This window comes from Callospermophilus lateralis, chromosome 3 (genome assembly GCF_048772815.1).
Source record: "Callospermophilus lateralis isolate mCalLat2 chromosome 3, mCalLat2.hap1, whole genome shotgun sequence".
NCBI classification, from domain to species: domain Eukaryota; kingdom Metazoa; phylum Chordata; class Mammalia; order Rodentia; family Sciuridae; genus Callospermophilus; species Callospermophilus lateralis.
This window is the reverse complement of record NC_135307.1, coordinates 189068039-189201454: the sequence shown is the minus strand read 5'-3', so window position 1 is coordinate 189201454 and position 133416 is coordinate 189068039. Positions and strand designations below refer to the sequence as shown.

Sequence of the window (133416 nt, the reverse complement as noted above, 5' to 3'; positions counted from 1 at the left end):
ATGATCTTTTAAGAATTCACCCTGCACGGCCACCCCTTCCCTTCCCTTTACTCTGCCCCTTGATCTCCTCCTTCTACATTGCCCATCTTCCCTTCACGTTATCCAATCCTTCTCTCCACTTTTCCTTTATTCTACTCTAGCCTCTGCATATGAAAGAAAACTTTTGACCTTTGAGTTTCTGAATTTGGATTATTTCACTTAGTGCACTATTCTCCATTTCTATTCATTTACCAGGAAATGCCATAATTTTGTTCTTTTTTATGCCTGAATAGAACCCCATTGTACATCTATACCATAATTTCTTAATCTATTCATCTGTTGATGGGCACCTGGGTTGATTGCATAATTTAGCTTTTGAAAATTATGCTGCTGTGAACATTGAGGTGACCTTATCGCTGTAGTATTCCAATTTTAAATCTTTGGGGAAAGACCAAGGAGTAGTTTAGCTGGGTCATAAGGGGTCTTTATCTCCATACTGCTTTCCAGAGTAGTCGTGCTGGTCTGCAGTCCCTCCAACAATGTACAAGTGTTCCTTTCTCTCTGCAACCAGTATTTATCATTGTTTGCATTCTTGATCATTGCCATTCTGACTGGAGTGAGATAAAGTCTTAGTGTAGTTTTAATTAACATTTCTCAATTATGATACAGGTTTGGTTCAAAATATGGAAATCAATAAACATAATTCATCACATCAACAGACTTAAAGACAAGAATCACATGATTAGCTCAATAGATGCAGAAAAAGCATTTGACAAAATACAGCATCTATTTATGTTCAAAACACTAGAAAAACTAGGGATAGTAGGAACATATCTCAACATTGTAAAAGCTATATATGCTAAACCCAAGGTCAACATCATTCTAAATGGAGAAAATTGAAAGCATTCCCTCTAAAAAGTGGAACAAGATAGGATGCCCTCTTTCACCACTTCTATTCAACATAGTCCTGGACACTCTAGCCACAGCAATTAGACAGATGAAAGAAATTAAAGTGATACAAATAGGAAAAGAAGCTATCCCTTTTTGCCAATGATGTGATTCTATTTTAGAAGACCCAAGAAAATTACATCAGAAAACTTCTAGAACTCATAAATGAATTCAGCAAAGTAACAGGATATCAAATTAACACCCATAATTCAATTGTGTTCCCATACATAGTGGTGAATAAACTGAAGAGAAATTAGGAAAACTGTCCAATTCACAAAAGCCTCAAAAATAAATAAATAAAATATTTGGAAATAAATCTATCAAAAGAGGTGAAAAACCTCTACAATGAAAACTACAGAACACTAAAGAAAGAAATTGAAGAAGACCTTAGATGTTGAAAAGATCTCCTGTGTTCTTGGACAGGCAGAATTAATATTGTCAAAATGGCCATACTCCCAAAAGCACTCTACAGATTTAATGCAATCCCTATTAAAAGTCCAGTGGTGTTCTTTGTGGAAATAGAAAAAGCAGTCATAGGGGCCGGCACGTGTGAGGCACTGGGTTCAATCCTCAGCACCCCATAAAAATAAATAAACAAAATAAAGGTATTGTGTCCATTTACAACCTAAAAAAAAAAAAAAGCAGTCATGAAATTCATTTGGAAAAATAAGAGACCCAGAATAGCCAAAGCAATCCTCAGCAAGAATAGAGAAGCAGGAGGCATCACAATACTCCATCTTAAACTATACTACAGAGCTATAGTTTAAAAAATGACATGATATTGGCACCAAAACAGACATGAAGACCAATGGTATAGAATGGAGGACACAGAGACAAACCCACATAAATACAGCTGTCTCAAACGAGACAAAGGCACCAAAAACATATATTAGAGAAAAGGTAGCCTCTTCAACAAAGGTGCTGGGAAAACTGGAAATCCATATCTAGCAAAATGAGATTAAACCCTACCTCTCACCCTGCACACAACTACACTCAAAGTGGATCAAGGACCTAGGCATAGATCACAGACCCTGAGCCTACTAGAAGAAAAAGCTGGCCCAACTCTCTGTCGTGTCGGTTTAGGATCTGACTTCCTCGACAGAGTCCTAAAGGGCAAGAAGTAAAATCAAGAATCAATAAGTGGGGTGGTGTCAAACTAAAACGCTTCTTCACAACAACGGAAACAATCAAGGACGTGAAGAGAGAGCCTACAGAATGGGAGGCAGTCATTGCCACCGCATCTCAGAGAGAGCATGAATCTCCAGGATATACAACCAACTCGAAAAACTGGCCACCACAAAACAAAACAAACAATTAATAAATGGGCAAAAGAATGGAGCAGACACTTCACACAAGGAGGAATAAGGCTGGTCTACATATATACGAAAACATGTTTAACATCTTTAGCAATTAGAGAAATGTGAATTAAAACTCCATGAGATCTCATCTCACTCCAGTTAGAATTGCAACTATCAAGAATGTAACAATAAATGTTGGTGAGGATGTGGGGGAAAGGTATACTCATAACTGGTGGGATTGCAAATTGCTGCAAACCCCTCTGGAAACCAGTGTGGAGATTCCTCAGAAAAATTGGAATGGAACCACCATTTGATACATTATCCCACTCCACAGTATATACTCAAAGGACTTAAAATCAGCATACTACAGTGTTGCAGCCACATCAATGTTTATAGCAGCTTTATCCACAATAGCTAAGCTATGAAACCAACGTAGGTACTTTTCAATGGATGAACAAATCAAGAAAATGTGATACATACACACACACACACACACACACACACACACACAATGGAATATTACTCAGCCATAAAGAAGAATGAAATTACGACATTTGTTGATAAATGGATGGAGTTGAAGACTATGATGCTAAGTGACATAAGCCAATCCCAAAAAACCAAAGGCTGAATGTTCTCTCTGATGTGTGGATGCTAACACACAATAAGGGAAGGTGGCAGTTCATTGGATTAAACAAAGGGGAATGGAGGGAAGGGAGAGGTGATGGGAATTGGAAAGACAGTAGAGTGAATGGGACATCACTTCCTGTTTACATATGAATACACGACCTGTGTAACTCCACATCATGTACAACCACAGGAATGTGTAGTTATACTCCATGTATGTAAAATATGTCAAATTACATTCTACTGTCATGTATAACTAAAAAGAACAAATTAAAAAAAAAAAAACATCCCCACAGTTGCTAGAGATGAACATTTTTCCATACATTTGTTGGGCCATTGGTGTTTCTTCTTTTGAGAAGTTTCTGTTTAGTTCTTTTCCCCATTTATTGATTGGTTTATTTGTGTTTTTGGTATAAGTTTTTTGAGTTCTTTGTATATTCTGGATATTAATTCCCTAGTGGAGGGGTAGGTGGCCAAGATTTTCTCCCGTTCTGCAGACTCTCTTTATGCTCTGAATTGTTTCCTTTGCCATGCAGGAGATTTTTAGTTTGATGACATCCCATTATTGATTCTTGGTTTATTTCTTGTGCTTTGGGGGGTCTTGTTAAGGAAGAGAGTGATAGCACCTCTTAATAGTGACATTTGAAGATGAAGGGTTCTAATTTTTATGGGGACCAACCTTCCATTGTTTTATGATTAACAAGAATCTTGTTGTCCTAAGAAATATTTGCCTGATCTAATTTCACAGAGATTTTTCTCCTCTGGTTTCTTCTAAGAGTTTTATAAATTTATCTTCCACATTTAAGCCTGTCAGTGCTATAATACATTTCAGGCTAATGTTGTACTTTAAGGGTTGAGTTTCGTTATTTTTGCAGATGGATTTCCAACCTTTACAGCATCATTTGTTGAAAAGACTCCATTGACCATTTTTTTTTATTATTAAATTAACTTGGTGCCTTTTTATAAAATCAATGGACTGTATTTGTGTGAGTGTATTTCTGGATGTTCCATTGATCTGTGCATCTCTCCTTGTGCCAATGACAGACATTCTTGTCTACTGCAGAATTACACCAAATCTTGAACTCGGGTAGTTAAAAATCTTCTGATTTGGTTCTCCATTCCAGAACATTGATGGAAGGTATGCATCCAGCTCTGCTCATTTATTCAGTGATTCATTAAGGAAGTATGGAGCATGTCAACGTGCCAGGCTTGGCTCTGGGGGCTGGAAGACACTCTTGGCCCTCCTGAGAGTTTTCCAGAGCTGAAGGGGGAGGGGGGTTGGCTGAAGGGGGAGGGGGTTGGATAAGCAGAAATATATATGTATATGTCTGTTTGTCAGATAAACACTCTGCGTGTGTGGGCAGGTAGTCATCAGTGCCATGAAGACAGACCAACAGACAGAAGGGAGGTCAGGCAGGGACACGCCGAGGAGGTGACTGGAGCCTAAGCCCAGGAAGAGGGCGTGAGCCACGCAGCCCCACGGAACGCGTTCCTGCAGCCCAGGAGCTGTTCGCTCTGGTCCCTGCCCTGAGGGAGCCTATATTTGTGTGGAAGGAATAAAAAACCCACTTAGTTCTCATTTCTGTGGACAAAATAGAGTGGGGAGACAGCCCAAGAGCCCCAAGGGAGGAGACAGGCAGTTACAAAGCCCCAGGCAGCCCTGCCAGGGAGACCACAGGTGGACCGGCTCCAGGGCAGACAGGGCTTGGCCGGCTCAGGGATGAAAGGCCAGCTGGGACAGGAGTCCTCCAGGTGGAGTCCCACAGACGCACTGAGCCCCAGGCCACGGGGCTGGGCGCTGGGGTAAGGGCTGGATTTTATTCTAAGGGGCAGCGTGCAGCACCGAGGGGCTCAGGAGTGGTCTGTGCTTCTGAGAGGGCGTGTGTTGCAGAATCAATTCTCTTATCTGGCTGCTTCCATGTAACTTGGAGGCCTGGATTTCAGAAACTTCTAGAGCCTGGTTGCACCATCTGGAAACTTCCAGTGAGCTCCTAACCTGGGGTGATTCATGACAATGTCGGGAATAGACACACTTCACATTCCGGCAGAGAGGACTCTTCATTTTACACCAGAAACAGCGAGCTGCTGAGTCAGGAAGTGCTCGCTGTCTTTCCACATTTCAACTAAGTGGACTTCTGTGCAGTGTTTATGCTCTCTGTCCATCCCCAGCTACAAAAATTTTTTTATTTGAAAATAAGACCAAAGTTACCAAAGGAGTCACCAATATGGAAATGCCACAGAGAATATCTGCGCAGCCTTCCTCACCTGATCTAGTGGCCGTTGGTCGGATGGGGTCCTCTGGAAGCTTTCTGGGTCTTTTATGATGGCGGCAGTTTGGGACAATATAGCTGCTCCCCTTGCCTCCCTCCACCCGGCCGCCCTTGTCACACGGGTGGTTTCTTCATTTGGTGTCTGTGTGGCCTTTCTTCGTGATTAGGTGCAGCCTGTGCATTCTTGGCTGGAAGGCAAGACATAGACGGTGCTGGATGGTTCCCAGTGCAGTACATCTGGAGGCTTCTGATGTCCATCTGTCCGTCACTGGTGACAGTACACCCCCCCAGGTCTTCACCCAGCGTGGAGATGGAGCAGAGGATGGGAGGAAGGGCGTTGCAGGGATAGGAAGACGGGACTGGCAGCAGCGCAGACCCTGAGTGAGGACCCGAAGCCAGCTGTGAGCCTGTGCTACCAAGCACACGCCACACGCGCACACACACACACACACACACACACGCACACACACACGCGCACACACGCACACACACGCACACACGCGCACACACACACGCCACACGCACACACGCACGCACACACACACGCCACACGCACACACGCACGCACACACACACGCACACACACGCACACGCCACACGCACACACGCACACGCACGCACACACACACGCACGCACACACGCACACACACGCACGCACACACACGCACACACACGCACGCACACACACGCACGCACACACACACGCACGCACACACACGCACGCACACACACGCACGCACACACACGCGCGCACACACACGCGCACACACACACGCACGCACACACACGCACACACACACACGCACACACACACACACGCACACACACACACACGCACGCACACACACACACACACGCGCACACACACACACACAACATGCCTCCACAGTGACACACACAAACGCCCCCTGCAACACACATACCCGCCCCCCACATGCACACAGCACACACAGCACACAGGCTCAGTTCCCCTTTGTAGTTTTCAGTTCTCAACGAGGTCCTGTTTTAGCACAGAGGCAGGTCATTGCAAGAAATATTTTGGAGAGATTTTTCAAATTCTGCATTTGGACTCTGCATGTGCTTCCTCCCCGCTTCTTGACTTGTTGGGTTTTCCAGACTTTGCCACTATGGTTGGGAGGTCTGATTGCCAACGTGTGCCTTGGCATAAAGCAGTGGCGTTTGGCCCTGGCAGGTTTTAAATTCTCCCGGGTGTTTGAAATCCCCAGCGCTGCGCAGACCCCACCTGGGACCCACTGAACTGGGACTCTGGGGCAGGAGGAGCTGTAGGAGCCCAGGGGTACCTGCTGCGTGAACAGCCGCCCACCAGCGTACTGTGTGACGCCCGTGGACTCCGTCTTCGCTCTCTGCCTAGTCCCGTGGCTGGCTGACATGCACTGAGCACTTGCTGGGGCAGGCCGGTGTCACAGGCATCTGAGGGTTTTGTCTTTGCAGCCTCCATTTTCCCTTTGGGTAAAAGCTTCCTGATTCCTCTTGGGCTGCCACCACCCCCACTTTTAGCTCATGTGGTTTTGGGGGCATGGACCTGCGACCTTGACTTTAGGGGTAGACATGGATCCCAGGCTTGGCAAATTGATCAACTTGTACCCAGGATTTTCACCGAGATGACTGGCAAAATGATGCTCTCTCTTATTTGGAGCTTCAAACTGAGAGGATATAAATGTAAAATTGCCTGGGGCTACTACACAGAAGGCACCATCCCAAGGGTGAAACCACCAAAGAAGAAAGCAGGAAAAGAGATGAACCCTGGGGGATATGGTTTGAGTCCCTAGATCCATCCATGCCTGAAGCTATCACTCCTGTATCTCTAAATTATAAGCCAATAAATTCCTATTTTCTCAAGTCAGTTTGAGTTGAGGTTTCTGTCAATTACAACCAAAAGATTCTCTTCTAAAATATACTTAAAACTTAAAAAAAAAATTACAGTAAGTCTAGGAAGCAGCTCTTACTAGTATATTCATTTTACAGATGTTTTACAGATCCGAGGCTCAGGAAGACAAACTCTCCAGGTGATTCTTATGTATCCTTCGATTTGAGAATCACTGATATAGGTTATAAGGGACCAGCTGCTTCTTAAGGATGATATTACTTCACTAGAGAGATTTTTTTTTTCCTCTTTGATATACTTTTAATTTATTTTCTTCTCCTTTAAAAAGTGAGCCAAGAACTAACACAGGCTAGTTAAAGGGGCACTTAGAACCCGGGGTGGGGAGGTCTGCTAGCCCTGCACCTCAGCACACAGAGCTGTCCGTTCTCAGGTGGCTGTGGTCCTTGGAGGAAGAAGTGTCCAACACACTTCTCTGCCCTGGGCCATTCCTCGCCTCTGTTTGGCCAAGACCCATGTCACCTAGGGAAAGAGTTTTAAGCAGGAAGAGGCAACGCACTGTACGTTTTTAAACAACACTGATTCTGCTCCGTGGAGAGCGGACCATGGGCATGAGGGCAGGCAGGGGTGCAGAGGGACCCATCACCCCATGAGGGCCTTTCAGTAATTAAACCAGCACCGTCCCAGTCACCGGGAGGAGTCAATCACCCTAAAGCAGAAGAGAGAGAAGCTCTCCAGCAGGTTTTGACCAGAGAGGTGTGACCAGCGCTGACTCAGAACACTGGAGCAGTGATAAGGTGTGACACTCAGTGAAGGCAGCGATAACAGCAGCTACTGCTTTACGAAGCAGGTAAGACTGCAGCCTGGTGTGACCTTCACGGCAGGTGGGGCTGATGTCATTTTTAGGAGCCTGCATAAAATTTGATAAGGCCTTTGGAAAGCTGGTGGAGCAGGAGGTAGGGAGATTTATAAAGGGAAGCCGTGCCTCCTCTGACCATGGCAGCACCCTCTCTGTTTGGGGCACAGGTGAGCAGGACACAGTTGGAAGCCCGGGTTTTACTTGCAAAGTTGCTTTCTACACTCACTGCACCATCTTCCAAGTCCAGTGTAGGCAGGAGACGTGGCCCCCTTGCCTGGTGTTCTCTGCCCGAGCCCTCACCTGCCGCCCTGCTGCCACGTTGGTTCTTTACCTGGGCCATCGTCTGTCATTGGCAGGTGGGGTCCTTTCAATTTGCAAGGCCATCTGAGAGTTCTGCATGTATTGTAAACATGACGGGGTCCTCTCCCCAGTCCCAAATTAGATTTAAAAGAAGAAGAAAAAAAAAACAATTCATAACATTTAATTAGACTTTTTGAAATGACTATAACTTTGTATGTCACGCTTGCTTATCTTTTTTCCAGGTGTTCTCGTTCTTTCTCGTGGGGAAGGCCAGCCCCTTCTGTGCTTAGCCTTAACTGTAACTCGTGGTGGGGTGAGAAATCCCGTGCCAACCGAGCACCCAGTCCAGTGCTCAAACTCCTGGTCCGTCAGCCCAGCACCCTCATGGAGATGGGATTCCAGGTCACCCTCTCTCAATCTCCAGGGTGTCTTATCTAGATACCCATGTTTTTATCTATCTCTCCTCTTTTTAAACTATGTATCTATTTGCCATCTTTCTCTCTCTTTTCTTTCTTTCTACCAAGGTATCTGTTATCTATCTATATCTATGTATCTAATCTACCCATACGTGTGTGTGTGTGTGTGTGTGTGTGTATGTTTGTGTCTACCTATTATCTGTCTGGTCAATCTGCCCATCCATGTACTTATCCATCCATGTGTCTATCTATTCACCCACGTATGTAGTATGTACGTAGTATGTATGTAGTATGTACGTAGTATGTATCTATCTATACATTGCCTGTCTATCCACTCACGTGTCTGTCTAGCCATCCATACATCATCTATCTCCCATGCATGCATTTCCCTACTATCTACCTACCACCCGTGTATCTGTCCATCTCTGTCTGTCTGTCTGGTCTCCCACGCCTGGCCCTACTACTTTGTCTTTCACCTTTGCCTAAGCTTCCCCAGGCCCCATGTTAGGTTTTCTGTAGGATGACCTTGTAACTTTAGTTCCATGGAGGACACAGGACACAGGTTCAAGTACATGAGGTGTGGTTAACTCAGGCATAGACCAGGGCTGCCTAGATGCTGGGGTGTGTGGTGGGGGTGGTTAGGTATGTAGTGGGCCCTGGCAAGAGCGCCATAGAGGTGCCTTGAGTGTGTTTTGGGCACGTCTGGGGAGTGGTGCAGAGAGGCCCTGTAGAGCAAAGTCTTAGAACCTCACAGAGAGGAGGTCAAAGGTGAGGGCCAACCCTGTCCTAAGGAGTCTGGGGTAGTAGTGCAGAACTGCCTCGCCGGGCATCAGAACCAGCATGGTGTTATTCCTTCCTTAAGGAAGGCCCGGTTATTACAGAAAAAGGAAAGCCGGTGCTGCGGTCAGACCCGCTGCCCACTGCCGCCCACTACTGCAGGGATTAGCCATAGGCTGGGTTTCTTCTCCAGGGCGCCAGGTGCAACTCTGGGCACTTTCCACCCAGCAGTCCCTTGGGAAGGTGTCCGGGGGCATCTTTTAAGTAGTTAACCTCTATTTAGAAAGGAACTTTTCAATCCGATAAATATGTCCAGTGCACCAAAACACACCCTCAGAACAACCCAGACTCTTAACTCCCCTGCTACTTAAGAACTACTACTAGCTGCTTAGTACTGAGTTAGCAGCACCCGGGGCGGGAGGGTGCTGCAGGGAGCCGCGCAGGGGAATGGGGCGAGAGGTGAGGGGAAAGGGAGAGAGACAGGGCGCCACCAGTGTTGTGCAGCTGGGGAGGGGACAACCCAAGCAAGGTGCCCAACGTCTCGGGCGCCTCCCCCTTGCCAGTCACCACCATTTTGTCGCCAGGCAGAAGTGGAGATGCGAGCCCGTTCGCAGCCCGCGCCAAGAGCCCTTGGTCCCGAGCACGCTCCGTCCGGTCCGCGAGCGCAACGAGCTGTCGCGGTGCCCCGGCGCGGAGCGCAGCCCGACCCCTTCCTAAGAGTTCTGCAAAATGGTGTCGTCCTTGTCACCGGCGCCGCCCCGCTGCTGCGCCCCCAGCGCGGCCCTAGGAGCTTCCTGGGGCCTGAGGTTAACTGCACTTCATGGCTCTGGGCCCCAGGTGACCAATATTTTCTGCCACCTACGGTAGCAGCTCACACAAAAAGTGTCCCTGGAAAAGAGAGAGAGAGAGGGAGAAAAAAAAAAAAAAAAAAAAAAAAAAAAAAAAAAAAAAAAAAAAAAAAAAAAAAAACCAAACCCGAGCGATCGGGTGCACTCCTTGCTGGGAATCTTTGAACGCAGCTGCCCTCTGCTGGGCACACGCGAGGGCCGCGGCTCGCCAGGTCCCAGCCGATCCCGGCATCCTTCCTGGCAGGGGCCCGAGCTGTTTTAGGCCAGGGCTGGGGAGCGTGAAGAACGAAACCGAAAGTGCTGACAAGTCAGTCTCTTTTGGAGAACAGATAATGGGCTCACCTGGATCTCTCTCTCCCCCCCCCCCACCTATTATTGAATTGTTAGATTTTATAGGTGGGAATTAGGAAAAAGAGAGGAGGCTGCAGAACACCACCAACTTTTTCATCAAGACAAAGGGCCCTAGGTCTCAGGTGGCTCGGTGGTTAGAGACAGTAGGACATACCATGACATTGTGAGAGTGGAAGAGAGCACATGAATGACAACCGCAGGAGTTTCCCCGCCAAATCAGACCATTCAATCCAGCCCTGTACAAAGAGGACACTCCAGGATAAGAATGTTCTGTGTTGCTCCTGTCTAAGAGGGTAACCACCACTCACAAGTAGCTGCTCAGTACTTGAAAAGAGGCTTATGGAATTGAAGAAACAAAATGTTTGCTTCATTTAATTTTTGTTTATCTGAATTCGTATTTAAATAGTTGCACATGTCTAGTGGTTTCACGTTCAGGTGTGGATCAGCAGCGCTCAGGCCACAGTATCCATAGGAACTGACCAGAAGCCTTAGCACAATGGTGGAAGCCCCAGGCAGAGGCTTGCTGGGAAAGGCCCCCAACATCAGCTTGTTGAGCAAATAAAAACTCAACAATCAAAAGTCACTGTGCTCTGACTCCACAGGGATGGGAATTCAGAACCATTCTCAGAGATGAGCAGGAGCTTTGAGGAACACGATTTCACTTGGGGAGTGCCAAGAGCCCAGTGACATTTCTTGTGCACTGTCCAAGGCTGGCCCTGGTCTTGAGCAACGGCCCTCACCCGTGGCTCTGCATTGGCAGTAGGAAAGTTCATCTTAACTTACTTCCAGGGCTTTCCTGGTAGCATCCTGAATGGGGGCTGGTTTCACTAGCCACTTTAAAAATTTCTTTAATTGTCTCCTGGTGTTATGGATTTGGCATTTTTGTTTCTAATTATACATTCCTGGGTGATGTCATGAAATCCCCAAACACCCGGAGGGGCTGTACTGAATAGGGAAAGACAATATGCTAACAAGTTATCTGGAGGTGTCAGAAAGAAATGATGAGAAACAGTACACTGGGGGGAAATGTTTTTCAGCCTGCTCTCTGGTTTTAGCAACTGCTCTGGAAGAGATAAGACACACATGGCTCTTATAAGGAGGCACTGGGGTCTCCAGGGGACATGAGGCAGAAGAAAAGAACCGGGCTGAAAACGTGCAGTCGTCGCATATTCACGGAGAAAGAGATTGCAGCGTGGCCAGGGAGCTGCTGCAGGGACCTTTGGGGCAGAGATTCAGTGGGCTCTGGGACAACTTGACTTCAACTAGATGGTATTTGAATAATCTGCTAGAGAGAAAACAGATATAGCACACATTGTCACATTTAGCATTGAAACTCTCGGTTTGACTATGAGTAATGTGCAGCCATGCCCAGAGGTCAGGCCTACACTCACTCAAAAACAAGTGGGGAATTGAAGCAATTATTCAGATAATCCATGGACATAGTGCTATGGCCGGTGCTGCATCCTTGATTTAGCCCAGAAACAGTAATGCTATTATAAACTGGTAGTGATTTGTGGAGCTATCTTGAATGTATTAAGGAAAGAAGATTACAGAAAAATCCAGAATGTCAATGGAGATACATTTAGGTTGAGTCATACGAAGTGGGAAACTGAGGGCCTCCCACTCCCGAAAGGAACATCTTGCTTTCAGCCAAAATGGAAAAATTTAGGTTTGAATGTTGCAGATGGTCACAGACTTGGGGTCTCCAAGCCACTATTTTTGCACCTACAGCTGATAATTTTCACATTGGATTGTACTTGGCCCAACAGACAGAAAATGGTAAAATAGGTCATTAAGAATGGATAAAATAATATTATTTACAACTGTCCCTTCATTACTACCTTCCTGCGGTTTTTAATGGACTAGGTATTGGAGAAAAGGTGTTTCTTTTTCCTTCTTCAGTTGTTCAAAGTCATTTACCTGCCTAAAAAGAAAAGCCCAAATTCAAGCAGCTAAGATTTATTTTTTCTATCCAGTGTGAAATCCAGAGGTAGGTGACTCCCAGCGTTGTTGTAGTGTGGGTACTAAGGCCAGACTTGTGGCCTTTTCCTGAGTCACACAGCATTTAGCTAGCAGGAAGGGAGAGGCACAAACGGGGTCACAAGCTGCACTCCTGCACACCTCCACCTTTAAGGAGCTGTTGGAAAGCCCCGCCCAGTGACTGCTGACATCCCATTGGCCAGAAGTCTGTTAAGGCCATTCCTAGCTGCAAAGGAGGCTGGGAACTGTAGTTTTAAAAACCTCTCACGGAAGTCTGATACTCTGTTAGTAAGAAAGAAGGAAGATTGGATAACAAACATCAAGTAGACCACCATGTCCAAGAACTTTGATACAAAAGGAACAAACAGAAAAACTACTTTTTACTAAGTTTTATAAAAATAAGCGTAACCCAGTAACTCATTTCAGCAACTTTTATTTGTAACTAATTATCAGGAGTGAAACAATTATTGTGTATAATAATTAAATATGTATATCAAGGACAAGAGTCAAAGGGAGTGTGTGTGTGTGTGTGTGTGTGTGTGTGTGTGTGCGCGCGCATTAAGGGTATGAGTGGCTTTTTTTGGGGGGGTTAATTTTCTTTATGGAAATTATAGGTATTTAATAGGTTTGTGGTATTAATATCACTGATGATAACATCACTGAAAATTTCAGAGTATTAAATTATAACTCTACAAAAATAAGTCATGTATATTAAAAGGATTTGATTTCTGTTAAGATAAACATCTCTGGGCTAATATCATAGGCATCCAGAAATACTTCCTACCCAAACTCAGCCTGTATCCTCAGCATCAGCATCACAGCATGGCCATTGTGGACATAACATTGGAGTACCACCACCACAGCACCTGCCAGTGACAGTCATACCCTTTGTTATTTAACCAGGTTCCTCAAAACTGTCGTTTCCTTAAATGTCACAAAATTTTGTCAGTTAGGACAAAAAGAGTGCTTTCTGTCCTTCATATTTTATTAAGTTCTGAAAAATACACATAATTTAAAATGTTGTCGGTAGAGCAAAATTCTTCGTAATGCCTAATAATATTCTCCAAGGTACAGAACTTGGCAATCATGGTTTCTTGTCTCAGAAGATCAAAATGGTCACGAACGTGGCCCCATAGTAGCCTCCAGCCCACTTCCAGCCTCAGGTGAGGACGGGATGAGCCTCACAGCATTTCTCTGGGTGGGGGATGGATGAGGTGTGTCTTTGCTGCAGCAGCTCCTTGGAGTCTGAGCTGAGTAGGATACTCCTGAGCACTAAATAAAGAGCCTCAGCAGTAGATTCTTAAACCTGAAATGCACTGTCTACAGCAAGTTCAATTTCATTAGCAATTTGAGGAGTGATTTATTGAGTCAAAGGAAGACCTCTCTGAATGGAGCATGTCCACCTTGATTAAAGTGGCTCAAGCAGCCGTGGCGTTTGAGTGGTGGTTAGGTTCAGGTCTGAAACAATTTCTTTTTGAGTCAGCTCTTATTAGCGAGGGAAGAAAGGATGGAACCGAAGGAAGGCTGGGAGCAGAGGCTATCCTGGGGCAGAGGGGCCCTATCTCATGGGTCTTGGGTATACAGTAGGGGCTGAGCTGTGGCCTGGGGCTGGGAGTTGCAACCTCCCTAGGCGCCAGGCACGGGCTGGCGGGAGTGAGGAAGCAGGGAAGGGGGCAGAATGGCAAGACTTCGAATCACCTGATTCCCAAGGCCACGGCCACTGCTTGGCTCCTGCCAGATTTTTCAGGTAAAGTCCATTATCTGAACATCCAGAGGGAATCTGATTTGATAAAGTTGGATCAAATTTTATAATGCTGGGTCGAATGCGGATTAAATGTGGCTACATTTGGCAATACTGCTTTTGGGCAACAAGGTGTTCATGAGGTTCTGGGCTGAAGAGGGACATGGTACCTCCTCCTCCTGTCTGTCTCCTCTGACATGAGGCTCCATCTGGCTGCCATGGGGAGGAGGCTTCTAGAAGAAGAGGGCAGCACAGGCAGCTGAGGGCAGCACAGGCAGACTATCAGCTGATGACAGGAAGGCCAGGTAGGATGTTGTGTGAATGGATTGGATTTGGCGAGAAACAGTGAAGATGGACGGGTGGGCTGATTCTAGGACAGTGTCTCAGGTGGAATCACAGGAGGAGGGTCTGATTGGAAGGATACATGTGAAGAAAGGAGGATTTGAGGAAGGGGAGTGAGTTGAGTTACAGTCTGGTGTCCTGGCAGCTCAATCTACCCTGCAGGTGTGTTCTGTTGACCACATGGAATTAACACTGCTAATTTTCATCTCCTATGTTACATTCAAATCTAGATTTGCAGTTTCTTTTGGAAAGAAAAAAAAAAGAAAAGAAAAATAAAACCTGAGAGCATTGGGCTTGGATCTTTGGATCTCAATAAAGCCATAGCCGCTGGAGCTATGGATGGGGTTGAGCTTGGGCAACCCGGGACAGGTGCATGGACTCCTGAGTATTTCTTTCGCTGTTCTGGCTCCTACAGGTATTTGAGTCTATGACCCCTAAGGGGTCAGGTTGTGCAAGGTGTAGGAATAAATGCAATCACTCAGGCAGAGCAAGAAGTTAGGAATTCCAGGCAACACGTGCATTTCAGGACAGAGAGAGCAGGGGAAGATGACAAAGGGGTTTAGAGAAGATAATCTGAGAGAGAAGAAAACCAGGGGGAAGAAGTGGAATTATAAAAAGAAAAGCTTAGTGCTGCTCAGCAGGTCAGTTGCACAAAGATGGAAATAAGTTGGCTGTGTCATTGTGTGCTGCCACTGAAGGGTGGGTGTCAAAGCGTAGTCACATAAAAGGAAAAGGTACACACTCGGATGGCCTGCAGGTGCAACTGTCTCTCTGCTCCAGAGAAATGAAATCCCACAGGTGTGCCCAGAAAGAGGGTGCTAAAGCATGCGCTTTGGTGCATTACTGTTTGTTACGGTGAAGCACTGGAAACAACCTTTTTACCGGCAGACTTATAGGTAAATAAACCATGGGTTAATTGTGCTGTGGAGGCCTGAAGAACAGTTAAAAAGATCAGACACACTGGAAAACTTCCAAAGAAAATAAACACTGCATGTACGCCCTGCTCCCCTCATCCCAACAGAATGTCCATCCCTCAAACTCTCCGTGTCCTTCGTAAAAGGGGAAAGTTTCCAAGATTGGGTGTAAGAGGCCAGAAGGGACTGTATTCGCCTTTATGTTTAAATTGTTAGTAATTATTTTAACGAGGAGAATGCATTTTGCATATCACTTGTGAAAGTGAACATTAGTCAGAGCATCGAACAATGAATTTGGCATTTTTGCAAGTGCTGTTTCAGCAGAACAGAGGGAGTGCAGAATAGATGACCACACGTTGAGACGAAGAAGCAGAAATCTAACTTAAGGGGACAAGGAACGTAAGACTACAGAAAGGATGGGGTGGGGACCAAGAGAGTCTAGGGGATGTCTTTGTCGGTCTGCTTGTAACAGGGATGACCCAAAAGCTCCACTTAAGGCGTTGGCCTCTCCTTGGAGGCTGTTGCTTCTTCAGAAGAGAAATGGACTTTGCTTCAGAGTTGGATCACACTTTACTGTGGTTTGCATCTGAACTCTTCTGATGATCTCTGTGCAAGGGTTAAACATTTATATGGATAAAACATTGCCTGATGCAGAATGCATACGATGTCCGCCAGTAGAGGGATGATCAAATGCTACCTGTGGTGGTGTAGACCATTGCTCAGTTATTAAAATCCTGTTTTCCAAGTTTTCTTATAAACATGCTACAAAAAAATCGCATACAGTTGAGTCTAATTGTGCCAAGAAAGAAGTTGATGTGTACAAGAAAAAAAGAGGAGAAGCACTGAATGCTCACTGTGGTTCTCCCTGGACGACGGTGATTTTATTTTTTATGCATTTCTGTTGACGCAGCAATTTTCTACCAAAAACATTATTGCTTTTATAATTCCCCAAAGGAACTGTTTTTCAAACTGCAGTTTGAACATCGTTTATGAGGAAAGCCAGCCAGGGAAGGGTTCCCGTTTGGCAGGGACTCAGGAGGCAGGCCCTCGGCGCCTGGCTTCCCTTTGGCCCACATATCAAATGTCAGGCTCCCACACGGTTACAGAGGATCTAGAACCATCCACTTCCCCAAGGCTGGGTGACAAAAGTCAGCTCCTCCCTGTGCCCAGTGCCAGTGGCTGTTGTGTGTGTTAAGTTGACAAGAGAAAACAGCCCTCAAGCCAGAAGCAGAACTGTGGCCTGGCTCCTCAGCTGATCCTAAAGGACAGAGAGAAAACGGCTCCTCTCTCTCACACCAAATCCCCCTGCAGCCCCCAAGATGGCGGCAGGCAATGACACCTCATGATTAACTCTGGAATCAGATGTGCCTGTGTGGAATCTTTGCTCTTTTTACCTACCAGCTCTGTGGCTTCTGGAAAATTCTGTAACTTCTTTGAACCTCAGTTTCTCATGTGTAGAAAGGGAATGAAGATATCCCCCTCTTCCCAACCACTACTGGGTTTCTCTGAAGATTGAAGAGGATAAAATGAATGGAGTGGAACATGTAATGATCACTAAACCAGTGTTTCATGCTCAGGATCTCTAAGTGTATGTCTTCACATTCTATGTTATGGCCAGATCTGCAGATTTTCTGTGAAAGGCAAAGACTTCCCAATGCTAGGTCGTTCTCCATCCGGAGTCAGTGAACGCATCTGTTGACCATGGTTGCCTTCCATGTAGGGGGCTTCCGCCTCCTTCCAGGTAGATGACCAGAGTTCACAAGGATGATAGGATCCTTTCATGATGCACTGAAATAAATCCTGGAAGCAGCCAGTCCCACCACTCCTTGAGCAGTCACACAAACCCAGGTCACTACCTTTCCTTGCTCAGTGGTAATGGCCTTCCTATATTTACTCTTCCCACTTGTAGAGAACTTTGGGATCATATCAAGTAGGAGAAAAATAAGTTTTTAGAGCTGGGCATTAGGCCCAAGGGTTTGGAGGTAAGGACTTAATGATGTCCTGCTCACTAGGTGGCCAGTGACAGAGCTGTTGTTCCCACCCAGGGCTGCCTGGCTCTGGGGATCACTGCTCTGGGAAGTGAGCATAGACATGCAGCCGGCTGACCTGGCCTCTCACAGAGGGAAATACACGGTTCCTCTCTGCTTTCCCAGCTCCACGAGGGAGAAGCGTATCCATCCAACATGTCCTAAGAGTTTGGAGGTTTGCTGCTTTAGAAAACAACACATAGCTGGAAATATTCAGCTTGTTAAAGCCAATCTTAGAATGAGTCAGGTCTGCTTCGGGCTTTCTTCACTTATCTACTAAAAGGTGAATTATTGATGCTTTTGCTAATGCGTACCTCAAAATGCTCAATCTTTTACTGAGCTGTGGTGTAAGAGAACAACTTGCACCATGATTGCATGTAACAGTAAAAAGCAAAGTTTCAAAATGAAAATCTGATCACGACGTGATTTCATCATTTTGTGGATTTCATTTTATTACTTCTTTTGGAAGGAATCCCAGTTTGGTTTAAGCTTTTTTTAGGTTCTCTTAGCAGATAACTTAAAAGGTTTAGCCTAAAATATTTATTTCCATAGTCTACAATTATTTTGGGGAAATTTGTAAAAATTGAAAACAACAATAATAATTACAATAACAAAAACAACCCACAATAGGATGCAGAAGTATTCATGGTGGTGTTATCTAATACGGGGTGGTCTACAGTAATTCCTTTTATAACCGGTCAGCCAAAGGGAACGCCTTCTTCAAGGCTTGACATTGACACAAGATACCTGTGGCCATAAACCATAAACACGTAGCTTATGAAAAACACACGAGGGAAATGTACACAATATAATTGTAGATACACAAAGCATAAAACCAACAAACAAAATGGCTTGCCTTGAACTGGGAGTCAGACGGACAGTGAGTACTATGTTGAATAAATAAGAGTTGAGAGTCTCCTACACGCTGAGGATGTTTATGACCACCCTGGGAGTCTGGGTGTCAGCTAGCTGGTCCCCTCGCTTTGAGCCCCCACAGGCTGAATCAGGGCATTAGTCAGGGTTGCTGGGCGGAGAGGAGGGCTGAGGGGACTATGGAAAGATAAGACTGTGTCCAAGGGGAAGGATTATGGTGGACCGTGTGCCATTTCCCCCATAAAATTTTGAACCATCCTGGTTTAATAATTTTTAAAGAAACTAAAGGAATATCTGAAACAGCAAGGTGATAAAAATTACAAATGTTCATTTGTGCTAACTGCACCCCAGGTGCTGCTCTGAGCAGTTTGTGCCCACATCTGATTTTCTTCTAGGATGACAGTATGGTCAACATCATGGAGACAGGACACCTCCTATCAGACAGTATCTTTGAGTCTTTTGGGAGTGGAACTCCAGAAACCACATCCTCAGTTACTCCAAACACATCACCCAAGGGCACCGACAGCATCATGTGCCCAGGTCCCCCTTGGGTGGCCCCTCCCGCAGACTGCAGTGTTCTTTATTTTTCACTTCCGTGAATCCGGACTTACAGTGTTCCCTGAATCAGCTGATGAATAAACCCTGTCAATTTCCTTCTCACGAAAGAGGCGGGGAGGAGGGTTGGCCCCCTCATTTGTTCACAGCTCTCTGTGAGCTCCCTGGGAGGTTCCTAGAGTTTCTCTTCCAGACTGATGATGCCAGCTCACAAGACAAGCAAACACTCACACTGGGAAGGCAGTGATAAAAACAGGAAATTAGTTCATCCTGGGAAAATTCTGGAAACCAAGTTTGAATAATCGCTGCATGTTCGGGTGGACATAGGTTCACTCCCAGGCTGACTCACACATGTAAATGCTCCTGGCTACACTCTGACTGCAGTGCACATACACGCACACACACACCTTGCTGAGCAGTGGCATGAATGAGTCACTCTGGATGTGGCAGCCCTGAGCCCTCCCCCATCAACCCTTGGTTCCTCTTCTGCTCTCCTACTCACATCCAGCCCAACAGCACCTGCTGCCCCTCCCTCTCAGTATATCCAGAATCTCACCCTCTGCTCACGTTCCAATCATCTTAGAGCTGGAGGATGGTCGTCACCTCCAAACCCCTCTCCTGGGTTCCTCCATCAGAAGGTCTGTGCAGATGGTGACATGATCACATTTTGGAAGAATCTCTATCCCCCCACTTTCTAGGTGACTTTATAGGCTACAGTGGGAATGTGAGATCAGCAGGAGCTCTACCTGTCCTCCTCTCTCTGCTACAGCTACAGTCCAGCTCTGGACCAACCCCAGCACACAAAGGGTGCACTCACTGCCTAGTTGTCGAGTGAACACCTGCGAGTTCATTTTCTACTCTTGTGATGACTGCTCAGTCCACACCTTCCACTTGGAACCCTTCTCTGGGCTTCCAGCCTCCCGCCCACGGGCCAGCACAGCAACCTGACATTGCTCATCTAAAGGTTCCTTGAGCTCAGAGAGCATGACCCCTCCCACGGATGTCACTTTCCCAGTCCCTCCTCGTGGGTGCTTCTCCTTCCTGGTGGGGCTAAAGGCACCCACCTCCACCTGGTCAACCAACCACAGAGGGGAGCCATGATTTTGGCCCCCTTTCTCTCTCTTGCTTCCCTAACAGTCTAACAGGTGGGGTTAGAAAATTGCCCTCTGAACATCTTCCTGGAGTCCAGGCGGGCAGAGGGCTCATCTCTGGGAGGAGGTGCTCCTTCTTTGGAAAATAATACTAATGGAAATTGAATTACAGAATGAAAAGCCTGTTGGAAGGAAAGTGAGAAATTAATCTCCCCGAAGGAGCAGAAGAAAAACACGTCTCATAGAACGATGGGACCCTGCCATTTCCCTGTTGAAATGTTCCAGCACCTTCCTATCAAAGCCAGGCTCCGTCTAGCTCTTGTGGCTAGGAGGGCTTTGCGGTGCCTGATAGCCCCTCTGACTTCGTCTCCGGGGGCACAAGTCTCTTTCGGATGGGTCCTTTAAGCCATCACAGAGGGCTTCTTTGGTACCTCCTCCTTCAGTCTGGTGTGCTTTCCTGCTCACCATTTGCATGATTGACTCTTGACTTCATGAAATGCTGGTCACATGTCACCTTAGAGAAGCCTTCCCTGGTCCCTCTCGTGAGCGCACCTGCCTCTCTCTGTGTTACCACTGTTGGTCCTTCACCGTGCGGTCCTCGTCTTCCTGTCCATCCTTGCTCTAGTCTTTTCTGGTTGCCAATTTTTCTGCACTGACACAAACTCTTTGAAGGCAGGAACTTTGCTTCGCTTACTTCCTGTTCTAAGAAATTAGTACAGTGGCTTCCAGGCAGCAGAGATTCTCAGTCAGTATTGCTTGACTGATTGAATGAATGAATGAGTGGGTGAGGGAAGGCAAGGATGGATGGACAGGTGGGCAGTGGGGCTTTGGACCAGCAGCGAGAAGCGCTGCATCTCTGCAGGGATGGTTCAGTGTGTTTTTGTTCTCTTTTTCACAACTTTCTTCTTCCACATTTTTTTTTTAAATTGGTGCTAGCAAAGATTTTCTCTCATTCTGTAGGTTTTCTCTTTGTTTCCTTTGCTGTGCAGAAGCTTTTCAACTCGATGCCATCTCATTTATTAACTCCTGCCATTATTTTCTAGGCTTCTTCATATGGAAGGCCACTTGTCCCAGCACCATTTGTTAAAAAAGGCTGTCTTTTCTCCAGTGAATGTTTTCGTCCCTTTGTCAAAGATCAGATGACTGTAGATTCATGGGTTTGTCTCAGTGTTTTTAAGCCAGTGCCATGCAGTTTTGTTGCTATAGCTCTGTAGTATAATTTGAAGTCAGCTATTGTGATGCTTCCAGCATTGGTTTCTTGACTTATAATTGATTTGTCTATTCTGGGTCTTTTATTCTTCCAACTAAGTTTTAGGACTTTTTTTTTTGTTGTTGTTCCCTAGTTCTATGAAGAATGTCTTTGGTATGTTGATGGGAATGGCATTGAATCTATATATTGCTTTTGGTAGTATGGTCATTTTTTGATGGGGGCGGGGTACCAGGGATTGAACTCAGGGGCACTCAACCACTGAGCCACATCCCCAGCCCAGTTTTGTATTTTATTAGAGACAGGGTCTGACTGAGTTGCTTAGTGCTTCGCCATTGCCGAGCCTGGCTTTGAACTTGCAATCCTCCTGTCTCAGCCTCCCAAGGTGCTGGGATTACAGGCATGCACCACCGTGCCTGGCTAGTATGCCATTTTAACAATATTAATTCTGCCAATCCATGAACATGGGAAGCCTTGATATTATCTTTTGTTACTGATTCCTAGCTAATTCCACTGTGGTCTGAAAACGTGTATGCTTTTATCCTTTGCAGTTTACTGAGACCTGATCCACTGCCAGCATGTGACCATTTCTGATAAGTGTGACATGTGTACTTAAGAACATGAACTGTGCAGCTGTTGGCTGTTCTGCTTCATAAATGACAGGGGGGTCACCTGTGTGTGTGGTACTGGTCAACGTTTCTTTACCCTTACTGGTTACTGTCTTTATTTATCAGCTACTGATGGAGGTACAGCCCATCCTGTATGTGATTTCTTTACTTCTCCTTTTAGATCTGGCCGTTTCTGCTCTTTGCCTGCCGAGGCTGTGTTAGTAGGTACTTGTAGCAGAATTGCTTTATCTTTCTGGTGGGTAACTTTTTGCTGTCATAAAATGTCCCTCTTTATTTATGTTGTTTCTTGCCTTAGAATCTATTTCCCTTGATACTGGAAGAGCTGCCCTGGTTTTCCTTTGTTTCCTTAGTCAGTGTGAGCTTCCGTCTCTTATTTCATCCTTTCTGTATGTTCATATTTAGGGATACAGTTGGAGTTTTTTTTTTTTTCATTCAGTGTGAAATCTTTTATTGGGCTATTTAGTTCCTTTATATTTAATGTAATTACTAATACATCACTAATATGGATTATTGTCTGTTTTCAATAGTTTCATCTGTTGTGAGTCTCCCCCCCCCCTTTTCTCCTTTCTGATCTTTTAATTAATGAGGTGTTTCTTAGATATTCTATTTATCCTATCAGCTTGCTATTGCTATATTTTCTTCTTTTATTACCATATGGGTTATCTTCAGCTTCTCAGAGACTAATAAAATAAATTCGACCACAATTCCTCAGACATTACGGGAACTTGGGACATGTTTGTTGGCTCCCTCTGCATGCCTGCCTTTTGTGCTGTTGCTGCCTTGTTCAATTACACAATCTTTTAAACCCCACAAGACATTGTTTTTCTCTTAACAGTTGATATTTATTTAGACTTACTGACAATTTATTCTTCTGTCTCCACATTCTTTCTACATTTTTATTCTCCCACCTGAGATCATTTTATTTCTCCCCAGAGGACTCCTTTTGGAATTTGCGTGTGTGTGTGTGTGTGTGTGTGTGTGTGTGTGTGTGTCTGTATACTGGTAAAGAATTAACTCAGTTATCATTTTCCTTCGAGTATTTATTTCATCTGCAGTTCTGCTGGGCATTTCCTTCTGGATTTAGGGTTATAGGTTGGCAGTTATTTTCTTTCAGCCCCTTAATTCCTCCTTTCTTCCTTCTTTTTGTTCCTTTCTTTCTTCCTTGTACCTGTTTTATTCTCTGTCTTTCACAAGTTCTGCTGAAAAAAAAAAATCAACTGTTGGTCTCATAGTTGTTTTTCACTGGGGCGGAACATTGCTGCGTTGTCCCAGATACCTTAAAAAATTCATTTTCTTTCTTTTTTTTTTTGGGGGGGGGGGCTACTTTTGGCCATTGTATTCAGTAGTTGAGGCGAATTGAGATAGTCAATGGCTTTGACTTTCCCTGGCTGTTGTTGGAGAGAGCAGGTGGAGAGGGAGGGAATGAGAGGAGATCTGAGGGTGAGAGATAAAGACAGAGGAGGAACTGTACTTATTCAGCTGACCCTAGAAGATCAGCAGCAGGTTGGGACCCAAGGAGACTGCGGGAGACAGCGGGACACCCTCCCGACAGAGAAGCCCAGCACTCCTGCGACAGTGTCGTCCAACCTGACATCTGGTATTTCTCTGCTGTGCTCCGCTTCCCTGAAAGCCCTGGGCGCGGAGGCTGCAGTGTTCCCCTCCGGGTCAGCACAGGAGAAGAGTCACGATGGTCATCTCTTGGACAAGGCCCAGTTTTCAGAGCTGCTATCTTGGGCTGCTTGGCTGCTGAGGGATTAAAGAAAGAATGCCTCCCCCGCCACTCCAGAATTTCCTGTCCCGTCTTGTGGTTGGGTTTTCGACTCCCGCCTCCCATTTTCTCACCAGCTCTTCTTCAGGGTTAGAGTGCTTAGAAATTTGCAAAGGAAATGATTAAGCAAATCCAGAGATCTTGGCCACGGGGCCTGATTTTTCAAGGCCCTCATCTTTGAGGGCTGAGGAAATCTGTCCGCTGAAGGATTTTGCACTTGAGTGTTTTAGCCTCAACCACCGGGGTTGGGGCTCTTCCTGTTTTTGTCTTCTCAAAACTGCTAAAAGCTACTTGTGAGCAACTGGCCAGCAAGATAGGGAGGGGAGCCCAGCAGGGAGGAGGGGGCGCTCCCCCCAGCACTGGCAGGACCTCTGTGACAGCGGAAAGATGTTTTTAAGACATCTAGGGGCAGACTCTAGCCCTGAAGTGGGGAGAGAAGAAGAAACAAGTCCTAGCAGGATTGGGAATGGGCTGACAGATGCTCAAAGACCAGCCGAATCTCAAACTGTTCCTGCAGCGGGAAGGCTTATCGGGCACTGGTTATGTGGCAGGCGTGGTGCTGAGGGTCTTGTGTGGCACAGTGCCACACACCTGGCTGTGGCCACTTCGTAGATGTGAAAGTGAGGCTTGGAGAAGGCGAGAACTTGCTCAAGGCCCCAAGGCTAGTGAGCCGCAGAACTGGGATTCCAGCCAAGGCCATTTGGTCCAGAGCTTGTGTTCCTAACCACTCCTCTGTTCTGAAGATGCAGAAGGTGACAGGTCTATCACCGGGACCGCTGTAATACAATCTTTATTGATTTAGACCCGGGGTAGGAGCTGGGATCGTAACCATGGCTGCTCCCTGATTTTTTTCCCCTCTGACTGGGCTGGGCATTTGCCTGCATGCTCTCGGGTCTTCTTCCCAACGGCCCTTCAAACTGCAGTTTCCCAGGTTGCATTGCCAAGTGGCTCTGTTTGGGAGAGGCCAGTGGGGTTTCTGCCCCTCCCATAGCAGATCCTCGGCTGGCCCAGCTCCCCTGGGCTCCTCAGCCCCCCCGCCCACCCCATGCACTTGGCCTTCCACATCCTCGGGTGCTCACGCTCCCTGGCTCTAATACCTTTGCCTCTCCCCTGCCCTCTGTGCCTCGGTTCTAAGATAAGCCCTGGCCTCCGTATTTCTGCCTCTGCTGCCTCCCTGCCTTAGGACTCCTTTGGGCCTCCTCTAGCATCTCTAAGACCCCTGTCTGTATTCATTTCCCTCCATCCCCATCCTTGGCAGGGGCTCAGTTTACCTGAGAGGACCCTAAGTGAGATGCAGACGCTGAGACCGGCATGTGATGCACTTGTTTATTGGGGAAGGGACCCCAGGAAGCACAGAGCAGGGAGGGTGGGGTCAGGAGCACAATGTGACCGTGGGTGGCTGTGTCCAGTCCTGCTGAGGGCCCTGTGGGAAGGCCCAGAAGAACCTCAAGTGTGTCCCGCTGAGAGATGGGAACCTGATAAATCCTTGGGTCGTCTCCCATTCCTCTTTGGTTAAGGGTTGTCCCCACGGGCATAAAATCTCAGATGTTTCCAGAAAGCCCTGCAGGTGGACTAAACAAGTGCCCACTGCCCCTGCAAAAAGCCACCAAAAAGGAACGAGAAGGCTGGGGGCGTTGAGGTGGGAAGCCGCCAGGGCTGCTGGGCGCTCAGCGGTGGGCTGAAGAGCCCTCGGGTGGGACATCCGCCCCTTCTGCTGCCATGGCAACCCGGCTCCTGCTATCAGTAGGTCCAACAAGGAAAGCCAACTACCCTCTGGAGGTTTCTCTCTGCTTCAGAATGGGATGAGCCCTGGGGAAACTGGCATCTTTCTTGGTCTTCTCTCCTTCCTCCTTTCTCTCTCTGCTTTTGGGTGAGCCAGGCAGCTAAAGACTTGGTGGCTTTTGGGCCCATGCACGAAAGAGAGAACCTGTGTTCTCCCTGGACAGATGTCACCTGCACCCTCAGCGCGAATGCTTCCTGCGCACTTGTCAGCTGCCGGCTCTGGACTCTCCCTAAGAGACTCCCATTTCCTGCCCTCAGCGGCCCGCTTGCTCAGGGAAGTGTCTTTATTATTCCCACTCTAGAGAAGGACAGACTAAGGCTCAGAGGGGCAAAGTCACTTGCTCAAGACCTCACTTAGCCTTGCACCTCGGCTGCGGATCATCTGGGAGGATAGGTGAGCCAGATTCCAAGTCCACACTTATGAGGCTCGGGAATGAACATTGATGTGTCCTTTTAAGAGCTAAAGCCACTTAGATGTTGATCTGAGCATTGGTTACAAACTTAACAGAGTGTTAAAAGGAAAATGATTCACTTTATAATCAACATCTGGCAGATAGTTAGGCCACTGGATGAATATTAGTTGAATGTCATTGGGATTGGATCCTACCCACAGTCAAAATGCAAACCTGACTTTGCCACTCTCCAGCTCAAGTCTCTTCCTGGGCTCCCTATTACCCTCTGCAGATAGCTTTTCTTCCTTTCTTTTTTCCTTCCCTGTGCTGCTGGGGAGGGAACCCAGGGCCTCCTGCATGCTCAGCATGCAGGGCCACTGAGCGACATCCCGAGCCCCTAGACAGTTTAAACTTCTTACCCTGAACTCCTTCCTACATGTCCTGACGGATCTGGCTGGGCCGCTGCCCGCCTCTCTCCTCCCGCCATGCTCTGACTTGCTGAGCTACTTGCCATGTTCTCTCTGGACTCTGCTCTAGCACTTGCTGCTCTTCCGGGGACTCTGTCCTTTGTCAGTCTGGCTGTCACCATCTCAGGTGTGCCCTCCAGGTGGTCTTCTGCTGTGCCTTCCTCTGGGTCCCACGATGTCCCATGGCGATGTCCCATGGCGTCACACCATAATCTTTTTGCCTGCCTGTCTCTCCTACAGGCACGGATGGGTTTCCACCTTGGGCAAAGTTGCTTTTTCTCTCTCAGCCTTAGTTTTTTCATCTGTAAAATGACCAGTAAGCAAGGAGATTTATGGGATGCACGATGCCTGGGACGTGGCAAAGTTCAATGCCAGCTTTTATTATCTGTGCCTGTTCAGGGCCACTGCTCACTGAAGTGGCAGCTCCTCTGAGACCAGTGGTTTTCAGAGTCTCTCCTACGTTAGAACCATGGGGAGGGCTCCGTAGAACAGAGACCAGGTTCCGCTCCGAGAGCTTTTGATCCTGTGGATCTGGAGTAGGGCTTGTAATCTGTATTCCTAACACCATCTCAGGTAAGGCGGATCCTGCTGGTCCTGGAAGCATACTTAGAGAACCACTGGGCTGGCCACCTGTGGAGGTGGATATCTGATGAGAATGAGCAGCACTTGGAGCTAAAACATGCTCATACAACAATATAAGGCAACCCGGGTTGCCAGCTTGAAGCAGGAGGTCTCTGTGGAATATTTATTTATCAGTTTATCCATTCAGCCAGCACTTGTTGAGCATCTACTACTCCAGGCATTGTGCTAGACACAGACTAGAACAGAGCAATCCATGAGATGAGCCAGAAGGGCCCCCATCCCCTGCTTTGGAGGGAGGAGCTTCATAATTACCCAGGGCCTATCAATCTGAATTTAAAAGGGGTGATTGGTTGGGAAATGGCTCACCTTAAAAATACCGGTATTGAGGACAGCTGAGAGTTCACCAAAACGGTTAGTTGACACTGACAATACCCACCCCCGACTCCCCTTGCCTGGAACAGCAGCCATCACTCGGCCACTAGTTTGAGGATGAAGTCAACCCATACAACAAGGCAGAGTCTCAGAGAACCAGGGTCAGACTGTGACCTGACACCTGTTGCAGGTAATGTTGTGTCTCCTCACTGTTGCTATTAGCCAGCACAGAGTCTCAGATAGTCAAAGCCAAGGCTGTTACCAACGCCTATATGTGAAATGATCCAGATCTTCATTGTTATTATCGTGATTAGCTAATCTGACTTGGGGCTTTCTGTTGCTTGGCACTAAAGCGCCCTCTGATAGAGGTGCTCTCACTAAATGCTCCTTGTGTGCCCCCCAGTGTGCCTGCCAGCGTGCCCACCACTGCACCAAGTGGCTGGAACCATCTCACTCCCGGCTCACGACAATGACTCCATCTGCAGGCCCTGTGGCTGTTCCACTGTCACGTGACTTGCCCACGGGTCAGGTGTGGAGGGCGGGAGGCAAGGTGGCTTTGTGGGGCCTGATGGACCAGTAAGGGTGACTGAAATGTTTCACAGTCACACAGCCTTGGTCTTGCAGGCTGGAGCACATAAGAAGGGAGACACACTTGCCTTTGGAGGGTTGGGAATCATAGAAAGCAAATGACTTGCCTGTTTGGCCTTCTCGTTCTGGTCGTCCTTATCAAACTTGACTGCTTTCTAGAAGCTGATCTGCAACACACTCCAGATACTGCTTTGGCCCAACTTCCTTGTTAGGCGATCTTGGGAAAAGGCCTAGAGATGGTAGGACCCCAGGTCCTGGAGTGCCCCCGTGTGGCTGGATTTGGGGACAGTCGGCGGGTAAAGAAAGACTTTCTCTGGCAATCATTAGCAGAGGTGCAGCTGGGGGCCATTTTGTCAAGAAGTGCTCATTTGAAAAACAACAACAAAACTCACACAGGCGCCTGCCAGTCACCCCCATGATGAAATGCAACCAAGGAAGCAATTAAATTCAATTAGGGGCATTTGGCTTTAAATTAGATAATGCATTCAGAAAACAGTCTGTAAACTGTAATGTGTTCCCCTTACTCCTGTGAAATTGCCTGGGCTGCTGCTTCTGCCTCTGCCAATTAGAGGCCTGGGGATGGAGAGCAAAGAGGGCAGCAGAGGCTAAAGAGTCACACTCCCCAGAAAAACCAATTTTTGCAAAGGGCTGGACCCTGACGGAGCAGGGCGTTGGGCCTGGGCTGCAGAGCTGCCTTACCCATGTGCAGAATCTGCTGTTCATCTTTTCTTCCTAACGCAGCCTGTAATTTCCAGGGGGCCAGTGCCTCTTCATTTTCACTGATAGAGCAAACAAAATCTTGACCACGGAGAAGCCTAATTCTACTCACCGTGCAAAATTGCCTTCTTAAAAGGCTTAAAGGGGGCATTGAGAGCATGGTGAAAGCCAAGCCCCCCAACCGCACGTGGCTGCAAAGCGCCCCTCACCCGCCCCCAGTGTGAGCAAGTTAGACTGGCACATTTCCCTCAGGGCAGTAGGAGAGGTGACGTTGTGTTTCAAGGCTTCAGATGAAGCTGGGACTATCTGACAGAAGAAACGACCCTGTCAAATCCTGGCTGCACAGATCTGCTCTTTTGCTAGCTCTTTGAGAAGGATCCAGAGGGACATGTTCTGGCCTCTTGGAATCTAATTTAATGGGACCTCAGCACATCTGGACTCCTTGCAAACAGTAAGGGCAGCCGAGAGAGAGAGAGAGAGAGAGAGAGAGAGAGAGAGAGAGAGAGAGAGAGAGAGAGAAGGAGAGGGAGGGGGCCACTGTGAGAGAGACAGAAAGACAGACAGACTGTGCTTACATCCCTGACAACATGCTTGAAGAAAAGGGGTACAAACAACCAACTTCCCTGCTCTCTTTTCTCCCCTCCGCTGCAGCTCCTGGTGGGTTGCTTGTTCCCCAAGGTGGTGGATTCAAAGGGGCCTCCTGGGCTGCTGGGAACAGCTGCTTTTTTGAATAATTCTTCTATGGATATCAGTCAAAAGTCACCGTTAGCTGGAACTGGAAAGCAGAGCGTGTGTGTGTGTGTGTGTGTGTGTGTGTGTGCGCATGTGTGTGTGTGTGCATGTGAGAGTGTGAGAGTGTGTGCGTTCCTGTGGGTGTGCGCGCATGGTGGCAGCCATTTCAGGTCACCAGCGCCGTTCCTGGAAAGGCCACATCTTCTTGGCATGGGAGAAGATACACTTCCCTGTGCACCTAAAAATAAACCAGTACAGAAGTCAATGAATCACCCTCATCGAGAGGCACCTTTGCCCTCCCGCGGGCTTTGGCCCTGTTTCCCGGAGGGCAGGCTGCAGTGACGAGCTGTGGCCACTTGGGTTCTGCCTCTGTCCCCTTTGGGGACACAGCTGGGCTGGGCATTGGAGGAATCAGTCCCTCCCTGAATCCTAATCCTCTGCGTCCTCAGGGCTCTCCTGAGCTCCCCTGCAGAATTTCTGCCCTTTTGTACCCTAGGATGGAGATTAGTGTTGTTGTAAATGCGCCAGGAATGGGGAGGCAACTGAAGACAAGAAGCGAGTGCGGGGAGCCAGAGACCAGGACAGGACACACACAACAGAGTGGAGTGGAAACTCGCTCTTTCCACAACAGCTGGATTTAGGGTGCCCCAGTAAGGCATTTTTTGAGTTCTCCGTGGTTTACATGTTCTTGCCTTAAATTTTTTTTTTTTTCATTAAAAGGTTTTTCTTTTCTTTGGCCCTGGAGGAGAGCACACCAGTTATAAAAAACAAAAAAAACAAAAAACATCTGCCATGCTTCATGGAGTCTCGTCACAAAGAATGCTTTTTTTTTTTTTTTTTCCTGTTTTGTTTCTGGGAGGTATAGAGGGAGGGTCAGTCTGCATCAGTGACCCAGCCTGGCCACTCACTCTTCCCGTCCCCACCTCCTGCTGGGGACATTTCTCATCTAGGCAAAAAGCCTCCTGTGCCCAGCGAGGTGAAACTTGCAAATGATACTGTCACCTTCCTCAATGGACAGCCGCCAGCAGCTCACCAAAGGTCACAGCAGGCAAACCCCCAGGGGCTTGGGGACAAAGGAGCCGACAGCTGCCTGATTTCCGGGATCCATCCCCTGTTCTCAGATGGCCACAGCAGAGGGACGTCTCCCCACAGGCTTCCCGGAGGGGTCCTTCCTGCTTTGTGCAAGCAGCAGTCAGACTGGGGTGGCCCGAGAGCTCTCAACAGCGTGAAGCGAGGTCATCAGTCATCTCCAGGTCTGGTCAGGACCGAAGAAACCAATCCAGCTTGAAGCAGGCGACCTCTGGTCTCTCCTTGCACCTAGAGTCTCCATAGGCGCTGGCAGGTCCCACAGCAAACCCTCCACTCAAGTTTGGGTGCTGGGAGAGATGTGACTTAGGGACATGTCTCAAGAAGCCAGCTTGCCAAAGGCTGTGGCCCCGTGCTGTGGTCCATGTAGGGAGACCGTGTTCAAGGCTCAGTTCTGATCAGTGTGGGATGGATCTGAAGAGCCAGGGAGTGCGCGTGGGTCTTTGTGCACCGCGTATGCTCCACCCCTACACATTTCTGTTTGTAAACATGAGTGTGCAAGTGTACAGAGGTGGGCATAAATACACTTCTGGACATACACGTGTAACTGCGGTGAACACTGCCCACGCACACATCCTCCGGTTGCTTAGGGTCCTAAGCTCTCAGATGGATGGGAGCATCTCGCTGACCCTGCCACCTCCCAGGACAGCTGTGGCTCACTTCCAGGGGCCCAGGGCTGGCCTCTTGCCTCAGGGCTGGAATGAACCGTGTAGTGCAATTCTCAGGCCAGCAGAGACCCCCTTTCCCTCTGCCCACTCTCAATATATCACAAGCATTTGAATCCCTGTCTTGAGCTCTGCTCTCAGCATCCTGGCCTAAGACGGCATTGTATTAGCACTGTGCATATGCTAATACCAGGCACACACACGTGTGCTCTCCATGCGCACCCACACATGAGGAAATCCAGGAGGATCGGAGGGGAGAGAATTATCTTCCAAAGATTCCAAAAGGATCTTCCAAAGAGGAAGATCATTGATTTTTTTCACTGGGGAAGGTCAAGCCACGTCAAACAGAATAGGAGCACCTTGCTTTAAAAGTTGAACATCAAAGGATACTTTAGAAATAAATGAATTTTTTATTAAATCAGAAAAAGAAAGATACAGTATACATGACTGTCAGTCAATCCTATGCTGCTGTGAATTACATTGTAACAGACTCATCGCCCTATTTAGTCCTCTCTACAAGGATAAAAAAAAAAAAAAAAACTTCAGGTATTTGAGTAACATTCTGTAAATTTTTATTAACTGGGGTTATGGGGAGGGTTTTATGAGAGCACATCCTGAGAACATTAGGAAATTACAGACAGACTTGAGATAAGCGTCAGACGGAACAGATGAAGCAAGCCCCCCAGCCATCTGAGAGACATTAATAATGTAAGCTTCGCGAGACCAGATCCTTGTTAGGGATGCGGGATGCAGAATAAAAAGGGGGAGACCTTGGCGCCCCCTTGTGTTGCAAGACAAACGTGCAACCTCCTGTATTGTATTTTTTGTTTTCTGAAGCTGTGATCCTTTTCCTTGTCCCTGAGCCTAAAGAACAATTGTCCCAAATCGTTTCAAGCCCTCTCCAGTCAATCGTTTCCCTCTTGTCAATAACTCTCAAGGGCCCTATTTGAAAACCTACTCTAATTCATTCCTTTCTCATACCCCACACATTCCATTTCAGGAAATTGGCAACCGCCCAACACAGAGCCCGTGCTCTCCCTCCTTCAAGTGTGAACTTACACAAACGGATCTTCCCCCTCCTCTCTTCAAACTTAGAGGATGAGCATGCATTTGCTACAATGCCTTCCCCCCACTCTCGCAGGCAATTTTCTTCTGCGACTTCCTTGTTATCCATCTTTCATGGCTTAACACAAATGCATCCCCCACCTCCTTCCTCCCCGGCTCAGCAGTCAACTCTCTTGACCTAAGGATTCAGTCTGCCGACCCATGCTTACAGTTATTTGCTAGGAAGGACTGGACCAGAGAGATAAATAATACACCTCAATATACAACAGCTCAGGCTTAATTTGTAGGCAAAATTTCATTTGATGGCCATGAGAAGAAAAAAATATATATACAGAGTATGTTTAGGGAGGAGACAGAGTGGGGAGAAAACATCCTGGTGGTGGGAGACCCTGGAGGGGACTGTGGTGATGTTTACTTGGATTTGCCAACTGGTCCGATGGATACTGGGTCTGTCTGCACTTGAGCATCTGACATCCGCTTTGGTCCCTGGAAAAAACACAAAGAAGGGATAGCCCATTGAAGATGGGTAACAGCAACAGCAAAAATCACCTTTTGGTGAGCACTTACTCCATGCTAGGTGCCATGCTTAGTCCTAAGTTTTGGATAGGAGAACGGTCTCCAATCAGATGTCCAGATTCACTGCCCAGCTCTATTACCTTCTAGCTTTGCCAGATCTTGGACAAATTACAAATTTATCATTACAAATAATAAAACTATTCCTAGAGGCTTGTTCCCAACACAAAGCGAGTTTATATTTATAATGCAGTTAGAACAGTCCCTGGGGTGTACAATTCAGCTGTCCCTTTGCAATCCCTGTCTTATTTGCTCATAAGCCAACCCGGTTTTATTTTACCGGAAGTGAGCTTCTCATCTGTCTTGTTAGTTTCACACCTGCCTTCTGACAGGGTGCAAGCTCCGTGGATTCTGTCTGCTGTGTCCTCGGTGCCTTGCAAGGACCTGGCACACCGTGGCTGCTCCTGAAGGGTGAAGGTTGAGGGCACCTGCCGTTGCCACTGTGGTTATTGCTGTTCTATCTGTTCTGTCCAGTAGAACTTATGAAACTGGCCCTTTCTGTCTGTAGTTCTATAAGTGTGGACCAACACGTGACCAGGTCACTTTAGCACCACCCAAAACAACATATCGCATGGGTTCACTGCCCCCACCCCACCTTGTCCCCTTTACAGTTAAGCCTCCCCAGTCGAGACCGACACCAGACCCTGGCAACCACTGATCTGTTTCCTATTCCAGAGTTGTGCCTCTTCCAGAATGTCATGTCAAGGAATGGTGGAGTACGCAGCCTTCGAACCTGGCTTCTTTCACATGTCGTGATGGGTCTGAGGTTCACACAGGCTGGGCATGGTCAGAGGCACCAGCTTTGCTGGTCCAGAGAAGAGCAGTAGGATTGGTGGAGTATACTGGAGTGCATGAGTGGTAAAGTATGTGGATAATAAGTACAGAATAGTGCAATGTGGCAAAGCATGCCTGGTATACAGAGGTGGGGGCAGGTCGTGTAATGCCGGGACAGAGCAACATTGGTGGTTGGTATAGGTTATATTGTATATATGGAAGATATTTAGTATGCATGGAATATACACATAGTATAGCCTACTGTACTAAATATAATACAGCATAGTATTAGAGCACATTATATAAACTGCAGTATTGCCTTGTATATGTAGCATAGGGTAACATACATAGCTCAGGATAATGTTGGTTAGGGTAATAAAATATACATCCTTGGTGCACATGATATAGCCCGTGTGCACAGTGCCGTGTGGTATAATGTGGTCTACATGGTATAACAGAGGATCGTATAAGTCATAGCACAGCATATATAACTCTAAGGACACTGTACGCCATCTCATTTCATTTTTCATGCTGACCCTATGACGTCAGTACTATTAACCTCATTAAAGAGGTACCTGACACTCGAGGTGCTGACTTGACCTGGCTCCACAGCCACTGAGACAGAGAGCTAGGCTCAAACTCAGGAGCCAGCTGCACCCGGTGCACCTCCCTGGTGTCCTGGTGTGCACACGCTTCCCTGCCAATGCTTCCTCCTTGGGAGTCCCCTGACCTCAGTCCCAATGGGCTAAACACAGCAAACTCAGGCGGCCCAGTGGACTTTGACAATCAAATGCTCTCTTATTCTAACATTAAATCTGACATTAAAAATCCAGCGTTTTCACATACATGGCTGCTGGTGGCACTCTGTTTAAATAGCACTTGCTCTTCAGGTTGCAAAGACCCCCTCTTTCCCCGGGGCCCACTCCTTCCTGCACCGTCTCTTTTGCCGCTTGGGGTCGGACTCTGGAGGTCGGAGTCACGTATGTGTTGCTTTGTGTATCAGGAGTGCGCTTCACAGTTTATAGTGCCAAAGCCACTCTCTCTTCTCTCCTTTTACCAGTGTGGTGAGGTGGGCAGCGACCACTAACCCATTTTACAGATGAGGCAAGTGAAGCTCCAAGAAGACCCAGGACTGTTCTGTGCCAGATGGTCTGGCCGCCCTGACCTGAAACCTGGGCCTCGGCTCACCCCTCCCTGGCCCCTTCTTGCTCACTCTCCACTCCTTCCAGGCCCCATCCCAAGCTCCTTTCAGTGCAGAGTTGATTGGTGTAAGCCTTGGGCCATGCCCAGTGGGAGACCATCTTCCCTGGGCAAGTCTCCCACTGACCATCTGCTACACCTGCGGATCACAGCCCACACAGTTCCAGAGCTCTGGGGACCTGTGAGTCGGAGAAAGGTGAGGAGGACAGGAAGTTGGGGGGGCTTGGAGGAAGTGGACCCAATATCCACCAGTCAGAGTAGCTCAGTTTTATCAGGGGTGTGTGTGTGTGTGTGTGTGTGTGTGTGGGCGCGCGCGTGCGCGCTTGTGAGTTCCTTCGCATAAAAAGAAAAGAAAACCCAAGCAGAGGTGCCATGTGAGCCCCACGGCTTCCTTCCAGGTCCTTCCTGACCTGTCAGCATCAGCCAGGCTGCTCTGGGTGGGAACCCCAGCAGCTGGAGGGGGAAGGAGGAGATGAGGACTGAGAGAGGTGGGTGGCCGTGGAGGGCCTGGCGGACACGCGGTCAGAGGCAGGAGCTCATTTCCTGTGGGCGGTGGGCACTGCAAGGCACCCTCCTGATGCCAGTGCTGGCTGCCACCACTACCTTCTCAGGAAGGGGCTGGGCAACCACAGGAATGTGCCAGCTGGAAGTTCCTGGGGGTCCGATCTCTGGAGAGTGTCAGAAACCCCTCCCTCCTGCCTCCACCGTGGCTGCAGGTCTCCTGGCAGTGGCCGGAAGCAGGACCCGGGGTCTGGGAGGCAGGAGCTGAGTCCCACCTCCTCTCTGCCTCTAGATGCCGTGGGATGCCCAGGAGGGGACACCACTTCTGGCTGACTCACCCAAGACTGGGAATAAGTACTCCCACGGGGAGGGCTTGCTGCCGTAACTGAGGAGATGACGTCCGTAAGAAGCTGGTCCCAGAGCCAGGACCAGTGACTACAACTGTAATTAGTGTCTTAACGCATCCACCCCGTCTCCTCTACGGGCATCACCAGGCTAAACCGTCACCAGCCTCCAGGCTCACAAGGACACGCTCTACCAGGGCCTCTATTTCTGTGGTTGCCCTTGACAGCCTCTTCTGGGCCTCTGTGACTAGCTTCCCAGTTTACCCAGGGCCCTGGCCACGTTCTCTCCCCGCCCAGGGCTCCTGTCTCACCTCCTGTTATCCACTGTGTCCCCAGCCACTCAGGCCTCTGTCTCCTCTTCAAACACCCTGGACTCCCCAGCTCTCGACCCCTCCCTGGGGCCTTATGCCATGGCTGCTTCTCCAGGAAGAGCCCTGCTGGTCTGCTGTCTGACGCCTTGGCCCCTCTGCTATCACCTCAGACATTCTCTCTGCAGGGACATTTCTGCATCCAATTCAAAGTAGCAACCCCCCTCCCCACACCCAGGCAAGCACTCCCACGCCACCCTGCTCATTTCCCTCAGTGACCCCACACACTGATTCCTCCTCTTCTTCTTTTTTTGATTGGGGCTTGAACCCAGGGGTGCTCTACCACTGAGCTACATCCCCAACCTTTTTATTTCTTATTTTAGGACAGGGCCTTGCTGAGTTGCTGAGGCTGGCCTTGAACTTGCCATCCTCTTGCTTCAGCCTACCGAGCTGCTGACATTACAGGTATGTGTCACCACCTGGCTCATGCTTACATTCTTGTCTGCTAATTTAGTTTACCAATTTTGTTTGTTAATTTGTAGAACAATGATGGAAGAAGAAAGGAAGGGAGAGAGGGAATATCTTCCACATCTAGAGATCAGTGGGCAGGGAGAGGAGGGGGCCAGGGCCCTGGGTAAACCGGGGAGCTAGTCACAGGGAGAAAGAAAGGAAGGAATCTGAATTGTCTCAAAGAGTAAATCAAACCATGAAGAATACCTGGCCTCAGTGTCTCCATCCAGAAGTGGACACTTTAAAACATGCAAGCAGAAACCCCTAAGTGCGGCTGAAGTTGAGTGCAACATTCCATTAAAGGGTAACAAATTCAAGTAACTTACTTGATTCTTGGGCACAATATTTTAACATCTATTATATTTCTTCTTTCTGTTCGTCCCTCTGTTTACTGGGTGCATGTTGTGTGCATGGTCCTATTCTGGGTGTGTGGGAACCAGCCGTGACCCCAAAAGATGAAGCCCTACAGTTGAGATCTGAGGTCCGATGGTGGAGGGGGTACTTCCATGTTGTGGGGAGATTTAAATAAGCAAATCTAAAATACCTTCTCCTCAGTCTGCCTAAAATTGCAACCAATACAAGGGAATTCTGCATCCGGCAGCCATTGCTCCCACAATTGGGGAGACTCAACTGGGCATTTATTTCCTGTTAAATTGAATAAACAGGAGGCTTTTAGTCTGAGGTTATCTCTTTACTTTAAGTTCTATGTGACAAGCCACAACCTAGCTTACTTCAAGAACAAACCAATACCTACTCAGGAGTGTACCTTATAAATAAAAAATACCCAGGATTCTGCCAATCACAGACAGCTGAGTGTGGCCAACTGCAGGCTGCCAGCTAGTCAGACCCTACCCAAGGAAGGCCAGTGCCTCCTCAGGCCATGCTGAACAGGACAAGGCATCTCTAGCCAACAGGCCAAAGGCGATGTCCCACTCTGTCCCTGGCTCAGGTCTGTGAGGTCACTGCTCACTCTGCAGGGTGGAGCTCTCTGAACCTCTTCTGGTTCTGAATCCTGCCTGATTCATGGATTGTTCTTTGCTCAAATCAACTCTCTTAAATTTAATTTATGTAGTTTTTCTGTTAACACCCCCACAACGGTACAACATAATGGGGTAAGCTGATAATGCATTCATGCCCCATACATTCATTCAATAAATATGTGCCTAGAGCATTGGCCACCTGCAAGACATTGGCCCCTCCAGAGGATGAGCTGGAGGAGGAGGAGGGTTCCAATATGCAATTTTGCTCATTTGACCCGTTGGTAGTTGGACCATCGGGTTTTGCAGTTCAAAATCCAGCACCATGGACCAAGGAACCCAGGGCAGGGAATCACATTTAGAATGTGGGAAGGGACTGGGCAGATGGCCTGGGGGAGGGAGTGAGGGAAGACCCTGGATGTGGGCTTCAGGGAGCAGGGAGAAGGGAAGGGAGAAGGGATCCCCCTGTGGTGACTTCTACTACTGAACTCCTGCTTCGTGCTGGGCACTGGGCCCAGTGGTTTAAATATTCATTCAGTTCTCACAGGAGCATCAAGACCATGGCTGTAATCATGAGCTCAGTTTTACAGGTGGAGACCTGAGCCTCAGAGGGGGCAGGCAGTTAAACTGAGGTCACACGAAGGACCTAGGAGGAAGGGGCTTCAGCCAAGCCTCTGGCACTGACGTCCAAGCACACACTCTCAGCTAATCCCTCTTCTGTCCACTGTCCTGTGCTATTGGGTTAGAACAGGGCTCCACCACCTTGGCCCTGTGGATGTTCTGGGCTGGTCACTTCTTTGTTGTGGCTATTGTCCTGTGCCCTGTAGTTCACTTAGCCATACCCCCGTCTCTACTGACATCTCAAGAAGACTTACTCCCGGCTGTGACTGTAAAAAACTTGTTTCTGTACACTGCCAAACGTCCCCCGGAGGACAATATCATTCCTGGTTAAGGATCTTTGGATTAGCTCCCCTCCCCCAAGCCAGGGTAAGGAGAGAGCGCAGATTACATTTTTAGATCTCTGGCCAAAGACACCAGGACCCACAGAGAAAGAGAGGAAGCAGGCTGTGGACTCAGAAGCACCAGGGCCACCACCCCTGCAGACCACGCTCCACCCAATGCCACAGCACTGCAGTGACCAGTTCTATCAGAACCCTGCACAGAAAAAGGAGATGGTTTGGAAATAACTGAGAAAAGTGGGACTAGGTTTTGCACTCCTCCCTGAGGAGCGGGAGCCCGGAATGGAGGCAAACTCTCCAACAGAACCACCCAGGGGCCAGCAATCTGTATGCAGCCCCTTGTTTTGAGGATACCCTCTTTTCTTCAAGGGAAGGGCTTTTCTCCTGAGTAGCTGGGGGAGAGCTGGGCTCCGGCCAGGCCTTCACAATGCCAAGCAGCCTCAAGTCTGGGTTCTTAACACCGCCTTCAACTGGGGTTCCACATACACACTGGAGGACATGAACTTGGGATAGCAAGACGATGACATTTACCACAGGACCTTAAACTTAGGGCCTGAGATCTGCGTTTCTAACAAGCTCCCCCGAGATGCTGCTGGGAGCCACATGCAGGGCAGGGGAGAGAGAACGCCCACTGAATTCCACACCAGAGCTCACCGATGCCCCCTGGTATCTACGGAATGGAACGGTTATGAATGCATGAAGGAATTGGCACCTGTGCACCTGTGGATCCCTCCATCTAGAACATGCTGAGCCTTGGCCTCCCCTGGCCTGCTTTCCAGGCTAAGGTGAGGTCCTGCCTGAGACGGAATCTGCTCTGCAAGGCCTCCCTGTCCCTCCTCTCAAACCCAAGGCCAGACTCAACTCCCATTCAGCCTTCCTTCACGAGCCTCCTTCCCCTCTCCCACCTCCCCCTACACTCAGCAGCTGGCGACGCCCCCTCCATCCAGCACCTGACCAGGAACTCGGAAATACCTATGGCCATGTCTCTTTCCTGCTCCCGAAGCCCAGCCAGCCCTCCCCTTCAGAGGTATGGAAACCACATCCCTTGCCTGAGAGCTCAGAAAGAAGAGGCGAAAAATCCACCTACCAGGCCCTTAAGGAAGCCCCCCAGGGACTGTCGCGGTTTCTCCAGTTTCTTTGGGGACTTGCCCCCGTTCTGCAGCGAGTTCGCGTCCACTGTGACCTGCTCCGTGCACGGGGCGGGTTCTTTGGCCTCCTGCTTGCTGTTCTTCTGCTTGGTGGTCTCGGCTGCGGGCCTCTTGTCCTTGGAGGAGGCCTCTGTGCCCTTCTGGGCCGCCCCCGCGGGCGCAGGCTCTGGTGGCGTGGCGGGCTTCTCCGTGGAGTTGGATGTCTGTGGCAATTTCAAACAAAGCTCATTTTTAGTGTCTGCAAGGCAATTGCCAAAGGCAGGGAGTGAATGTGTTGAAGCAGGGATGTTCAAATGAGGGGTGGCGTCTGCATGTTCATAAGTCTTGGGTGAAATGAGAAAAAATTACATGAGGTTAGGCACGGTGGGGGACATTTCTTATCCATGAACCCTTGAGTTAATTCTATGTTTTTCCAGCAAGCGTTCTTCCTCCTTTGTTGGTACCAGAACTTGGATTGCTCTTTGGAAACCAGCCTTTTCCCTTACTTCATGGGATCTAAGAAAACTCCTTCTACCCTTGGGCAAGCACATAGATGCGGGCCTGGCGAATCAGAACGCTGTGTGGTGATTGGGCAGCTCTGATTGGTTCAGGAGAGCCAAATGAGCAAAAGCTGAGCTACTCTCAGAACTTAAGAGGCATGGATTTGAAGCTGTGAAAAAGGTAAGCCTGGGGCTTTCAGAACCAACACCATTTTTAGGGTACACGTGCCTGGAAAGGAAGCCAACACAAGAAAGCAGAGCTGAGACAGGGAGAAAAAGACAAGGTGTTGATGGAATCATGTGAGACCACTTGATCTAGCTGTTCTTGAAGCCCCCTTTGTGCTTAAACCAGCTTAAAATCTACTTATAACCAGATGGACTTTTCCCCTTGGGCATGCCCATTCTTTTCTTTGTGATTGGATCTACCTTAATTTTTGATATGAAACTGTCCTTTCACTTCATGAAATGGTGGCAAAAGAAGATGATTGGCTTATTTTGAGTTTCGATGTACATTCTTCTATGCCACGACAAGAAGCTTACGATTGCCATTCTTTCCTACCATCTAGAGAGCTGAAGCTATGGAGTCTAGAAAATGGTGGCTAAATTCCAGATTTACAGATCAAAAAAAGGGAAAAAATGTTAGGAAATAGAGATCCTTTTCTCGTAATTTTCTTAAACGCCAATACCTACAAGGGCAAGACAGATAATGTGAATGCAAAAGAAAAAAAAAAAAAAGAAAAAGAAAAAGAAAAAAGAAGCCAGGGGTAAGAATAGCCAGTTGGAGATCTTCTTTCCCCAGCGGTGCAAGCAACACAGGTCAAAGCAGTATTTCTCGAGTGTGAGAAAAACACCAGTTCAAGGAACGCTGGTTTTGGTACTGGGGAGATAAGCTGAAGCGGGGTCGGAGGGACTGCTCTGAACTGAAAGTCACATGCCCTGGCCAAAGAGATCCTGGCTGGGAGGCACCAGGTGGGCGTGCAGACTGCTGCTGTCAGATGGGCCGTATTTTCATTGGAACCTCAAAGCTAAATCTTTTAAAAATGAAAAATATGTCGACTTTAAAATATTGACTTCAAAAGTTTTCAAGCCGTGGTCACAGCAAACAAGAGGAGCCAGTGAATACGTGGTCACAACCTGATCCATCAAGGTATGTGCTGTCCCCAGGAAAGAAGTTCTCTGACAGAGCTGCAACTATGAGAAGACCACAAGCAAAGAACGATCATTTTGAACCCAGTGAACCCAGCGCACCACTTAGATGAGCCTCCCCAGCCCTGAAGGTGGCCTCAGGTGGCCGCTCTCAGGAGGCAGAAGGCCTTGGAGAAAAAGCACCGAGGGCCAGCACCAGAGAAGCCGAGCTGCGGCTACACACCCTCCACGCCCTGCCCCAGCCCAGCAGCCAAGTTGCAGCAGGTGCTAAGACGTCGATGTCCAAGTACCATGGACAGCCCGGAGCAGGCCTGGCCTCAGAATGACACAGAAAAGCCCACCATGGTGCTCCGCAGAGAGGTCAGAAGCCTGTGACCCATTTCTGTTGGGTGGAAGGGGTCAAGATCTAGTAAGGGCTAAAGGCTCAGGGTCCAGAGTCACAGGGCTCTGGTTTGGATCTAGTTCCATCACATCCTTGCTATGACCTGGAATAAACGGTTCCGTCTCTTGGTGTCCTTGTCTGTATGAATATGAAAAGACACCTCGTGGGTTGGCCAGGATCAGACTAGCCAGGATGGAAGGCCTGCTTAGCACAGCGTCTGGCCCAGGTGAAATGCCAGACACAGGGTGGCCAGTCACCTTTGTCCTGGAACAAGGAGGTTCCAGGACAGGGAACTGACAGCTTTACGACCAGGAGAGTCCCAGACCAATGGGGACAGGTAGGTCACCCTGGCTTAGTATCCCCGGTAGCGACTCCTTAAAAAGAATGTGTGGCTCTTGACTGCCTGGTACAGAGGGGACACCAGTAAATAACTGTTGAGCATGAAAAGACAGTGGCCCCTGTACCTCTCCCTACTTGTTGCCTGTCCCTTGCCCTTCTAGTCCCTCTGCTCAGCCACAAGACCTGCTTTCCCCTTGGAACAGGGCTTCACATTTCCTCTAACTTCTGTCCAGTCTGCCACCATGGTTTCCCGCTGAGGCTCAGCTCTGATGGCATCTCCTGGGAGACACAGCCCCTGATCCCCTCTGGAGCACAGCGTTGCTTTCTTTATGCTTACAGGGACTCAGGGCGTCTCTGTTCACTCAATAACGTCTATATCTGGGGATAGGACACTGGGGGTTCATTCAGGTGCTGGGACAGAGTTGGTCTCCAGTGAAATATGTTGAATGAATGACCAGCAACTCACCCTCCAAATGCTTCCCAAGTCTTTACCTGTCCGAGTCACTGTGGCAGGAGGCGGGAAGCGCAAGGAACCAAGAAAGAGCTTTGGAGAGTTGAGGTCCATCCTCCACACGACCGCCCCTTCCTGGCCAGGCTTAGAGATCCTTTGCAATGACCTAGGTACTAACTTCTGAAGATGGTCATTGACCGTCTCCTTATCTATGGAGTCAGTTGAGATCAAAACCGTGCAAGGATTGCTCTGTCACTAAACTCAAACCTTTACTTGGGTTTGACTCCATCTCCAAATGCACAAGCATCTTCTCATCTGAGCTCTCGGGAGCAACCTCTCCTGGAACCCAGCAGCTCTGGCAGGAAGAACAAGGCTGTCTCATGCGATTCCGACTCCAGAAGCCCAACTAGCAGGAGGGCCTGGGCTTCCATCCCTAGAAGCATCTACTAAGGGTTTTACAACCTTAAAGAGGAGAATCGCAAAGGAGCAGGGAATATCTACTCTTGTCCCTCCAAATTAAATAAGTATTTGTGACCTCCCAGGGAGTAAGTATCTCTCTTGCCTGGATTCAAGGTCCTGAAAGACCAAGTTCTCTGAGGGACTCTCAGGACCCTCACAGGCAAGCCCAAGTAGATTTCCACAGACTGCATTCCATTTCTGCATTTTGTTTTGCCTTGTTTGGGGCTGGGGGTAGAGGCCACACCCTGGGGTACACCAAGCACAAGTTCACCACTGAGCTACACTCCCAACCCCCATTACAGTTTTAGAACCACCAGAAAAACTGGCATAGCGGTTTCATGGAAGATCCCAGACCAAATACACAATCACATTTAAGTGTTTTTCCCCCCTGCTTTTTGAATTAGGTAAGTTTATCATGTTTGCAATGTGGTAAGCTTGGAAGTTTGGTTCTAAGACTGTACTTTGCGGGTGGGCGTAGACGTACATGAATAAAGGAAAAAAAAACCAGTTTGAAGTATATGAAGAGGAAAACCCCGATTATTATAGAAATACTAAAAGCGCAATCATGCTGTGAGCACTGCAGGGTGGTAACTCCCAACCAGCAGCCCAGCAGTGAGAGAAGGAAACAGCAACTGCTGAAGACTGAATGTGCGCCCAGGTTCCTGGGCCAAAGCCCCAACTCCAGTGTGACTGTATTTGGATGAAGGAAGTAATTCAGGTTAAAAGAGGTCACAGGGTGGGCTCTGATGAGTTAGGGTCAATGTAAGAGGGCTCTCCCTCTGTCTTTCTGCAGTGTGAGGGCTAGGCTCCAGGGCAGCCACCTGCAAGCCAGGAAGGGAGCACTCAGCAGGGACTGAGCCCTGCCGGCACTTAGCCTTGGCCTTTCCAGTTTTCAGTGCCGTCACCTGAGCCCCCCAGCCTACAGCATTTTGTTAGGGCAGCTGGGGGTGCCTCATACATCAGCTAACATTCATGGAAGCTGTTGTGCAGGATCTCGGTGCTCCGTGTGCATTGACTCATCTGAGTGTGACACCCTGGGGGGTCTTCTTTTCCTAGCTCCCTCCTCAATGAGGAAAGTGAGATGCAGGGAGATCTTGTAATTGGCCAGAAGTCACACTGCTAAAAAGTTGGCTGTGCCAGGATTGGCACCTGGGCAGTCTGAGTCCACGACTCAGCCTCTTGAGCATTTCTCGATCTTGCTTAAATTGAAAAAAGGAGTATTGATGACATTTTTTTTTCAGAGGTACATTTTTTAAGTTAAAAGAAGAGTGCAGATTACAAAGTAGGATGGGCGTGATCCCATTTTTTTTTTAAAAGAACACCTGAGATTATAAAAATGTCATAGCTCTGTTTTCTTAGAACAGAGAAATTATGGAAGCAAACTCTGTGACCCCATGTCTTTCACTCCCACGACGTGCCAAGCACCCTGCGATGTGATGGGAAATAGAAATGAATGCTTCACAGATGTTCCCAAAGGGGTGAGGGGGGCAGGTGGGACACGCAGCTAACAGATGAGTGACTGCAATTCGTGACCGGTGGATGAAGCAAAAACACAAAGCGGGGGTGACTGGCGGGCTTGAAAGGCTCTTTGAAGAGGTGACACTTGTGCTGACTTGAAGGACAGGAAATGAGGAGGGAAGAGTGCTGTGGAAGACCCGGAGCTAACTCCAGCACGACTGCAGAGCCCAGCAGGCACCTAATATGCAGCTGGGAACTGCAGATGCAGCTGGGAACTGCACTGCAGACCAGGTGGGAAGAAGAGCACACACCGCCAAGCCCACCACCAAGCCAAGGTCAAGGTCACTTACATGGCAGCTGGAGTCTTTCCCGTTTATTTCTTCTGAGGGCGGGATCCCTTCATCCCCTTTCACTGACTAAAATAACAAACAGACAAGGGCCTTTCAGCTCCCATGGTATGCAAACCTGGGGAACGAGAGCAAGTTCTGGGATGATGACCCCTGCCACTCATTATTGAGACTCGGATCAAGACAAACTCAAGGCCCACCGGAAACCTACGAGTCCTGGGATACCTGGATTTCCTTCCACATGTGCAACCAGAGTCTGACGGAATCGAGCCTTGGCCTCCAAAAAACACAACAGAAGCTCCCAAACCCAGGTTAGGTCATTCTGAGACAAGTAAATGGTGACAGTATTATCAGTGTGGCAACCAAGCGGTGGTTGAACATGTTGCAAGAATGAATCTCCAAATGGGAAATCCAGCCATGTAACCCTCCGCTGGTACCATTTAGGTGGTGGGTGTAACTAAAGTAGAGATTTGAGTTAGACTAAGCATTCGCTTTCCACCCTGTAGCGCCCCCTATAACAGGCCTGGCTGAGGCTGAGTTGGTTCCTTAAACCCCATACTCTGAGCTATTTTTTCTAGAAGTGTGGTTCCAACACCTGCAGCGTCAGCCTCACCTGGAGCTGTGTTAGAAATGCAAACTCCTGACCAGCACTCCAGATCTACTGAATCAGAAATCCTGGGTCTGGGGCTCAGCCATCTAACCAGCCCCGCAGTGGTGCTGACTAATGCTGGAATTGGAGCACCAGCACTTTAAGCTATTTGGCCACAAATTAATTTGGACCAATCCTGGGGGTTGTAGTTTTAACCGTGCATTTAATAATGCCCTATTATTGATGCTCGATAAATCTGATAATGAATCACTCAGGCCATATCAACAATACGGACTCAGATCTAATCCCTGAACTGGTCAGTGCTTAACATCTCCTCCCAGTTGGCAAGGGAGTGCACAGTGGGGCAAAGAAGATCTCAGATTGCTCTCATGTCACCATGGCGGTGTTCTCAGTGGACAGCAGGAATCCACAATATATGCAAAAACAGTTAACAATGTGGAAGACACTCAGATGCATTGGGGCTGAGGAGCACCATATGCCTCCTCTGAGCTATGGCACTCACGGGTAAAGGCAGGATTACGTTTGGAGGCTAACTTTTGGCTGGTGCTAAGCACCAAGACACTGTGCTAAATGAGAGGACAACTTGCATAATTCATTCATCGTATTGGAACCTTAAGAAAGAGGAGGAGGCGTGATTATTTCCTTCCCTCAATATATGGGGAAAAAAAAAAAAAGGAATCTCAGAGACACCTTGGGTCATGAAACTAGCAGGGTAGAGAGACTGAGTGTGTGCGCCATACCGGAAACCTTCCCAATATCACTGTGCCCGAGGAGGCACCGCTCAATCAACAATGGTTCCTGAACATCTACTATGAAGTTGGTAACACTAGCTTCAGCCACGCGATTAGGGTTTGGGTGAGAGGGAGGTTGGCAAACCTCACAGAAGGGCATGTGTGGGACCAGCCCTTTCCCAAGGTCAACAGTGCTCTCCTTGGGGTTGCTCTCCAGTTCAGAAGACTTGAACAGGACCGCCAAGGGCATAACAGTGAGTGGCATCCTGTGCCTTGACCCGAAACCCACACTGACAGATCTTGCACAGGGCAAAAGCCTGACATGCACTTCTGATTGGCTGGGATGGACGAAGTGGTGTCTGATAGCTCTCCATGCTTTCCCTAGGGACAGCACTGTGGCACTCCCCCAAGGTTTTCATCCTAAAGGCAAATAAGAATCAGCCTGTCCTCTACATAAAATTTGGGTCTGTTAACACACAAAGTGGCTTTTCCTTCCTTTGGGTCTCCTGCGTTGTTCTGCTGAGGTCCAGCCTTGCTTGAGAAGGTTTAGAAGAAGAATCGGCCTCTGTTGCCTTTGCCCTCAGTCTTCCCATCACATGTGAGGGTTAGACCTTGGGGATTTCATTCAGCCTCCTGGATTCAGGCTGCATCCTTAGGGCACTTCCTGCCTGGAATGTGTCTTTAGGACACGCCTGCATGTCCACATTAGGTGGTATCTGGGAAATTTTGAATGGCAAAAAACAAATGAATACGTAGTCCTTCAAGCCAAAAAACAGAATGGACACCAGGAGTCAGGCATGGCCCTTCCCCCTCCTCTGGTTTTGAATTTCCTGTCAGTTGTTTCAATTTGGTATTCGTTAGGTACTCTGACGGTTTAAAGGTTTCAATTTGCTCTCTTCCCCTCCCTTTCTTTGATGGCTCTTGGATGAGAATTGGGGTTGAATCTAAATCATGCTAGGTTGGCAGCAATGCAAACAGACCTTCAGGCTGTTGGGAAGATCACTGCAAAGTTTAGCCTCTTTACCAAAAAAATAGGAGTGGCTACCTTCAGCATTTCCGTGATTTTTCTCTGTTGCTCATTTGGAGGCACAGAAAGCTCAAAGCGCACAAACCCGACTGATGGCAGGGTTGTGACTCAGGGTGTTATTTAGTGCATCTGAGGTCATTAACAGCCCTCTCCCCCCCGCCCCCCATCCCTCCTTCTTCACTCTTGGTAGAGCCTCCTTCAAAGACAACTCAGGATAACAAGGTTGGGCTTAGCCATTCAAAGGGCCAGAACCACACAGGCTTATTTTTTCCAGCTGTCCAAAATTAGCATAGTTACTGTTTAAAGAGACGAAAAGTCCTTCAGAGACCATTTAGCACTTTGAAGAACAATTTGAAAGCTATTAAGTCAATTTCCAAAATTTTCCAATTTGATACTGAGCAACTTTCTTCTCGGGTTATTTTGTCCCTGAGAATCCAAGGGGAAGCATCTCAGGGCATTTGGCCTGCAGTGTTGAGAGGGAATCTTGTTGTGGCACCCAAGCCTTGCATATTAATGAAGTCACTTTTTATTTCTTTCACTGTGTCCTGAATTCGGCTAGCTTGATAACGCTGAGGAACATCTGAACCATTTCCAATACATGGAGTTAGATATTCAAAATTCTAGCAGAAGCATTCAAAAAGGAATAGAAATGTATTTTGATGTCAACTTATTTCAACAAAAGCTGATATTTAGAAGAAGAAAAATTGGGATGAAATTTTAATGTGCTATGAGAATACCAGCAATGCTGTTTACTAGATCAACCTCACTACCACAAATGCAAGGAACTGGGGCTACTGGAAATTTCCAGGTTCCACAAAGGTAATGAGTCCAGACTCTGAGCTTTATCAAGATGCTCGTATAAAACAAATTTGGAATAATTTAGCCCAGTGGGGTAAATTTCCTTTTCATGACAAGTACATGCAGGAAACCTATGTCCAAGCTTTCCTCTTATGCCTTCCTGTACTTGCAGGTAAGAGCAGTAACCCAACATATAAAAAAGATCTTTCCTTAGAAATCACCACTGAGGGACACACCAAAAAATGGAGCTGACAGTTGTCGTGCGCCCAGATAGCCTCATCTGCGGCAGAAGGCCCAGAAGCGGCAGTGGCACTTGAGAACAAGGGGGATGTTAGGAACAACGAAAACGAGAAGAGAGCGCTGACCTCTGTCAGTGCCTGGTGCCCACGCAGGCGGTAAGCCCTGGGCTTCTCGGGTTTCTACCCTAAAGAGAGAGATGTGGGGCTGGGGTTGTGGCTCAGTGGTAGCACTTTGAAGAACAATTTGAAAGCTATGAAGTTAATTTCCAAAATTTTCCAATGTGAAAGTAAACTTGCCTAGCAGGTGTGAGACCCTGGGTTCGATTCTCAGCACCGCATATAAATAAAGAAAGAAAGATCCATCATCAGCTAATAAAAATTTAAAAAAAGAGAGATTGTGCAAGCAGCTCCCGCACAGCGCCGCCACGTGGTGGGCGCATGAAGGGCAGGACTGTCGTCTGCCGCGCTAGTAATCAAGGAGTGCCCAGCGACCTGCAGTGACCCTGCCAGGGTAGACAAACCCTAGTCACTGGTGGAGACTGGAATTGCCCAATTAGACGCTTCCTTCAGAAACCTGCTTTCAAAGAGCAAATCAGTACCAACATTTTAATACTCAGGGGACAATCTGAGAGCAAGAACACTGGCTAGAAGACACCTGTTTTTTTGAATTGTAGTTACCTCTGCAAACCATCTACTTTTCCCCTCCAGATAGTAAGTTTCAACAGCTATCAGCTTCTTAGATGAAATGTAATCAATAAAGAGCTCTGATTCCTCGACTGTTTTCTCATTTGGCCCTTTAATTGGCCCAGTATTAAAGCTCATAGTCTTTCTCTGAGCCTGAGAATGTTAGTTTTTTACTTATAAAATGAATGGTCCCAAATTAAGAGCCAAGAGGTGGATTAAATGAAATAATGTATGTGAAAATAATTTGGAGGAGGAACGCACTTTTCAAGTGCAAGGTGTTATTACATTGACAAATTTTAAATCCCAAATCTATACATTTCTATCTGCCACCTTTGTGGTTTCAAACCTGCCTACCTGGTTTGTGGATACATGAATACAGCACTCTGCCCACTCATTTTATAAAAATATACTAGCACTTCAGATATTCAATTTCTTGACATATAGCTGAATTAATATGTATAAGAATCTTTTTCTATTTAGGGCATGACAGATGTCTTAGATGTTCCTTGCAATTATTTTGAAATCCTGTAGGAGCTGATAGGATTTTTGCAAAGTGGTACATCTACATGCATTGAATGCAACGTTAGACTTCTATTACTGAATTCTTTTTCCTTGAGATACAGTTATTTGGAAAAATGATATTCCATTTTTTATTTTCATGAGAGATTAATTTCTGGAAAGTAAATGAATTGGGTAATGCCTTATTTTGAAGAAAAAAATCAACTGAGAGTCAATTTGTCATGGGATACTAAAATATGCTCTCAGAAACTAAAGAGAAGCAGAGTCCAGGAAGTGGAAAATCAATGATCTGATGAATGAAGAAATCGCACACAAAACAGAGGTTTTGCAATTGAACTTTCTCTTCTATTAAATCTTTTTTAATCCATATTTTATGCTCACAATATGTAAAATTAGTTCGGAATTTTCACTTATTTGGCTCAAAAACATTCTCCTGGAATCCTTAAGAGGACGCCAGATACTGTCTTTATTTTTAAGCCCCTAGAGCAGGCTTATTTTTTTTTTTTTCATTCTCTCCCTTTGCATAAACCCAAAGACTTTAAATTAATTTGGAAGCCACAAACATGTTGCCAGAAAGCCAACTTCCAGGAATCTACCCCATGGGAATATTAATATGTGTATAAAAGTGAGTGTCTGCGGTTCTCAGGGAAGCACTGAGACCCTGTGTGTGAGGTACTCGGGGCAAGTTCATGGTTGAGAGGATGAGGACAGAGTTAAAAATGTCCATTGTCTTCACTAAGCTTTACTCCCCCTGAGGACAGACGCTGCACCTATTTATGCTCTCCCTTATGTCCCTAGTGCCCAGAAAGAGTGGACACTGAATAATTCTTTGTCGAACGTCTTTTGTGCATTTGAATCGGTCAAAATGGCAATAAAATTTTCTAATGAAAACAAAACAGGAAAAAAAATGACAATAAATAGGAAATCTGGGATCTAGGGGAAGTTCCAACAATCCAAAAATATGCTATCTTTTCCCCCTGTAAACTCCCAGCTCTATCCAGAAACAGGAAGGCTGATCACCCTCAATATTATGGTGCACTATTTGAGGATCTCATTTGTCATGCAGAGGCACTGCCAGAGACAGACTCAATGTTCTTTTCTTTCTTGGCATAATGTGAAAATCGGTTTAAGAATCTCAAATCTTGATCTTCCTTTTTAGTGCCAAGTTACAGAGCAAATGATCAGCAACAGAGATGGGGTTTCAGCCACACTCATGGATTGTCTACTGTGCATGCTGAGTTTCTTTTTTATTTTCCTCCAGAAGAATCCAGCAGGAAAATAAAATGATTCCTGCCAACAATTTCCAACAGAATTATTTCTAATATGCGTCAACTTCCACTGACAAGAGTTTTGTTTTGTTTTTATTTTTTTGTGGACCCAAAAGAATTCTTTTAACAGGCTGATCTCATGAAATTAGAGAACTACTTTCTCAAAGGATTAAACTTCCCAATACTCCCCCAAATAAAGGCACACTGTAATGAAATTCTCATTTTTCATTAAAAGAGAATTAAACCAATGACCTTTTACGTGGGTTTTTGATTTTTTTTTTCTCCAACTGATTCGGGTTTTGTTGCATTATGTTATTTAAGTTCCTGACTATTTAGAGATTGAAAGTACGTGATTCTTCATAGGCACCAAAGATATCTGTCTACATTCTTTCCATTCTGTACTTAGAGGGAAAAAATGACAAATTTACCAGCTAAACTATAAATATACCCTATGCAATATCATGTTATCATTTCCCTATTTGAATTCTCTATGTTAGCTTTGTCTAAATTTGAGTCACACACATGTCACCTTCAGAATTCTTGACCCCTCAATGTATAACTTGAACTATTTAGTATTTAATCCACATAAATGCCTCATGTTCTTGATGTAAATAAATGCATTTTCAAAGGAAACTCCATATTATTACCATATGGTAAGCATCATTTGCCATCAACAGAAGGAAACTTGAAAAATAAATTAAATCAAACGCAAGCCATAATGTTAACTTTTAGGACGATGCTCTTGTTTGCTAGAACTCAGGATCCAAAGCCAGCTCTTCCTTTATAAAAAAGAGAATCAGCCAGCATTAAAGAAGGTCAGCCATTCACCGAGGCTTCCTCCGAGACTGAACCGGAGGAGGAGGGCATTCTCTCACTTAATGGGCATTCATATCCCATGCACATCCCCTGCCACCGGGCACTGCCCCTGCTGTGCTGGAAGGAATTGGCTTACCATGTGTCTGAGCAATGCCATCAGGGAGGTCCTCCGCGGCTTGCTTGCTTCTCTTTTGAGTTTTACTTCCGTGGGTTCAGGCTTAGCATCTTCTTCTTCAGTGAGATCCACTGTTTGTGAGGCTGACTCTACTTTCTCAAACTTTGTAATTTCTATTGGTGATTCACACACCACCTGGATAGTTTGCCAGGTATTAAGAAAGTGAAACAAAACAAAACAACAAAACAAAACAGACATTTGCCCAAAGCATGTTTTATAAAGGGGCCGGGGCTGTCCCTGTCCACATGGTAGCTATAGATTTGCGTCAATGACCATTTGTACCCAGGCACAGCTTCATGTTGTCCAAAGTGCTTTCCAACAGCCAGTTTTTGAATCACTAACACACTGATGTGGACATGGCAAGTTCCCTCTCATGCGTCTACAGGACACAGAGGGGTCCCTCTGGGGACCCTCTTCTATTCCAGTGAGCTCACCTCTTTGGTCTGCTACAATGGCAAATCACACCTGGCCTGTGCAGAAATCAGGAATCGTCACTTCCTCGAGTCCCACCCTAGAGGCAGTGGCTGTGACACCTGCCATTCCACAGCCTTTTTCCCTCGTAACTGAGGGCAAACTGTCCTCCTTGCAGGAAGGCGGAGGAGCCCCTTGGCTCACTGGACTCGACCTCCTCGTGAACTCATTTCCCACTCCAGTCACTTGCATTGCTACTCGACTGGAGTTGGGGCTTCCAAAAGAAAAATGAACTTGACCATAGAGCTACGGCTGTGTTGGTGATGGCGCCTGCGGAGTGCTGGTGGGCTAACGCCCTCTGACCACCTACTGGGGAGAAGGGTGGCCAGCGGTGGGCTCGCATGGACTATCCCATTTACTAGCACACGGGCCCCAACTTGTGCTTTTGCATGGTCACATGCCATTTCTGTGGCCCCAGTCACATCTGGGACAGTTTCTGCGATTATAATGGTCCCTGCAGCAGGATGGAGTCCACTGGCCGGGAGGCATTTTTTGTTTCCTCAGTTTTCCAGGCAAGAGCTGGCAAAGAACCGCCCACCCACCCAGCCCTGTGCCTGTGTTACTTGGCCCCTGAGCTAAGGATGGTTTGTACGTGTCTAAAGGGTTGTAAACAACCATTAAGAGATGAAAATATTGGATGCAGACAAAAAACGGCCCACCAATCCTAAAATATTGACTCTCTGGCCCCTTTCATCCCAGATTTTCCATCCCCTGTCTCCAACAGAAGCACTGCTGAGCCAGGGGCCTCTCTGCGTTTGTCCCTGCGGAGCCAGACACCAGACTGCTCAGAGCCTTGTTCTCAGTGTCGGGGCCGGGGAGGGAGATGGAGTTGTCTCCAAAATACTGAATGCTTACGGACAAGCTACCTCCCCTTCCTTCATATAGTGCACGCCACTGGTTTGCAGTGAGCCAATTTTTCCAAATAGAGAATTTTAATCTTTGTATTATCTCAACCAAGGCAGAGAGCTGCCAATCAACAAATCAACATGCAGAGCTGTTGGAATTTGGCAAGGGAATCAGAATAGTCTGCCTGTGCCTCGAATTTCTTAAAATAGCCACATGATTTGTGGTATTTTCCCTTTGGAAAGGAAGGACTAAGCTCAGATGTTAGGACTCAAAATGCCTCAGTAGGCAAGGCAGAGGTGTCCCTGTGCATGGACCAGATAGAGAGAAAAGGTCAGGACTACAGCCAAGGAATGTCCCATCTGAAGACATTCAAAGATAAAAACAGGACGTGCTTGGGCGAAGCTGCTGCCACCGACTGCTGGTTTCTGATCCCAATCTGGCTTTAGACCAACGAGAGTCTGGGATTGGTGTCTGAAGGGGGACGTGGTTTCCGTGTCTAGGCATGTTCCATTCAACTGCATTTATGGAAAGTGAGCATCAGCCACAAAAGCCCATGAGCTGAGCCTGGAACGTATCTGTCCCTCAACGTGGTCAGAGAGCAGAGGCGCTGGGCAACCTGCTGGGCAGAACTCTGTCTTTACCCCTAAGTGGGCCTCATCCAAGGTCAGCGTTTCATCTTCTCTGTTCTGGGGGGGGGACACTGTACTCATCACAAAGCTGTTCTGAGGATTAAATCAGACAATTCATATCAGGCCATAATTAATACAGGGGCTGTGATCTGTGTCAGAGTTACACCTGTTTATTCCATGAGCACAAATTACCCGGAATCGCCACCACCCGCAAGTCCATTATTGAGGGGTGATTATTTTAATAACTACCTCTGACTGTGCCTGGAGTTGAGAAAGCCATGTTTTATACATAACCTCAGGAAATAGTCACAGAGACAGCCCAGGAAAGATAACGTTATCACCACTTTATAGATGAAGGACATGAGTGATTGAATGACTTGGCTAAAGTCACAGTACAGAGGAGCGGACATTTCAAGGAGAAGAGCACTTTCTGCCATAATTGAATATATAATAGTGGATTAATTGATAAGGACATGGAAGAAGAAGTTTGAGAGCAAGTCATTCTGGAGCTGGTCCAGCAGCTCTGGGACTTCACCAAGGACTAAGCATCGTCTTATCCTGTGTCTCCACCACTCTTGTCATGCTGCAGTTTCATTCTGTTATTTGTTACCTCATGGTCATGAAATAGCTGTTATAGCTCCAGCATCACATCCTTATCTCAATGTCCTGAAATGGAAGGAGGGTCCCCATAATAGACTTGCTCCATAAGAGACAACTCCAGACTGAACTTTGGAATGAACTTTGGAATTCGGATCCTCTAGTTCAGGGCACACAAATCTCACTGGTCATAACTAGGTCACTTCCTTATCCCTAGACTAATCACAGGTGAAGAGAATGGGTAAGAGGAAGATTAGCATGGCCCTAAAGTGGGTAATGAGCAGTTTGACTGACTGACCCTCCATTCTGAATTCTATTTGGCCTTTGAAACAGCATGTTCTTTTTTTGTGTTCAAGGGCCTGGAAGGAAAGTCACTTCTGTAATAAAACGATATATTGTATGACAATAACTTTGTAAACCACCCTTATTTGAGTGCCAATGGTTCCCTTGTGGGGTCTTTCCAAATGCTGAGAGGTGTCAGCTCATGAATCCTAGGCCGCAAGTCCATTCTCCAAAACACAACAATTTTAGTAGGCAAAACAAATGGGGCTTCTAGAGACTTCCATCAGCTTTGAAGTCAGGCCAAGAAGTTGGCTTTCAGTAGCCAAGGAAAATCCACCGACATCCGGTGTGGGAACCCAGCACAATTTGGACTAAGTAAGAATCCAATTTGCATATACAGACATGAGAATTCAAATTTTACTTGGATACTTCTCTGACTTCCTTTCAGGCTACAGCTTTGGGAAAAAGTCATTCCCTATTTAGAATATATTAGTGCATCTGTACATTTTAATTTTAGGTTTTATAGATATAATTAAAATCAGACTTGTGCCATATTTTATTTTTGTGTGAGCTGTAGTTTAGAATTGAATCTCCCTTGCTTAACTTCAATAGGGAAGGTGTATACATTGTATAGGATTGGCCAGTATGTTTAACATGCAAAATATACCTTTCTGTAAAGGGTGTTACATATTTCCTCAAATTTTATACTGTACTTATATTTTTTTAATTTTTTATTTATTGATACCAGGGATTGAACTCAGGGGCACTTGACCAATGAGCTACATTCCCATCCCTGTTTTGTATTTTATTTAGAGACAGGTCTCACTGTGTTGCTTAGCACCTTGCCATTGCTGAGGCTGACTTTGAACTGGTGATCCTCCTGTCTCAGCCTCTTGAGCCATTGGGATTACGGCGTGTGCCTTTTGAAATTTTGTTTGTACAGTTTTTCTTTTTTTATCAGAGCTGTGAGTTTTGGGAACTAATTTATAGCAAAACAGATATCCTCCACTTAAAACTTCAGCCACCACATAATAATAATATTGGTTTTTAAGGGTTTTATTTTAGATTCTTTTTTATTGGATTTATAATGTGATTATTTGGTTATAGAGAATTAGAGATTTTCTTTCCTACCCAGTAACTTTTTTTTTTCATTAGTTTATAGCAGCCAGTTTTGTTTGGGGGCAACCATCCTCCCTGACTGATTGAAAAAGTCTCAGCCAACCAACCTGGTCTAGCTCCTTCGCATGTTGGCTCAGGGAAGGCAGCATCAGGTGGGCAGAGTGTGTTATTTTTACAATTATTCACTCCACCTTCTTGGGAAAGAATCACACATCTGTGCCCCTTGCTGGGTGACCTGCTTTAGTGAATGGGATATGAGTGGATATGACATAAGCCACATCTGAGCTGAGGCTTTAAGAGCCATTGTGGCTTCTCCATGGTGTTCTTCTCTCCCCACAGGTCCTTGTGGAGGGACTGCTTATTTATGCTAGATCTCAGCAGAAAGAGACCACGTGAAATAGCCGTGGTAAATGTACAGCTGACTTGTGGCATAAGTGAAAAAAAAAAAAAAGAGAGAGAGAGAGAGAAAGCTGTTGAAAGCCACTAAAATTTGGGGTTTGGTTGTTACTGCAACAAAACCTGGCAAAAGCTGACTAACAGAGCATGTGAACACATTTGAGCCAATGAAGGAGACAGTTCCAGGACATGTGGGCTTGGACCTGGAGAGATCTCTCCTTTACTCAGGACTGGGGGATGTGCTGTTGGAAAGCTGAGTAGGCACCCAGACCAAGAAGTCTGAGCCAAGGGAGAGCCCTGAGGGAGCTTTACTTGAAACCAATTCTACTTTCCAGTGATGACACTCAATACATCCATCCAGGTTGTGCTTGGGTTTCACTAGCGACTAAAAGTTCCCTTATTAAGAGGGAAACAGCATAAGTGTACTCTGTCTTGGGAAGGAAGTTGTTTTCGTTAGTTAGAGCATTAACTCAGTCCATTAACAGCCCAACATTTCCAAATCACCACTGAAAGATTCAATAATTTCTACAGTCTATACAGATATCATTTCTGATAGGATAAAAAGCATACCCCAGGAAAAACAGTAAACTTTTTTTTTTTTTTTCTGATTAAATATGACCTTTCTGGTTGACAGATTGTTTTGGAAAGTTGGGCTTAGAGAAATTTTAAAAAATAAACTCAATTCTATTTGACCCAGAAAAAGCCAGGAGCGAGAACCCTCTTGTGACCTGGCCAATCGCATCTGACTGCTCTACAGCCAGGGTTCGGGGGCCACACATTGTTTTGACCGATACCACCTCTCCCATTAATTTTTTCCTTTTTACATATCCCTTCTCTTCATGGGGGCACCCATGTCATTTTACCAGGAAATTTAATCCTCATGCCTGGGAAGAACTCAAAGATGACCTTATAGCCTGGTCACTAACGATTACATTGGGGGTCACCCAGCGCATTCTTGCAAAAGGTCCTGCCACTCGCGTGGTCTCTGTGAACCCCAGCTCCGCTGCCCTAACGGCAAAGTAGCCACAGGTGACGTGGTAGGAGTGAGCCTGGCCATGTCCTAATAAAACATTATCAGCACACACTGAGATGTGAATTATAGTTTCCACACGTCATGAAATGTTATTCTTTCCATTTTTTTCAGACCATTCAAAAATGTAAAAGCCATTCTTGGCTCACTGGCTGTTCAAAACAGGTACTGGCCTGGACTTGCCCAGGAGCTGTAGTTTGCTGATGCCTAAATTTCTGAGTGCATCCTGAGATTTGGGTAGTGAGGGGAGCACAATGCATGCCTTGTCTCTCCTGATTCTTCCCCAAATCATGAAGTGCTGGTAATGTTCTTATCACCACCTGGAGATGATGGGGCCCAGATACGACAACTATTAACTTCACTCCCTCCAGGAGAGGGGCAGTTAGAAGACCAAATATTGAGCTTTAAAAATAGAAAAGTAAGTTCTAGGGCTAAGCACATTAAACACTCTTTATGGTGCTTCTTTGTTTTCTTAGGAAACTAATTTGCCTTTTTTCATATCCTGATCAACTTTTGTGCTGTCTTTTGGTGTTCAGTTTTTTTGATTCACATTTATATTACCATTTCAAGCTTCCTACTAGAAAATGAAGTCAGATCAACTCTGCATTTTAGCATCTGAGCTACTGCAGACATCCCGAGGTGAGCAGCTACACTAAACATCCTCCACAGAAGTTTCTCTTCAGAACCTCAGAACCTCAGTGCTAACCGAGGCTCCAAATTCAACCTGAAGCTTTAACATTTAAACTTCATGGGGGAGAAGACCTGTGGGCTTCTTCGTTGCAGGTTCCTGAAGGTCTAGAGACTTTGACTCTCCAGAAAATAGTCAATAAATTCATGAGAACTTTCTGGAATCATGAGAAGCCTGAGCTTTGCTGAGCTCCTCAGTTTGGTTCAAGAAATAAAAGAATGAAAGGATAGAGAAAGGGAGCGATACACAACAAAAACAAGCAGATTGAAAAGATTTTTCTCCTCAAGAGAGTCATAGCAGCCATTCTAATTTCCCTTCCATATCATGGATAGCATTTCTGGAATGTATTTGGATTCTCAACATCTGTTCAGTTCCAGTAACTAGATAAAAATGAAAATGCAAACTATCCATGGCAGTGAACAGGAGACACCAGAAGGATCCAAACATATTTTGCTTTGGCAAAATGAAGATGTTTTGTTTCTACCTTAAGGAGCTGTGGATTCACTTATCCTCACTTATAAGATTATCCAAAGACGGTGCTTCCTTCAGGAATGAGAGTAGCTCTCTTGGGCCTGAAACTCATGAGGCCCATTTATTAATCTCCCTGGAATTTTTCTTTTAATACACACACACACACACACACACACACACACACATACCCCACCACCACCACCACCGTGGCACTGCATGTGACACCATTTCTTTGGACATGAATGTACTATCTTGAAAATTTTGAGCATCTTTTGAGGCCAGGAGTATCTGACTTTGGTTAAAGGTAGAGTGCCCCCTGTCTGTCAGATGCAGATCCACGGAGTTCCCCTCTCCAACTGAGACCAGCTTCTACAGCTGCAAGAGATTCTCCTGCTTGAAGCAACTGCCTGTCCTGGGTACCAACCCAAATTAGTAAGAATCAGGATCACCATGGAGATGAAGGTGAAGGAGCAGTCAGGGCAGAAGCAGAAGATGCAGCGTCATTATCCCTTATGGAAGTGCCAAGCCATTCCTACGTGCTGTAGACTCTTTCACCCCTAGATGATAATAAATGATGAAGCAGCATGCTTTCCTCCTGCAATCATTTTGCATCAATTCAATGGGAGTTACAAAAATTCATCCAGTGTTGTTCCCCTTTGGCCCCTAGTCACAAGACAGGGTGAAAGAGTCCAGAGCGGATGATTATACCTGGAGCATGCAAGAACACAGGATCCCAGGGTTGGAAAAGCCCAATGGTCCAACATGCCCAAGCCGAGAGTGGAATGATTCTGTCATTGAATGCCTCACTTACATTTTCTTCTGCACCTGGGGCGACTGATTCCTCTTTAACTGACTAAAGGAAGATAAAAACAAATGTGAGAATCAAGATGTTACCACCCTCCCCCTCCAACATAATAAGTTATACAAAAGCAAAGGGCTCTTTGGGCTGGCAGTTCTCTGATGCTGAAATGCTCATCTAGACCTTGTTCCAAAAAGAACTTGGAAGACGCTGACGAGCGCAAACAGTCTAACAAGATAATACAAGTTGTGCATTTTAAAATGCAAACAACTTGCAGACACAGCCAGGCTCAAATGGAACACAGAGAGGGGCTGCCACGGAAGACACAAGCCACAAAGCCTTGCCTGGGGGAAAGCCACGCCTTGGCCTTCACGTTTTCTAGTAGCTGATGATAAGAGGGAACGATTTTTAATTCGCTCAATCTATAGTCAGTGTTAGCTAAAAACAAACAAGCTGCTCGGGAGTCTTCTAGCAGTAGGCTGAGAAGTGCACCCATGATCCTCAGGTTCTCATGACTGTCCTGTCACCAGCAGGTCCTCAGCCTTTCCCTGACCATGGCATTGGGGGCCACTTCTTACATCAGCCCTTGATCTGGGCCAGTGTCATCTTGCTGAAGTTCAAACACTCTGGGGAGAGCCAGAGGACGGGGTTCTGACCCATCCAACTCTACATAGTTGCACTCCCTGGAGTAATTCTGCATCTCCTGTCCTGTCCTAATATCTCAGTTCTATTCCGAAGCTCCAACGTCGGATGTCATCTTTGCCTCTTTCCTTGGGTTGTCCTTAAACTTTTTGGGAGGAGAGTGTTAGTGGTTTCAGACCAATTTGATACTCAAATGAGTAGATATGGACTCTCTTCCAATAAACAAAGTACTTTTTATCTAATTGCAAGGTGTTCATAGACCTTCTGCACCTCTCCTCTTTATTCCAGGGCAAGAACTCTTCCTTACATCTCTGCTGGTACAAAGCCCGCCCTCCCCTGTAACAGGTGTGAGCCACGCAAGGGAAGCGGTATTTACCGATGTCTTTCACAGTGGCACCTTGCTTCCACTACCCCTCAAAGTGCCTCCAAATAGCAAGTACTGAGGGCCCATTTGCACAGTACTGCAAGAACAGCACGGAGGGGCAAAGTCACTTGTTTAGGCTAAACATCTAAAAAAGGGGAAGCAGTGTTTCCAGAAGCTAAGTTTCTCTCTTGCCAACATGACTTTAAGGATGAAAATATGTATTTTTTTTTTTTTTTTGTGTGTGTGTTTGTCTAGGTAAAAAAGGTGTCCATGGAAGGACTGTAACATTTCTGGAAGCTTCCGACTATCAGAAAATGATAGCACATGCAGAAGGAATTTGGGAGGAGCTCTGCTTTCTTGGAACTGTACCCTGATTGCGTGTTGTCGAACACGATACACAGGTAAAGAATCAAATGCTGTTTTAAAAGCGGAACCTCCTCAAGCCTGACCCACAGAAGTTTCAGGAATAAATAGGCCATCTACGTTAGACTGAGAAAAACCCTCTTACTATCTAAAAATAAACCGGGGGATTTCAACCCTCCTTCCTGTCCTATCGAGTTGTACTGAGACTTCTTTGTGTCTGTGATTTCCCTGTCTGGAAAGTCCCTGGATTTTGATTTCTCACTGTATTCTTCAAGACACTGGGAACCTGGAGCAGGTGACAGATGGGAATAGAAGGAGCTCGATCTGAACACTCGAGTTTCCTTGATCTTCATTATGTTTTCAGACTGCCAAATCTTTCTGCTGTTTTGAAAACTGGCCTTACAAATATTGCCTGTTCCAAACAAATATTTTTAAAAGTTATACTACCAGCAAAAGTTCCTTATTTCATGAATTTGTCTGCGTGAGCATCTACCAAACTGCAATAATTTTCATAGCATATTCGATTCTTTGACTTGTTCATGTGTCACCAGAGTTTATTTGATATTTTCTATACATTAACCATAGATTTACTTAAATATATTTGAAAAGAAAGTTTCCTATTATTACAGTAAATGGTATCACATTAATATTACTTGCTTCTTGTTTAGCTTCTTATTATCACAGTCAATGTGTACCATTGACTGTGATAATAAGAAGCTAAATGGTAACACAAAAGAAATCATAAGAATCATAAGATACTTTGTTTTTCAAATGTAATACCATTTACTATAATAATAACATGTATATAATACATATCAAAATAAATACAATGAATGAAGCAAACACTTATTGAGTTCTAATAAGGTTTAAGTCTCTGTAAAAAGGGAGCCCAGCAAATGCTAACTCAGTGGTAAATGCTTGTTAATATCAAGAAAGGACATTCTTCTTGACAGCAGCAGAAGGACAGGAATAGAATGGAAAAAGGAGAGAATTGTACTGTGTAGCCAGTGAAATGTTTTCTAGGGCTGTCTCCAAGAACTGCCCCAAATTGTTTTGAACTTTTTGTACGTTTGCAAATTGGGCTCCAGGTGCAGTGATTGACACGTGCAGTTCATGTAGAGAGAGTCCAGATTCTGTTCACCGGTTAGCATGTGGCTCATCTGAGGAAGTATGCTATAAGGCGACTGGCACATGGCGACTGTAGAGTCAGGTCCAAGTTAGAGTTTCAACTGTGTGACCTGGTTTTAGTAATCACTCCTCTCTGAGCTGATTGTTAGCCTGTTAGGTCATGCGTTGTTTCAGGAGTAAACTTCCAGCTCATTCAGGGGACAGCCTCACAGAAACAGAGTGAGACGCTGGCTGGGTCCAGCCCACACAGTCCTCCTGGGCCTCACAAGAGTACCCCGTTTACATGGGGCTAGAGAGTCTGGAAGTTGTGTGGACAGGTGGGGACAATTCGAGTAGTGTCTATAATTAAATGCTTGTTAATATCAGTTTTCTATAGACTCTTCTAGAAACCAGAGTATATGAAGTAGAACAGAAAGAAAAATTTCAAGAAATCAGCCCCGGAAGCAGAATTCACCTGTGGAAATTAGAACTGTAGGTGAACCCATCACCTCCAGGGCCAGGGCAGCTGGTGGCTGGTGGCCACTCAGTCCAGCTCAGCTGCTGTTGAGTTGTCTGGGAAGAGAGATCCAAGGATGGATCTTCTACATGGTGTCACTCTGGGGCCTGAGTGGCTGCAGGGGGCTTCCCCCGAGCTGAGCGGGAGCTGGGGGTGTGCTTTCTTCCTGCTCTTGCAAATGGCAGGTGAACTGCTGGCTGGCCGCTGCGGCCCCACAGGGGTGATGGTGGGGGGGAGAGTTGTCATGCATCTTTTCCCTGGTGTCTCTGATGGCAGTGGTGTGGCTAGGGGCAGAGACATATGGCAGCCCAGACTGACTCACAGTCATCTGTCTTGGATTCCTGCACAGGATGTGGGGCATGATTTATTTATGAATCCTGAAGACTGCTGATGTTTGTACATATAAAGCACTTAGCAGATAGGGTGTTGCACATAGTATGGGTTCAACTAATGGCAGCAATTGTTATGAATGCTGGGAAGAAGTGACATCAGCTAGGTTTGTTACACTTCCTTAAGACTTTTCTTGATTAATTCTATGTTGTTTTGGAAAGTCCTTAAGTCTGCTCAGGCCAGAAATATGTTTGCTCCTGGAATCCTCATGAACAGATATTTTTTAACACTGCTTCGGGTTCTAGTTGACTTGGGGTAGGAAAGGATGTGGGTCTCAGTTACAATCTTGGTGACTCACTCTTTATAGTACAATGGCACATTGACCCGTATAAATAAAAAATGCCAGGTCACACTAACCGGAGCCCATTGTGGCAGTGTTTGGAGATCTTTACTGTGTATATTTTGGGCTGCCTTCATGGGCCCACCCAGCTGTAAACTTGAGCAGTGTGTTTTACGACATTGTCCAAATCACTGAAGAAAAAAAAAAAGTCAACAGGATTAAGAGCAGATTCCAGAGAGCTCCGTGCTGCGTTGTTTTCCTCCTTAATGGACCCCCCTCAGTGGCTTGCACCCCTGCACTGGGTTAGCATACTTTAGACACCACTGGAGAGAACCCAGGAAGACAGTCTTCTATTAACAAAGGTAATGATGGCAACCCACGCTCTTGGGCTAGGTGTCACTTAACTGTGGGTTCCGGCTTCCCATGTGTTCCAGGTCAGCAGTCAAGGTGGATGCAGACTGCCCTTCACCTCCAGGCTCTGTTCCAGCATCTAGAAGCTTTTGCTCCCACCCTAGCATCTTCCTTCCCTGTTGAGGTCTCAGCTACTTCTCTGCTTCTCCCGAAAGCCCACTCAGGCACCACCGCACCCCCATGGAGCTGGGTCTCTGAGCCAAGCCTGGATCTCCTGTTCTGCCTCCATTTGTCCCAGAGAGGCTTCCACGTTCAGTCCACGGTAACAAATGAAGGTTTGGGCAATGTCCTCTCCCCTTTCTCTGACAGTTCAGAGGAAGCCTATGGGGTGGGAGAGCCAGGAGAGCAGATTTCTATTCGTTATTTCCACTGCCAGTGAGCACATGGAGGTGGGTAACCTCCGAAGAGGAGAGAGGAGAGATGCTGGACTCTTCTGCACTAGGACCAGGCTTGGAAGGGAACTGCTGAGACAGGAAGAAGAACTGGACGTCGAGGAAGCAGCTCTCTGCAGTGTAAGCGAGAGAACAGAATGATTCCAGGCGAGGTCCAGGCTCTTAGATTGAGGGCATTTCTCAGGTCCTGGACCTCTGGGGGTAGTCAAGAAGCACAGTGTGAGACTAACATTCAGGTGTCAGAACAGAATCACTGTCAGTCTCCTTCAACGAACTGGCACCTGGCTATTGCCAGAATCTATAGACAGTCCAGCTTCATTAGCAATAATAAAAGTCGCACCGTGCAATCTACAGGACCCTGCTTAGACCCGTAGGGCTATTTTGAAGATCTTCCAGATACTAAGAAAGAGAAGCTAAATGGCACATAACCTATGACCATGAACTTGAATGACAATGACTCCTCTTCTTTAAAAGTGAATTCAGTTCTTAAATGGAAGATTCTTTAAAATACATTCACGTGGTGGCACTAAAGTCAGCAGATCCTGGGGGGTCTCCTCTAAGCATCCTTTCCATCACATGACGGCTGTTCTGGGTCGGCTTGTTTCACAGTGGGCCTGAGACTTATCCTATTAAACCCACAGTGTTCAGCCTCCAAGTAGGTGCTCCTGTGCCTCCCCAGCCACACACCCAGGCTTCCTAACCAGAATCCCCCAGGAAGGCTTACGGGTCTGCTTGAACACCTAGCCCAGGTGACTCAGAGCAGCACCTGGGATCTCTACGCTTACTTCAACCTGCACTGACCGCGCCCTTTTCCAGGCCCCAAGCCTTTGTACCCTGTTCACTGCAGTTTACCCTGGACTGCAAACTTCCCTGGGTGGAATGGAGCTATGCTCACAGAATCCCAGTCCCTTGGCCTCCCAGTGATTATGAGAGGTAGCTGACGCTGATAGGGTTTGTGGTGGAGGAGTCCGAGGCCCTAGGAGGTCAGCCATCTGCCACTTTCAAGCAGCCAGGGGCCTGGGACTGAGATTCGAAGGTGTATCTGGGTGATGTTAGGACCCACATGACCGTTCCACTCCAGTATTTGCCCCCCAGGAGAAGGCAGGGGAGGGCTACTTTGAAGATATTCCAGATACTAATTACACGTGCAGGTGTACACACAAATGTGTGTTTATCATGCTCCTCCAAATACATCACACGTCTGAGTGACAGAGAGCCAAGCATGCCTATGGTCACCGTGCACTGCGGGTGGGAAGCCACATGGTCTCAGGTGCTGTGTGTACAGCTTCTGGTTTCTTATTACCACACTGCAAGATAAACTAAGTTCTCATTTTACAAATAAGAAAACAGGAGCTCAGGTCAAGTAATTTTTCCAGGGCTACACAGTCCATTTTTTTTTTCCTGATTTGCTACATATAAGAGGTTCACAGGCTGGGGCTGTAGCTCAGTGGCAGAGCGCTTGCCTAGTATGTGTGAGGCACTGGGTTTGATCCCTAGCACTGCATAAAACACTAAACAAATAAAGACATGCTGTCCATCTTCAACTATAAATTTTTTTTTAAAAAAAGAATTTCATGATTATTTATCTCAACCCTTTCATTCAACAGATGAGGAAAAGGAAAGCCAAAAAATTTAAATAACTTGTAAGACCAGCCAGCTAGTGACAGCTCAGTTGACCCAGCAATCATGGGCATATTGAGTCCAGGTCACTGGATATTAAACAGTTTTTTTTGAAAGTACAATTTAATTTAAAATTAATTTCATCAAAGGCTATTTTTGTTTTTTTTATTTTATATTAAGTACTTCTTCAGCAATCAGGACCACAAAATCAAAATGGCTAATACTTTTATCCCCACAGTCTGTTCTGGGGAGAAAAAAAAAATCTATTTCTGAAGTTCATGGCCACAGATTTGGAAACATGTTTAAAACCTTCTCAATTAAAAGCAAGAGAAGGAAGAGGGTAGGGTTGGCTGTTAGTAAAAATGTACAAGTTGTCTAGCGTTTTCCTTTGTGTTCTTCGAGATCTGCACAAGGCTGATTTTATCATGACGGCCTTTCTAATTTAAAGAAGAGAAAGCAAAGGCCCTGGGTCTGTTCCCTACTGGAATGACCCTGTCCCACAGGAACAGGGCTCCGGGAGGGCCAGCGGCTTTTCTTCCTGCAACTGTCTTCGCCTTGCCCTCCGTACCAGCTGGCACAAAAGGCCGAGCACAGGGGGGCACCTGGAAGGCTCCAGATGAGTGAAACTCCCCTCTTTTCCTTCCTTGCAGAACATTTCTGTCTGACTGGGTCAGAGAGGGAAGTCAGGATACCAGTGATTTGGTTTGAATTCCTCTTAAGTTCACGAGGTTTAATAATCCACCGAATAAAGGTGCCAAAGGCAGCCAGCATGATAAGGGCCTTGGCTGGGAGATGAATTCATGTTGTCCTGAGGATGGGGAGACTGGTGGAGGAGGTATGCAGGGGGAGCTTAGCGGTTTCCCCACTGGGCAGCATTTCACAAGGAAGGGAAGCCGGAGAGGTGAACTGGCGCTCAAAGCCAGGTCTGTCCAAATGCATGACTCTTGGTCCTTGGTCCGTCACCTGTGACATCTGCTGTCCAGCACGTGTGGTCTGTTGCGCCACCAAGTGTCCTGCTCAGGCTCACACGTGGGGACAGCCTTGCCCTGGCACGACTGCAGCCCCTGCTGCTAAAGCCGAGCCGAGTTCCCCTGGTGGCTCCTGTCAGTGACGGAGCACCATGGCACACTGACCCACCTGGCCAGGGTAGACTCTCCATGTGGGCAGTCAGACTGTCGGATTCCTTGGTTGGGCCAAGATGCACCACCCTCCGTCCAACCCTCTCTCTCCTTCCTCTCACCCACCGCAGGTGTTAGCCCTCACCTGGGCTCAGCGCTCCCCAGCTCCCCTGCACCCTCCTCCAGCCATCACAGGCAATTTCCTTCAATAAACCTCTAGGATGTTACTTCTGCCTTGGTGTGTGCTTCTTGAAGGGCCAGTACTTAATATTAATGCCATTATTATATAACACTTTCCTTTAATTGGTCCTTTTAAAACTAAATACATTTATTCTCGCCCTGAGCAAAAATACATGTTAAATCACAAGTTTAATCTGCTACCTTTATTTCCCCCATACACGTGTGTGTATGTACACATATACACATAGGTACACATGTACACACACGAATATGAATGGATAGAAGATAATTATTTAATTAAATGTACAAACATGGGTCACTGAGGTCATCTCTCTCGTCCCTAATATATGCATATAACACATCAGAAATTGTTCCCTACATTATGTTGCCAGTAAAAGACTTTTAAAAATAAGTAATGGTGATTAGGGAGAAAGAAGGATGGGAACAGAATGTCAGTTGACCTCTTCCAAGGTTTCCACGAATTATTGGACTCTGTGTTCTGAGAAGAACCTGGAAGGAAGATTTCTGTACAATAGGAAACAGACTGGAAAGACTCTCCAAAGTCCAGCTGGAATCTGGACAATAGGGTGAAACCGACACCACAGTGACATCTGGATCTGTCATCTGCTCTGCACGGTGTGCCAAGTGGCACAGACGTTTTAATGAAACTGCTAAGTTGGGTTTTTTTTTGGCTCTATGAATTCCCACCCCCCACACACAACTTCTTGCTCATCTTTTGGCCGAATTTAAGCCAGGAAGGAGTGTCCTGGACATGTGTGGCAGCTGGGGCCTGCTGAGCACAGTGAGTCAGGAGTGGCTCTGGGGACTACTCAGCCCCGCCCACCACTTCCTGGCAGAGCACATACGTTAATTTCAGAAGGGGAAACTATCAGATAGTGGTTTGACTTTTCCTGCCCCAGAAAGCAGTCTGCGCTTGCCCTGGTGGTGACCTGGTGGACACACTGGCTTTCTCAAAGGAGAGTGACTCCTGATGACTGACTCTAGCTGAATGGGAGGGGATGCCTCGGAGCCCCAGGCCATTCATCCACCAGGACAGACAGGATAACGTGACATCCCAGAAGGTTCACAAAACCATGGAAGACCACAACCCTCTCTCGTGAAGCCAAGTCATTCAAAGAATGAGAAATTCTACTTGTTCATTTCAGTTTCTTTCCCACGAAACACCTGTTCATAAACACGATAGGCATTTCATTCTTCCTGGGAGTACAGCAGGGTCCTTGGTTCAATGGCAAGTGGAGTCACATTGGAGAGGAAAGCAGGAGGAAGGAGGGAGGAGGAGGAGGAGGAGGAGGAGGAGGAGGAGGAGGAGGAGGAGGAGGAGGAGGAGGAGGGGAAGCTGCTATACTTGGTTGAGTACAGCAACTGGACCAATAGAAATAGATTCTCAAGTCATCTTAGCCCTAAGGACTCTGCAAACTTTTAAAATCCAACTTACCTTTTTCCAAAACAGTTTGCCCAGAGGCAGAGAGGTGGGTCCTGGCTTCTCCTTGCCGCCTTCCTTGGCGGTTTCAGGCTCGGTCACGGACTGCACGGCACCTGAAGGGCTACAGCCTTTAGGGCTCCTGGCTGTCCCCGGGGTCTCCTGGGGTGTGAAGTTGGCTTTGTCTGACTTGAGGTTGGCCGAAGTGGTGGGTGACTTCTCAGCATCCTGAAGAGTTTTAAAAAAGGGGGTGGGGATTCAGAATGATTTGATTATTTCAAAAGTGAAAGACCTCTTCTTTGTACCCCTGGGCTTGGGTGGTACATAATGGTAATATATTTTTTTCTTTATAATTTTCTGTATTTTCCAAATTTCAACTGTGAATATGAATTTGTGTTAAAAATCTCAAAGAAATTTGAGATATATATATATATATATATATATATATATATATATATATATATATTTTTTTTTTTTTTCTTTTGAAAAACAACCAGAGGATCATTCATGACGCTTCTCTGAGTGACTCTAAGGGTAGCGGGAAGGGACACTTTGCTGGTAGGATGTGGTGCTGGCTCCAAGTGCTTTTGATCATCTTCTCCTTGGGACACACTTTACGCACCCCAGTGCCTGCACATATTTTGAGAAATATTCTATCATCATGTGTTGGTTTACTAATCCAAATGGAAAGTTAAGGAAAGGTGACGATAAATATAATTCCAATAGAACCTCTGAAATTCCTTCCCCACGTTCCGCTTTGGAGATCACGATCCAGCTCTGAGGTATAAGGCAGCTGGACTGAGCTTGGTAAAGGGGTTTTGAACTGGATGTGTGCATGAAGGAATTCTTTGCTTTTAGGTCTAGCCCCATGCTCCACAGTGGAAACGTCTTCAACGTCACTCCTTTTGTCCCAACTCCCTCTCTCCCTCCTATGCTCTTCCCCTTCCCCTCATCTCTCTCCCTTTCCCTCCTCCCTCTCTTTCCCCTTTCGCCCTCCCTCTTCCCTCTTCCTCTCTCCTCCCTCCCCTTACTCCCTCCTCCTCCTCCTTCCTCCCACTCTCTCCTCTCTCCTTGCTCATCTTCCTGGCACCCTCCCTATCTCTCTCTTTCTCCCCATGTGACTGTGCTAAAGTCTGGTCCTAAGACATCTGATATCTGCAGGGAGGTGCTATTAATTCCTATGCTCTGTCTCCTGTTGAGTCACTGGATAAAGAATGATGGTCACATTTTTTTTTTTTTTTTCTGGACATGAGTGAATACTGGCATTAAAAACTCTAATACCAGGTTGATCTGACCTAACTTCTCCACCCTAAGCAGCTTCACTTTATGATTTTGGATCTGGGGCGATTTGTGACTCAACCTTCTTACATTCCCAGGGCTGTCGTATTTTCAACTATATTTTCTGACTAAAAGAAAAAATAGTCTGGCAGTGAAAAGGGGATGTGGACAAATACAGGAAGTTTCATAGTATTTTTTGGTACTGGACCGAGTCTTACAGTCCATCTGGCCCAGTATTTAAATTTTCAGATAAGGAAAGCAAAGCCTGCGATCCACTGGACCAGGTGTGTAGCCCAGCCTCATGTCTGGACTGCTGACCTCGTCCCTGCGCTCACACACAGCATGAGGGCTCCCTGAAGGGTGTATTCAGTAACACAAATCCACTATCTGGGGCAGGATGTGACATCTCGCCCAGGTTCTGAGTTGTTTATTGAGCAAACTCTAAGATCAAATCCAGACAAAGGAGTAGAGCGTAGAAATGGTATTAGGATAACTCAGTTCCATTCAAGATATGCAAAGTGCATAATGCTAGAATTTAAAACAACTTCTGCATTTTCTAGAGCGGGAACTCGTGATTACGATTCAGCATTAAGAATGCTTCAAATGTGCTTGGGCCCTGGTACTATTTTAGCCCTAAATGGCCATTAAATTCAAGGGGAAGCATCCACCCATCTCCTAAGCAGCTTGTTTTCTTTGTTCAGAAAATATTAGGAAATATCATCTATTCATTGACAAACACATTCCGTGCTTTCCACGAGCCATGGCATATGCTGAGTACCAGGGCTATGCGTCCTCTTGGAGAGAACGATAGTGAATAAATAATTCCACAGGTATAAAATTTCAAGTGGGAAAAGTGCTGGAGGAGTAGGAGGATCGGTGCCGCCAAAGGACAAAACAAAGCACTTCCAAACACTTAAAGCAAGAATTGCAGCCACATGTGACAACCAGGAGGGCTTTACTCAGGAAGGGATGGTTGCTTTGGCCTGGAGGTGGCTGGAAATCACAGGGATCTGCCCTAGCCCTTCTGTCAAGTGGACCCTTTTTCTTGGGGGTGATCATCAAGACTGGACATTAACATGGTCTGTGGCCATGCAAAGGTTCCCAGAACATAAGCGGATTCACAGTGTGTCTGTGGTATTAAATTCCACTGGGAGAAGTGTGGTGAGGAGAGCTTGGGTAGAAGCCTTCACGCAGGAGCTGACGATGGGAGGGTGGCTGAGCAACATCTCTACCCCGAGGGGCTTCCCTGGGAGGTGTCCCTCTCCTCCTGCTGGGTGCACCCAGAGACCATGGGCATGACAGTAACATGATAATTCTTTCTTTTTTTTTCTTTTTTGGTACCTAGAATTGAATCCAGGGGCTCTTAATCACTGAGCCACATCCCCAACCCTTTTTAATTTTGATACAGTGTCTTGCTAAATTGTTAGGGCCTCACTAAGGTGCTGAGGTTGGCTTTGAACTTGTCATCCTCCTGCCTCAGCCTCCTAAGCCACTGTGATTACAGGCGTGCAGCACTGTATCCAGTTGGAACGTAATGCCTCTAATGCACTTGTGTGACCGTTGGTTGACTCTGCATCTCCCCTGCTAGACTTTGAGCCCCTTGAGGGAGAGAGGGTCTTGATCTCTATGACACCCTAGCTCCACTTGGGACCAAATCCTGGCACAAAACTGATGTTCACTCACTGACTAACTAAATGAAAGAGGCCAGAGTGAGGTACTCACAGGATGCTGCTGTATCCGGCTTCCTGACTCTAATGTCCATTCATCTTTTCATCCCTGCCCACTCCTTTCCTTACGTCCCAAAGAAGTTCCTCAAATGGTGTCCATCCAAATGTTCATTAGCCAAATTAATAGTCTTTGTTTGCATTATGGGAGAGGCTACAAAAACTCTAACCATGTTTTCAGAGGCAATCTCATGAATGGGGTTACCAGATTTAAAATGAAAATGGAAATACAGAATGCCCCATTAACTTTGAATTTCAGATCAGCAAAGAAAAAAATTTCTAGCTTCAATATGTTCCCAATATCTTGCTGAGCATATTTAAATTTATATAAAATGATTTCTTTTTTTTAAATCTGAAATTTGAATTTAATGGGACACTGTATCTTATCTGGTGACTGTACCCAGGAAACTCTCATGGATCAGATAGGAATGTTACACATAAGTGGCCTTACCTTCTGAGTAGGTTTTCATGTCATTCACACATGGAGTGGGGGAGAGAGGAGGTGTTAGGAAGGAAAATGGAGACTTTACAAAGACCAATGAGCGAGTGGCAGAGCTGACATCACCTGAGCCTCACTGAGGCGTCCCTGAGAAAGCCCAGGAGAGGGCCAGCGTTTCAGGCAGCACAAGAACATTTTAAAGCACACCTGCCTCGCATGCTTGGAGGACACAAGACGAAGTGTCACTCCGAGGCTTCCTGTGCGACAAAGGCAAAAACAAAGACTCCGATTCAGCATAGGAAAGCTGGTGCTTCACTTTATTTTGGTTTAAAAGGAAAACCTTTGGTTTATGAATTCCAGCTTCCCCATTTTTTTTTTTAACCTAGAAAATTCTTTTTTTTTTTTTTAGGAAGGAAAATTGCCCTGGAGAAATGAACACAGAAGTCAACCAGATTTCTCACAGCAAAACTGGAAGGTAGCGCTTTCTCCTCTGATGCTTGGATTCCTCTTTTCTGCCTTAGGTCACCATCCCATAGAACCCCACGGTACCGCTCCTCTTCTAGTCATGCAATGGGAGTCATGGATAGGACCCGGCTGGTCATTTAAATAACACCGTTTTCTGTGTACAACTGGATAATCAAAAGATGTAAAGAAATAATCTGTCCTAGATAGAGGTAATCGCCGAACTGCTGCATAAATGAGATCTCAGAACATTTGGGAATAGTCCCCTTACTTTATTTCACATTTACATAAAGAACACACTGGAGGTAGCTCCAGGAGAGACCTTGAAGTCTGCATGTCTGTATTATGGGATCCATATAAAGGATGTCCTCTACATTTTCCCCAGGGTCCTGAATCCTGTCCTCCCCACTGTACCTCGGGGGCAGGATGCAAGGCCAACGACTTCAGGGAACCCTAGAAATAACAACATTGAACTTGGACAGTCCACATATGGATAGACAGAGATCTGCACAGAGTGAAGGCAAACGCAGTGCAGATCTGGCGAGGAGACACACACTTCCTAAGCTTTCCACGAGAGTGCCACACGGGAGCTAAACCAGGGTCCGTGGCATGAAGCCCAGGATGTGTTTCACTGGCCGTTACTACGCTCTCACATGCCCAAGTGGCCCCACCACCCTAATGTTCCCTCCCTCGTTGCAGTATCTATCGCTCCCTCTCTTTCTTTCTTTACTGAACAAAATAAGCCTGTCTGGAGACTGAAGGGTGGTTTCATAATGTGTTGCTTATGCAAATATAGATTCAGCTACAAGAACTTTCTGTGGGGCTTTTATTTGCATACACAATCCTGGGACTATCATATCCAGCTGGGGAAGTTTTTAAATAAGTTCATTCAACTTGGTGGAGAATGGTTGATATTTTAAAGAAATTTCCAAGCTTGAGGACCTAATTCAGAGATCTTTTTAATTGATGGTTTCAGGCACACACTAGCATATTCTTGGACATTAGAAAAGTAACATCTCCAAAACTGGCTTCATATTATCCTGATTCCATCCACTACCACACACATGGAGAAATAACTCGCTCTGCCTTCATTCATTGCTTTTGTTTTTTCTTGCTTAGGCTTTTATGTGAATTCAGTGTAAACTTTGTTAATACTGGAAATGGATGGAACAGACACACAAAGGTAAAATTGTTATCTTGAGGTTAGAAGAGTGTTTCCCAAAATGCAGGCAGCCTACCACCGCAGGGCCAGAGGTGACATCAGGTTGCTTGGAAATACGATATTCAATAGCATTCAAACAGTGAAAATACTTTTCCAACTCTCATATCATCTAATAATAGTCCAGGGAAAGACAGGCTCAGCTTGCTACTGGTGTGGCCTTAATATTCTACGCTACTGGCCAGTGGCTTTCTAGTAAAGCTAGCAAGGGCACTGTGCTAGAGCTTCATGCAAACGAGGTAGCATGAAGTCCGGATCCTTTAATGAACCTTATTAAAGGTTACCCTCCTCTTAGGAGAAGATTCTGGTTCTCATGTATAATGGAAGTCAAAGTTCTTTTTAAGATACATTTCATTGGACATGGTCAATTTCTATATAAAAATTTCAAGTGATTAATGTGACCTCCAACAAAAGTGGCCAGCACGGTTTGCATGTGACTGGCGTTTGGGAAACACTGGGTGAGAGTAACTGCAGAACCCTGGTCCACTCTCAGAAAACCCCCCACCTGCGGTGTTGAGAGCTATGGCAACTTGAAACCATTCACTGATGTTGAGTCACATCATTTCCAATCTCCCTTTAATGATCTCAGCCACAGGACACTCTGTCTTCACTAAGGCATAGGTGGCGGGCACAGGGCCCATGTGCCTGGCACGGTGAGGACCAGGGTTCTTCTTTCTGCTAGTTTAACGGGATACAGACCTTATGTCTAAGCAATTTCCTAAAGGCGAGGCCCAGCCGGGGGCTCTCCAGGTGCTTCTTCTTGCTGCCCTTCGCCTGGGTCTCAGATGTCTTCTGACCCACTTGCCCATCGCAGACGCTTTCTGCTTTGGAAGCCTTGTGGGCAACAGCAGTCGCAGCTTAGAATCTTGCTTTTAAACAAAATCTAGTTTTCTGTTGTTTTGAGGTGCATGAATACACTGTGACAGTTAGCTGCTGGCATGTTACTGCCATCTCCCACCCATACGACACGAGAATGTTATCTTTTTAAGATGCTTTGGTAAAGAGCATATTCACAGACAATTTCAGGCACACATTGCTTTTCAACAGAGTGACCCATTTAAATGACCCAGATTAACACATCTCAAAAAAACCCTACAACCAAAACTAAACTACCCGCTCTCCACCCCGTCCATATTTGCTAAAGACAGTAGTAGGGTAATTAGACTGTAAACTATCAAATGAAAAGTAAATAATTAAAAAAGATAACATAGTCTATTTAATAGTGTTAAGTATCTAAATGCTACTGTCACGTGGGAAGGACTAAAATAGTCCTGCTGAAGCCACTGGACATGTTTGACTCCAGCTGCAAGCAGTGTGAGAGATTCTGTGAGTACGTAGTGTGCTGAGAATCACCCGGAACCAAATGGGACAAGGTCACACACCTTTCAAAGGCACAAATTCAAGAACTAGAGTAGAAAAAGATGTCCAAAGGGCAAGGTATGAGAACAGGGTTTTAGGAAAGAGGTCTAATTGTGGGTGTCACGGACAACCTAGATGAAAGGCCCTCATCTGAGACCCAGGTGAGCAGCAGGGACCCACAGCCTTCCGGGCAAGACCATGAGATCTGATCAGCCAGGCATGTTTGGTTGGGAGCACATCTGGGTCACGGAAGGGTCTTGGTACATGAGCAGCTGAAGAGAATGAGTGTCCCAGGTCACTTGGGGAGCCACACAACACACCCACATTCCCCATTGTTTATGGCCACTGTTCTGACTATGTCACTTCAAACAAAGCAAAACACAGAACCAAAAGAGAAACAATTGACCCAATCTTTCATTGAACTTGACCCTAGCTGCCTTGTAGGAAATGAGTAATTTTAAGGAAAATGCAAGTCGATGCCTTGGAAATCTACTTTTCAATGGGATAAGGAGGAACTCAATGAGTATAAATCAAAGGTAATCACGCCGTCCAACCTGGCTTGGATGTGACATGGAAGCAGGGGTCACCAACATTTGAATAGAGCTCTGCCCTATCACACCCTCTCTCAGACCCCGGGGGCTGGGAGAAAGTTTTACTGTCCCAGTTTTACAGATGTGGAGACTTGATCCAGACAGGTCAGGATCACACCAGTATCTAGTTGCGAAACCTGAGCTCTAAGAGGTCTTCTGAGGCCAGACCTCGCACGCCTTGTCACGGCTTAGCTCCTCGGGATATAAGCAACAGATGTAGCAGGGGGGCTAAGCCATTTATTTCGTCCCAGTATCTTTCAAAGGACACAAGACAGTTATCTGTTACCAAGTTAACCTTCCCCCGAGGTTCCTCATGAAATTTAAACCATGTGCTCCACCAGAGGTGACCTGTCCTGTCAAGTGCAATGGGAAAACACCTCCAAGAAAATAGTGGCTCAAGTCACATTTATTTTGAGGAGAACTGGTTGAATTTCTAGAGAGACAGTGGAAACTCCAGCCTCCCCACTCCTACCTACATGGCTTTCCACTTGGCCTATGTCCCGTGGCTAGTATATTATTTCAAAATGGTCTTTGCAGTAGAGATTTATTTTTTTTTTGAAACAAAGAACACATTTTCTTTTTCTTTCTTTTTTTTTTTTTCACAAAAAACAAAACTCTGCATCTTTCTCCTACTTTAATGGGGTCTTTTTAAACTATATTCCCTGGGTCTCTATACATAACAAAAAAGACTAAGATGATGGTATAATTTTTAGTATTCGGCTCTTATTCTACATAAGAAATCAGTTATTCCCGCCATTATGTACAACTCTAATGCACCAATAGAAATGTGGAGGAAGAAAGAAATTGGTTATTGTGATATTATTTAACCAAAATTGGAATATGATTTAAGTTACTCACTACATTTTCATTATAATACCATTAACCTAAATGATATATTTAAAAGACAATCCAACAGCACTAAGTTGCTAACTATGTATGTCCATATATGTGTCTGTACATATATATAACATATAAAGGACACGCACATCATACAGAAAACAAATAAGCAGACTCCCTCTAAATCCAATTCTGTGCACAAACCCATACTTCAAAGGACCTACCGTATCTTCTGGATCTTTTTTTGTTTCAGCTTTGTTAGGTGACACCTTAAAAGTTTGAGAAAATCAAATGTTAGAAATCATAGCTCTTTAGAGTGATTTTTATTTCATAATTACATCACTGTTTATAGAGTGGTCCAGTTTACCACATTGGCAAAGCAAGAAATAAGAAGCACTTTTAGTTCAGTAGAAACCCAAGGACCTCTGGGTAATAAAAAACCTCACCAAATTATTATTTAATAATGAAATGCATCAGATTATTTTCATTTACCACAAGTTTGACCACTATCAAAATTGTCTCCTGGAAGGCCCAGTTCCCACAGACTCCACTATTATTCCACTAGCAGGGCAACCCTGTGGTGCTAGGGGCACATTCTGTTGACTTTTTCTTTCATTTTATCTTTTGAAGCTAGTCTTGATATCTGCAGATAGCCCAAACACTTTTGTGGCTGTTCTTTTTTTTTTGTATGCATCAAGCCATTCAGCTCTTCTTTGAGTGTCTGGCATATGGCAAGCTAGAGGGTTTTGCCCTGGGGTGGTCAGAAATGAGCAAGCAAAGCAAAGACATGGTCCGTGTCCCCATCTAATGAAATCGGGAAAGGTAGATATCACAAGATGGACAGCAATTTCTGCAGTGTTTTACTTGCCATTTGAGTGAGAAAATTACTTTAATAGGCCAACAGCTCAAGGCAGTATTTTCCGATATTGTTTATGATCAATGACCATAAGACATTCAATTGCAATAGGATTCTATTTCAGGACAGCTCATGTCACGTGGTCTGGGTACCTAGTGTCCATGTCATGGCTCCCAACTCCAAGGGCTCTCTCCCTGGAAGCCTGATGAACACGTTCCCACAGGAGGCACTTTCTCCCGGTTGTCTCATGTTCCAGCTGTGCCAGGATGGTCATCCATTCAGGACAGCAGCATTCAAAGATGCATTGTTCTTACAAGTAGCACAACTTTTGGGCAATAGAAATGGGGAAAGAAAGGAAACTACTCACCAGAGTTTTGAAGAAACTCATGATGGAATTGTTACTCTCTGTTGTATTTGTTGCCTGGGGGTCGTCCTTTGCAATCTCCAGTCCTTCTGGGTCCCCAGGGACAGAGCAATTCAAAGTTTCAACCTCTTGTCCTTCTGTTTCCTTGCTATCAGCTAGGTCCTAGGAGAAAACAGAGTTTTCACAGCTGTGACTTGTTGAATGTGGACTCTCAAAGCAATTCCTTTTCTCCCTTACCCCCAATTCCAGCCATACTTCTTCTGCCCACGGGCATACAGAACAATCAGGAGCTTATGAGAGTCTCTCTTCCTTCCCTTCCCCCTCTTCCCAACATATTCAGCATTTGCAGTTGGTTGGAGGGACACTGCTTGGTGCCAGAGGGTAATAAACACAGCAGTGTATAGTGCATTCCAACAAAAACCTTTTACTCCCAGTTCTGCAAAGAGACTGTGTAAGATGCTAATGTTTTCCACCTTCCCGGTCACCTTGACTAATGATTTGTACATCAGCCCCAGAGATGGCTCTGTCTGACTTCCCACAACCTTTGCAGTAATGAATCATATCAACCAAAGGAAAGAAAAAAACAACCAACCCTAGTATTTCAAAATAACTGTTCTGCTTTGCAGATCTGGGAGTTTATCGGTGCCAGGGATGTGACATGCAAATAAATTCTCTCCTCTGACTTGCTAGGGAGGTAGGATGCATTCTGAACCTGACTTCCTTGGCCCTTTGCACCTCCCCAACCCTGGGCAGGACCCTGTCATCTCTCTGCCTTATGATTGCCAAGGCCCCCAGCCCTGTCTGCTTGCGCTCTGAGTGGCCTCAATCCATTCCACACATCCCAGGCCCCATCCTCCAGTCCTTCCCTGCTCCAGTGGCCTCCCCTGGCCTGGGAGTTGGCCCATACTCTGACACAGCCTCTCGGACATCTTAAGGTACGGCGCACACCAGAGCCCACCCCCCTCACTAGCTGCTGCTTTTCCCTCCCCATTTATTTTGAATGAATTCTCTTGGAGTTTCTCAAACATACTTGTCATGGTTAAGTTGAATTGTCAACTTGATTGGATTAAGAGATGCTGAAGATTAAAAGGCTTCTGGGCGTGTCGATGGGGGTGTGTCTAGGAATGATTGGCCTGTGGGATAGCAAACTGAAGTGGAGATCCTCCCTAAGTGTGGGCAGCACTGTCCAATAGGAAGGTGGCTTGGATGGAGAAAAAAGTTGGAAGAACAAGGAAGCAGCAGCAGGTGCAAGCTCAGTTTTTCTTGAACATGTTCTTGATTGCTCCTGTCATCACTTGAGGACATCAGACTTGCTCCTTCACTCTTCCAAAGCGGACTCTGCCAGGGATTTTCTAGAAGTCTTCAGTCTAGGACTAAGATAGCACTGTTGATTCTTCTTGTCTGAGACTTTAGCCTCTTGGACTGCACCGCTACTGGTTCCTCCCTGTCTCCGGCCTGCAGATGGCCATTGTGGACTCTCCAGCTTCTGGAATGTAGGCCAATCTAATAATTTTTTTTAAATAATCATACTTCCTGTTAATTCTGTTCCTCTAGAGAACCCTAACACAATACTACAAGCAATTTCCAACTTCACGGCTCTTTGTCTGGAACATTCTGTCCCTCTGAGTGCCTGTCAGTAATTCACGTTCATCCTTCAAGTCTTAAGTTTGTCTCCTTTCTGGGAGTCCACTCCTAAATAGCCATCTTAAGCTCTCCTTTGCTCACTGTCTTCTGCCTTCTCCACCTTTGCTGTTGGCATCATTGCTTACAAGATCAGCACCGCCCCATCCACCATATCATGCCAAAAGGGAGGTGCAACAGAGACAGGGATTTCTCAGGTATTGAAGGCAGCAGGGCCCAGAGAAGTCATTTTATTAATATGTACTATTTGACTTCTGAATAATCAAATGGAAGAAATGGAAATTTTGCATAAATGACGGGGGCTCTCAGTATCAACTTGCTTGTGTAATAACAGAGCAGAGGCTATTGCATCCTTTCTTTCTTGCTTCTTCTTCTTTTTTTTTTTTTTTTGTGGTGCTGGGGATTGAACCCATGGCCTTGTGCAGGTGAGGCAAGCACTCTACCAACTGAGCTATAGCCCCAGCCCCCATCGCCTCCTTCCTGTGCGCCTCCTGTGGTTTTCATTCCCTGGTTTGGTTGCACGGTAGCCTTATTGCTGGGCATTTTCAGGATTCACAGTTTCACATCTGGGGTATCAGAGGCCGCTACTATCGGCATCTTTCACTTTCAGTTTTAATCCCTCCTGTGTATCTTTTCTTTGAACAAATGGCCCAAAGTGAAATTTCTGCGTCCAGAGACATGCAAATTTTATAACTCGATAAATACTCTTGCAAAAAATATCGTAAGATTTCACTAGGAAGATTTCCTACTGGTGTGTGTCTGCATCTGATTATCTGTCTGGTGCACTAGTAGGGGTGGCAGTGATACCTCAAAGATGTCCAGGGCAGGCGGGGCCTCCCTGGGGGCTGTGGTCATGCAGTGGAACTTGGTCAGCAGGTGGGTGGAATGAGGGAGGCCAACTCCACTCTTAGCTGGCCTGAGCATCCTCTCCCTTCCACCCCTGTGCAGTCCTATCCTTCATCCCAAGGCCTTGAGCTTCTGGCCTCCCCAAGCCATGCCCCGCCCCCATTGCTGCTGGTTCCCTAATTTCAAGGAGAATGGAAGGGAAGCCCTTTGTTTCTGCGTGGGGACTTCTAACAGTGCTCAGTGGGTGAGGTGAAAAGCCCATGGAAGACCTGGCATCTCTGTCTATGTTGACTACTTCCTCCAACGGTGGAGAGCACAGTGGGGCAGCTCTGCCCAGTATCCCAGTGTTGTACTTCCTGGAAGATTCTGGAAACTCCATGTAAGATGATAGGGTTGACTACCCAACAGCAAAAACAATTAAATTCAAAGCGATTTCAAATTACGAAGCACTGCATGTGTCCTCTAGTTTCTGAGCTAATATGATTCAAATATGATTATCTAATCTTAATATATTATTATATATCATAGAATAACATGTACTGTCAAATATTTTGCATTCACAACATCCACTGTACAAAATGCAAGCCACGGTACAAAAAATGCATTAAACATAAGCTATTTAACCTTTACAACAATTTTCTGAGATAAATGTTACAATTTACAGTTTTTCCAACAACGACGTGAAGCTCAGAGAGGTTCGACAACTTGTCTGAGAGGAGAATGTGAGAATTCTGACTCAGGACTGCTGGAACTGGACATCTGAAATATTACCATCCATCTTCCCCTGCATGTCAACGTAGCAAAATTTAAGTAGCAAAGCAGTCATCTTCAATGTTATGCTGGAAAGCTGAGATCCTCATGAAGAGTGTATATAAGTATATACTAAATCCATAAATTCTCAGAAGATCTTTCAAAGCTTAAGTCTCCCAAGAAGTACAGCACTTAGAATTGCGTACACCCCATTGCCTGTATTTCTTGAACAGTGCTTACTTCTTTATGAAGCATTGCAGAGTCTCAATTATCAGGTGCCTTCTGGAATCTGCTACGTCCTTTAATCTCTGCAGAGACTGTGAAGAGCATTTCACAGATGAGGAAACTGGGGCCCAAAGAGGTCCAAGGCCACACTCCTAGCAGGTACAATTGGTGACTATGGTCCTGCCTGTCCAGCACTCTTTACCCCTTGTGACTACAGGACCCTGCTCATCCCTAGGGAGTGGTCCCCATTCATTCCCATCCACACCTTTGCTGGCCTATGTTCTTCCTTGGTCACTCTACTGAGATGGCCTCAGCCTTCTTGCAGCTCTTCAAACACTACAAACAGGCTCCTGCCTCAGTGCCTTTGCATCTGAGTTTCCGCCTGCCCTGCATCTGAGCACTCCACCTCACGTCCTTCAAGTCCTTCCCAAATGTCACGTTTTTCTTGAGGACTCTCCTCACCTTCTACCTTAAATAGCCACAGCTCCTTCCCAGATGCTCTGTTGGTGCTCACTGTCTTATTTTTCTTCTCCTGGCAAAGTTCACTTCTAATGGGTCACTGGTTCCCCTCCTCCAGGGGACATGTGGCAGTGTTGGAGATGTTGGTTGTCACAGCTGGAAGGTGCAGCGGCTGTACTGTATAAAATATTCACCTGCTTATTTTGGTTTTGGGTTTTTTTTTTTTTTTCCAGAGTAGAAAAACAGATGAAGGTGGGAGTTTTGTCCTTTTCTCCCCTGTATTTCTCCTGTACCTGGCAGATGCTCAGTAATTAGAAATGGACGAATGATGCTAATGAAACTAGCAACCGTCAGCTTTTACCATTCCATTCAGATATCCTGTCTTCTCCTTTCCCCTCTCCTTTAGGGACTCCAAGTGCGCATATTCTCGTCTCCGTGGAGTCACTGTCCAGCTCATTGATCTCTTTCCTCTTGGAATTTTTCTCCCCTGTTTGCTTGTGGACAGTGCCCACAGCCGCGTCTCCAACTCCTCTAATCTGCGTTCTCCCCTCTGCTGTGAGTCTCATCTGTGGATTTGCACTCCACACTCTGTAGCTTTCATCTCTAGAAGTCTGATTTTGATTTTTAAAATATATCTTCTGTGTCTCTACTCAACGTTTTTAAACACATAGAACTCATTTCTCCTTTTCTTCCAGTTCTAACACCTGAGCAGTTCTTGGTGGGTTTCCGCTGACTTTTTCTCACCTCACAAGACATTTTCCTGCTTCCCTGATGTTTTTTGGCGGGTTCCAGACAATGAGCATCTCCCCTGACCAGGCTCTGAATACTGTTGTTATTTCTATAAACATCTTGGGCTTTGTGCTAGATATAATTAAAAATACTTGAAAAGAGCTGATTCTTTCAGTCCTTGCCTTTCAGATCTGTCAGGCAGGACCAACGCCCCACGGGGTGTGGAGAGGGCATTTCCCGGAGGAGGATGGCTTACCCGGAGGACTCTGAATCGGGTCTCGTAAGGAACGTGGCTCCCTGGCCTGGCCCTGCACAAGAGTGGAGAGAGGACTTCCACTTGGGGCTTTTGCACCTGTGTTAGCTTCCTCCTGTGAGCGTCATCCCAGGCGCTACCAAGAGCTTGGTCTCAGGGGCTGGGCGCCTCTGGCAGTGAGAAGGGGTGGTCATGGCACACGTCTGGTTCCCCGTTTCCCAGAGATCACTGATGCCTGGGGCTTGATATCCAGTGTCTTGGAAGCTGTCGTTGGATTCAGGTTTCATCTGTTTCAGGCAGGAGGGTGAGGCCAGTTCCTGTCACTCCACCTTGGCCGATAGCTTCTGCTCTGCTGTTGTTCATAGTGACCCAGCTACTGACATTATTTATAAACGGATGAATGAAAACTGTCAATGATCAGTGCTTTGCTTTTTTCCCCAGGGACTGGGGTTGATCAAGTCATTTTGGAAATGAGAGTGCCACCCCGCTACCCCTCAGCATGTTACCCCCGCATGTTCTGGTCATTTCCCTCTCATCAGGACCCAGCATGCTGAGCCACAGTCACCCATTTGTCAGCACTCCCGGCTGGACTGGGAGCTCTCTGAGGACAGGTGCCATGTCTGAGCTCTTCACAGCAGGACCAAGAAGTTCACAGAAGCACCAGGACCCGGGTGGACTCATCACCTGGCCCCACTTCCTGCAAGTTAAGAGACCTCATGCAGCCAGAGTCTCAGCCTCTCTGGGACACAGTCTCCTTATCTCACATGGGACTGATAATAAATCCTACTTCATTTAATTTGTTCTGAGTTTTCATGAGAAATAATGCATGTAAACTCCTTCCCACAATGCTTAGCCTAGAAGTATTGGATAAAAGCTAAAATGTCAACATGAGAACGCCATGTAATTTGTAAAGTTCCTGACACAAAATCCCTGTGGCTGGAGGCAAGGCGTTCCCTAGCCTTCCAACACCATGCTTCTCCACCAGCTTCCCTGGCTCCCCACACCTGGGCCCTGGGAGCGCATCCATCCTTCAGCCATGGCTCCGGCTCCCTCCCACTGAAGCCCTGAGGGTAGAGCTGCCCATAGCAATCTGTCTCCCTTCTGAGTTGCCATCCACTGTCCCCCTCTGCGCCCATGTGGCACTCAGCTACCTACTAGACCAGCCTGTTGCCATCCACTGTCCCCCTCTGCGTTAAAAGAGGGCTTCAGAGGGATGGTACATAAAGCCACATTTATTTCTGTGAATATTTTTAAGATGATCATGGTGTGTCTATTTTAGGACACAGCTCCGAGATGTGTCCTAAATGGAGATGGACTTATTACTTCTTGTGAAATGCCTCATAAAGAGTTGGAGCTTCGTAAACTATAAGCAAATATAAACTACGGCCTTGACCGTCTCATTAAGTTTTCTGGTTAATTCCACGTAAGAAGCTTTTTTGCTTTCGGGGAGAGGTGCTTTTACAAAACAGGTTCTAATAGGAGTTAGACTTTTTATAATTACAAGCCATAATTAGGACCCAACTTGTTGGACGGTTGATCAGAAGGATGTTGAAACTTCTGTCAAGGGTTGTTGAGGGCCGGTGGGCCTCGTTTTATTTTGGTGGTACATGTACACATGAGGTTACTCTTCAAATGCATGTTATGGACTGAAAGTTTGTGTCGCTTCAAACTTTGCATGTTGAAATCCTAACCCCCACTGTGATGGCATTAAGAGGTGGGGTTTCTGGAGGATGATCCATATTAAGAAGTGGAGCCCTCATGAATAAGATTAGGGTCCTTAGGGTCCTTACACCCCAGAGACCTCTCTACTTCTCTTTCTGCCTCTCAAGGATATGAGGAGAGTTCGGCAGGCAATCTGCGAGCTGAGGGAGGGCCTCACCAGAGACTGACCAAGCTGCACCCTGCTCTCAGACCTCCAGCCTGCGGGGTGGCAGAAATCCGTTTCTATTACTCATGAGGTATGGTACTTTGATGGCAGCCTACACTAAGACAATGGGCATGAGAAAAATATTTGTAGCCTTAAACCTCTGGTAGTGTGAATGTGTTTGCTTAAGTCAAGCTGAGTTAAGGTTAAGTTTTAAATAAAAATATCATGTATAATTAAACAGGTGTTTTGAAAATGAGCCATTATGAAAAGTGGGACAAGAAATAAATCTGGACTGAGAAGCTCCCCACTGGGCCTAATTAGGGTGTCTCTTGGGAGCGACGCCTCATTTCCACCCATTCCTTTGTGCATCCTCATTCATCACCCGTGTGGGACACTGACCCTGTATGAGCTTTGCAGAGACCACATAGCCTCAGCAGGGCCCTGCGTCCAGCTGGCTCAGATTCGACTTCCAGTTCCTCCATTCAGACCCGTGCGCCCCTAGCAAGTGTCCTGACACGTGTCTCCTTTGCTCATTTGTAAAAGTGGGGAAATGAGTAGCACCTGACTGTCAAGGGTGCTGGTCTCATAAATGGGATAATCCACATCAAGGGCTTAGAATAATGGGTGGCATACAGTAGGCACTCTGTAGATGTTAGCTATTATGACTTTTTAATCACCAGCACTGTTTGGATCCCTGAGAGATTTATAGAGATGAGTCTGACGTTCTTCCCTTTTAGGTGCCTACAGTTCCTCCTCTTTATTAGCCTTCCTCCCATCTCTTCGACCCTGTACCTACAAGCCAGGCCCCTGGGGGTGGGAAGTCCACCTGTGAATTTATCTCCCAATTCTATTCTTGGCCAAGAATAAAAGTCTCCCTCATTGCCTAATCGCTGCTCTGTTTTGCTCTTGGTTCCAAGAGGGAAAAAGGATCCAGGCTTTGGAGTCAACCACGGGGACCATGTCAGTGTGCACCAAGTCTGGGAATGACTGAACCAGATGACGGACGAGGAAAGTTTGAAGACAGCACCCTCCTGGGCCTTGGAGCCCAGGGCAGTGTGGTCGTGCGGGGGTGGGGGGTGGGGGGTGGCGGTGTGCGGTGCAGATGGGGTGGAGAGAGGGGCGTGAGGCAAAGGTGGGAAATACAGGCAGGCATGGCTTGGAGGTCTGGGGGGCTTCAGGGCAGGTTCTTCAGGGCAGCTGAGCTACGGGGTGTGAAGGCAAGGTGTCTGGAAGGACAACTGGGAGTCGGACTGAGGAAGCGCTGGGTGCCTGCTTGGGGAGAAGTCTGGGCCCAGGAGTGTGTGGCACAGGGTAGTTTGAGTGGGATCACCTGTGCCTCACAGACCCCACGTGGGTGAGCACCACAAAGCAAGGCCCAACAGCTTGGGGAGAGCACGGGCAAGGCAGGAAGATGTGGGCCTCCTCCCTCATCCATCCTCCTAGAGCCCCCAGGCCTGTGGGACAAGAGGGAAAGGGCAAGGACCTCCCGCCATGGGTCAGACCAGGGCTTGGTTCCAGAAGGAACTGGGAGGCATGTCAATATGTATGCAAGGGTGACATTTTGACATAGACGGGGTGGACTTTGGAATCACAGCAAGCGAATCTGTGATGGTACCAGGAAGGAGCAAAGGAGCTGTTTATCCAATATCTGCCCATTTGGTCTAGGCACTGGGATGGGGCTGACACATTCCTGGGCTCAGGAGCTGAAATTCTAGTAAGGGAGGAAACCAAACCAGATTGAAATACAGATAAACCAGTAAGTGCAGCAGCGGCCCAGGTGGGAGGCCTGCTCAGGGAAAACCAAGGCAAAGGGACGGAGAACTTGCTGCAGTGCCAGCAGCTGCTCCGCCTTGGGATTTTCCTGGGTGAGAGTTTTGGGGCCTTTCAAATAGAAATTCTCAGCTTGAACTTGAGCCCTTATTTTGAGGCAGTTTTCCTGGACTTCCAGACTTCCACTGATCGCCTTCTGGTGGAGGGTAGCCACCTTCTCCTGCTCCTCCCACAAGGGACAATAAAAGACGCCAGAAATTATTTAAAAACAAACAGAAGAACTCTGAAAGGTGTGGAGGAGAAGGCTGGCCAGCTGGGGACCTCAGGAGCAGCACAGGGTGAGTCCCTGGGTCCCCTTACGTCTTTATATATCCTGGGCTTGGGGTGGAAGAAGCTGGCAACCTAGAAACACCAATGGGTGCTGGCTCCTCCAAATCCTCTCCCAGACCTGTTCTCTCTAAGTAGAGGACAGGAGTGCTGTAGTAAGAGGAAACACCTAGCACTTAGAGCAATCCCACAGAACAGAGAACCCAGGAGGAGACCCACACAAGTACACCCAACTGATTTTTGACAGCATCATAAAATCAACAAGGAAAGGCTCTTCTCCACAGATGGTGCTAGAGACACCCACGGAGGGAAAGGAAGAACCTCAACCCAGTTCACACCTGTGCAAAAACTAGCTCAAAACGGACCACCGACTTCAATGAACAAGGAAAAATATAAAACTTTAGGAAAAAATAGGTTTTCTGGGATTCTATGGTCAGGCAAAGAGGTTTTAGATATTCTGCTGAAAGTACAACCCTTAAAAAGGGGGGGGGGAATTCATGAGTTGGATTTCATCAAAATCAAGATTCTGTGCTGTGAAATATCCTGTTAAACAAAGGAAAAGACAATCTGGAGGGTGGAAGGGAATATTTGCAAACCATCTCTCTGGCAAGGCACTCGCACATGGAGTACGTAAAGAACTCTTAAAACTCAACAGAGAACAAGAAACAAAAATCCAGTCAGAAAACAGGCAAGTGACAGGAAGAGACGTTTCAGGGCAGGGGATGTATACAGATGGCAAACAAGTGCCTGGGACATGCTTTCCGGCTTCACTAGGGAAATGCAAAATAAAACCAAACCAGAGGTCACTACACTCTTTTAGAATGACTAAAGTAAAGAATAACAGCAATACTGAAGGCTGATAATCATGCAGAGAAACTAGATTACCTGAAGATTGTTGGTAGGAAAGTGAGTGATACAGCCAGGGCAGAAGTGATTTCAACAGTCTCTCTCTCTCTCTCTCTCTCTAAAGCTAACCATGCAACAACAAGAAAGCCAGCAATTGCACTCTGGGCATTTCTCCTAGAAAAATGGAAAGTTATATTCACACAAAACCACTTCTTTAATGTTTATAACAGCTCTGTCTGCAATAGGCCCCACATGGGAACAACCAAATGCGTCTCAGTGGATGAAGTTTATACTAACTGGGCCGTCCTAGCATGGAATACCACTCAGCAATAGAACAGGAAGAAGGGAACAATATCTACTGATGAACTCAATGACCTGCACCAGTCCTGGAGAATTATGCTGACGGAAAAAAAAAAATGCCTCTTGAAGGAGTACGTTCTATTTATATACCTCCATGGAAGAGCGGGACTCTGGGAATGGGGGACATGTGTGCTGGGGGTTGCTGGGGCTCAGGAAGAGGGCGGAGGTTGGAGGGGAGTGGGTGTGTGGACAGCAGGCCTGCAGAAGCCCCTGGTGGTGTGGGCAATGAGTGTCCACCTCAATGAGCTGGTCAGGATGCAGCACCACGGGTCTGCAGGACGTTACCACTGGGCGGCCGTGGACTAAGGGCTCTCTCTGCCCTCCTCACAACGGCATGGGAATCTACAATAATGCTGAGATGACAGAGTTAAAAAGAACCTTCACGGGACAGTGCTGGAGCAGTGACAGCTCCAGGAGTCCGGGTCTGGAGTGGGTAATGATTTAGCATGAGGTGTCAACACGCAAAATTAACCTGCGACCATGTGATGGGCCAGCTACGTTTGAGGAATGTGAAATGAGAGGGGAAAATGTCCAATAAAAATGACCAAACTATCTTTACATTGGGCTCAATGCTAAGCGAGGTAAGAAGGATCCCATTCAGTATTTAGTTTTTTGTTTGTTTTGGGGTACTGGGATTGAACCCAGGAGTGCTTTACCATTGAGCCACAACCTCAGCTCTTCTTATTTTCTATTTAGAGACAGGGTCTCACTGAGTTGCTTACAGGTAAGTTGCTGAGGTTGGCCTAGAACTTTCAATCCTCTGCCTCAGTCTCCTGAAGTTGCTGGGATTACAGGCATCACCACCGTGACTGGCCCATTTAGTTCTTCTTCTTTTTTTCTTTTTTTGGTACCAGGGAATGAACCCACTGAGCCACATCCCCAGCCCTTTTTTTATATTTTATTTAGAGACAGGGACTCATTGAGTTGCTTAGGGCTTTGCTAACCACTGAGGCTGGCTTTGAATTCGAAATCCTCATGCCTCAGCCTCCTGAGCCACTGGGATTATAGGCATGTGCCACTCTGTCTGCCCCATTTAGTTCCTGATGAATGAAAAGAATAACTTCTTGCCTGAGGTTGTAGAGCAGAGCTGGGATGAGAGCCCAGGCTCAGAGGTAAGAAGCTGGTGAGACCTGATCTGTGCTGAGCTCATTTCCCTTCTCTCCGGTACTTATTTGCCCATTATCTTCTTGCCAGGGACTTTCCTACATTAAATTCCTGGCTTCCGTACCTTTTCCCTGCTATATACCTTTCCACGTTGTTACCATGAACCTCGCAATCTATGTTACCCAGAATCACATGGGGATTTAGTAAGCAATAGAGATGGCACCTCGAAGGCTTCAAATGGAAGGACTTCTTAGTAAAAATGTAGGGACAGCAGAGCAGCCATCTGGGGGAAAAAATTAACTTGGTGTCACCAGGACAAAATCCAAACGAATGAACATACTACAAGAAAACATGGGGAGAGTCTTATAATTTTGAATTGAGAAGGTTTTTGTAGCTATGACTCAGAATCTAAAAGTCATAAGAAGAAAGATGGAAAAGTCGAAAAGATCAAATGTTTACACAGAGACGCATTGGGCATTGGGCAGGTGGGGTGAAGAACACCCTGGGGCCGTGGAAAGAGTACGAATTAATTCAGTCCTGATGGAAGGCAGCTTGTCATTGCCTGCCAAATTTTTAAAGAGGATGTGTTCTTCTACCCAGCAGTCCCACTGCTAAGAGTTGATTCTAAACCTAAATTCACATGTGTGAGATATCAGATGTCACAAATGAGGAAGTTCTTTAAGCGCCGATATAGAAAGATTGTTAACTGGAAAACAAAAAAAAAGCATAGACGAGAATGGAGTGCACATTATATTATCATTTGTGTAAAAAGAAGAAATAAGAATTTGTGGTTTATTTCCTTATTTATGCTCAGAGAAATCCTAGAAAGACACATTTAAAAAATATAAACTGATTATCTATTGGAGAAGTGTTCATGGACAAGGATCGTGCTTCCTAACTTCTTGGTTTGATCCAAGTGAATGTCCTACCTACTAAAATTAAAATCAAAACAGAATGTGCATGACTAATTTTAAAAATCTAGGAACATCCAGAAGGCCAAGCTAAACCCAGTTGGAAGGAGGACCTAGCCTTCCTGCTGCCGATCCCAGGCAGCACCTTGACAGTGTTATTTGTCCCCTTGACGGCAAATAATTTGTCTTTGCGACTCTCATCCGGTCCTCAGATAATCCTTCTCAGCAAACCAAACTCACATGAAGCAGAAACGGTCTTAAAGAAACACCTAGAAGCTCCTTTTAAGAAGGCAGGAGTTGTGGTGTTGGTGTGTATTTCTTCTCTAAGAATCTTATGTGTTTTCTTTTTCTTTCTGTTGGTTTCAAAGAGCAGACAGACAGGAACACCGGTTCAGTGATCACAACTTGTCATGCTGAAAGACAAGGCTGCCTTATCATAAGTTGATGGCTCTAATGAAGCCCTGAGGAACGGTGCTGTGCATCGTCCACTGCACCTAGCTAGGTAGGCCGGGCCTTGGCCAGCACCGTGCAAACCCAGGGCAAGGCCGGATCCGGGCTGAAGCTCCTGTCTGGAGCGCTCGGGAGGCACCTCGCTGGATTTCTGCTATGCACCCGCTTCGCTTGGAACCTTCACCCCGAGGAGGGCAATGCCTCGAGCAGACACTAACAGGAGACCCACATGGGAATACGTGTCTGCAAAGCAGAAGTCGGTCCCATCCCACCTTCGCTTCACTCCTTCCCATCGGTTGGAAATTGGAGCCACATGCTGCCTGGGTTGAAAGGAAAGAGGGATCTGTTTCCTCCCTCCCCATCGGATGTCCAGGGTTGAACCTGCCAGGCGTCCAGCGGTCCCTAAGGCTACACTTCACTCCTCCCCAGAGCACTGTCACAGACACAGCAAGAAAAAAATGGCCTGGTCAATTCCCCAAGCTAGAACTCCTCCTCCAGCTTGTCTTTAAAGGAAGGCAGATTAGCAAGCAGGAGGGACACTAGGACCCGAGGCTAAAAGCGTTTGGCGGAATCTGAACATTTCCTAAACAGACTGAAGTTTCTCTCTCTCTCTCTCTCTCTCTCTCTCTCTCTCTCTTTCTTTTTTAATACAAAGCTCTCAGCCACCTAAGGAGCGTCAATAAACGCATACCAACGTAGGAAGTGCTTACTTTTATTTTCCCCACTGTGCCTATCCAAGTCACATCAACTGATAAAAGTGCATCTGCATCTTTCAAACCCATGGCGACAACAGGGACGAAACACAAATGGAGCCACCGTAGGAAATGCCGATTATGAAGGTGGTTCCCCAGCTGCCCATTTGGCACAAAATCTCTATCCGATCGAGTTTCCTCTGGAGATGGCTTCACATCGGCCATAAGCGTACTTTAAGAGTCAGTGTTATTCGTGAACAAGGACTTGCCACGCACAGTCCACACCGATGGCTCTGGGTATTCGTGAGCCAAAAAACAAGCCCCTATTGGAGCCACTGTGACCAGGACCCCCCACCCCACCCCACCTCCACTCCCGCGCAGTTTCTGGAGCTCCGGGATTTTTCGGCCTCACAGCGCCGCCTAGTGGAGGAGGCGGGGAATTACCTAGACTGGAGCATTTTCCTCTGCTTAAGAGGGTTCACTACACTACCCCTTTTACAGAAAAGAGACGATATTGATAAATAAAAAGTGGGAAAGTACATCCCTCATGCCATTATGGAAAAAACAAGTGCTATTAACAGTTTGAAAAGTTTCATTCCACATTCCCCTTAGGTGAAGGCATGGATATAAATCTGGGCAGGCAGGTGGAAGTGGTTTCTACCCCAAAGAGGTCATTCTATTCTGTTCTGTGTGACTGCATCCACGGGTCAACCTCTGCCTCTTGGCCTGCCTTGTTGATGGGGTCGGACGCATGGTGCACCGTAACCCTCAGGAAAGCTCTCCTTGAGGGTCTTTCAGGCTTCTCAACTTTTCTTTTACAAATAATACTGGGGGGTGTTTTAGTTTTTTTGTCTTGTGCATAACATTTTGCTTAACTTTTCAGTCACTTCCTTAGTATAGACTGTCTCCGTGCAGTAGCATTTTTACTTTAAAATTTCGTATTGCTGAAGTATATGGTTGAAATGAGATTCCTAGAATGATCCAGGTATTAACTGGGAAATTATCAGAGACTTTGGGGAAAATTAAAATAAAAACATTCAAGTATAAAACCTAGATTTTCATTGCCTTCTGCGATGTTTTCTAAGAAAGGGATTTAAGCCTAGTACATGAGGTTTAAAAATTTCCATTTACCCATTTTTTCTTCCTCTTTTGGGGGAAGAGAGACATTATATTGTTAATTTTAGCCTCTTACTAACTGAACCAAGACAGGCTGAAGGATCCAGAGAGGCTCTTCATTGTAGATCATATCACTGCTGTTCCCCACTCCGTGGGTATCATTCAGCACCCTGAAACTCATTCCTTAGAGCATTCACTCAACACATGCAAGGCCCTGGGTTCAAACCCTTGTGCCACAAAACAAAACAAAACATCAACCTCATCTCATATCTTCTCAACGGAAGTCCAATACAGGGCTTTTACGTGAACCCACAGCTGTTCTCACACGGACAGGTTCTATCTGTAGGATGATAATAAACCAGATGCTTGCGTGGGCATGGGGGGAGGACAGACAGTTATCTAAGAAAGCAATTTGTACTCCTTATAAACGAGACTTTCCATTTTCACTCTCAGCACCTCCTATTTGAGGGGCAAGTGACTTTTGTCAGCTTGACTTCCATTGGCCTGACTTTCGACGGCTTGAGAAAGTGGGTAGAGGACTTAGCCGTGCAGTGTCCCTCTTGTGCTCTTATTTCGGCAGCAGCCATTACTTGGGGGGATAGTCCCTTGATATGTGAGTCAGCACACGCTTAAACACAGTCCATTTAGGTATAATTTGAAATAGAAAAATACATCCGCTGCCGCCAGGGGTGGGCCGAGAGTGATTCCTAGGATGGGCCACATTGGAGAAAAGGGTTTGTAGAAGATGCCTGTTTTCCAACAGGTGCAGCCTCTACACTGACGACGGCACTGCACCTTTATTAGAGGAAAAATAACCAACATTCAAAAAAGCTAGCTGCCTCAAAATGCAGAAGCTGATACCCCATAGCTAGAACAGGTTTCCCGTCTCTTCACCCAACACTTCCCAGTAGTGAGATAGCAGGTTTGAATGCTGCCTGAAGCCAGCTGCAGATGACCTTAGAATTGTTTGGCATCATGCAAAAGGAGAAAAAATTTACCTGCACTTTTAGGTAATCTCTTTCCTGTCTCTGCCCCACCAAATTTAGCTGACATTCTCCTCTTTTCTCCATGTCCTATTTCAAAACTTTCTTTATTTTACTCACATTCTTTTTCCTACCTTGGAATGGTTTGCTTGTTTCTTTTTCTTTTTTTAATTGTTGATCTTTCCACTAGTGTGAAAGCGTCCATGGTGTACTCTGTTCTACTCATGTTGGAATGTGGAATTCATATTTCTGACACAAAGAAGGCACTCGTGTGTGTTGAGTGACTAAGTGAAAGTACTCCCCCTCCTATTTATTGTTGAACATCTGCTGATTGATGGATGCTCAGGCTGGAATGGCAGACTAGTAAGCAGATGCCCCCTATGCAGCTTCAGCTTGAAGCAAGTGGTATGCGGAAATAGTTTGGGATGGATGTATTTTACTTGACCCTCAACTCTACCACATGTGAGTGCTGTAATGAAAGACCGCTCAGAGGCTGCACTGTTAGGAGGCACTAGGGAGGGGTGGGGACTTGGGCGAGGTGGTGAGTAAATACGCCATTTCAAGAGACGGTCACCCCTCACTTTCCAGCTGGCTCTAAATGCCTGGTTGGTGTTTGCTGGAACGGCTCCTCTGAAGGTCTTGCTCTACTTGTCAGATGGCTCAGAACCTAATTAAGTCTGAAAACACTTGGTGAAGGTGAAACAGATATGCTTGCTGCAGGACTTCTCAGGACCTTTAGAAGGCTGGTATTTGCTGAGTTTTCAGGAGGAAAGCAAATAGTATTTTCTGAAATGTTTTGGTGGTGGAGCCCTATTTCTTGGCCTATCTCATTGGACTGATGTTCGGGGGAATATAGACTTCAGAAAATTTAAAAGATATACGATATTTCAAGTTTCAAGGCATTTCCTCATTTTGAACTTCCAACACAGTGGTTAAGCACGTGGGGCCTGTAACGAATTCCAGCTCTTCCACTTGCTACCCAAATGATCTCCCTCAAGGCATTTCACCTTTCTGTGACTTAGTGAACTCTCCATGAATTAGCTATTATTACAGGCTTTGAAGGAATGAGCTAGACAGGCTAACCCTGGAGGGACAGATGAGTCAATTCACTAGATTTCAATTTGATCAACACCATAACAGGCTAACGATCAAACAACGAGTTCCAATGGGTGACGGCAGTTTATCCCAGGGAAAGCGTGCATACCACACATGCATTTTGAAATCACTTTCTATTTAAAGTTATGTTAGGCAAGACAGATAATATTCCCAACAGCACATCCTAATGGTCTTCAAAAGGTAGTAATTTGAGGTGTAGCATCTTGGCCATTTTCAGGTTCGCCAAAAGAGCACCCCTGCAGCCAGTGTGCACAGCCATCGGGAGTGCCAGCTGCACGAGGGACCATCACACCCTTAGGATCACCATGCGGATATGTGCAAAGGGTCACTGTGATAGAAGAGCATTCTTCAAACTCTAAATTTTTACCATTAGAGGACTGGAAAACAATTTGGTGAGTCAAAACCAGAATTATAAACCCAAACAGACTAAAATAGAAAAATTAGAAAATACTAGCCTTTGTCACATGCTATAAAAATGGAATTACTTTGTGACCTTTAGTTCGTGCATGTGGATGTGTATTAGGTGAAGGATTGGCACCTGCTTCTTACTGTGGGGCCATGGTCAAGTTGGAAGCTAGTCTAGGGAGTGAACTGGAGTCGTTACTGGAGGGGGTGCCTAGCAGCCTCCAGCTGCTCCACACACTAAAGATACAAAGTTGGCACTGAATGTCTACCTTGCATTGTTATAAGGCTCAAAGCAGACAACGGTTGCAAAATGCTTACTGCTGGAGTGAAATCTCTTATCTAATGTTTCCTGGTGCTACCATGGAAAGTCGATATGGAGGTTCCTCAAAAGACTAGGCATGGGACCACCATGTGACCCAGTTATACCACCCCTCGGTACTCATCCTAAGTCACCTTACTACAGTGAGACAGGCACACCCACGTTTACAGCAGCACAATTCACAACAGCCAAACTATGGAACCAGCCTAGGTATCCATCGATAGAAGAATGGATTTAAAAAAATGTGTTACATATCACAATGGAGTTTTATTCAACCATAAAGAAAAATGAAATTCTCACTAAGTTGCTGAGGCCAGTTTGAGGCTGGCCTCAGCAACTTAGTGAGATCCTGCCTCAAAATTAAAAATGAAAAGGGCTGAGGATGTGGCTCAGTGTGAAGCATCCCTGGGTTCAATTCTGGTATTTGAGTATATTTACATGAAATTTTGTCATTTTCCGAAAAATGGATAGAACTTGGGACCATTATGTTAAGTAAAATAAGCCAAACTTAGAAGGTCAAGGGTCAAATGTTTTCTGTCTATGGAAGTTAGAGAGGAAAAAGGAAAAGAAAGGGGGTGGGTCTCATGAAGATCAAAGGGAGATTAGTTGGGGGAAGGAGGAGGAGATGGAGAAGGAGAGAGCGGAAGTGCTGGCTAAATTCTACTTTTATAATGTGTGCATGTGCGAATATGCAATAACAAATCCCACCAGTCTGTACAGCTATAACGCACCAATGAAAATGTGGGGAAATGTTCCTTGATGCTAAATTCATCACAATTATAGAGTTATGCAGAAGGCCCTGCCTGCTCTTAACATGCCTAATTGAAGATGGACTTTTCCTTTTTTTCACTAATGAAGGCTTTAGAAGAGTAGTTCTCTTTACTCATCCAAATGTCACACCTGGTGGCCATAAGGTAAAAAGCAAAACAAATTAAAAAAAACCTCAGTGAATAACTCACTTGGCCTTCTGATGTGGGAACTAGGTGACTCATTTTTTAATCTTTAAATTTGGGATTAACCTGGCATTTCCAATTTTGCATATATTAACTTTTTGAATCACACTTCCTCAAATTAAATATTATTCAATTTTGTAAAGGTTGCAGCCTTATTGCACAAATTTCAAATAATTAGTAAAAATATTAGGGTTGAGTGTTTAAGAACACAGAGTTTTGCAAAAGCAGGAGGATTGCAAGCTTGAGGCTGGCCTCAGCAGGATGTGGCTCAGTGGTGAAGCATCCCTGGGTTCAATTCTGGAATGTGAGTATATATACGTGTATATATGTATAGGTAAAGGAAGAAAGAAAAAAAGAAGACAGACTTTGGACCTGGATGATTCTAGTTTTGCTTCAGCTGTGTGCCTTGGACTGAGTGACTTTGTTTCTTTGAATCTTTGATTTCTTCATCTGTAAAAAGATGAAAATGAAGAAATTGTCTTGTAAGTTTTGATGGGGGTTCATGAGATGATCCCTTCAAAGTGATTTCGTCACAGAGTCTGACTTAACACATAGCAGAAAGATAGCTGAGGACTTCCTATTGTCAGAAACCATGGGGGCATCTTGTCACTTCATGAAGAACTTGACACTTGAAGCTGAAGTTAATTTTTGATTAACAGGAAAAGAGAGAGAGGTAGAGAGACTCCTGGGAAGCAGATGGTCACCACCCAGGTCATATGTTGGCCACAGTGACTGGAGAAATTCAAGAGGCCAGGGGAAAATACGGTTGGAGGAATGGGCACGGGAAAGGTTGTGGAAACACTTGAACGTCAGACTAAGGAATTGGGCCTGTGAGTACGGGCTTTAAGTCCCCAAATAACTTCACAACTGTGCATCTTTTGCCAAGTTAGCCTCATGCATTTTCGTAACAGCTCTCAGATTAGATCCAATTGTGCTATCTCTGAGAGTTTGGGTTGAGAACTGCAGAAATGAAAGGTAGCAAGAATAAAATATGGAGCAGTCGGCAGGGAGGAAATCCATGATGCTAATAATAGCTAGCGTTTCTCCTTTTCAAAATGTAATTTCTCAGTGCTAAATATATGACTTATCTCATTTAATGTTCACAAGTGTGAATCGTGAAAATGTGCTAAATACTATCATGATCCCCACTTTACCAATTAAAAAACAAAACAAAACAAAAAAAACCTTGAGGCTCAGAAAGGTTAAGTAGCTTGCCCAAGGTTGCAAAGCCAGGAGGTGGGGACGCAGGCAGAGAGAAAGCCCAGACTACTTGACTTCAGTGTCTACATTTTAATTCAGTGCTAAATACCATGTGGAAAAGGACCCTGGGAACCTTGGCTCTTTGGCTCCCATTCTACCACCAGGGATCAGTGGCAGGAGGCAGCTGCCATTGACTGAGATGAGCAAAGCTGTGGACCATGCTGAGGGCAAGCTGCTCTGGGTGGTGAATGAAGAGTTCAGCTGGGGACACGCTGTGGCGGAGGTGTGCGGTGGATATGCACAGGGAGGTGCGGAAATTCAAGCAGACCTGCAGAGAGGAAGCTGGACACTGAGGTCCGACTTCAGGGGTAGATCTTGTCAGCAGGTCACCCCATTCAGACATGAGGGACCTGGGGGGTTTTCAAAGAAGTACGTGTATTTAGAGAAGACACCCAAGAACAGGACCATGGGGAGCTCTGACAATTGGGTGATAAGATGACAAGGACATCCAGGAGCAGTGGCCAGGGAGGTGGAGGACCTGGAAACCAAATGAGGAGGATGCTTCAAGAAGAAAGGTGTGGCCTGCCGCATAGATTCAACTGAGATCAGATCCTCTGGGATAAGTGCTGAGACTTTTGGTATTTGGCAGCCGTGGGGAGGGCAGGGGGCAGGCACAGCATCATGGCAGCCTTAACCAAAGCTTGAGTGGAGTGTGTTCAAGGGAGAAAAAAAAAAAGAGGAGGCAGGAACACTGAGCATTGTCCTTAATATCCGTAGCCCGAGCAAATTTGAGGTTCAATGTACTTATCATGATATCACTATAAAGATCATTTTTCTTATGAGGTGATATGCTCCTCAAAGAACTAGAAATGTGATTTATCTTTCATGCTTTGCACAAGGCAGGTGTTTAAATAACAATGGCAGAATTTAACTAAAAATTTAAAAGAAACATTCTCTTTAAATTTGTCCCACAGCACATGGTAACACTTTATGCACCCCCCACCTGGCACTTCTCAGGCACAGACACCTCTGGGGAGGACCATGTGGAAAAGAAGAAGAAACTTAGTGTGTTTTTCTTTTTCTTTTTTTTTTTTTAAACCAATAAAGGTCAAATTTCCATTGCATGATCACTTTGTGCATGCGTGATGAATCTCTTAAATGCTTATCTTAGAACTTTCCCCCTCTTCCCCCTCCTGGGTTCAGGAGGGGGAAGAGGGGGAAAAACCTCAGCCCTGCCAACACGTTGGTTTGTGTGAATCACAGCTCAGTGGAACCTTTCAGGCATATAATTTATCTTTTCTTTGGCCTCTGTAGTAAAGGCTTCATTTGTTCGTGAATTCTTGCCTTGTTTTAATGATGTGATGCTCTGAATGTAGTTTTATGAGGCACAAAAATAAGATTGTCATCCTGAAAACACAGAAGATTTGTGTGCTTCCCCCAGAATGAAATGGTGGCATCTCTTTCCTAATTCACAGTCCTGTGGCTTTGTGGCTGGAATTCCAATCCACTGAGGAGCAAGCGGTGAAAGCTGGGGGGAGGGGAGGGGGAGGGGGACAGCTGATGAGCCCAGAACATAATTTACCCTAAGAATTCTGAATCAATATATTACATCCTGTCTATGCACAGGACATTGTCTGGTGGTGCCCCCACCCAGAAAGCCATTGACTGGGAAGTATTCTTCTTCTTACTTTCTGAGGGCTGTGTTTTCTCATGGCACTTACAGAACAATTGGTCCCCCCTCTGAATACAGGACTGTGTAGCCAGGGATCTGCTGGGAAGCCTTAACAAATCAGAAGCCTATTTGGGGGGTTAAAAATTCTTCAAGACATGTGCATTTGAAAATCACACAAGTTCCCAGGTTGACGAAGAAATGCCTATTTCTTCACTTTTTTTTTTCATGTTTTATGTGTACATCATACAGATTGAGCACTGAATATTTCAAATTACCACCAACCCAAGATGGAAATTCGCAGTATATAAAATCTCATGCAGATTTCATTGGTAAATTGGAGGGCACTAGCTCACTTATTCAGAAAGGAAAGCAGGTTATAGTTTTTGGGTAACCTGAGAGATTACTGTAACTTCACAATATCACTCCCGGGTTTGCTGTGCTGGATAACTCCCATGGTTCCAACTCAAGCCCCCACCTTTGGGCTCAGGACTCACCTTGAAATCCATTCCACAAATAGAGTTGCCATCCCTGAGAGGGTGTTTTCAATAAAGGAAGCTGAGATAATGAAGCACAAGACTCTGAGCCAGGTGGGATGGTGGCACACATCTGTAATCCCAGCAACTCAGGAGGCTGAGTTGAACTTTCATAAGTTCAAGGTCAGCCTCAGCAACTTAGCATGACCCTGTCTCAAAATAAACTAAAAAGGGTTGGGAGTATAGTCAGTGGTAAAGTGCCCCTGGATTCAATCACCAGTATTGCAAAGCAAAACAAACGAACAAAACACACACACACACAAAAAAAAAACAAAAACAAAAATAAAAAAACAACCCCGGAACTTTTCTTAGATGAAGAGTGAGTTGAAAGGGCTGGAGTTTTATGGTCACATACATTCAGGATCGGATGCAGAACTGGCTTACTAAGATTTGGATTTGGATGAGTCACCAGGCAACAGGGCAAAGATGGGAAAACAGCCCTTCATTCCTTTCCCAAACAACTCAGTCTTTTCCTGACTCAGGCAATGGATGGGCTTTGACGCCTACACCCCAGAAATACCTGACTATCAAAAAAATGGCAACCTCAGAATAGCTTTGGAAGTCATGGCAAAAATGACAACTCCACAGTGCTTCTCTGCTCAGGGAAAGGGAGCAAGCAGTCTCTCCAATGCTCATGAGAACCAAACAGCAGTTGACAGCCCCAGACCAGGGGCTCTTAGGCTCCTGGTGTGTCTGTCTGATCCACTGCTCCCTGGCTCAGGGGGTGGATCCTCCTGAGTCTGGCCACCCCGCAGCACTGCTTCCTCAGCACAGCATGGAGCACCCTGAACAGCACTGAGCACCCTGGACAGCCATCACAGGTTTATTTATTCATGTTTTCTTACTAAACACCGAACTCCTTAGAGTAAACACCCTAACCCTGTCTACCACAGTAGCTCTGTGCCTCAGGCTACTCCTGGACACATCTGAAGACTCACTTTTTATTAATACAAAAGCTATTCAATTGACTCATTGTACTGGTACAGTTTGGGAAGTGGGCATTTGAAGGGACTTTTCTTTTTTAACTTCTGAAAAAAATTTTGAAAATACTTTCAGTCAAAATTTATAGGACTGGGCATGGGGGTGCATGCCTGTCACCCCAGGCAGGAGGCTGAGGCAGAAGGATTGCAAGTTTGAGACCAGTCTCAGCAATTAAGTGAGGCTCCAAGTAACTTAGAGAGAGTCCTGTCTCAAAAAATAAAAAGGGATGGGGATGTGGCTCAGTGGTTAAGTGTCCTGGGTTCAATCCACAATACCACACCCCTCTCTGCATATTTATAAGGACAGCGAATGCTGCAGGTAAGAGTCTTGACATGTGAGCCTTACTATGTTTTCCTAATTTCAAATGTCCAGAATTTTTGGCTGGTGTCTAATAGTCTCAATATGGTGCTTTACAGCAACCAGATGCATTAAAGCCATTGATTAATGTGATACTCATTTTCATTAAGAAAAACAATATATGCACAGTGCTTAGAACACAGCCTTGAATATTATAAGGACTCAAAAGATGAAAGCCAGTGTTATTAGCATCTTAGCCATACATCATTACATTGTCATTAAGACAAATATATTGACAGTGGTGATATTTAACCATGTCATAAAAACTGAGTCCATCTGATTTTTTTCTTTGTTCTATATTTAACTAGAAGCTCCTACTTTATGCCTACATTTTGAAAAAATATTGTTATTGAAAATGTCTGTTAACCAAGAAAAGGAGTGCTTCAAAAATACCGTGTATTGACTTCTATTTCCTTCCACATTCAAGGAGTTATTTTCCTGCCCAGAATACAAACAAACTCTTTCAAGGTTAAATGCTCTCTTTACTGTCAAAAGAGCTTGGCTTTCTTTGCTCAGGATTCAGGATATCACCTTAAAAAAAAATCTACTTTTTACAAAAGTATTAATTTAGCTTGTTGGAAAATAACCAATACATAAAGTAGTCTGTGGAGCTGTAAACGACACCTTCCTGCAAGAGACAGTTAAAGATCAATCCCGGTTCTTCTGAGCAAAGCATGAAATGTGTCCCAGCTAATGCCTGAAACCACACCGTATGTCAAACACGCTGCTGAGACCAGGCAGGGGATTTAAGTCTTTTCGGAACCATTTTTATTCCACTAATGCCTTTCTGTCCGGACTCCAGTGATCACAAATGCGACCTGTCTGCCTCGCCTCTGATAAATGGAAGGACGGATTCATCTGCATGTAACTCACCTTCTCTTTTCTTTTACATAGAACAGGTGACCCGGCTGTTATTGTTCTCCAAACAGATGTTTCTGCCACAGAAACAACCCTCTGCTATTTGTCCTAGAGGGGTGCACGGCTTGACCCCTGTCTAGGACCCGGGGTGACTGTAGGGTGACGCACGTGGCCCTGTCTTGGGTCTGGGCCCATCAGGTCTGCAGCGCACCCTGGGCGCACCGGGTCCTCGCACGCGCTCTTACCTTCCCTGCAGGGACCGCATCGCCCTGCCCCGGGCCTCCGGGGGCCTCCTCCGCCTGGTCCCCGCTCTCTGCCCTCCTGGCCTCCTCCTGGATGTCAACGGCTGCCTTGTCCCGTCCCTTGTCCAGTTTGAATAATTTGTCAAAAAAGCTGATGTCCCTGGCGGGGGCCGCCCCTGACTCGGGTGCCCCGGGGGCAGAGAGGGCCTGGTCCGGGGCAGGGGTCCGCCCTGGGGTTTTATCCGCGGCCCTGCCCGGTGCAGCTGCGCCCGGAAGCGCGGGCTGCTCACTCGGGTCTTTGTTCCCCGCAGCGTTATTGGAGCTGACATCAAGCTTCGCGGGTCCGCTGGATGAATCCGTGCCTTGGTCTCCGGGACGTCCTGGTACAGGCCGAGAGAGAGTCAAGAAAAAACGAGATTTAGCAGCTGGTGCCTCGGGTTTGGCCTCTTTCCCAAGATTCTTTCCGTTGGCATCGGCCACAGCGCCCATCTCCATTGTCTTGGGGGAAGAAGTGGTCACATTATCCTCCTGCATGCTTATTCCCAGATCCACTGTAAACACAAACATAAACAGAGGTCATTCAACGAGCCAGGAAATTCCAGGATGAATAATGGACTCCAAACTGTTGATACACAAAGGCCCCGATGCAAACGGGGACCTTGCTTTCTCCAGCTGCTCCGCAAAGCAGAAGTTAGCCCATCCAGATGTCCAATGCCCTGCTCCTCCCAGGAGGGGCACGGCAGGTTGGCGGGAGGGCAATCCCTAGGGGCCAGGCACTGCCTGAGTGACACTCAGCCACAGTTGTCTTCTATCTCCACAGGAAGATGGGAGAAGCATTTATCCGACAGTGGTTAGGAGCCTGGAACTCCGGAAATACTTTAAGGTCTTTGGAACTCCCTAATGTTAACTTTTGGGATCAATCATTCTTTATTATGGAGATCTCTGGCCTGGTACTATTGGGTGGATGCCAGTAGCATTCCCTTCTTGTGACCACCAAACACATCTCCAGATTTTGCCCAATGTCCCCCAAGGGGACACTCATGTTTAAGAACCACTGAATTAGACTCTATTTGAATCCCAGTTATTTATTTTTTCTCTGCTTCAATTTTCTAGAAAAATAAGGCAAATAATAGAACCTGCCTCATAATTTTGTTAGGAAGATTACATGAGTTGATATTGTTAAAGTACAAAGGAGGGGGTCAGTACTATACTAAGTGCTCCATAAATGTAGTGAACCTTAGCCAATACCATTACTCAGGAGAGAGAAGCTGATATCCAGAAAGGTTGATCTACCTTCCCAGGGCAGCCCAGCAAGCTGGGAGGTAGCTGAGCCTGGCACAGGTAGAACCCGACTCTTGACTTCATTGCTTTCTCATGTTAGCATGAACGGTTAAAGTGTTGCAGATTGCTGGGCGCTGTGGTGCATACCTGTGATCCTAGCATCTTGGGATGCTGAGGCAAGAGGATCACGAGTTCAAAGCCAACCTCAGCAAAAGTGAGGGTCTAAGCAGCTCAGTGAGACCCTGACTTTAAATAAAATACAAAATAGGGCTGGGGAGGTGGCTTAGTGGTCCAGTGCCCCTGAGTTCAATCCCTGGCACCGCCCCCACCACCACCAAAAAAAAGTGTTGCAGATTGATACAAGTAATACTGGCAAAGTTTGCACTTTGAAGACCAGCTAAGCAGATGTCTTCCCAGGAAGGCTACTTGGACCTCAGACCCCAGTAGAACTAGACCTCCTCCCTGGAGGAGCACTTTCCCAACACCCGCCTCTTTGTGCTTTGCCCTCTGCCTCAACTTAATTGAGCTGCTTTTCCCTTTAAGCAGTGTGTTTTGGGGAGGTGGGGCGGCGGAGGATAGCAAGAATTTGGGAATCACCATTAAAGATCTTCTGGACCCTCCCCTGATGAGCCATGTGATCTTGAGCAAGTCCCTAAAATTCTCAGCATTTCCTCATTTGTAAAACGGGAACATTCGCAGCTTCCTCGCAGGCTTGTCATGACTGACGCCAGGGGAACCTTGCACAAAGGACTTGGCACAATGCCTTTACCATGGCATGCACCTCATAAAGTGACTGGCCCCCTGGTTACTTTTAAGACTCCTCCCCTGCCTTCGATAACACCGCTTGTGTTTGATACACTTGGTCAGGAGATGCTTCTTAGTATGTTGGTAGGAAGACAGAGAACGATAAAGGGAAAGGGAAGGTTCCCTTGTTCTGCTTATATATGTGGCAATCACCTCTCTCTCTCTCTCTCTCTCTCTCATTGGTGATTGCTTTTGCCAAACTCTAGTATCTCACAGTGTCTAAAATCAGGAGCAAACACACAGGAGAGAGGGAGCTGGATTCTTGCTTAGCACGGCAGCCTCCTCCATCAACGTGGAGGGGCAGGGAAGCAGTAGAAGACCAAGCCAGAGGCTGGTGAGTGCTGGGGTTCCTCCTACACCCGACCTCAAGGCCCCTGGCTCTGGCTGCTGGCTGTTCTCCACCTTTTACCTGTGGCCCAGGAATTGGTACTGGAGGTAGGTGCTGCAGGAGAGAGAAGGACAGAGGGAGAAGTGACAGATGGAGCTGGGTACCTGGTGAGCACAGGAGGCAGCTCTGACACATTCAGAGAGGATATAAATGACTTGTGGGCATGGGCCACACCAGGAGCAGAGGAAACAGTTGACAAAAAGGGAGAGGCTGGGGGCAGAACAAGGAAGGGACTTTCAAAATGCCAAGAGCATCAACTGGCTCCTTTCAGTCTGTTTTCTCTGCTCCTCACCCTCTGGCTGGGAACCACAGAACTGGTGGTGAGAGTGTCAATGCCAGAGACATTTCTTTCTATGGAAAAGAAGCCCAACGTCCTATGGATAGACTTTTTAAAAAAGTACCAGAATTTTGCTTTGCTAAAGGGCAAATCCCATGTATATTAACAGATGTAAACAATAGCTCTTGGTTTTCTTCGATATAAGGAGGCTGATTCATAGTGGGGTCGGAGGGGGAGCATGGGAGGAATAGACGAACTCTAGAGAGGGCAGAGGGTTGGGAGGGGAAGGGAGGGGGCATGGGGTTAGAAAGGATGGTGAAATGTGATGACCATTATTACCCAAAGTACATGTATGGAGACATGAATTGGTGTGAAATATTTTGTACACAACCAGAGATATGAAAAATTGTGCTGTATATGTATAATAAGAATTGTAATGCATTTTGCTGTCATAAATAAATAAATAAAACAATAGCTCTTGGTATCATAAAATCGGCAAGGTGATTTCAATGACTTAATAAGAACTCAGTGTCCTTAGATGGCACATTCCATGACCACTGAAGCTCCAACTCCAACCTTGGGGATGCACCCCCGGTCGATCACCTGGGTTTTCATTTTTCTTGCTAAGATGCTCAAGTCCCAGGTGGGCACATGATCTAAGCTTAATTAATAAAAAATAAGTCCTGGGTCTTTTGTTAAACCTACCAGAAGAGAATTGTGCCCTTTGTGCTGGGGTTGGCAATCCACCAGGTCATACATCTAGAGGTGGTGCTGGCTTTGGCTACAACATTGGGGTAGTGACCAACAGATGAAGGCAGAGCCAGGAAATCCAGAATGTAGACTCCCAATGATATCACTTGGACATCCAGCTGTGCCTGAAATTGGATTTTAGTGTTACATGAGCCAATATTACCTCCCCGCCTCCTTGCTAGTTTATTGAGCACATACTCATTGATTCAGAGAGAATTTCTGGGAATTGGCCAGTTATCTGTTTCTCTTGTTATTTAGTAGGAGTCAACTCTCCCCTAAGGGAGCTGTCTCTAAGCTCTTCAAATGTGTCCAAAGAACCAGTGAGCTCTGGGAAGTTGGGGGTACATGAAATGCATTCTCTAACATTTCATCTTAACAAAAAGGGAGAAAATCCATAAGGGAAAGAGAGATTACAGTCATCTGAGACCTTGGATACCAACTCTTAAAACAGATAAAATATGTTCTAAAACACACACACACACACACACACACACAACCAATCTGTGTGAATTGAGTTGGGAGAAATGCCGTTGGAGTAACAAGTTTTGTCCTCTTGCAAAGATAGGGCATATTTACATGCCTCTCCACATTATCATGGAAGAAGTATGTTCCTTCTAGAAGACTGGAACTGAGCTTTCAGTTCCTATGAAAAATCTTGGGGGAAACCCATCTTGAATCTGGTTTCAATAAAAAAATGTTCTTGGAAAGCAGACAGATGACATAGCAAAGAGATTTTACTTTTCATGGAAGAGGAAAAAAAGTCTATTAGAGTTTAAAGAAGATACAAGGAAATCAAGTAAGAATATTTGCAAATGGCAGCTCCCAAATACATAGAAGGTGAAGCCGAAAAGTTTGACCTCTTTCATGCAGAAAAGGTAGTTTATACTGTGCATGTGTTCTTTTAAAGGAAGTGATTTTATCTAGATGTGTGATTGGAAACAATCCCAGGAACATCTGCGGGTAACTGTAAAGAACATAGATTGTGGATCAGAGGGACCCAGTTTTGACTTGCAATCGCTCAGTCACTAATTGGGTGGCTAGGTAAGTTACATGGAATATTTATGCCTCAGTTTTCTTATAAAATGGGCACAGAAGTAACAGAGCCTTCCTCAAAGGCCAATTGTGAGGATTAATCGAATTATTCCCTATAAAGTGCCTGACACATGCTGGTGGGTGGGTGATGTTCAGGAATCAGTAGTTGTCTTTGTTCTATTTTTATCCTATTACTATGATGATTATTTTCTATTTCTAAATCTAGGCCAGAAGGGGAGGAATGATTCAAGTGGCTTCACCTGCAAACTCGAGTGCTCTGGAAAGGCTTTTAAGAGCAAGAAGCCAGAAGCTAGAATATCCTCATCATCTGCCAAGCACCAGGTCTTCTTAGTCTAAACAGGGGGCTTCATCAGAGTTCTGAGGGTGCACGTACACCTGCGTTGGTACTGCAGTTTTCAGAACTTCCAAGGAAGGCTTATCTGCTGTTGCTGCTGTTTTTCAAGTGTCAGAGCTGAAATTTTCACTTGGTGCAACTGCAAAACCACCAGCCCATGTTCTGGGAGCGTTCCAGGAGTCAGGCAGCCGGGAGCATGTGCCGTGTGAAGAGGTCCATTCATGAAGGCACCTTGGCATTGCCACAGGCTGGGTGCTGTGGCACCCCCACTGTACAGGTGGGGAAACTGAGGTCGGAGGAGAGTTTCTAACTCTGTCCAACTCATAAGGGGTGGAGTCAGGGTCAGACCCAGGTTTGCCCCATTCCAGCGTTCCAACTCATAATGACACAGGACAGCAGGAGCAAGAACAGGAAAGGAAGGAGAACGGGAAAGGAGGGGAGAAGAATGAAGTGGACAAGTTTGGGTTAATAGCATGGACGGATTTCCAAGAAAAACTACACACAGATGCGGGGGGCGGGGTGGTGGTATACAGTCTCACATCTAGGAAACACTGGGATATGATTTTTGTTTTAAACAGAAATTAGGTGATGTCATTTTCCTGAAAAAAAAAAAAACAAAAAAAACAACATACAAAGAAGGCCTCACCCTGACTAAAATCCAGTCCCGACACGACCCTGGGCCGGTGCCCCTAGAACCCCAGGTCACACTGTGCTCTTCCTCACACATTCAACATACGAACCGTTCCCACCTGAAGCTATTCATGTGCTACCTGTTCTTTCCAGCTGTGAACATTTCCCTCCAAGATCTTCCCATGGCTCCCTCGGAATCGTTCAGGCCTCAAGTCAATGGAGGCTTCCTTGACCACCCTATCTGAGGGAAGTCCACCTGCTCACCCTCCTTCACTCTCTGGATTTCATAGAGCATCTGCTGCTCTCTGGATTCATTTCAGAGCAGTAGTTCCCCCATGTCTGTAATTTTGATTATCATGGTTTCAGGAACTTGTGGTCAACTGCAGTCCAAAACATGAATACAGCATAGTGCAATGAGAAATTAAAATAGTTTGGGAGAGACCACATTGACATAACTTTTATGATAGTACAGCATGCTGTTATTCTTGTTTTATTAGTTATTGTTACTCTCTTACTGTGCCTGGTTACAAATTAAACTTCGTCATACGTATGCATGTATCGGAAACAACCTAGTCTCGATAGGTTTGGTGCTATGGGAGGTTTCAGGCACCTGCTGGTGAAGGAGCATGTCCCGGGGCTACTGGAATTCCTCCTTTTCTGCTTCCTCCCCAATAGCATGGATGCCCCAAGTGGGCAAAGCCTGGGTGCCTCCTGATTACAGCCCAGTGCCTCCGGCAGTGCTTGGCAGTAGGGTGACGTCAGGTAAGGTGGTGAGGCAGCAAGCAGAGAACCTAGGGAGTAGGAAGGCACCTGGCCACGGACTACAGTGGTGACAGAGGCAGAAACAGCCACCTTTGTAACCGGGTGGCTGCTGGAAACGGATTTCTTTTTGTCTGAGAACTTATTGTCCAAATCCTCCTGGTTCTGAAGGTAAAAGAGGGAAGCAGACACTGATAATTTTATTTGCAAAAAAGGTGTCTACTTAGGAAAAGTATTTCCCAAACGTCCTCTGCTATGCTACACTGTCCTGTGTGTCACTATACAGATGGATCAGGATAAAGGATGGAGTGGCCCTACAATGCAACACTCACTGCAAGGGGAAATTGTAAATCTTGCAAACATCACAGGAGTTTGTAGAATCATGTGAATTCTCATTGGCGAGCTGCTGGGATCAAATACGTTACTGTTGTTGGGCAAGATCTGGCAACGTGAGCGGTCAGTCTAAGACCAGGGGAAAGTCATGACGAGCTCTTCAAAAGAGAATTCTATTTGAATTTGATATTTGAATATCAAAGGATTCTGATAGGCCCTTAGGGAGACTGATGAAGACCTCAAAGGGTTTGCAAACTGACCCTTCTGCGGTCATGTTGCAAGAGTCAAATGACACTTCAGAACAGCTGTGGCTTTCTGTGTTGTGCAAATGCATCTGCTGTTTTAAGTCTTCAACTCAGGACTCAAGTGGGAGATACTCATCGCTTGGAGGAAGGCGTTAGATTTGAACGTTTCATTGAATGATCACGTTTCATGCTTTTCATCTCAGTATTAAAAAGCCAGGTTGTCTTTGCCAAGAAATTCTAGCATAAATAAAAGAAGGGAATTGGTTTGGGGCATGGAGGAAGAATTCCTGACTATCAGCTTGATCCAACATGTCTGGATACTCAGGGACGAAAATGCTGAATCCAAATAGAACGTGAGTGAAAGATAACCACTAACCCACTGGGTCCAGAGAGACCTCTGAGGTGGCAGATTATCAGCCACTGTGGGGCAAGAATGTGAAAGCAACATGCATGGACCCCACTCTCCTCTTGGCTTGAGCATCAAGCCACTATCATTCATGTGGCTGCAGAATCTGGAATGTACAAAGCTAATGCAAAACCAGCCTCTGCTCCAGCACAAGCAGATTGTCCAAGACACAGCAGGTGTTTGAGTTGGTCTTGTGGGTTTTCCTTTTAATAAATTGGATGATAACACACATGTAACATGTGCTTACTGCGGGAAGTGATTAATCTCTCTTAACCTTTTCCTTCCCTGCCTCTACCTTCCACTCTTCTTTCAATAACAAACATCAGCAACCTGAAGGGCCTCATCAAACTTTGATGTGCAAACACATATTATAAGGGTCTGAGATATTCATCTATGGTGGTTGTATTTGTCATTGTGCGTTTTTATAAAAATTGGATCATGTTAGAAATATATTCAATTGTTTTTTTCACATCATAGTCTTCCCTCATGGTCAACATACCAAATACATCTTCTTTTTTAAGAGCTGCATAATCTTCCTGATCTACCAGAAGACATTTAGATCATCGACTAATCCATGGATACTCTTGTTCTTTACAAGGTTCCTTCCAGGTTTACTATAAACAGTGCCGGAATGAGCTTCCATGTTCATAAATCCTAAACTGGTATTTTCCTCCTATAAACTAGAGGCACAAATATAGAATTGCTGTAGCAATGAGCAGATAATTAAAAGCAAACAAACAAAAACAGGCAGATTACTCTCATGAAAGGGTCCAGAGACTCCCATTTCCAGAGGGTGTGACAGTGTATCTTTCCCCATTGATACATTATGAAGCACCCTCAGATGGTAAGCAGTTCAGTATTAGAGCCCCCAGCTGCAGACAAAGGCAGGCTTTGATGATGGGGGCCTGGTGAAGATGGAGTCAGACACAAGAAGACAGACTCTGGGAACATGAGCCAGGAGACAGAACCAGCAAGGGCTCTGGGGAGAAGGGTGCAGAAGTAGCCATATCAGGATGGCCTTGCTCTCCCACAGAAAAAGGACAGTCAATGGACACATAGAAAGGGGCCTAGCAGTGTCAGAAAACCAGGACAGAGTGCCAGGTCACACCCACGAGGCTGGGCCAAACCAAAAGGCAGACAGCCACCTGGAGAAACCGCACCTCCACACAGTGCCCGTGGGAACGTGAAGGGCACAGTTGCTCTGGTCCTCAGAAAGTTAAACACAGAGGCACCGCGGGAGCCAGCATTTCCACTCTTAGGCACAGCCCAGAGAATGGAGATGCATGCTCATGGAAAACGGTGCCCGAATGTTCAGCGTAGAATTATTCATGACAGCTCACGGAAACCACCCCCATCTCCATCCCCTTATGAATGAGTAAGCAAAACGAGGCCCGCTGAATAGAGGAGTATTTACCCATCAAGGGCGTGAAGCACTGGCACAGGCTGCCGCGTGGATGAGTCTCTCCCAAGCGCGGCCCTCAGTATGAGAAGCCAGACAGGCTGAGTAAGCAAGGGCATGTGGGGGGAGGCTGGGGGCGTCGGAGCTGGAGTCCGTGGTGCAGAGGGTTCACTGTGCCTATGCCCCACTGCGTCTCATGGCATGAAACAATGTCCCAATAATGAAAAGAAAAAAAGTAACAGGAAAGATTTCCAGAAAAGACAGAGGGGATCCAAAGCAGAGGGAAGGAACAGTTGACTCATCTCCTGTTTTCGAGTTGGGCTTGCAGCAGCGGCCGCTCTTAGTAATCTCTCATCCGGGGTCTCCAGGCCATGTGGGCCTTGCATCCTAGAGTGAGAGCAATAGCCATGGGACATCTCCATATTCTGGTGTCTAACCTCTTGCTTGGAAAATTCAGAGATTTGAATGGTTTAAGTTGCTTGGAGCAATGCACACCCCCTCCGCGCCCCCAGGCCATTTTTAAAAGGCTGACACATGAGCCCTGCAGGCAGCTTATTGGTATAGGATGAGACCACAGTGCTGTGAGGTGAACGGCCCCTGGCAGTGTCCACCGCTGTCCCTCTCCGTGGAAACATGGATGGGGAGCACACACAATGGGCAGGATGCCCAGTGAGCCCAGCAACCAAGCCAGCCCACTTGGAGTTGGCTCTGGGACTTCAGGGCTTAGTTCCTTCCAGATGGGAATGATATTTTTTTTAAGCTGTTTTTGTTGACAGGTATAAAGTAGGGGGAGGATCAAGACAACACAAGAGGTGGCCAACTGTGAGATCTGCTTACGTCCCAGCACCGTGTGTGGCCAGCACAGTGTGGAGGTTTCTCAGAATTGGGAAATTTCAAGTCAACTCTTAAAATCAGGCTGTCACTGAAAATCCTCGTTATCTGTGAAGGGATTCCCACAGAGAGCTGCCCCTGGAGCCCAGTGGAGACAGGGAGCATCTCTGGTTCCCTGCAACCTCCCCGATGCGCAGAGGTAAGCCCTCCTTGCTGCTCTTCAGTACTGGTGAGAGCAACGGAATCTCCTGGGGGATTCCAGGAAATAGAGCCATCCAAAGCCCTGCTATATCTGACACCCTTTGCTAAGTTCTGTGTCCACTACAACAAAAGGTTGCAAGCACTGCTTTATTTGAGTTGTGGAAACTGTTTTGTGTGTATGTGTTTTTTTTTAAAGAGCAGCCCGGCATGGTGGCACACGCCTGTAATCCCAGTTACTAGGGAGGCTGCGGCAGGAGGATACCGAGTCCAAGGTGAGCATCTTCAGCATAGAGAGGCTCCATCTCAACAACAGCAAGGACAGGAGACCAATTAGGGGAAACAGCAGATGCTGAGAAAGCACGTATATTTGCTCCCATCCAGGCCAGGGACGCTGCCCCCTAGTTTTCACTATCTAGGTAGCTATGATTTATGATGTTTGGTCTCCCATGACACTTTGCTCAAATGGCAATTGCATCTAATCTCACTCATTGTATCAGAAGCAGGAGCACTTTGCTCAAGTAAGAATTTTCAATTAAAAAGATCTCCGTATATGTACGTACGTATGTATGTATGTATATATATATGTACATGCACATATTTATGTATATATGTAATCTTTAAAAACAAATTTAGGGGGTTCTTTTCAGAAACAATTGACTGTGAACAAAAGGGAAGATTTTAATTTAGAGGCTCCTTATCCCAGTGAAACAGAGACATTCTTCTGCTTCTGAAAAACGATGTGTCCTGGCAGATAAATGGCACGTTCGTCCCTGCCATCCATTAGCAATGAGGACCGGGCATTTTTTTTTTTTTTTTTTAAGAGGGGACTAATGTGATGGGCTTGGTAGAAAAGAACCAGAGAAAGAGAAAACGGAGGCATTTTCATTTACGCAAAGATCTGTGAAGTTTTAGGCATCAATGCTCGGGTGGGGAATCTGGCTGGTGATAAGCCAGGGACGTTGGAGCAGAGGGCGGATGTGACAGCAGACTGCTCGCAGTGGCCCTGACTCCTTTATGTCATCACCATGGCCCTGTGCAGCTGCTGTCCTCAGAGCTCCCTTATGAGGTCAATGTCATGATCCCCATTTCCAGATGGCTCTCGATGGTATGAACACCTTGCCCGGGTTACATAGGTAGTGAGTGGCAGAGCCAGGACCTGCACCCGGGTCTGGGAGACTCCAGGGCTTCCGTGTGCTGCTGTATCAAACCACCAAGATGTTGTGCCTTACAGATAAGTTACCCCACCGTTCTGAAGGTCATGAGTAAGAGATGCGTCAGCTTCTAGAAACTCAGGGCAAAAGCCTGCCTCCTGTCTTTCCCAGCCTCCGAGGCCACCTGCGTTCCCCGGCCTGGCGTCCCCTCCTCCACCTTCAAGGCCAGCACTGCAGCATCTTGAAGTCCCTGTGTGACATCTGCTCCTTTACTACACCTTCTCCTACTACGTCCCTCCTGCTTCTCTCCTTGTAAGACCCCAGTGAGGACATTGGGCCCCACCAGGTAACCCAGGTTCATCTCCATCTCAAGATCCTTAATCCCTTCTGCAAAGTCCGATTTTTACTATGTAAGGTGACACAGTCACAGGTTCTGCAGCTCAGATGTGGTCATCTGGGAGGAGGAGTGGCATTGCTGTATGTCCCTCCCTTATCTATCACATTCTATGGCCTCATAAATACAGAAATTACACAAATAAACTGCCTTCCCTAGTGCATGTACTCAGCTGGGGGCTGGTGATCCCAAGGGGGCCAAGACTGGTTCTGCAGGGAGGATGGAGGGTTGTATTCTTCCTGTGTGCAGAGCACAGGTGCTGGGCATGCAGGTACATGGCACATGTGCGTCCCCTCAGTGTGGCCAGCCGGGTTCTCTGGGCTCTCAATGCTGCAGGCCTCCTGGGAAGGCCATTGTCCTTCCCATCTGGTCCCCTCTGCCCTCTGCCCACACCTCAGGACCTCCTGAGGGAGAAGGTGACTCCAGTTCTCTCAATTGGCCATTTTTTTTTTTTTTTGGTTACTGAAAACGTTGGCTTTATCTGCTCACTCAGCGTTGGATTTGATGCTAATCCTTGCCATTCTGCTCCTTAGTGGAGGTGCATGGCAACTTTTGTAAAGACATAAGTTGGAAAACAATTATCTTCCGGAAAGTTAAAGCCTGTTGGGGCATTTCCTCCCTGGAATATCCAGGCTTAGTCTTTTTCTCTTCCTTTTAGCTTTAGGTAAGTAGCTGTCATCTCAGACGGGGCCAGAAAATGATTGCTGAATGTCACCAGGGGCTGTGGCATCTCCCGGCTCACGGCTTTCTAAATGGAACACTGTGTTCTCTTTGTAGGATGATTAATCGGGTCTGGCCTGGAGGAGGGGGAAGGGATGGCATATTTCGTGGCTTCTGACTCTGGGATTTCTGGGCCATCAGAGGTTTTGCTTTTCCAGTTCCCAGAGTCTGCATGTGAGCACACACGGGAGCCTGGCAGTCAGGGCAGCGGGGGGGGGAGGCGGGTCCCCTGCAAGATGGTCTGAGGGACCGAGATGCAATAGCTTTTCGTGTCATATGTGTGAAACGACATATTCTATGTCACACATTTGGAGTGGGGATCTTGACCCAGGACTTCTGATCCAAAGTCAAACTCCTAGCATTTCCCCTCTGCTGCCTTATCTACTGTAATCCTGGTCTCTCCTGGCTTTCCATCACATCTCCTCAGAAGAGATGAGGAAGGTTCTGGGTTGAATTGTACCCCCCCACACCCAAAGATATGGCAGTCCTAACCCTGTGAAAGTGACCTTATTTGGAAACAGCATCTTTGCAGATGGTCAAGTTAAGATCAGGCCATGAGGGTGGGTCCTGGTCTAATGACTCTTTCCTTATTAAAAAGACACAGAGACAGAAGTGTTCAAAGGGAGGGAGGGTGTGGTGAAGGTGCAGGGAGAAGATGTATCCACCAGCCCAGGGGACAGGCCTGGGACAGCCCCCCCACCCCGCCCTTGGAAGGAGCCCATCCTGCCAGTGCCTCAGTTCCAACTTCTGGCCTATCCATGGTGAGACAATACTTTTCTGGTGTTTAAGCCGCACAGTGTGTGGTAATTTGTTATAGCAGCTCCAGGAAACGAATTTGGGTGAACTTTCCAAGGAGGCCTATGGCTTTCCTCTTCCGCTTTGTTTGCTATGAACAGGAATGAGATGGACCAGAGAGCAGCAGCCTGCCCAGCATGGTACTGACCTTCATCGTAGAGCTGAACAGTGTGGGTGGATATGATCACTGGGATCCCATTCTGATCACACACGCTGTCGGATGCCTGAAACACAACAGGTGGCTGTTACTGGGCAGGGTCTTCAGGGAAAATTGAAAGAACTCCGGGAATAGCCTGAAGAGCATTTCACAGAATTAAACTTCATTTACAGGCTGTTTCTAGATACTCCTGAGCTTTCTATCATGCCTCAGAGTAATGAAATAACCTCTCCAGGGCCTGGATTCCCCCCATCACATGCACCCTCTGGTTTATGCCTGTCTTAGTGAGTGTCACAGCCAGGCAGGCACCTACCCTGGGGCACCAAGGCTCACGGGCACTTTCCTAACCAGGATGGAACAAGAATTTTAACATGCTGATTCCCAAACCTGGGGGTTAGCTCACTCTACCACCTGGCACACACCAACACAACCATCAGCCAGGATGCTGGTCAACAAGCCTGTCAGATACAGGAGATGGAGTGCTGTGTGTGTGTGTGTGTGTGTGTTTTGTGTGCTCTTCTCCATACTCCCTCTCTTTATCTTCATTGTTGTGAACACTTTATAATTTCAGGGCACTGCCCTGATTATTTTCCTCTTCTGTTACTTAGTATAGATACTTTCAAAGATTATAAAGACACACATACACACAAACGTTCATACTCACATGGGAAGAAAAACAGTTGCACAAGAGTATGTCATATAATGCCGTTTTGTGATCCAATAATCTAATTATTCTCCTAATCATTAATATCAATAGAATCTTAATTATGTTAAGTATTTAACATACTGTCTTGTTTTGATACTACTATTAATAGGAAGAACATATACTAATAAATACAGAAGGTAAAAAACTAAAGGCCAGCTCCTAAAGGTGGGACTCTCCTCCTGTGGAGGGAGGAAAGAGAAGGCTTCCCTTTGTGTTTCGTAATGGTCATAATTGTTTAAAATAAGTCTGTGTTCTCAAATCTATCAACATATACCAAGAAAACATCAGACCACATGGCTCAGACGTTGCTACTAGCTCCCTCGGGGGTCAATATTTATATAAATTTGATGTATTGAGTAAATAGACTATCTTAAGTATTTCAGAGTCAATTGCCTTTTTAAAAAAAAATCGGGGGCTGGAGAGGTGGCTCAAGTGGTAACGTGCTCGCCTGGCATTTGTGGGGCACTAGGTTCCATCCTCAGCACCATATAAAAATAAAATAAAGATGTTGTGTCCACCGAAAACTGAAAAATAAATATTAAAAAATTCTCTCTCTCTCTCTCTCTCTTAAAAAAATATCGGCAGATTTCATTAACACTGTTCACTAATTCCTAATGAACAACAAGAATCTGAGAATGCCAGCCATCCTGGTGAGTGCATTGGCAGGGGCTATGGCCCTCCTGGTGGTGCGAGTTGGCTGGCCCACCGACGGGCTGCTGGCCTCCAGTTCTCTGCCCGAATTGTCTGGCTCCTGGAGACCTGAGCTAAGCAGGCTTATGTGGACTTGGAGCCATCTGGGGATTTGGGAGACCTGCAGTGCCCACCCCACGACCAGAGATTATGGTTTTAGGAGGTCTCAGGTGGGGCCTGGCATCCCAGGTCATGCTAATGTACACGCAGGTTGAGGCCCACGCTGTGAGCGTTCTCCTTCCCAGGCTTTCTTCAAACTTTCTGTTCTGAGTAGGAAGCCCCTCTCCTCTGTGATCAACTTGCACACATAGGTGTTTTTCCTGTGGGGATTTCCTCATTTAGCAAGGCTCCCAGTGTTAGGCTGAATTGATATAAAAATACTGGGGGTAGAAATTTAGTCCGTTTGCTTCTGGAAGTAGAAGGTCCAAGGAGAAACAATGAGTGTCCTTGGCCTCTGCTCTTGAGAGCAGCATGGGAGAGGGACCCCTTGTTAGCATGACTGTACACTCCAACAGCAGGGAGCTTTGAAAACCCCCAGCCTGCCCAACTCCCCCACAGTTTCTGGCTTAACTGGTGTAGAGGGCAACACAGGCATCGCAAGACAGTGGTGAGATCTGGAACCACGGATGCAAACCTGGGTTCTCACCCTCAGCCCTGTGCACGTGTTGGGGCAGATAATGGTTTGCTATGGAGCGGGACTACCTGTGTATTACAGCATGTGTAGCAGCAGCCCTGGTCTCTGTGGCTTAGACACCAGAAACACCCCTCCTGGGATGTGACTATCAAAAATATCCCCAGACATTGATAGGCGTCTCTGCAAGGATCGACTGACAAGATGCTACAGTTGAGAACCCATCTGAGAGGAGGTGACGAACTGGCTCCCTAGGGACCAACCACCTGTGTTCCAAGGGTGCCCATCTCTGCAATTTCTGATCGAGTCTGAAGCAGAGCCCCAGAACCTGCATTTTTAACCAGCTCCTCGATGGACCCCAGGGGTCTGAGAAGCCAAACAGCAACGAGGACAGGAGTCCTTCTCTAGCATGGCTGTGATTAGCACTGGGCAGTCATGACTGCTTCTGTCTGTGACCACTACCACTAGCCAGTTCCCCGTGTCCGCAGTGGCCCTACCTTATAAGCCTCCGTTTCTGATTCTTTCTCTTGGTCTTCAACTCTTTGTGGAACGCTCATTTGGTTGCCCATTGTTCCTGCATTACAGAAAGAAAGAGACAGGGGGAGAGAAAGGAATTAAACCCAAGCCAAACCAAAGTCTTCAACTGACACTTGCAACCAAGGAGCAGATCCCCAACAGGTGGCTCGAGGTTGTTATCACAGGCCCAGGTTAGAACAGGGTGCTTATACTCGCTTTGGGGGATGAGGGGGAGATTTTGGATCCTTACACCCAACAGTCAAATGCGGTTTTCAGTAGCATGTCATTGCTGGGGAAAAATATTTATCAACATGAAAAGGGTATTGGGGGCAAATGATGTTTTCTTCCACTTTTAGTGAGATTCCCAGCTATTGAATCAAGGAGACCTTAGAATAAGAGTAATTGGAATAATACTTAGGATTTTACTTTCTTCTGATCCTCACTAAATTACTCCCATTAAAGCCTCTCATAGGGCTGGCATCTCTTTTTTACATTACATGACAGAGGACAGGGTGGCAGCGTGGGTAGGAGGGTTCTGGATGATCACTGATGTGGTCACTGTCCCAGACTTGGAGTGTCCCCAGGCCAGGGCCAAGTCTGCCTTCTCCAGCATTTACCTCCTATTTCTAGTAGTGTGTCTGCATTTATTAGGAGCTTAGGGGTTATGTGTGAGTTGACTGGAGGGAAGAACCATTGGTAATTGTCTCCTGTGTCAGACCCTGACCCAGGCAATGCCACACCATCTCTTCTCTCAGAGCCTTGGTGTGTCATAGTGATGATGTGACCCATTGGCCCGATAGGGACTCCAACCATGGTTTCCAGGCACTTGGCCCACAAGGGCTCATTCCTCCCTGCAGTGCCCCTGAACTCTGGCAGGCAGACGGATAAGCACATAGAAAATGAGGCCAATAAATACCTGCAAAACAGGTATTACCGCCATCTCATTCTTGACATGAGGAAGTTGAAGCCCAAGGAGGTTAAAATGCTTCCCACAGTTAATGGGGTAGAGGCAAGAGATGGGCACTGTCTGCTCCAGAATGTTCTGCATATTATTACCTCCCCTTGGAAAGAAGGGAATTGATACTCCAAAGCTCACCAAGGACACAGCCACAGCATGGTGCGGGGGGTGGGGGTGCTGGATGCCGGGTATGTCTGATCCTAGAACTAGGGCCCTTTCCCCCACTCCAAAGACCCACCGTCTCACTACCCCACATTCTTTTTCCAGTTAGCCCCTCTCCAAATTCGGGCCACTGGTTCATATGCTCCAGTGGCGTTCAGAATAAAAACGAGGAATTTTGGTTTCTGGCTGACAGCAGTCAATGTGTCTACAAGGATTCCTGTGGGCTTCTCACCCTGGATGTGAGTTTTTAATTCCCAGTAAAAGATACGTGGAGAAATCAGAATTTAGGGAGGCTAAGAAAGGGCCATGGCTCCCACCACCTGCTCTCTCAGGGGAATTCGGTACATAATCACATCCGGGGACTTTGTGTGTCTTCTGATCACACGGTGTCACAAAGCTGAGCACTATTGAAACCCACAGCACACTTGTTATTCTGCAACATTTCATGATGTGTATGCTTACAATGGGCCATCACTTCCATCTATAAATGGGACATTAGGAATATAATGCAAGATCCTCAAGTCCAGGTCAGTAAACAACAGCTGTGGCCAAATTCAGCTCACGGCCTGTTCCAGTACCGCCCATGAGCTAAGGATGGGCTTCATATTTATAAACAGTTGAAAGAATTCAGATAAAGAATCATGAGGTGCCATACATGAGCATCATATGAAGGTCAAATTTCAGCATCCCTGGTTGGAATTTCATTGGAAGACAGCCCTGCCCATTTACTGATGCATTGTCTAGAATGCTTTTATGCTACAATGTCAGAGTCGAGTTGTGACAGAAAACATGGTCTCTACAGCTTAAGATATTTACTATTGGGCCCTCTCCAAAAAGGTCACTGACCCGGCTCAGGATCGACCTTGGGGAATGAGGCATCTGAGAGATTAAGCGCTGCCCCTGGTAAGACTGGCCAGGATTGCAATGTACTATACACAAAATAATGACACGAAAATTCTAGCAAGCACAGTCATGATAAAGCAATAATAGTAACATCATTTGGTTAGAGCGCTCCATGTATCAAGATGAGGTTCTAAGAGCTTCACTTGTTGTGAAGCTAATTTACTCCTTGTAACACATCAGCAAGGCAGTGGAATTATCATTCCAGATTTTCAGATGAGGAAAATGAGGCATATAGGTTAAATGTTTTGTCCAAGGTCATACATAAACAAGTGCATATGTATGTACACATGCAAGAATATGATTACTCACCCAATTTCTCCATCTACATTTAGCTTTTAACAGGTTTAACATTATTATTTAACGATGGGCCTACAAACATTATAAGCTCCTATTATTCATTTGAATTTGATCCTTTTTGGGAGCTACTTTCAATAAGTGCTTAAGGTTATGATGTATCTGGGGCTGGGAGGTGGGGGATATCTGCAGGCAGAAGAGAACCTCTCCCCCCTCGGAGCTGGGGTTACATGATCCTGATCACTGTGCATTTTAAGTGGCCTCTTGGCAGCCTCAGGGCCAAGGGGACTGAAAGGAGAATCCAGCCACACATCTTCTGCAGGGATCACCTGGAATCAGGTAACACCCCTTCTCACCAGCTGTGAAACTGCTTCTGCCTGACTGTCAGTTTGTGAAGAGCAGGATTGAAATGGGACAAAGGCAAAAGGCTGCTGCTGCCACCTACTGGCGGATACATGAATTTACCCCACAGGCAGGCTAGGTCAGAGCGAGTGGGTGGGGAAGGTTTGATGATTGGCAGTTACTCCTCTGCTAACCCTTGGCAAGAGGACTGCAAGCCCTTCGATGCCAAAAGGTACTTTAACTAATAAAGTAGTAATGATCACCACAGCTGAGGGGCATGGGGAGCCCCACTACGGTCTAGCCCTGTGTTCACCGCCCTGGATTTAGCACAGCATGACTCAAAGATAGGGATCTGGGCTCTGGCATTTGGGACCCCTGCTGACCACATGCTGAAGGAGTGATGTGGGTGAGTTTCTGAGCCTCCCTGGGCCTCAGTTTCCTACTCTGTAAAATGGGATAGTAATAGGCCTCATCTCAAGGGGTTGTTATAATAATTAAGCCAGTTAATATACACAAGCTGCCCCAAACAGGGCCTGTAAGTGCTGGTCATGAATGGCATTATCGTTGTTATTATCACTGCTGTTCACAGTCAGTTTGCCCCGAAGTTCCCTGATAGAACCCACTGAGGAATCTGGCAGCATCTCTGATTCACAAGACCCCCTCACCCAAGTCAGGTTGGGGTCCTGGAAGCTGAACTTGTAGCAATTGCTGCAGTGATTCTTGTTATCAGTTACCTATAGAAAATACTAGAATGGTGACTGTATTCGAGGTTGTCCCAGGAAGGAGGACTTTCCCGGATTGCAGGACTTTCATGTGAGAGCCACAAAGTCCTGGGAAACCAGAATGACTTGGGGACCCCATGAGCCGCTCAGGACTCTGAGGCAGGGACCCTCTATGCCTGTAACTAGATGCAAGGCAGCTCAGACAGTGATCCTATCTGTGACGAAGTTCTCTCCAGTCGTCCCCAACATGAGAAAAATCAACCAGATAGGGAGTTTTCCCCAGATAAACTGATTCAATCAGAAGAGCTGGCTTTGTTTTGAAGAGAGAGAGTGGGGCGGGGGGAGAGTAAATTAAGCGTAGGTGTGGTGTTTAAACACCCGTTTCTTCGCGAAGCACTGATACTCGTTGTTTTGCTTTTACAGCCTGATTCGACATTAAGCCCTGTAAGCTACCTGAGGGCAGGGTTTTGTTTTTGAAACTGGATCCATGTTTGAGGCCCCACCACTTGGCAAGTGTGGGTTGAGGCTACTGTTGGGGTTCAGGGGAATAAGCTTCTTTGCTTCCTCCTCCTGCCTCAGGTCTTGGGACTAGTCCTCAGACTGGGCAGTGCATAGTATCCCCTGCATGTGGCATTTTGAGGCCTCTGTGCCCAGGCCTCAGTCAGGCTGAGTGCAGGGATTCTTAGCTGGGGTCCCGTAACATGAGCTTCAAGCTTTCCAGTTGGGTGTCTAGGGTTGACCGCTGCTGCTGTGGACATGTTGGGGGTAAGCAGGCAAGCATCCTCTTGGGCTAGAACTCTTTCCTGAATGCTGCCTACCCTGACACAGAGAGCCAGGCTCAGGGACTCTCAAATGGAATAATGACCTTGGCCTTCAAGGACAATAAATGGTGGCTGGCCTGAGTGCCTTCAAACATCCACTACCTTCTAGTGTACTGTGTTGCTAGCTACTGTCTTGTCAGCCTGTAAACCCAGAGAAACATCCTGCCTCCGCTTTCCTCCACCCAGGGTGGGTGTGTGGTCATGCCTGCTGTTAAGCCTCTTCCCTTCCAGCTGGAGGTGCAGAAGTGGGGACAGGCCCTGTGAAAGGAAGTGAGGCTGCCTGAGTCCAGCGACTGTGCTCTGCTCCTTCACCAGGACAGAATGAATGCAGCGAGACAGGCCTCTCTAATGTCCCCAGGTCATGAGCTCTAGCAGGGCACCCGATCCTTCTGATCACATCTTCCTTGTGGAAAATGGCAGTGACAGTAGTAGCACGTGTGGACTTTTCTGTGTGCATGCAGTTCTGACTGCCAGGTTTGGCTTCTCTTGGTTCTCCAGGTTACTTTCTGGGTTACTTTATTTTACCAATTTTCTGATGAGAAACTGAGGCAGGAAAGGTTTCAGTACTTACTGTACTGTCCTCAGACATCATGGTATTTTAGGGAGGGTTAGATGAGGCAGGCATGTGCCTAACCCCCATGCATTTGGAGGTAGAGCCTATAACCAATCAATCAAGGTTAAATGAAGTTATAAGGGTGGGGCCCCCCTCCAACAGGATTAGTGTCCCTAGGAGATGAGACACCAAAAGACTCTCTTTCACTTACTCTTCGACATGGGAATTCGTAGCTAGAAGGTAGCTATCCCAAGTCAGGAAGGGGCCTCTGTCCAGAGCCTATTGACCCAAGCTTTGATCTTGGATTTCTAGCCTCCAGGACTTTGGGAAATTGAATGTCTGTGGTTCAAACTGCCCCTTGTCCCTCCCCCACCTATGGTATCTTTGTTATTGCAGCCCAAGTAGACTAACACTGACCATCTGCTATTAAGTGGGAGAATCAAGATCTAAATTTCTGGAACCGGGTCCCAGACTTTTAGCTTTCATTTTCATACTCTCTCCCATCTCTCCTGCATGCAAATTATGCTATAATAATGTTAAATACTTACATGTAATACGGTAGAACATAGAATATAAAGTATTCATGGCATTTCCATTTTTTTGTGATAAGAAAATCATAACTAATCAAGGAGCATGGTATGATCTAAAGTGAGGAATGCGAAATAAAAGTTCCCTGGTAATCATGATGTTTAACACAGGGCTTGGCAGGAGACAGATGTGTAAACGTTAGCTACCACTAACATTTACTCATTTCTCTTGGTAGCCTTATGATCAGATCTTGGTGTCCCGATTCATGAGTCAACCTGCCGCTCTGGAAGTCACCTGGAGCCCCGTCTTCCACACCAGTCAGGGGGCCTCTGACCCCTCAGGTACAGATCGGCAACGAGCCCTCCTGGGAGCAAGCCAACCCCAGCGCCATTCAAGCCAGTGGAGAAAGACGTTTCTGAGGCTCCTCGCCAGTGGCGTTGAGCGACTGTGGAGTGGAAGGGGAGGTCCCTGAAGGGTGGAAGGGTGGCAGAATGAGTCACCGAGTAAACAGGAAACACCTTCCATCAACTCGATGGAATGTGGGCACACGGTGGGTCCTCCCAGCTGAGCCTAGGCCAACGTGGTGAGGCTGCCACACCCCGCAGATCAGCCCTGTGGCCCCAGCCCCCAACCCCAGGGCAAGGTCAGTATGTGGATGAGTAAAGAGAACAGATCCACCCTGCCAGGTCCTACGTCCTGCATCTGTGGCCCTCCGAGCCCCGACATAGAGCCAGGAATGTGGTGGCAGTTATCAAGCCTTGTACAGAGGTGCAGGCTGCTTTCTGCTCCCTGGGGTGCAGAGGACTAAAATGCGGCCCCCAGTGGGCCTCCCAACCCAGAGCCCTGGGTGGGACGTCCTGAGCCCAGGGAAAGGGGCACTTTCATTGGAGTCTGCTGAGCGCTCCGGAATGCTTGCTTGTGAGTTTGTTGCTTGATTGTGTTTGGTGAGTGGTAGACGATCCTAGGAGGCACAGCGCTCTCTGTCTGATTCTTAGTATTGCACCAAACATCTTTAAGCTAATCATGACAGAGGAGCACTAATTGAAGGCTTGCTATCTGCCAGGCAGGGCCAGGTTTGGTGAGCAGAATGCCAAGTGCAAGATCCCTCTCAGGCGGGGAAGGAGCAGAATCAGCCCCGAAGAGTGAGTGCCTCTCTGCATCTTCCCTGGCTTCACCCTTGTCCCGGCCCTGGTGCCAGGCATGCCCGTACCAGTACCAGTACCAGTCTCCTTTTCCCTTACAGAACCCATTAGCCCCCATTCCCTAGATGGAGAAACTGAGGCCCTGAGGGCAGTACCTTGCCTGTTGCACAGGAATCAAGCCCCATTTGTTGGTTCAATGGATAAAGAAGAAGAACAGGCCGAAAGCTACGGAGACTTAGTGCCGAGGGACTTAGGCACTGATCCTTAACACCCCGCAGCACAGCAGTCGGCTGAGACAAGAGAAGCTGCCGTCACTGAGATTGTGGTCACACACTGACAAGCAGCAGGACGGGGGAGCCCAAACAGGGAGTCGGCCTTCCAAAAGCCTGTGCATCCCTCTCACAGTGCATCTTGTCATACATCAGCCAGGAAGGAAGGGTGCACAGGCCCACTCTTTTTTTGCAAAGCACAGACCCTTTTTCTAAAAAGAAAATGATCCTGGGGTCTCAGAACTCTTTGGAAAAAAGAATCCTCTGTGATTTAGGACATCTGTTGGTCTCTCCCACTCTTCCTTAAATTGGAAAGCACTCTAGGATGTGCCTCTCTTGTCTTTTATCTAGGGGGAAGGTGCCCCAGGGCCTCCAGCCAGCTGGGGCACAGCATGCTGGGATTGTGTGAGGCCCTGAAAGAGTGCCCCAAACCTCAGTTATCAAGAAGGGTGCTATTTTAACACAGTTGTTGCAAACCAAAATTAATGTTGTCACCGATCTTATTTTTACTGAGCGGGTTAAGATTTTGTTCATCACGGCTAGCTTGACATTAACGTCTACTTTTTAGATTTCTCGTAGACTTGGTCTTGATGGCTGGGTTTCTCGGTGGCCCTTCAGTTTTGCCCACTCCCTTCCTCTTCCCCACCAGCCTTGACTGGATCCCACAGCTCCCTGTCTGGGAGACCCGGGGGCTGTAAGATGGAGCCGAGGGTGACGGCAGGAACCAAAGATGGAGTTACCAGGGCAGAGGGGTCTGGGCATTAGTCCTCTCCGTGCTTTGATGTCAGTGTGGTTACACTCATTGTAGGATGAGGACACTGAGCCCCAGAGGGCTGAAGGAGGTTGCCTTAGGCACCTGGCCAGCTGTAGTGGGTCTGAGATTGGCATCCTGAGGTCTGCCTCCAGGACACCTGGGTTCTCCTCACTCTGGATTTTCCAGGCAGGAAAGTGGCTCCGAGGCTGATGCAAACACCCATGGTCACACAGCCGGGGTTGGAATCCAGCTCCTGCCTCACAGAGTGATCTTGAAGGCAACTAAGATAATTTGTAGGAAGAACCAGATTGACAGAAGACACTGAGTCCTTTTTCATCTCCTCTGGCTCTTAGATAGGTGAAGACTCAAAATCTGCTTCCTTCAAGGGAATTCTTACCCTGACAGAGGCCCCCAAGTTACACAGCATGCCCTTCTGACGGCCGCCCTTCCCTGCGTCCTGCAACGACCCTCAGAGGTTCCATGCAAATTGGAGCAGTTTCCGAAGCCATGGGCCCGACTCTGCTCACACAGCTGCTAAGTCCTTGTAAAACTAAAACGTTTAGGAAGTGCTACCTTTGAATCCATTTCACAGAGAGCAAAACCGAGGCTCTCAGACACATACCCAAGATGCACAGTAGATAAGCAACAGAGCAGGGGTCAAACTCAGCCCTGCAGCCTGCACCTCTCCATTCCACCACCAACCACAACCAGGTCCCCGACTCTGAAATGGTTACCTGTGGAATCCCCGGTGGGAGTAGCTTCAGTCTCTGGGAGTCCCCTGCAGCTTCTCCTGCTCTGGGTTCTGAGTCTCCGGCTAGTGCTGCCCAATACTAGGCTAGCAGTTGAGCCCTCTGCTTCCTGGTCTGCTGGGGCCTGCTGCTGAATACACAGCGCAGGGCAAACACAAGCCTGGGTGGAGTCGTGCCCTCCCCTCTGGTCCTATAGAAGCAGGTGCTCTTCCTGGACTCAGCTTCCCTCACCTCTCCAAGAACAACAAGGCACCTGAATTCTCACACACTGACCCCTCCCTGGCGCTCCAAACATCTTGTCCAGAGCCCCTCACCCGCCGGATGCCCAGGTAGCCTTGGGTAGCCAGTCCCCTTCCCTAGTAGCTATGGGTCCTGGTCAGAGCAGGGAAAACGAGGACCGTGAGCTCTGGCATTCTGCCCGCCTCCCACCCTCCTGTCTCCCAGGCCTGACCCCCGAGTGGAAGGAAATCACATCCTGCTGAACACCAGGCCTGAAATCCTTGTCCCTAGAGGGCTTTGGACGCTGCGAGGCAGGTAACCTAAAGGGTGGCCTTCTGAACGCAGAACATAACATTGGAAAAGGCATTCTTTTCCTCTGCAGGCCAGAAATTCAAGACAGGTTACTTAATTAATTTTATCTCCGTAAGGATGTTTATTCAAGGCTCTTGTGAGAACATACGGAACACATTATGAGAACATAAATTAAAACACAGAAAGAGAAACCGGGTGCAGTGGCGAATGCCTGTCATCCCAGCTGTTCAGAAGGCCGAGGCAGGAGGATCGCAAATGTGAGGCCAGTCTGGATGACTTAGTGAGACCCTGCCTCAAAATAAAAAATAAAAAGTGCTGGGGGTATAGCTCAGTGGTAGATCCCTAGCATGCATAGGACCCTAGGGGTCCCCAGTACCAACCACATTCAAGGCAAAAAAAATAGAGACGCAAGGTGGGGACATCAAATGGGAACAGGATAAAAAAATAAACTGTATGTTGAATCACAGTCTCTCTCTGGAGGGTACACAAGTGTGACCTGAGCTTCCTAGTAGCCAAAGCTAAAGGAAAACATGCTCAGTTACACTGCTCAGGGCTCTTGAGAAAACACGGGAGAGAGACGCAACTAGTAATCATGGTGGCTTCACGCCACACTGTGCTCGGGCCAGTACTCACCCTGAGGACCCCAGGCTACAGACAGGCTGGGGCTGAGAGAAGTGAATCAGGGAGGCCCGGTGGCCCTCCTCCCTGGGCTCATTGTCGTAGAACGTGAACATAGAATCACAAAGCACCGTCCTCATGGTGAAGGAAGAGCCCCGCGGTCCAGGTGCGCACAGAGGGAGCCGGAGGCGTATTTCAGAAGCCGACTTTAAGGGGCAAAACACTCTTTCCATGATGGGAGCCGTCAGGACCAGGCATCGTAATTAGGGCTACAAATGAGACTCCACCTCAGCGCTGTGCACTCAAAGCTGGGACATAACAAACCCAATTATTAGGCAGCTGCTGTGTACACACAATGTGCCAGCGTAAGCCTCAGAGGCAGCCTGGCCTAGCCCTGGGCTCCCCTCCTGATTCTGTAGACCAGCTTGTGCTTCTGAGCAGGTCTCATTAACTCCCAGCTCTCCGGCAGCCCCAGGGCTGTGAGTTCCTTCCTGTTTGTTCTGCACCTGTTTTTGTGTCTCCGACTCACTATAAACCCAGCTTGGTGATCTGTCTGTGGTGGAGCAGGTCTCTGCGCCACTGGCTGTTCACTCTCAAGTTACACATGACAAGAGCTACCACGTGGGTGGCCTGTTACTCTTTGCAAAGCTTCGGAATCCATCTGTCCATCTATCCATCCATCCATCCATCCGTCCATCCATTCATCTCATTTATGTGTAGATCAGATTGGGATTTTCTTGCATCCATTTTATAGACTATGAGGTTCAGGGCTTTGATGATTAGGTAATGAAAGAAAACCATCCAGGCAGGGCCTGAGCCGTGTGTCAGGCAGACGGCAGACTGTCCCAGGTGCTGCCCACAGGAGTCAGAGCAGTGGCGGAGGCTGGGCAGGCTACTCAATCTGTATGACCCAGTGCGAAATCAAAACGACACGCCCCTTCTTCTGAACTCAGGGGAAAGTACTACTAACAGGTTTAAACCAGTTTTCGCCTTTATTCCACGTTCTTGCTCTCTGTACTTTTCACATATCTGCGATTCTAAGTCATTCCAAGTAAAGAAAAAGTAAGAACTTAAGCTATCACTATGAAATTTTCCGTTTGCCTTTACGTTGCGCAGTGCTGCTTTGAAACGCCCTGAACTCCTGTGCAGAATCGCCACAGTCATACGGGGGCCTCCAGCTGGTGCACACAGGTGTATCTCGCTCTTACAAAACAGTGTAAGTGGCACAAGACCACCCGGCTGTTCCTTCCTCCCTTCTCCCCTGTCCTGCCTTCCACCGACACGGCCACCCTGGGCTTCCTGATGAGTGAGGGGGCGGGATGGAAGCAGCCTCCGGGTTTCTGGTCTCTTTCTTTCTAAGTCACAGTGGTCAGCAGAAGTGGGCAGCGTGAGAAAGGAAGGAGGAGCCGGCTCCTGGGGGACATTGCCCTTATCCATGCTGGGGACAATTTCTGATTTGAAGGGAAAGCATGGATTCCCAGGACTGTTGGTGCCCCCCACACTCAGTTGTTAATGCCACACTTGTACCTTTCACCTGCCTTTGGGCTTGCTCACACCCCACGTGGAGAGCCACTGGAATTGTGTCTTGATGGCATCATGACTGCTGAGTGTGGACGGTGGCAAGGATCAGCCGGCCTGTGTGCTGTGTGCCTCTGTGCCCTCGTCTGCTGCTGGTCAGATATTCTTGTATCACCCAAGTTCAGAGAGAGCACTATTAAGAATTTCAAGATGGCGGCCACAGAGTGGTAAGCCGTGACCAGGGCCCTTGGAGAGTGCAGACGTGGTGGGAGACTTGCCTCCTGGTATGGACTTGGCAGTGGGGTCCCAGTGGAGCTCCCTTGAACACCTGCTTCATGTGCTCACCATCACGCCCCGACTTGGTTCACCTCCTAATCGTCTCGCCTTACCATCTCCACCCCTCTTCAAATATTGACAAACTCATGAAGTTGTCAGCTGCTGTTATCAAACTGCTTTCCCCAGCATCTGGTTGGAGCTGTTTGTTGAGTGGAAGGAGCCGTGGAATCCTGAAGTCTCCCTGGTGGGCTTTTCCAGGCCAGGCCCTGGGCAGCTCCGCTTATGATCCCATCTCCTCCACCTGGACCTTGGCCCCTTGCTCACTGAGCTAACCTCAACCATGTTTTCCATCACGGAGCCCCAGGGGCACCACTCGGAGGTGAAAGGTGGTCATGCACACGTGGCCTGTGGATGATAGTCAGGAAGCCCACCCTGCTCCAGCTGAGAGGGTAAACCTGACATGGGCCTTTGTCTTTTCATGTCTGTTCATCCTTGGCATTTTCCAGATTACTTTCCTGCACTTTATCTGATGTACTCATTATTATTATCCTATGACTTTAGTGTCCATTTGAGTGAAGGGGAAACAAAAGTTCAAAGATCAATGACTTATTTATTTCAAACTATGGGCTTGAATCAGACGTCTCAAGGAGAAACCCAGGGCTCACTCTTGGGTAGAAACCCAAATCTAGAGTCACTTAGCCCAAGAAAGAATTCTGGCCCCAACAGCAGATTAGTTGTATGACCTTGGGCAGATTGCTTGCCCTCTCTGTGCTTTGGTTTTATCATATATAAAGTGGGAATACTGGCAGGAGTGCAATCACAAAGTTGCTGTGGCAGTTAAGTGAGATAACACTTGACATGGTGCCTGAGTGGTTAGCCACAGCCACGAAGGGATGGAGCAGGGATTTAAACATGTGCCATCGGCTTCAGAACTGATGCTCGTTACCACAAAGCTTTCAGTATGCACATTCAAAAATACAAAGTATATAGACATGCATGAGCAGATAAACACACCAGTGAACAGTTAAAGGAGGATGAAAAGCGGAACCCGCACTTGGACCTCCGAGTGTCGGTGACTTGATCCTGCTTATCTGTTTGAAATCTTTGAGCTTTGCACTGTATTTTTAACTTAATATTTCAGGAAGTGCCTTGATGCGCCTGCACACCCCATGGTGTGCAGCTCACACTGGGCTGTGAGAACACTGTGCAAGGACAGGTCAGAGATACTTCTGTTGAGAGCAGCCTCCCCCAGCCCTGGAGAGGGGGGTCTGCTGCCGTAACTTCTCCTCCTCCTGCCCCATGTGTCCATCACCGATGCTGCCTAGGAGGGCAGGGTAGCAAGAGGGTGCAGAGCAGGGCCTGGAACCAGAGGCCTCTTTACAGCCTCACTCACCTTTGGGCTGTGGAGCTGAGTGACAACTGTGGTCACACAATGTTAAACACGGACTTAAGTCCCCATGTGGACTTAAAAGCCATCGAAGTGGTAAATTTTATGTCATGCCTATTTTATTACAATGCAAGATGCCTCATTGTTGGGTTCCTCGTGACAAAAAACACTCAGGGTCACTCCAGGGGAACTGGGCTGCACGAAATGACCACACAAGAGACAGAGATACCTTTTTCTTTGGGAGTCCTGGACGGCTCCTCTGACCTTAAGGGTCTGCAGAAAGAGAAAGAAGGAGCACCTGCTGAACCCTTTTATTGAGGAGAAGCCATTCAAATGAGGCAAGGGGTCAAGTTTCGGGGGGTTGAGTCTAACTTTGTGATGTCTGCTGTCAGCAGGTTGACTGACATCCTGGAAAGCCACACCCAAAGACAGAGCAAGAGAAGGGTACACACAAAGGGCAGTTCCATGGAACATTCTACTTCAAACAGGGCAAAGGTGTAATATCACAAAGGAAGAGGTAAGTGTAGCTCAGTCCATGGGGCCACACGCCTATGTCTGAAGACATGTTCTGCTACTTCGAGGATCGGGGCAATATCCAGGTCACTACGAAAGTGACCCACAAAGCCTCTCTGATCACGGGAAGGAGTATGTGAAATCATTCAGACTGGCTGCTCACACCTCATTAAATTTGAATACCTGATAAAATAATGACTACTTTTTTCAATGATTCCAAATTCTGCATCAGAACAGCCTGAGTATATCCCAGGCACTGTTTCAGACAGGTAGTTTTAATAAGGCAGGTGATTGTAAAGTGTCAGGGTAAAGTGTCGCTCATTTAAGCAAATCACGATTCTTCTCTTGGAGCAAACTCATGGCTGAAGGAACAAGTCCAGGTTCTTTTAGCATGGACAGTGGGAAATGGCTGATGGTGACCAATGTTGTCTGCTCTGTGGACAACTCACTGAGGCAGTCATTCATTCACCCCTATGTTCTCAGAGCACCTGCTATTAGCCAGGCCTTGGGGGAGGCCTTGGGGCTCAGCTTGTGCATGGTCTCTGTCTTCAAAGAGGGCGGTGTGGACAGGTTAGCAGGTGACCAAGCTATCCAGAGAAGGAGGGAAATTAAACTTAAAAGAAGGGGGTTGAGGGAAAAGGAGTAGCAGAACGATGCTTTCGAAGGAGAACAGAGAAGGTGTGCTCACTGGAAAGAGAGGACCATACCATGAGATTTCTTTTCTTTTCTTTCTTTAGTTATAGATGGACGCAGATTTCTTTTTTTTATTTTTGGTACCAGGGAACCCAGGGATGCATAACTACTGAGCCAGATCCCCAGCCTTTTTTATTTTTTTTTTTTATTTGGAGATAGGGTCTTGCTAAATTGCTTAGGGTTTTGCTATGTTGTTGAGACTGACCTTGAACTTGGGATCCTTCTGCCTCAGCCTCCTGAGCTGCTGGGATTACAGACGTGCCACAGCACCCGGCATTTTATGAGATTTCTAACCTGGAAGCCTGATGGCCAGGAACAATGTAGCCGCCTTCTCCTGTAAAATGGGGGATGCCCTAGAAGTGCCTCACATCATTGTCATGATGGTTAAATTAGTTCACAGATGCAGAGCACTTAAGTCAGTCTTAATAAATAAATAAAGTTTGATGTATTACTGGGATGGCTTGCTTTTACATATCTGACATTATTTGATTCAGAATCTCTGTCATTTTGAGTTCTGGGTTGGAAAGGAAGGTGCCTCATGAGCTTGAACTGTCAGAGAAAGATCTTGACCTCCTGGGTCCCAGCCTAGATTTGGGGACACTAAATTTTTCAAGCTTGGACAGGGTAAGGGAACTCTCCTAAGTGAATACACCTGAGTTTGCAAGGCCAGCAAGGGGAAGGAAGTTTGTTGCGCTGTGTTTATATAGAATCTGGAGGGAGAGAAGCTCACAGCAGTGACCGCTCAGCCCTGGCTGAGCAGGGATGAGGAAGGGAATCTATTTTCTGCCATTTTCCTGGCTGGTCCCAAGACTTCATTTTGGAGAACTCAGGGTAAAATAAGCCTGCATAAATACTGCAATGTGGTCCATGTTCTCTGCTCCAGGGAAACTCATCAGAAAGCTGTTTTACATTAGAAGCGTCTGCAAATACTTCTTCAAATGCAATTGGAAATACAGTCCGATGAAGTGCTAGTAACTTTTGCTCATCTTGTGAATCCTCATCATGTTTTTATTCTGTGACGAATAGAATAAGAGAGAAAATACAAACTCCGGGGATGACAAGGATTTGTTCCATTTTCCTCTCCTGTTTTCAGGAAGTGGCACAGAGACCCCTGACCAGTTCTTCCCCCAGGTGTGAGCACACATTGGACACAGATGCCTTTTGGAGAGTTCTGCATGTGGAAGTAAAGGTTATCACCTCAAAGAGATGGGACAGCCTCTGCACTCACAGTGGGCCCCGTGGGTGTAAGAGACCTTGTGCCCCAGAAGTACTCCCATTTTGTATGATGACTGTGGGCATTTTGAAGTCAAATGCATCATGTTTTCACATCAGCTTCAAATCTAAGATGCTTTTCCAAAGCACCATTTCTGTAGTCCCTTCCCCTTCTGGGTCACTTGGCTTGGTCTCCTTCCACTTTCTCAGGACACAGCCCAGAGAACACAGAGCGAATTGCTGTGAGTAGTGGTGGTCTTTGCATTGTGGCTGTTTTCAGCCAGAGGAGCAGGGACAGGGCTTGGCTGTCTTCACGTGGGACTGAAGGTGCCCACATAGGCCTGATCCAGTGTGATTGCCTGCACAGTGCGCCTATGAACAGAGGTGGCATCAATGACAAGAGCCATCAAAAACTGTCTTCTTGGAGGGCTTCAGGGCCAGAGGGACGAGGCTCCAGTCCCAGCTCCTGCACTGATTAGCCCGTGACTGCTGGGGTGCTAGGGTGCCACCGGTCAGCCCCCCTGGATGGAGTGCTCAGTCCCCACTTCCAGAAGTGTTGATTGTGGACGGCTTCTCTCCCCAAACTTGGCCCTAGCCTGGTGCCTTCTCCCAAGTTCAAGTCCCTTCCCAACATCTGATGACTAATAAAACAGAGAGAAGGGGCCCTGGTCCCTGCTGCAGTGGGTATGACTCTGAAGGGCGGATGACTCTAGAGCTCCCTGTGGGAATGACAGAGGCCTTGATGGAGGTGACCACAGCCATCCTGTCCCTCTGCCCTGGCTGCTTGCTCCACTTTTCACACTGCTGGTTTCCCAGATGAACCCCCAACAGGTAAATCTCCTTCTTCGAGTCCTACCCTCATGGAACCAGTCTACCATGGTCCTAGGAAAAGCGTTCCATTTTTTTTTTCAATTAAAATGCATGTGAGATGATATGAAATAGACAACTGAAAGGTCATCCAAACAAAACGCACCAAGAATTATGGCGCCCCAACTCCATCTCTCCTAGGCTACATCCCCCGAGCGCCATGCTTTCTTTTTCTTTTTCTTCTTTTTTATCCAAATTGGAACATTATAATCATACATCATAGTGGGATTGATGATGTCATCTTCATATATGTACATGACATAATCTGACTGGTCTCCTTCCCCAGAACCTGCCCTTTGCTTTCCCATCCACCTGCTCTGTCCTGCTCATTTCCTTCTGTTGTTGGGATTTTAATGAGTGCATTAGGATCGTATTTAAAAGTGGGACAGTTTGGTAGATTTCATTTCCCAGTAGCTCCCCATGTCCTCCCCTCCTCCCTCCTTCTACTCTATTGGTATCCTTCAATTTTCCTGAGATCCTTTTTTTTTTTTTTTTTTTTTTGTCTTTCTCTCTCTTGAGCTTCCACATAGGAGACAGAGCATTCAACCCCTGGACTTTCTGAGCCTGGCTTATTTTACTTACCATGATGTTCTCCAGTTCCATCCATTTATCAGCAAATGCCACAATTTCGTTCTTCTTCATGCCCGAGTAGCACTCCATTGTGTATATATGCCACACCTTCTTTATCCATTTGTCTATCAACAGACAGTAGGTTGGATCTATAACGTGGCTGTCATGAACTGTGCTGCTGCAAACATTGGTCTGCATGTGTCACTATGATTTGGGATAAATACCAAGGAGTAGGGCAGCTGGGTCATAAGGTGGTTCCATTCCTAGTCTTTTGAAACGGATTTCCAAAGTGGTTGTGCTAATTTACAGTGCCACCAATGATATATAAGTGTACATTTCCCCCAACATCCTTAACTACGTTTATTGTTTTTGTATTCTTGACAGTTGCTGTTCCGATTGATGTGAGATGAAATCTCAGCGTAGCTTTGATCTGCATTTCCCTGATTGACAGCTCCATATTTGCTTGTGAATAGTTTAAGACAGTCATGCTCAAAGAGTGGTCCAGGGGTCCCTGGATGTCCTTGACCTTTTAGGGGGCTCATGGGTGCATCAATCTTTGCTGTCACCCTCTGGTGTTACCTGCCCTTTCCAGGCTCTGCTGGGATTTCAGATTCCACATGGCAGCTGACTACAAGGATATTGCTTGTCAAATTTCCATGTAGTGTCAGGAAAACTATCCACAGTTATATGAAAAGGCCATTAAAATACTTCTCCCCTTTCCAACCACGCACCTGTCTGAACCTGCTGCATCTTCTTCATGTGCTTTACCAGCACACTACATGACAACAGACTGAAGGTAGAACAGGGAGGAGAGTCCAGCAGCCCTCCGATAAGGCCATCATTCAGGAGATTCGCAAAGATGTAAATCTGGGCCCATATTTTGCCCTACCTCCATTTTTTTTTTCCTGTTTTAGGGTCAAAACAAATAGTTGAATTGGAAAACCATTGGAAAGATAGTTATGTTTCATAAAATATTATTTCTGCTAACAAGATATGGATTTCTTATTCTTTGAGTGTGAATTTAAT

General features: G+C 46.7%; 1 protein-coding gene across 6 annotated transcripts; it reads right to left on the bottom strand.

Annotated features, from left to right (window-relative positions):
- Positions 1 to 32500: 32500 nt before the first annotated feature.
- Positions 32501 to 116061, bottom strand: Bcas1 (brain enriched myelin associated protein 1). 6 transcript variants are annotated; one of them, XM_076849160.2, is made up of 12 exons: positions 115990 to 116061; positions 113457 to 113532; positions 100561 to 101108; positions 76596 to 76754; positions 75597 to 75641; positions 73286 to 73420; positions 67480 to 67692; positions 58652 to 58693; positions 51273 to 51446; positions 44448 to 44513; positions 39323 to 39586; positions 32501 to 32575 (listed from the first exon to the last, which is right to left on the bottom strand). In XM_076849160.2, exons 1-12 carry the CDS (start codon positions 116059 to 116061, stop codon positions 32501 to 32503), a joined length of 1869 nt encoding a protein of 622 aa, XP_076705275.2. The 6 variants fall into 6 exon arrangements, with proteins under 6 accessions (XP_076705275.2, XP_076705277.2, XP_076705279.2 ...); XM_076849162.2 differs by lacking the exon at positions 73286 to 73420; XM_076849164.2 differs by lacking the exons at positions 44448 to 44513; positions 73286 to 73420.
- Between the last annotated feature and the right edge of the window lie 17355 nt (positions 116062 to 133416).

Coding starts and splice junctions, on each gene's coding strand:
- Bcas1 (XM_076849160.2), bottom strand. CDS start 116,061: ATGGGCAACCAAATGAGCGTTCCACAAAGAGTTGAAGACCAAGAGAAA. Junction 58,694..67,479: donor GCAAACTGTTTTGGAAAAAG/GTAAGTTGGATT, acceptor ATCTTCCTTTAG/TCAGTTAAAGAGGAATCAGT. Junction 39,587..44,447: donor GGAAAGACTCCAGCTGCCAT/GTAAGTGACCTT, acceptor AAATTGCCACAG/ACATCCAACTCCACGGAGAA.